Genomic DNA, 144,179 nt, shown 5'->3' with positions numbered 1-144,179 from the left:
TTAACAAAGTACACAAACTCAATAGCAAGGCCCTAAGGCTGGACACCAAGAATTTTGTGGGCACTGGTCCAAGGACAAGTCACCAATGTACAGCCAAGAGGTAGTCAAAGTCTTGCACATCTGAAACTTGCCTTCGTAAGGGCTCTGGCACGTGCCCTTAGTTATCTTTAAGAAAACAACAACTTCACGTGTAAAACCTAGAAAACCTGAAAAATAAACAAAAGAGAGAATATAGAGAGAAGACACCACACTACGGGTCCGAATAGCCTTTGGCCAACCGCCCCCTCCGAGTTATATTAGATAAAACCCCTTAGAGAAGTCTTGAGTACAAGTTCTTAGAGCTAGAGAGCTCTCGTCTTTTTACACGTCTTAACAATGAGAGAATAGCTGAATTTTTAGTTCTTGCCCAAAAGAACTTGAGAAAAATACTATAAAACTAACTTATAGTTCAAAAATCATCTTTTTAATAATAAAAGCTCTTCTCTTTTAGTATTTAACAAGCTTTTAATCTTTTACTTTCCAAAAGCAATCACATCATTCCAAACGTGTAAGGTGGCCTTGCGCTGCTATCCTGCCACGTGTAAGTGCAACGTCACCATCGCCGTCACTTTTTTTTCCAAAACCTTTTTTTCCGCGCGTTGCATTTTTGCATATAACCAACCTGTACATTGATGCGTTGGTGACATCCCCAACTTCTGAAGCAGTTGTCCAACTATTAGGTCTTGCTTTTCTCTACTTTTTTTTTCCTGCTATGGGCTTAGCTCTTCTCTCTCAAGCTCCTGAAGCATGGTTCTTCATGCGGAATTTCTTCCTCTTCTCTTGTGCTTGGCTTTGAGGAGCATCTTGCCCTCACAATTTTCACTCTTCACATAAAGTGGCCTTGGGTTTGACCTCTTTGGACGCACCCATTATATGTCAAAAGACACAAACACATGCACATGTGCTCGTCCTTGGGTCTAACTGGGCATCCCCGATCCTAACCACACATTATTGCATGCGCAAAAGCCTTGTTGTACTGATCCACAACCCTAAGCTTGATTAAGAACAAGATGCTAAACATAGTGATTTCCATCCAGTGTACGACGCCATATCATGTGGAATACCGTACGGACTTGTACGGATTTTTCAAGAAAATAAATAAATAAATTTCTAACTTTTTTCAAATTATCTTTTTTGGGAGATAATAGTCTTGTTTTTGCTTGTCTATGGATGTTTAAGCTTCCTCTTGAAAGAAAGTGAAGCACATAGAAAACACAGATGTAGGCCAAGATACAAGACCTGTAAATGCTCGAAACTGATGTTTATTGCTGAAAACCAAGCACGAGGGAAGCCCGTAGGTGTTGTACAATGGTAAGAAGCAGACGCAGCTGCTAACCTTGACAAGATGCAAAGAGAGGAGATAAAAAATAAGGGAAAGGGTGAGAACCCTTATATATCTCTCAGAGTGCTGGTCAGCCAGCTATAGCAGACCGACAACAACAGGACAATAGCATTAAATGCTATAAAATACCTTTAAATGGTAGAAATATGTTGAATAATATATGCTAAGATATGCCAATGCAGGGCCACATAAATGGCCAATACAAGCATGAAAATGGTGATGTAAACCATCTGGAGATGATATATATACCTAGATGAATCCAGGAACATACCCAAACTCACCTTTTAAAAACGTGTTATATACTCATGGTAGTCAACCCACAAGACTATATAACTATCAACTCCATTATGCACATTGCATAGTATGGACTAGATACTATGACATCCCCACTAACGTCATCAATGCCCAATAGTGGGTATAGAACTCTATATCAAGATATGCTCTCACACACGCACTCCACACACACACACACACGAGCATATATTCACACAAAGCCCTTCGTGTAACTTGGTTGAACACAATGCTAATCAATACACTTAAATACAAGAAGTAAATTGCTGAATTGACAAGAGACACACAATGAGCAAGAATGGCCGATCCCTCCCTCAAATAAAGTATATTGATCTTGGGAGAATCAAGTACATAGTGCCATGGGCATTTCTGACCAGATTTCCATACCAATGCATATGAATACAGTATTGCAAACAAGTGGTTGTCGATGTAGACTTGCAACCCACACTACCCTCTCACATGCCCATGTTCCCTACCATCTACTCTCTATTGTTCCACCAACACATGGTAGCAACAATATGCAAGAGAGCACATAGGACAAGAGAACACTACACAGGGTATGTGATCTTGTAATCCGGTTCCTCCCTCCTTCTACTTGCTTCCATATTTAAGCATTAAAGCTTACCAATTGCAAGTAGAGTCAATGACAGCGGAAGTCTTCGCGATGGAAGTCCTTGGAGAGTTGAGAAAGGAGGACTGAAATTAGGGTTTTCAACAAAAAGACCAAAAATTACAGCAATAAAGAGAGTTGTTTTGCTGATTTTCAGTCATTGGGAGTGTGTAGGAGAGTGATTAGCATCCGGAAACACTCTTGGAAGCTTGAAAATCGCCTTAGCAAGCTTGGAAATGGAGTTGGGAAGGAGAATGTGCAAAAAATGCAGCCAACCAGCCCTCATGAAGGAGGCACCAATCTCTAGAGAGAGGAACAGGAGTGAGGTGGTGAGTTGTCCAGTGTAGGTGGCAGGCAGGTGCTTTGTGGAGCAAGCTAGAGTGGACACATGGCTGGTTACTCCCTTTGTACAAAGGGGATAAGGTCTAGGCGGTGGACATTGGGTTATGTCCACCTCGTGACATCACTCTGTGTGAACACCGGGCTGGTCATAATTTATAAGTGAGTTTTGGTCGCCCAAAACTTAATGAAGTGTGTACACACTCACTTATAAATTAGTGCTAACTCCTAAGGCCAAGTTTATGACCAATGCTTACCACCTGTCACATGCCACATAACCATGTCAGTAGACAGTTTCACACGCACAGTTCGCGGGCGACGGGCGTCCCCTTACCCGGAACTACACATTGGTCAAGTAAGCATGAAAGCATTTCAATTGCAAGCAAGCACATAAAGATGCTATGCAATGCAACATTGGTATGGGCGATCCCCGTTCATGAGACTATACCAAAATAGAAGTGCTCCAGGCAAGTACACGAGGTACCAGACCCAATGGAACACCAATCCACCAAACATTTCCGAGCATGTACACGGAAGCACAAGTCCCAACGGAAAGCCAAGTCCACAATATCACATGAGTGGCATCAATCCTCGGCATAAACAAGTGCCATCAACACCAGTCCAATATACATACATGATAAGAAAGCACAGGTGGACCAATTGGGTGGCAAAATGGTGACATCCCCCCCGGCTTCTAAACAGTTGTCCGCAACAACTGAAAAGCATCCAAATATGTCTAAAGCACATGCGGGCAATCTCTGAAGAACTCTTCATCTACCCATTTAGCATCAATGCGAAGATAGTTCTTAAACTTCACAAGGTAACACCTCACAACTTTGCCTGCAGCAAGCTTGCATTCCTTGTGAAACACAATCTGCTCTGGCTGCAAGATCTCCTCAAGCTCATCCACTTCTGGTGGATTCTCAATGACCGTTTCACTGGGCTCCGGCCCTACATACTTGCGCAGGAGACTGACATGAAAAGCATTGTGTATGTGCCAATGACTAGGTAATGCCAATCTAAAAGCCACTTCATTAATCTTCTCGATCACTCGAAAAGGCCCATAGTACCTGGTTGCAAGCTTAGGATATGCACCCTCTTTGCTAGGCCTCTTTGCAAGTCTTTCTTTCGCAAATTTCAGCAATACCCAATCATTCTCTTTAACATCCAATTACCTTCTATGCTTATCGGCAGCTTTTTTATGCTTGTCTTGTGACCTTGCAATGGCTGTCCGCACCTGAGCAAAAGCAATATCCAAGTCTCTTGCATACTCATCAGCAGCAAATATCTCATCCTTTGTGCGAAGGATGGGTGGCAAAACCACCTTACCATAAACAATCTCAAACGGGACCTTTCCCGTAGGTGCATGCACCATGTTGTTGTATGCAAATTCCACAAGCGGTAAGTACTTCTCCCAAGAAGACTTCTGATCCGCCACATAACATTTCAAGAGATCCAACACGGCTGAATTTGCAGCCTCACTTTGCCCATCCGTTTGAGGGTGATAAGCTGATAAGAAGTCCAATTTAGTGCCCATATTATCAAATAAGGCCCGCCAAAAGAGACTTGTAGTCCTGGGATCTCTATCCCCCACAATGGACTTCGGCATTCCATGATGCTTGAACACTTGTGCAAGATATATTTTAACCATATACTCACCTTTGATGGTCTTTTTGACCGGTAAGAAATGAGCTTGCTTGCTAAACCTGTCCACAATTGTCCAAATTGCATCATTATCCTATTGGGTGCGTGGCAAGTTCATAATGAAATCCATTGTAATACTTTCCCATGGCTGCATGGGAATAGGCAATGGCTGAAGCAAACTTGGTACCTTTTGCCTATCAAATTTCACCTTTTGACAGGTGATACATGCACGTACATATGTCTCTATGTCCTTACGCATACCTGGCCAAAAGAAATACCGCTCAATCATGTGCGTAGTAGGCATTATGCCTCTATGATCAGCATATGGAGAAGCATGGCACTCATCCAAAACCTTTTGCCTCATGTCATACACCACACATAGGCAATTATCTTTCATGACATAACCCTCTTTGATCACATATGAGGCATGTGCATGACCAACCATCAAATCAACCCAAATAGTGGCAAAATCAGCATCCGTATGATACAAATCACGCATGGTAGACAAGTCCCCATGAGAGGCAACCGAGATAGCTGCTACATACGGCTTTCGTGACAATGCATCTGCCACTACATTCTTCTTTCCTGGGGTGTGCAAGATCTAAAAATGAAACATAGAGAGGAAATTGGCCATCCTCATATGCTTCTCTGACAACTTAGTTTGAGTAAGAAAATACCTCAAACTCTGGTGATCTGTCTTCACAGTGAAATCAGCCCCAAGAAGGTAATGTTTCCATATAGTAAGTGCATGAATTACAGCTAAGAGCTCTTTCTCATAAATGCCAAGAGATAGCTCTCCATCATGTAATCTACGGCTCTCATAAGCCACGGCATGTCCCTTTTGTTTAAGGACAACTCCTATGCAATTTCCAGATGCATCACATTCCACACTAAAGGGCTTTTGCAAATCCAGAATGATCAACACTGGACCATGTGTAGTTGCATCTCTCAATTTGAGGAATGCATCCCTCTCTACATTAGTCCATTTGAACACGGCCTTCTTCTTTGTCAAATTGTGCAAAGGAGAAGCAATCCATGCAAAGTGCCGAATGAACCTGCGGTAGTAAGAGCATAATCCAAGAAAACTACGGATCTCATGCACCGAACTCAATTCGGGCCAATTCCGAATTCCATCAATCTTTGCAGGATCCATCCGCACTCCATCTTTGAACACAATATACCCAAGATAATGCATCTCTAACAAGAAGAACTCACTCTTCTTTGCATTTATGAAGAGTTTATGCTTACGGAGTTCTTCAAAAACAATGACCAAATGAGCTTTATGCTCTTCTTCGATCTTCAAGAAGACTAGGATGTCATCAAAGAAGATACCTGTAAATTTTCTGTACCCACGGAATATGCGATCCATCATTCTATTGAATGTAGCCGAGGCATTTGTAAGACCAAAAGGCAAAACAAGATACTCATAAAGCCCAGATACTGTCCTGAAAGCAGTTTGGTGTACATCTTATCCACCAAGCGTGTATCATTCTCCTTGGATAACTTGGCATTGGGATCCATGGAACAAGAGAGGTGTACAATCTGACAACCCATAAAGTGAGAGTAGCTTCTTCACATACTTCTGCTGAGAAATGAAGATACAGTCATCTTTCTGCAAAACCTCCAGCCCAAGAAAATAATGTAGAAGGCCAAGATCAATCATCTCAAATGTCTCTGAAAGCTTGGACTGAACCTGTGTGACCAACCCAGTATCTGAGCCAGAAAGAATGAGGTCATCAACATACAAAACAATGACACAAATATCTCCATCACAAAGAAGCACATAGAGATTGTTGTCAACATATGCCCTCTCAAAGCAAAGAGATAACAAGAAGCCATCAATCTTCTGATACTAGGCACGGTATGCCTATTTGAGACCATAAAGAACCTTCTGCAAAAGATACACATGGGTGTCGTGTCCCTGAATCACAAAACCAGGAGGCTTCTCAACATAAACATCCTCCTCTAAATCTCCATTCAGAAAAGCGGATTCAACATCCATCTGGAACACGGATCATCTCGAGTGTGCAGCCAGGCCCAAAACAATCCAAATGGTGGTATACCTGGCTGTAGGAGAAAATGTCTCATCAAAGTCTTCACCTGCCTTCTGAGTATATCCTTGAGCAACAAGGCGGGCTTTGTACTTGTCCAAAGTACCAGCTACATGAAACTTAACTTTGAAAATCCATTTCACACCAATAACACGACGATGTAAAGACCCTGGCACCAAAGACCAAGTGTTATTCCTCTCAATAGACGCCATCTCTGCTTCCATGGCTTGCCGCCGCCCACTGCGGCTATGAAAGAGCCTCCTTTGGACTCTCAGGCTCATTACAGAATACATCATTGAAGTATGAGGAGGATAGCATCAAATCAGAAACAACTGGTGCTGATCAATTTAAGCATCAATACATGAAAGAACCACATCAGCTTGATTCAACATTGTAAATCAACTCAGCTCCCCCCAAATGAGTAAAACGGTATTCTTGCAAACCAGAACTTTAGGCAGGATCAATATACATCAGAGTATACCTTGTGTAAGTACAGCTATTCTAACCACCTGACCAGTGCCTTTCGGCAAAGATACCTGCAGCAAAAAAAAAATTGAACAAATTTGTAACTCTTTTTTTGGTCTTCTAAACCATGTGTCAACAAACAAGTACTGTAAAGTTAAAGAATCGTTGCACAAAGTCAGTTACTATTAGCCGGATAAAAAGAGTGTACGCCAAGCCTCAAGAGCTATGAATTACAAGAAACAATACACCTTCATGAAACCAAAATGCTTTCAACATTACCCAAAAAAATGAGTATGCTCTTAACTCTAGTAGCAGGAAACAAGAAATGAAACACAAGAAAACAAAAATCACAAGTTAAGTCAGCCAAAAACAGAAAAATTGATTGAGTTCTCAACAACAAATTGACATTGTCTTTCAGAATAGACCTTACTCATGAACCCACTGCTCATCAACCAAACAACCAATGAGCAGTAAATGCAATCTGGTGTCCATCTCAAAGCCATTGACACTGATGTCAAACTGGTATAGATTGCATGGATAAACCTCCAATCGTTGAAAATGCACTACAACAGTCCATGGATATAACACAAAAAGAAGGAACATGTTGAAGACCAAAACAAAGAAGTTGGTTTATATACACACAAACCTTTGACTCATTTCAAAAATCAAGGTTAGAGGGTATGAGAAGACGGAGGGTACTTTGGAGATGGTCAACAAAGAGAAAGATGATGAAAGGTTAATTTCTATGCAAGAACTTCAAGAGCTTGAGGAGGACGGCCAGCTAAAAATGCACAAGTGAAAGTTGCTACTCAAAAGCAAGTTGAAACAGATGATGACTCAGGTGATGGCGAGATTGCTTCATCTCTCTCTCATGTGAGGAAGGGCAGGATGAGGAATCTGGAAGAGGTCCAAGCCTACGCCCTCGAGGATGAGTCATGATTCATGTCCAAAGTCCACCACAAGCGGAAGCAAACGTTTTCATTACCTATCATTCTTCCAAACGTTTGTTTTTTTCAGGTGTATGATTGGAACTACGTTACTATCATTGGATGAGGAGATCTGGGACACATTCCCGGAGTATCTCTGCATCCTGCCCCGGGATTTTTAATACCACATATACATGTAAGGCACCCCCGTAGTACATGGGTCTTCTTTTCATTCCATTTTCAATACTTTTCGTTTCTATGTTCACAGTCTACACAAGGAACTTTTGTGACACATGTAGGTCTCATGGACCCATTGGGTCATTTGGAGACGTTAATAAAATCTTCTTTCTTTGCTCACTACTAATGCAGAGGATACCCACAAGCCAAACTATAAAGAAAACCCTAAACATAACATTCAGATACACCGCAAATTAGGTTGTGTACAAAAAGTCCACTGACAACAGACATGATAGTCCAGAAACATGTGAAACCAATTATAACTTCTCTTTAACAAGGCCATAGTGTGCACAACAAAAAAATTGTCAGAGCCTATCTATGTAAGCCTTAAGGATAACGCCATGCTGAAAGCACAAGTACTGAGCAAAATGTCCTCCCTAGTAGCTCATTCAAACCAAAACGTTTATCACATATCAAAATCAGCCAATATCTCATCACATTACTAAAAAGACAAGCTCAATCCTTGCAGACGCAGAACTCTCCTCTAAGTGACTCACCGTTGCCCTTAGCTGCTGATCCGAATACTTGGGGTCTAGATTGAGGCGGAAATGAGCTTCAGCAGTTTCTACAAATTTGGTGTTCGCTGTTTCTTTCAGTAGTTTGATGGCCACATCTGGGGAGTAGTCCTGCTTGTGCACGCAAACCTTCTGTACCTCCAAAAACCTCTTGGAGCGCCTCTGAATACAAAACTTCCACACTATAAGATGCCAACTAAGCCTTCCTTTCTTAGTTCTAGTTAAGTTTCCACTTCTTTAGTGAAGTCATCCTGATGTAAACTGCGTTGCAGTCCCTTGTGAGCATGCTAATGGGCCCAAAAGAGCCGGTAAGATTTTCAAAGCAAAAACAGGTCAAATAAAAATTGCAAACATGGTAGTAAGCAATGAGTAGAGCTTGCAAGGTAGCTATAAAGAGGCTTCTCAGACAGACCACTTACGACAAGGAATCAGGATAGAAGTTCTCAAGATTCATTTGCACAGGCATATTCAGCAGAAGAAAGCTCTAACTTCAGGTTGACAGGAAACACAATGGCCATGACAGTACAGAGACGTGAGCTTCAGCACCAGGTAAGAAGGTTTCCCACGCTAAAACATGGCCTTTACTGAACCGAAAAGTGAGCTCCAAAATGGCCATTGTAGTGCAGTACAGGAAAAGAAGTCCAGAAATGAGGGCCTCAACTTCAGATGAAGCGATATCAAGATACATAATCTCCATTACAGTGCAGAGAAGTGAAGCTTCAATGGATACATACAGATGTCTGTGCTTACTTGATCTCTTTTAAGAGGGAGGGCAGCTTTGCCCTTCTTTGGCTTGGAAGGGGATGTTGCTGGAGGAACAGTGGACTCGGCGTCGTCAATGGCTTCTTCATCTTCTACTTCCTCTTCAGGGGTTGGGAAGAGCTCTGTGACTGCGCGGAGGCCGGCGAAGCCCCTGCTGTCGGGCCATGGAGAGAGGGGTCTGGCATGGAGTACATGCCTGGCACATGGAAAGGCCCACTGGGAGGGAACAACAGCGCGCGACAGGCAAGACGATGACGACAACGAAGATGATCCTGTTGATGAAGAGGGTCCAGCTATGGCGAGACTCAAGAAGTCCAGCACACAAGGAGCCGTGCAGGAAGACATTGGTAGTTGAGGTGGTCCGTCCGGTTTGCTGTGCGTCCTTCTCCTCAGCAGAACACTCACCGAAACAGAGAGGACGGCGGTGCCCACCACTCTGTCCAATGTGGATAATGTTCCTCCCCACCATAATGCTTACCCACACCTTGGGTCGTCTTGGGTTCAAGGGAGAGTGGGATGGGGATGGGGATCATGGGATGGTTAAGATGGAGCTTCAGACTATCCAAGAAGAGAAGATCTCACTAGTGTTGTATTGTTTGCAAAGGAATAATTATGTATTATTTATTGTTAAAAAATGGCTTATATAAGTAGGTCAGAGCTACCAAGTTCCTCGTAGTACTACTATGCACCCTCTCTGTGCACTTGAGCATATTTAACCTGCTCTTGCCATTTCGCTTGCTGCCCATGTTCTCCAACCTTTTGCCCTCTCTAACTTGCTTCTTCACCTGCTCGCCATCTCTCCTGCCTCCCTCTTCACATGCCCACCATTTCACCTACCCACCTTCTCCTCCAATATTTTGCCTTTGTCCTCTGTGGTCTTCCCCCCTTTACCTTCCTCCCTCATTCCCATCTTGGTTGCACACTTCTCTCCGCCCCCCTTATCTCTGTTATCTCTGCCTTCTAGCCCTTCTTCCTACCCCTCTCACTTTGTTTCCTGTGTGCCAGCACCTTCCTCTTCACTGCCCTCTCCTCCCCTTCCAGCTTTTCCCTTCGCCTCCCTCCTCCTTGTTGTCCTTGCTCCCTTCGCCTTGCTCAAGTACAGATAACTCCTAATCATGATTTAAGTCAATCTTTTTTCTTGATTAGCAACTTTGCTAATCAATCGCCTCTGGTTGAGCGAACCATCCATTGAGCTTGCAGTCCTCCACCGAAATTGAGAAAGACTCTAATACACCACTCATTGGAAAAATATTTGGCTCTCACCCCTCGTGTATCCATGATAGTGACTAGGTGCTAGCGACATTGCCTTCCGACTTTGCGCATTTTAAAGATGTAAAGCTACTTTTGGGAGAGGATTCTTCCAAGTGGTTCCTACCTTACATTAGCCACTTCAACCCCGTCTCGTCAAAGAAGACCGAAATCGTTATCCTATTACTCTAAGATTCCCAAGCCTTCCTCATACTTATTAGCCATTTGGTGGAGGTGGCAACCTTTGGGCTAGTCCTATAAGTACCCACCATCCTAGCTTTTCCCAATTTTGCTAGTAGCCTCGGCTAATGGTGTTCCCAAGGTTATGGTGTTGACAGTGAGCCCTTTGAGGATATTGTGCTACTTCAAGGGACCTAATGGTCCCTTGTAGTAACATATGGAGATGTTAGGCAAACCTGACTAATGCCCTAAATAGGCCACTTTCCATGGGATCGCCCTAGGGCTAGAAGTCATAGGAGGCAACACAAATGCACTCCCCAAGCAACATAGCCTAATGCTCTACCTCAGCCAGCCTTTTGCCAGGATCGGTGGATCATCTCTCATGGGCCGCCCTCTAGGTGGGAATGCTAGGGCTTAGGATGAGGCGCTTCCCAAGGACAATGCACACAATGATGAGTTTGTAGAGTTATCCTCGCAAAAGGATGTTACATTAGGGCAGAATGACTATGTGAAGTCCTCCTTGCATTAGGGCAGAATGACTATGTTAAGTCCTCCTTGCTTGAGATGGACAATATGCATGATGCACTTCATATGGATGCATAGGACACATTGCCATCTTATGAGGCCTTGCAAGATGTGTAGCAAGATATATGTCACCATGTCCTGCACCGTTGTGTACATATGTAGAGATTCTACAAAGTCCAAGTCAAAGTGAACATGCTAATATTAGGCTTTGCTCCAAGGATTGCCGACTTCTATGTCATTTATGAGAGTTAGATCTAGACTCTGGCCAAGCAGTTGCTTAGGTATAGAATCAAAACCTCCTCTTTACCCCATAAGGATTAACCCCTTCTACAACATCATGAGAGGTAGATTTAGACTTCAACCAAGCTGTTGCTCAGGTCCAAAATCAAAACCTCCTCTTTACCTAAGGATTATCTCATGGAATGTGTAGGGTCTAGGGAGGTTCCCACGTGCATTAGGAAGTGCCTTATTAAGGATCAACCCCCCCTGCCATTATAGGTGGACTTATGGATGTGTTACTTCTGTAGGAGCACAAATCGGATGGGCTTCAATGTGGTGAAAACTGGTAAGCTACTTTCTAGACACACTTACTAGTCGCATTATCATTCTATTGCCTTGGCCACGAAAAAAGAGGCTCTAGACAAGGAGCGAGCTATAAGACGCAAGTTGGTTATGCTTTAGAGGGAAGATGAGAAGCATCCTAAGTCCCCTTGGGTCTCATATCTCTCGTCCACTCTTAGAGCTGAGTTACATGTGGCCACGGGGTACATCTGTGGAGTGAGTACGAGTGAGTGAGCAGATTGGGTTATCGATAACTTACCAGTGTGTGAGCGAGAAAGATGGCACTAATGAGATTTACATATTTACTAAACTACCTATCTTTTCTAACAAGCAATTTTATAGATCATGTAACATTAAAAATATACAAAGGGGTAATATTGATGTAAGAACAATAACATTATAGTGCTAGTTAGGAGAATAAAAAACAAATTACATTTCATGATAAGATTCTAAGAAAAAGGAATTAAGATATGCCACATGGAGATGCCTATACTCGTATTTCTACCATCAAGAAACAGTGATATACCACGTATTCTTGGTCAACATATTTACTATACTATCTATCTTTTTTGACAACCAATTTGGCGTTGTCAGAATTTTTTGGTTTTGGTGTAAAAACCATCTTTCTTTTTTGTCCACTCTTCGAAAAAGTAAACGTGGATTTCTTTTCATTAGACAATGGTTTTGAAGTGTTGGCACCGACCTGAAAAACTTGAGCTGCCTGAATAGCATCCTCAGCCATTTTGACTTTGCATTTTTTTACCTCATACTGATAGTCACGAGCTAGAATGTTGATGAATATCCCACATAAGGTACGATCATCTGATTTAGCTTTGCCAGACAACTATCTAAACTTTTGCACATAATTTCAAATGACTGATTTCCCATGCTATTTTTAACAAGCTTGGCAATTATCTCGAATTCATCCTTTGGTTGGACAAACTCTTTTTTGAAGGCTTCTTCGAAATTCTGCCAAAAAAGGTAGAAATAGAATCTTCTTTGAGATCCTTCCACCAAGTCAATGCCTTCCCTTTCAATAACCCCTGTGCCATCTGCAACTTTTGCGCATCGGTAAATGGATGAAAGGCAAAGTGTGTAGTCCACCTATTGAGCCAAGCATCTACAAATTCTTGAGTTTTCTCCTTTTTCTCACCGTCATACACCTTTGGTGCAAACGATGGAGCAACTACTTTGGTAGGATTAGGAGGTGCCGTCAAAAGAGTCTTTTGCAAAGTCAAGATTTGCACCTTCATCAGTGACTCTATCTCGTCATGGCATTTGGCAATAATTACCTCCAGATGCTTTCTCACTTCCATAAATTCACTCTTTCCAATAGCCTCCTCTTCTTCAACTTGGAATTTAAGATCTTCCCTTTCTGAGTTGGTATGATCACACATCTCATCGACATTATCATTGATAGAGAAGTCAATGTGAACCATGGTAATAAAGTTTTTCAAAAATCACGAATCACTTGTACCAACTTCACTTAACCACCCTTGACCAAAATGATATAGTAAATTAATTCACTAGAACCGATTGCACATAAGAAAAAATACTTTAATCAGCATTTTGGTGGCTAAACAACGGAAAAAAAATCATGAAAACGCCATCTAGAATTAACCTAAATGGAAAGAACTACTAAAACAATGCACACTCACATTAATTATATGTGAATAATCTGCATCTATCGAATGTTAGCACGTAAAAATGTACTTGAACACTAAATAACCCCTGAAAATATTAAATTCTTGAGAAAAATGAATTATCATGATTTTTTTCTAATTTTTTCTATTTTTCTAGAACTTCAAATTTTACTAATTTTGAACTCCACCAAATCCTATCTTATGGCACTCCAAATCTAAAATTTCCCCAAAAAAAGTGATAAAATTCACCAAAATACAATTGGTATACGAAAAATAGTAATTTTTATGATTTCTAAAATAAAATTTAACATTTTTCCTAAGTTTTGTAATTAAATGAAATTGCCCCGAGAATCCAATCGATCACGAAATTTTTTAATTCCGCCCAACAATCCTCAAATCCAATTAAAATCTCTAATTTTAATTAAAATGAAATTTCTATTTTTCTAGGCAAAAATTTATATTTTTACAAGAAATCAAACGGTCACGGGCGCTCGAATGGACACGCCAGATGCCAAACAACAACCCTGGATATTCCAAAAATTGAAAAAATCTGTCTAATTTTTCACGAATTTTCAAAAATTTAATTGTACCTCGAACACACGAGAATACAAACAGACACAAATTTCGGAGCCCAAACAGTCACCCCAGAATGCGAACAGCCAAGGGTTGCGGAAACCAAAAAGACAAGTAACTCCCTGAATTTGAGTGGTCAAAAAATTTCTCGACCTGAATGGCCAAAGGGTTCATGAAATTTTTTTAATTTAAAAAAATCATGAAAAATAAGATTTTTTTTCTAAAAGCTTTAATCAAGCTTTAAAAAAAACACTTTGAATAACCTAGGGGGGGTGCATGCTGCTGGCCGTGACAACCCCCCCAGGCTATGCGCGATTTTGTGAGGGAGAAGCACAAGCTTCTTCTTCTCTTCCCCTTCTCCACGTCAACAACCTCATCATCACCTTCTTCTCATCTCTTCTTCTCTTCCTCTGTTAAACAGAAAGATTAACCACTAATTAAGTTGGTTAATCATTAATTAAAGTTTAATTAATCATATCCACATAAGGGGTGTTCCCATGCGGAAGAGATATTTTGAAGGAAAATTCTGATGAGAGAGATAGAAAATATCCCAGAGACACAAGAGAGAACCCGATGCATCAACATGCTACCCCAATTGATTTTCAGCAGAAATTTGCAAACATGCCTGCGAGAAACCATAAAAAATGCATTAAAAATACCTATTTTAGCATAAAAATTTCCTAAATAATTAGGAAAAAATGGTAAGAGAGTAGATACTATGCTCTACACAAGAGAACATTCCTTGAGAGAGTCCCATGCCCCTATTATATAGGAGAGCTCTCAAGTGACTCTTGACTCTCCATTTCCATGTGTGACCCTTGGTTGCCTGACCCTAACCTTAACCCAAGGTTAGGTCTAACCTTTGCCCCACTAAAGCATGTTCCCATACTCCCATGCTCACATGCCTAGGGTGGGTTAGCCTCCTAGTATATGCACATAATATAATGTGCACATAACATCAACATCCTTTGTTTTTTAACAAAATATTTTTTTTACACCAACTTTGTATAAAACTTCTCCAACAATCTCTACTTTTATGTCCACGCTTGCTAAATCTATTCAAATGTTATTTTAGATATGCCTTTTCTATAAGGAAACTTATAACTTTCTATTTCAAGAAGGACACTATCACCATGTGAAGTTGTGGATGTTGGGAGATCCTCTAGTGAAATACCAATACTAAAACCTGCACAAATAAGTTTTTATGCTTTCCCAATTTTCAAGGATGTGCCCTTTGTAATGGGCCATATATAAGGAACAGTAGGGGGTGAATGTAAAACCATTGTTTGAATCCTCCATGTATGGCTCACATTAGTATTGCAGAAATAGCACATTTCTCTCAATTAACAATCACTTAGAAAACATCGAGCTACATCCCCACCTCAAAGTTGCACATCACATTTACGACCCTTTACCCAATGATGGCACTTTACCTTGCTTAAGCGTCTTTGGAAATCTCATGATAGCCCACTTAGTGTGATGAATTTCTTTCTCCATTTCTACTAGTTGTTTATCTATGTCCTACTCCTCCAAGTCTATTGCTGCATCCTTTGCTTTTACATAGTCTACCTGGTCTATTGTCATAAATATAAATTTAAGATTATGACTATAATTAGCAACATCTTCCTCTTCTCACATTGGTAAAGAGGTCTCTTTGCTTGAATAGTCTTCTTCTCCCCCTTAAATTTGATCCTATCCGTAAAGATTGGAGTCCCATGGCTACATCACCAATTATCGTGAAGTGGCTCCAAGCGACAGGCTAGTCTTCTATCCTGACAAAGTTCTATCTATTAGCATTTGAAGATCAAGTCCACTACCAATGTATTTTCCCTCCATGAAATCTAATTTCCGAGTGCATTGTAAGATTGTATTAATCATATATATGATACTAGCATCATAGAGGTTAATTTTGTGCTTATAACCCTCTCCTACTAGCCCCAACTCCCATGCTTTGATTTAGATATATTAGTCTTAAGCACAAATGCATTGTGGGATCCCCACCCTGCACACACACACATGACTCTTAGGGCTTGACGCGATCTTATTTTAAGAAGAAATCACAAAACAAAGAAGCTTTATGCACCTGTAAGGAAGTGTCCCCAGTGGCCTACTCTAAAATGCTACTAAACTGAGCCACCTATCAAGTTTTGCAATGCTCTTATCTATAACTTTACTAGTTGTCCACCAAGTACATATTTTTCTGAATTATATAAAAGCATCATCTTGTCTTACATATCCTCCACTTTTAACACATCACAATGTGTGCCTCTTTGTACTGTGAGAAAATATATGTATTTGTATGAACATTAAGACTATCTCTTCGATGAAAAGGCGCAAGCGTTCTTTTCCAACCATCATTTCACCACTATTATAAACCCTACAAATAGCATTCCAATTACCAGCTTCAATTAGCCAATGAATCCCAAAAAAATTATAGGCTTCCCTCGATGCTCAACTATAACCAAGTTTATATTCTCTGAGAATAAGATCTATGCCTCTTTATCTTCTCGCTTACTTATAAGTGGCTATTGTTAACAACTCTTGGACATTAAATACATAAATTAATTGATAAGTTAAACTTTTGGCTAGTACAAGTAAACTTTTCATGAGTGAAGGTTGCCAATAAGATGAAACTACTCACTAGGGGTCATACACAGCCATTGTGTGCCATCCCTCGATTCTATGAACATGATCAAAGCAAATCCAAGAGTGTCACAAATCACCAGTGCCGTTAGCATCCATTTGATCCACCATGTCCATCCTTGACCCTAAACCTATTTTGTCAACATCTTTTATGTGAGTTCTGAGCTTGTAAGGGGAAACAACTATCATGAAAAACTCAAAATGTCTTTTTCTTTTCAGTTTCAAGATTGCTACTATCCCTGTGGGGTCGATTAATCTTACAAGTTTTCATGACCATTTGCTTTAGCGTGCGCAAATGTGTTTATCCATAAACATCAAATTTTGAAATAGCTTACTACATTGTTGCCATATACATAGGCAGTGATGTGTGTGAACACACTTAGGACCGCCGGGGCACTTTTTCCCTCTTTAGGAGGTTTTTTCCCCCGGCTTGTATATACGCCCATCCTTCTAGGGCTAACTGATCTTTTTGTACATTGACACAATCTAATACACTTTGTGTTGTATGCATTCTTGCTTCTTCTTCTTCAAGCTTTGTGTGCTTTCCTGCAACCCTAATTCCAACAATTGGTATCAGAGCAGGCATCGGCTCCCAGGGCTACGCCGGCAGCACCCTCCGACTCACGTTCTCTGATTGAGGTGAGGTCGTTTCGGGTTCCGTTTTTGCATTTCAAGTTCTGCACAGGTGTTTTCGTCATTTTCTGTAGAAATTTCGACAGTGCAGTTTTCTGCAAAACAGGCATACGTACTCCATTGTGGACCATGCTACATAGCACGAGTTGTTTTCTGTTCAGTCTTTGCTTCATTACAGGTAGCTTTTGCATCAGTTTCAGTCAGTGGCCATGGTTGATAACAGCAATGATGTATTTCGCATGTTGTCTACTGAAGACAAACTGGATGGAGACAGCAACTATCCACTTTGGGCATACATGATGCAGCATGTTTTGGTTGCAAAAGGAGTGTGGAACATTGTGCAGGGTATGGATGTACGTCCAGGTTCTGTGGATGTAGGATCTGTTGAGGATGTTGCAGGTTCTAGCAGCTCTATTGTTGCTGCTGTTTTACCCACTGCTGAACAAGCTCGTTGGGATGGTAAAGATGCGCAGGCTCATGCCTTGATTGCACTTTCTGTCAAGCGTAACATCACCCCACATATTCGTTCAGCTAAAACAGCAAAACAGGCTTGGGATATTCTAGCAGGTTTGTATGCAGGTCGTAACGAGGCAAAAATCGCTTACCTGCGTAAAGAGCTAGAATTGAAGATTATGCAGGAAGATGATGACATGAATGTTTTTCTTGCTGAGATTAAAGATCTCAAAGAACAGTTGATTTCTGCAGGTGAGATTATTCCTGATCATTCTCTTGTGCAGACTGTTCTTGATGCTTTACCTAAGACATATCAGACTTTTGCTTCCACGTGGAGACTTCTTAATGAGGATAGACCTGATGCTGTCAAGTATGATACTTTAGTGAACAAGCTCTTGCAAGAAGCGCAGTCTAGGCAAAACAGGGTCAGGCAGCGTGCAGTTGATCAAGCATTTATGGCTGCCCAGCAGCAGAAAAGAAGTGGTAAGGCAGCCCCTTCCACTGTTTCTTCTCCTATTAGTAGGTCTGCAACTTCTTCTACTTCCACAGATAGTAGCAACAATAAGTCTGAGAAGGCTCTTGATAAAGGCAAGAAAAAGACCAGGTGCAACTATTGTAAGGCAAATGATCATGTCATTAAGAATTGCCCTAAGCTAAAGGCTAAAGAGGCAAAGAAGAAAGAGTCAAATGCAGCCACAATAGCGGATGCTTCTACAAATGCAGATTCTGCAAATGTTGTGCAGGATACAGAATGGGCGTTTAGCGTGTATTGCCAGTATGACCCATCTGTACATGATGCATGTTTGGCAGTTTCTGTTGACTCTCATGTTTGGTATTTTGACAGTGGTGCTACAAAGCACATTACCTCGCATCGTGATATGTTCACTTCTCTTGAGGCTATCCCTAATGGGAATACTGTCACATGTGCCAATAATGCTTCTTACCCAGTGAAGGGCATTGGTAAAATTATGCTTACTACTGCAAATGGCAGCGCTTTCACACTTTCAGATGCTTTGTATGTGCCAGGGATAAAGAAGAATCTATTGTCTGTCTCTACGCTTGCTAGACTTGGACTTGTAGCCAAATTTGTGGATGACAGATGTACTGTTCATGATTTGACTTCTGGTGATACGATTATTGTATCTGGCACCTTGTTTCGTGGGTTGTATAGGCTCAATTCTTATGACAAGTGTGTGGAAGATTCAGCAAATGCAATTTCTGATGAAAAGGCAGTTTCAGATGCAAAACTATGGCATGCTCGTTTTGGTCATCTGAACTTTGCTAGTTTGCTGCGTTTGCAGAAATTTGATATGGTTGCTTCATTGCCCCCTCTTGAGGCACCATTGAAACATGTTTGTGAAGGCTGTATTTTGGGCAAAATGCAGCGTTCTGCGTTTCCAAAGGATGGTTTTGTGCGGGCCACTCGCAAATTGCAACTTGTACATAGTGATGTATGTGGGCCTATGCAAACTCCGTCATTTGGTAAACACTTGTACTTCGTGACTTTCATTGATGATTACTCAAGGCATACATGGGTATATCCACTGAAGGCAAAGTCCGAAGTGTTTTTGTGCTTCAAACAGTTTTTTCTTATGGTTGAAAATGTATCCAATTGTACTGTGGGCACCCTCCGTACTGATCAAGGGGGGGAGTACATGTCTAAAGAGTTTGATGCATTTCTGGCTAGTCGTGGGATAAAACACCAATGTACAGTGCCGTATACCCCTCAGCAAAATGGTGTTGCTGAGAGGAAGAACAGGTCACTTATGGAGATGGCACGATGTATGGTCAAGAGCCAAGCTTTGCCACATGCGTTTTGGCTTGAGGCTGTCATGTGTGCTGCATATGTACTCAACAGGTGTCCTACTAAGGCCTTGCAGTCTATTACTCCATACGAAGCTTGGCATGGCAGGAAGCCTTCTATTGGTCACTTGCGTGTCTTTGGTTGCTTGGCCTATGCTTTAGTGCCTGTGCAACAACGCAGAAAATTGGATGATAAGGCTGTCAAATGCATTTTTGTTGGTTACAGTGCTGAGAGCAAGGGTTACAGATTGTATCATCCGCAGTCAAAGCGTATCTTGATTAGTCGAGATGTTGTTTTTGTGGAAGATGCTGTGCAGCCTTTGTTATCATGTACCAAAGAGACAGGTGTGAGCTCACGGGATGTATTTGATACATTGTTGCCTCTATTTACAGGTGGGAATTCAAATGTAAGTCCTAATGAGGCAAATATTCAGCCTATGCAGATTTCAAACGACATCATAGATCAGCCTATTTCTGATGCAGATATACAGGATATAATTCATGAGGATAGGGCTGAAAATGAGCAGGCTAGAAATATGCCTAAATGGCTGGTGCAAACCTTGCGTGATAGTAAAATTGATGCACCTATATCTAGTCGTACTCGTTCAGGTTTTCAGCATGCCTCTTATGCATCAGATTGTTATACTTTGGCTGTGTCTAGTATGTGTGAAGAGGAAGAACCTCTTTCATTTGATGAGGCACAAAATTCAGAAAATTGGTTGGCTGCAATGCAAAGTGAATATGATGCTATAATGAAGAATGGTACATGGTCTTTGTGTGATTTGCCTATTGGTAAAAAGGCCATTGGATGTAAGTGGGTTTTTAAGTTGAAACGAAAGCCAGATGGTAGTGTTGATCGCTATAAGGCTAGACTTGTTGCAAAGGGTTATGCTCAAGAAAAGGGCATTGATTTTGATGAGACCTTTGCTCCCACTTGTTGTATGACTACCATTCGTAGCATTTGTGCATTGGCAGCTCATAATAGTTGGAATGTACATCAGTTGGACATCAAGACTGCATTCTTGAATGGAGATTTGCATGAGGAGGTGTATGTATCGCAGCCTCGTGGTTTTGTTCAAAGAGGGCAGGAAAACAAAGTGTGCAGGTTGAAAAAGGCTTTATATGGTTTAAAGCAAGCTCCACGAGCATGGTATGAAAAGATACATGCATATTTGACTGCACATGGTTTTCAGAATAGTCCAACAGAAAGCACTTTGTATGTTAAACGTGTGGATGGTGTACATCTAATCATTGCTCTCTATGTCGATGACATGCTGCTCACAGGACCAAATGAGAGTCATATTGCTGATTTTAAGGCTGACTTGAATGCCTCTTTTGAGATGTCAGATTTGGGGCATTTGCATCATTATTTGGGGATACAATTTAAGCAGTGTGATGGAGGTATTGCTTTGTGTCAGACAAAGTATATTGAGACATTGTTGCGGAGATTTGGCCTTGAAGACTGCAAACCTATTGCTACTCCAATGGAGACAGGTTTGAAGTTGAGTCTTCATGATGCTGGAGATCACTTTGATGTCACACTCTATCAGACAGCTGTTGGTTGCCTCATTTATGTATGCATTACGAGGCCGGACATTCAGTTTGCAGTCTCACAGGTGAGCAGGTTTATGCATAGCCTAGGGTCTCAGCATTGGAAGGCAGTTAAACGCATCTTTCGCTACTTGAGTGGCACCATACATCTTGGGTTGTTTTATCCCAAGGGGGGATCATTGCCGCCAGATTTACATGCTTTTTCGGACTCAGATTGGGCTGGTTGCTATGACACAAGAGTGTCCACAAGTGGTTTTTGTTTCATGCTCGGTAGCTCGTGCATATCTTGGTTGAGCAAGAAGCAACCTACTGTGGCCACTTCTAGTTGTGAAGCTGAGTACAGGGCAGCTTTCACAGCTACGGTTGAGTGTGTGTGGCTCAGACGGCTTATGGCTGACTTGGGTGTTGGACAGGAGTCTGCCACCTCTATCTTCACTGACAGTCAGAGCGCATTGGCAGTTGCGAGAAACCCAGTTTTTCATGCTCGCACAAAGCACATTGAGGTGCATTATCACTATGTCAGGGAGAGACTCTCAGCAGGAGAGATCAGCTTGGCCTATGTGCCAACACAGGACAACCTCGCCGATCTTTTCACAAAGGCGCTTCCTCGTGAGAAGTTCGAAGCTTTCCGCAAAGCTTTGGGCTTGCTCCCCTTTGTGGATTGATCTACTTCGGGCATGGCACTCCCCTATACGAGTGCCAGCTCTCGTTCACACCATCACTCCCAGGGGGGATTTGTTGCCATATACATAGGCAGTGATGTGTGTGAACACACTTAGGACTGCCGGGGCACTTTTTCCCTCTTTAGGAGGTTTTTTCCCCCGGCTTGTATATACGCCCATCCTTCTAGGGCTAACTGATCTTTTTGTACATTGACACAATTTAATACACTTTGTGTTGCGTGCATTCTTGCTTCTTCTTCTTCAAGCTTTGTGTGCTTTCCTGCAACCCTAATTCCAACATACATTACATAAAAGTATTGGGAATCGCTTACTTGCTAAGCTTCAATAATCCTTGGAGCTCTTATGCCATCAAAAAAATCTTTCTCATACATGAGTTCTCCTCCCACCTTTCTATCTTCAATCAATAAATGTTTTTAAGATTAATTCCCTAACAATAATCATTTGAATCCTTCTTGCACCCGCATTGTGGTCTATGCCAATGACTCGAGTAACTAGGTCCTTTATGTTTCTTAAAGCTGCTATGTATATCCCTTTTAGAACCTCATGTCTATACATCCTCCTTTGTATAAGTAGTCTAGTGTGTGAAGTGTCTTTAGGTATAAAGTAGTGTACACACACGGGGCATATCCTCACACATAGAGGAATATGCTTATAGAAGAAGCATTATAAGTTTCCAAAACTGCCCATTACTAGAGAGCCTGTTTGGGCAGCCTTAAATAACTACCCTTTCCAATAAAGTCTATTTTGAACCTTTAAATGAGCAAAGAATAAACATCTTTCATTCATACATTGAAAGGTCCCACCCAAAAAAGCTTTTTCTTAGAACAAAGGTTTTGTTGCACATCTGGTTTGCGTATGTGGTCTTGTACCATGATCACTATCATCAACCTGTATGATGTGAACGACTAGTGCTGGATCGAGTATCTTTTGTCGCCAAACTCTATCAAAAGGAGCATCTATTGTCTTTGATTTTATATAGTGTTAGCTGAAAATATGGAAGATTGTAAATCTCATTATGTCTAACCTTTAAACTCTAGAAAAGTATATTCTCTCTTCATGGGCATACATGTATACGGGCATGTAGGTAGGATCAATCCTTAGAACTAGTATTTCATGTATGTAGATATAAACACATTCTCCCATGCAAAGAAATTCCTTTTTCCATGTTGGATGTATATATCAAAAGCTTCAATAGGGGTGGTTGACACCATATGATGGAAAATACCTACATAGCCTCCCCTTATATGTGCTAGATATATCTGCTTCTAACATCTCTAATTATGCACGTTGCAAGTTTGCTAACTTGGTGTGCTTGGCCATGTTTTCCCATCGAGTTGTTCCTTCACCTGCCACATCTGCATAAGCGACATCCATGGCTACTTCTTTGGAGTGGTGATATAGGCCTTTGGATGAATTCTTATAACTAGATCAAATGGAGCGATCTCCATTAGAGCCTTATCAACTTTAGTTTTAGAAGTGGGTTACCTATGTGGATCATCTCTTCATAGACTGTAAGGTGGCAAGGCCTCCATCACTTCTTGTATGGGATCCTACATAGGTTGTAAAGTAATAGGGGGAGTGCTAACCACATTACAAAGTTTTGTCATTTGATTTGAAGTCGGTAACTCCTTGGGGATCAAGTGGATTAGTAGGTAAATCAAGATGAAGAGGAGAAAAAGAAGTATTAGTCCACCTACTAGTGGCATTGACATTGCTTTGTGTTCAAAGAGAAGGATGTGGTGGTAGTAAACGAGTGGTTAGGGGGAAATTAATGATGCAAGAATATGAGGATTTATCTTTAGAGCTTTCCCCCTCTTCTTTTAGGTTAGGTGGTGGCAATGGCTTTGAGGAAGCAAAAAATGCATCAATGCCTTCTCTCTGAATTTGGTTAGCTATTTGGGAATATTCTATATGCTCTCTTACAAAATCATTGACCAAATAAATTAGCATGGCTTCTAAGTGCTTATAGATGTTTTGATAAAGTATAAAAATACCATGTGGATGATATAATGCTATGGCTTCTAAGTGCTTATAGATGTTGATAAAGTTCATGTGGGTAATATAATGTGCTCTCAATGAAGTTGAAGATTTTTATGTGTATCATATGTTTCTAGGTAGCCTTGTGTCTGAAACCACTCAAAACATCCAAGATGGCAGGTGTGGATGGTAGAGGATCTGGCATAAACAAATCCAATAGTTATTCCCTCTCATCCAAAATGGCAGAGTTTTGGAGACCTAAAGTTGATAACTATGGAGTGAAAGGTATATGTGTACATACCAGTATTATTTGTTAGATATGGGTCTGAATGAAAGATACACATAATAATGGTGGGCCCTACAACTTGATTAGTATTTTTTTGTTGTATAAATTTTATGACCCTTGGTTAGGTCCTTAGTAATGTCAATGCCATTATTGAAGAAGAGAGAGTATTAATGATGAGAGAAAGAGCTCGATGAAGGGTCCTTGCTGGAGTTATTGGTAGTGAAGCAAGATGAGAAGCCCTCTCAATGAGTTGCTTCATTCTTTGGTCGGGCTATATTGTTGGTTTTGGCCACTTCTTCTGTGCATTAGTTGTTGTTGCAGCAGCAGTTGGATGATCTGCTCATCTTGAGACCTAAGCATTTGAGTGATGGCCTCTTCTCTAGTTGCTCTAGTAGTCTGTAACTCTCTTTACCTAAGCAAGGTTAACCTTGACATAACTAGCATGAGCCTAAGCTGCAAGCATTCGGAGATGTGTGACTACCTCCTAATGGCTCTGAAAGACTCCTCCTACTGGGTAACTTGTAGGAGGTTTCTCGAGCTACAAGCATTTTGAGATGTGTGACTACCTCTCGATGGCTCTTATTAAGGACCCCTTCTCCTACTAGGTAACTTGTAGGAGGTTGTCATGCATGCTTGGATTTCTCATGCATGACTCTTGTTAAGAATTTCTATTTGAAGATGAGTGACATGGCCTTGCAACTCATTCTCTTATGTCTTCTTTTGCAATGCTCTTCTCACAGTTCTCTTTTATGGAGGTCAAGTCTTCTTCTACCTTTGTGAATTTTGCTTGCATAAGATCCAACTTACCTTTTTCTACTATAGTTGCTATTCATGGATCCTTTGTGCCTCTTGGATCTGTGTATCTTTTGTAACTTGTTTTTGTACCTGTAATGCATAATTATTTTTGAGCCTCTAGATCCTTTTCTCTAGATGCAAACTTTGAGCTTATGATCCTTCGCTTAGTCCTTGAATTTTTTTCTTTGTATCCTTTCATAGTAGTCTTCCCTCTCTTGGTGTCGCTTCTTTTTACTTCAATGGCTTTGTTGAGATGTATATCCTTTTACTTTCGTGCCACGCATTGCTCATCTAGCTGATCAACTTTTCAATACTTTGCATAATAGTACTCATCTTTAATTTTGAGCTTATGACAATATTGTCCTGCTCTAAGTCCTTTATATTGTATCCTTTCATCATGTAGTCTTCCCTCTCTTGGTATTGCTTCTTTTTACCTCAACCAAGAACCATATCCTTTTCCTTTAATGCCACCCATTGCTCTTGTGGGTCATCAACTTTTTAATACTTTGCATAGTACTCATCTATAACTTTGTATTTGGATGTACATCAATTTCCTAGGCCTTGAAGCATTGTTGTAAGGTTGCAGTCAGTGTATTCCATTGGCAATTTACTTGTTTGATGTAAAAAGGGAAGGTCACTTAAACCTTCATGTGTTACATGAAACTACTTTTTCTCCTTCCTCCTCCTTGTTAGCATCCTCACAATCATGATTTTTTAAAGTATTATTATGGTTGTGGCATTGGTGAACAAAATGGGGGTGGGAATAGGAGTTTGTAAGAGTGATGTTACATCCATAGCCACATTATCAAGTAGTTCTTTTCATACACTTGTGTTACAACATGTGCTTTCTTATTCAATGCAATATGTAATGTTAAAGTAATCGTGGATGGCATATCTACACCTACACTAGTTGGCATAATTATTATCATATAAACTTCTATAGATCCTGGGCTAGGCATGGTGACTTGCACACTTTTTCTGATGTATCCATGACTACAATCACCTCTAGTGGCATATATGTGATGGGCATTGCTTGTTTCTCCTTTGTGGCATCTTTCTCTTGCATGGTTGATAAGCCTAGCCCTTTGAGAGAGTGATAACCTTAAGCTCTATACGTGGGTCAATTGTGTTTATGACCTGTAATTCTTGTGTTGTTGTAGAGGTTGAAGATGGCAAGTCTTCATGTCCTAACTCTTCTTCATGAGTATCGGAGCACTCCTCTGTCTCACCTTGTGGTGGCTGGGCTCTCGTGGTCGTCTTGGTGTATCCTTGATTTTGGTTACTTGTGCCTTTTCCTTTGCAATTTTAGCCATGAGTTTATGAGTACAAGAAATAAGTGCTTGTGGGTCCTTCAATACGGCCTCCTATACTACTTCCGTATCCCAAGGAGGTGGATGATGCACTATGGCTGCCATATTGTTTTGGGCCTCTTTATTCTAGCTCGCCGTACTGTTTTTTAGGGTGAGTGCATTTCATATAGCTTCCTTATTTCGTTTTATGATCTTGCAATTGCCTTCTTGTATATCCTCTATGTAGATGCACATATTGAAGTCTCCACACAAAAAAATGCACTCCTTTTATCATCCTCAAATAATGCCAGTCAAAATTCTTATCTTTCCCTTTCTTCGTTAGCTATGTAAATGCAATGTCTTACCAAACTAACATAGTCCTTGTGGAATGCACCCAAGTTTATAGGTACTATTCATCCGTGCAACCAAATGTAACTTGTCCCATTTTGCCATTTTTTAAAAATGCATCGTAGTAGTAACCCTAAAAATGTGGTTACTAGAGTGAGGCTTCTTTCGCAAAGGGTTATTGTTGCAAAGGCTACGAAAGTCAATAAAAGGCTTATAATAATCCTCATAATTTGTCAGGATTTTTTTGAGATCTTTTGCGTGGCACCAGTACACGGAGGGTTTTAACAACACTTATTGCAAGGATAGATATTTTTTTTGTGACACTTGTTGCAAGGGTAGAAAAGTTTTTTGTGATCCTTACAAAAATACCTTGCTATGGCCCTATAAATACTTTTGTATTGTGGGTGTGATGGTAGAAAGTTAAAGTAACCCTACACTCAAAACCACACAATACTTTTGTATTGTGGGTGTGATGGTAGAAAGTTAAAGTAACCCTACACTCAAAACCACACAAACATGTAAGAGGCTCTATGAGCTCTCGTTAATGAGTCGTATATGTTTCTAGATGTGATTAAATATTCAAGTTGGTAGAATTAAGGAAATCTTAAGGAAAGAAATTAGGATAAGTCATAAGGATTAAAAAAGTAATACATGCCAAATCACACAAGCAAATATATTACTACCCATGGAAAATGCATCACATACAATTACTTTGGTGGCAATACGTGACATTGTTTGAAAGGAAGGGAGAGAGAGGGAGACTCATTAACATGAAGTATAGGGACATATAGACCTCATTTACATGGATGTCTATGGCATGGGAGAGTTCTCCATGGAAACTTGCTAAGTAGGGTTTGATTAGTAATATAAAAAAAGTTATTCAAAGGTATATAGCTATCCCATAAAGTGACTTATATATTCACTTACTCCTAGGACCATTCGCACATGGGCTACCCACAAACCTAAGTCCTATGTCCCAAGTTATGTGCCTAGGCCCTTATCGCGTACATATATTTGTGCAATACATCCAAGCACATAATGTTCCTACATAACAAACCATCTCCTCCTACAATGATTTCATCCTCGAAGCCAAAGGGTTTTTGTGCACGCATCATATACAAGAGGCTATGTACAGAAGCGAAAAATCGATCCATGAGTCATGTGACCACATAGATCCACCTAACCCACATGAGTCATGTAGCTGCCAGGGTCAAATGGAAAGGATAAAGGTGTACCATTGAAGTTGAAGATAATCATATAACCACATAGATCAAATGGAAATCCAAGATGTGTACACCCCAAGATAATGACTCGAGAATCCCCTGGATCAAAGGGCCAATTTTGAAACCCGTCTCGTAGATGGGCGAGGCTAGTCATGTATCCACTTGGGTCAAATGGATGTACCAAGAGCCATCGATCCATATACATACATGCATAGCCACATGTGCTGAAGGAAGTCCTATGCAATGATCCAACAAGGTAAGAGTCCAAATGACCACCTGGATTAAAAGGAACTCCATAAAGATCTCCATCCAATAAAAGATCACCATGGTCTTCCAAAGTGACATCCTCACTAGCATATGCATCGTCCCCATAGATACCAACATATGGATCATACCCATAGGCATCATCAATGAATATACCATCAACATAAGAATCATAAACATATGAACCCTCAATAGCATCGACATCTTGATCTTGATAGTCTTCAATATTTGTATCTTCAATCTCACTAACCTCATATGCATCTTGACTTTCATCACTACCAAGATCTTCATGGCTGCCTTCTTCATTGAGATATTCCTCTTCATATGCCTCATAATTAATCCCACTCTCCTCAACAAGAGAAACATGTATTTTCTCGTCTTGTATCTCATCGTTACACATATGCCCAAATCTATCCACAAATGCATTTATAGCCCCCATTGTATACAAAGAGACCTCCTTGTAATCCGCCTCATCTCTTCCATCCCTTGAAGTCTCCCAACAAGAAGAGTTTCCTCTTATAGAATCCCTGGACTGAAATGAGCTCCTAGTGGCACATCCACTATTAGGTGATGGTACTTCCATATTAAATGAAAATTTCTCATCATAAACAAGGTCCCCCTCATGTGTTCCATCCCAATGGGCTCATACAATGCATTTTCATGGATCATCCACTTCTCATCCAAGGCTCATACAATGCATTGTCATAGAGTGTCACTTCATCAACATGGTCTTTAACACGTGTCATCTCATCATCCACATCAATGCATAAATTCATGCTTCTAATACTATCATCAAAATCCAAGACATCCTCCATAAAATTAGCACAAGAATGATCCACTAGTGTAGAGGTGTAATCGGAACTCAAGATGAAATCCAAATCTTTGCATTGATACGTGCATGGTCTCTTCTTATCGTGCTATCCGAAAATTATAGCAAGTGTTTTGTCCACTTCAACTCTCATAATGTGCTCATAAAGCCCCACATAATCATCATCCATGCATTGACAAAATGCAAGAGTGAATGGATATCCCCTTTTGCTCTTTGTAAAGCCACCATCATCCAAATTTAATTGCATAATAGCCCATCCATCCCTGCTCAAATCAAGAGGTAGACCAAGAGATGATGGCACAAACAATTCATGTACATTGATTCTGTCTTGATTCCACTTGTAGTGTTCTCATAAGAGTGACTTCCAATAGAAGGTATGGACTGGAGTGAACTCCTTGTAGATTTCCCAATAAAAGATAAAGTTTGCATGTGGCAAAGTCCCACCAACACCAAGATCTCATTTAGGACACTCTCATAATGCATTGGATCACTTGCATGAAACCTTTGTCTAGTTTTTTCATAAAGTTATATATGTCTTCATTTTCCTTAAAGCTCGGCACAAAGAAAGAAAGATACTAATAGTCCTCGGCATACCTAGACAAAGACTCCTCATGCATCTTGCTTTGAAGTTTATTTTCTCATGGTGGATAGTCACAAAGCTTTGCACAACTTCACAAGCTAAACTCTGTGTAATGATGCCTATGGATGCTTTGGAGTTATGATGCTTTTGGAGATGGAATGAGCATGAGTACATGCTAAAATAAGGGCATGAGCCCACTCACTTAAATGCAATTACCCATGCAAATGCTATGGTGAGGGCATAGATGTGTTGGTTTTGATTGCTTGTGCACGGGAGATTCTATGTGGATGAGGAAGTACCATGGATTCCGCGAAGGATATCAACATTTACTTCTTCACTGGCATTAAACTCTTGTAATGAGATTAAACGTATTGGCATGCAACTATATTGTAAGTGGCTTCGTTTTACCTATTCGAGGCTTACACCTACCACACACATTGTACTTACACTTCATTTGTAGAATCTAAAATGTGTGTCAGGGTACCTTTGCATTAGTGAAGAGGCAAAAGGGGAGCATGGCTTGAACCTTTCGTGCCATGAGTGCCTTGGTAAAGCGGTATGAAAGGGGATTAGATACATTAGAAGTGAAGACATGGCCTCGGTCCTTGGCATCAGATTCTACACTTTGGTAAAGAAGAAGGAAGTGGTTGGCTGGGAGATCGTTCGACAAGCATTGATGCACTTCATCAAATCGGCACCAAGCCATATGGATTGCATCCAAGCAATGGAGCCCAAGTAATCTCACCAGTGGGGCAAGAACTGGCAACTTTTGTTGGGATGCATTGGGTGTGTGCATTAGATAGTGAGATTGGGACAATGATGGTATGCTTGAATTGATGCTTTGGATTATTGAGATTCGGGACCAAAAACAAACGAGATGATGCCAATTTTTTTTTGCAAAATACACATGCATGACACTTGAAGTTAATCTTGAATGTTCATAAGGATACCAATTGGTGTTGCACATGCTTTTGGATGGCTCCAAGACATCACCAATGCAATTGTGAGGATTAGATAGCAATTGGGGGCACTTTTGATAATTTATACTGAAGCATGAAACCCTTATTCAGTCCAGGATGATTGGATTGTTTTCAAGGTGTTTGCATAGCCTTATAGTACTCTCTAAGGGTTATGTTTGGAGCTCTCAAGTGTCCAATTCCGATATCATCTACAAGATTCACTTGCAAAAGGATAAAAGTGGGCCGAGTCAAGTGTCCAATTTTGATATCGCTTACTTTTCCAACCATAAAGGTTCACTGTGCAGGGATAAAAGAGGGCCCAGTAAAAAACAACATTATAATTTTGGGATTTAGACAGAGTGCATGGGTTGTCATGCGCTTTGATCATGAGAACACAGTGTGCACGGCTGTCATGCACTTTGATCATGAGAACACATAGTGCACGGCTGTCATGCACTTTGATCGTGAGAACACAGAGTGCACAGGCTGTCATGCACTTCGACGATAATTGATGCCAAATGCGTCAAATGTTCTAATGCCACTAGTTGCTCATGCATTTTGCCTACTCAGGTCAAATGCAGCCTTTCCTTCGGTCCAAATAGTAATTGATGCATCTTGTTGCCTACAATGTGCCTCTTACCCTTTATTAAATCATCACATGCGCTTTTACAGTAGCAAAGCTTGATACATCCTGTCACCTACACAGTTGGCCTTCTACTCATGATAATCCATAGCTAATATGGAAGCCTCTTTCAATGATGTCCTCCATTAGATGAAGAAAGCGTAGGAAACATTGTAAAATTGCCCTAAATTTGACTTAGCTACTCCAAACTTACTCAAAATTTGGCCCAAATTTGGTCCACAATCCAAAATCTTTCCAAAGAAACATCAAAATTTGGCAAAATCAAGGAAAATTTGACATAATCCAAGATTCTTCCATCACTTTGGATCAAGATCTTAAGAAAATGCGAGAAGTTTCAAGAAAATCAAGAAGATCAAGAAACCATACCTTTTCTTGAAATTTCTGCAAGTAGAGAGAGAGAGAGAGAGAGAGAGAGAGAGAGAGAGAGAGAGAGAGAGAGAGAGAGAGAGAGAGAGAGAGAGAGAGAGAGAGAGAGAGGGATCAAAGGCAAGGCTATCATACCACTCAAAGAAGGGAGAAAGTGGGAGACTCGTTTAACGTGGAGTCTAGGGAGACGTAGACCTCATTTATATGGATGTCTATGACATGGGAGAGTTTTCCATGGAAGCTTGCTAAGCAAAGCTGGATTAGTAAAAGGTGTCAAAAGGTATACAAGCTATCCCATAAGTGACTTATATAGTTACTTACTCCTAGGACTATTCACACTTGGGTTGCCCATTAACCCGTCCTATGTCCCAAGTTATGTGCCTAGGCCCTCATCCCGCATATACTTGTGCAATACATCCAAGCACGTAATTTTCTTACATACATTGTTTTCTTACGTCTAACATGGCAATTGAATACTATATCCAAATTCAAATTAAAAGTTAACACTAAATATATAAAGGCTAAGATTAGATTTGTCACACTGTCAAAGAGGCTACATGCTATAGTGGATTTTTATCCCATAACGATCCACACATGGAGTAGGTAGACTTTACTCTTGGACACCCTATTTTGACATTACAGGGCCCAAGATAAGCCCGGATGGCCATGGGAGGTGACATTGTTGTTTACCTTGTACATCTTTATGGACCAAATCTACAATGTGAATTATGGCATCAACTTCTACGAGCGTAGACCTACATGGTTATGTCATGGTCACCCAGACCTATATAGATACATGGTCACTGAAACCTATATAGATACACGTGGTCAAACCCTTCTCCCACGATTCATCAGTCATCATTGTGGTGCTCTTAGCAGGAATGGCGCATAAATAGAATCCTAGGAGTGATGGCTTCTACCTACTTCCTATATAGATACATGGTCACCCAAGCCTATATAAATACACGTGGTCAAACCCCTCTCTCACAATTCATCACTCATTACTGTGAGTTTACTTCCGATATAGATACATGGTCACCCAAGCCTATATAGATACACGTGGTCAACCCCTTCTCCACACAATTCATCAGTCATCACTGTGAGTTTACTTCATAGGTTCTGTAAGCATATAATCTCTATCTCAATAATTCTAGATACCCATTGAAGCTCTACCTCAACAAATCCCCTAATGAAGCTCTATCTCAATAGTTCTAGATTACCCATTGAGGCTTTATCGTAGCAGTTCTAGATACCCATTGAAGCTCTACCTCAACAAATCCCCTAATGAAGCTCTATCTCAACAGTTCTAGATTGCTATGTCTCAGTAGTTTACCCATTGAAGCTCCCTCTTACAAGTGTGGGGCTTTAACACCTATTGTATCACATTAGTAATTTAAATTACCCGTTGATGCTCACTTTCACAAGAGCACATGTGTGTGGGGCTTTGCCACTTATTGTATCACATTAGTAATTCAAATTACCCATTGATGCTCCCTTTAATAGGAGAATATATGTGTGGGGCTTTGCCATCTATTGTATCACATTAGTAACATAATATTCTTCACTATCTCTGTTATGTGCAATTTAAGTTTTAAAGTTTTATGCTATGAAAGATCTTAATTATTATGAGTGTCCTCTTACATTACATATTGTAGCCTCTTACATGGTATGAGAGCTTCGGCTCAGTACAAAACTTATTGCTAGTTCTCTCTTAGAAGAAATGGTTGTGAAAGATCTTAATTATTATGAGTGTCCTCTTACATTACATGTTGTAGCCTCTTACATGGTATGAGAGCTTCGGCTCAGTACAAAACTTATTGCTAGTTCTGAAATGGTTGTGAAAGATCTTAATTATGTGAAATTTAAGTTTTAAAGTTTTGTGTTGTGAAAGATCTTAATTATCATGAGTGTCCTCTTGTATACATTACATGTTGTAGCCTCTTACATGGTATGAGAGCTTCGGCTCAGTGTGCAAAACTTATTGCTAGTTGTCTCTTAGGAGAAATGGCATCTTCCTCACCACCACACTCAACGCTGATGGAAATCTCAATGGCATCGATTCTTACCTCCGGAAGTTGAAACTTAAGGCTATCCTATCCTCTTATGAGCTTTGGGACACTTCCATTAGCGTTAATGTTTACCCACCATTGTGAGGGATGTAATAAGTGACCTTGTCTAAGCTTGGAGACAAAGGGACACATATACACCATCGTCACTAGTGTAGAAGATAGTGTGTTGAATAGGGTTCACAATGTTTCTCCACATATATACCATCTTCCTCAATACATTGCCCACTACATTTGGTGCTAATGGAAATCTCAATGACACCGATTCTTACCTCTGGATTTTCAAACTCAAGGCTATCCTATCCTCTTATGAGCTTTGGGACACTGCCATTGGGGTTAATGTTTACCCACCAACAAGGGATGTAATATGTGACCTTGTCTAAGCTTAGAGACAAAGGGACACATATACACCATTATCACTAGTGTAGAAGATAGTGTGTTGACCATGGTTCAACATGTCTCCACACTTGCACGAATCTCTCAAGGATTCAAAATCTTAAAATCCACATCAACCGGAGAAATTGCACAAAGTTGAAGCAATGGAAGTGTTCGTCTCACAGAATTAAAGATTTATGTGACCAAATGGCTTCAATCGGCATGAGTGTTCTCTCCTCAGATCTCACTTATTGTTGTCTAAGAGTTCATCTTTGAATGTTGGCATCAGGCCTACTCCTCTCACTTTTGAGGAGTTATAGTTCATAACTTTTTAAGGAGAGGATGAGGATGCAGTCACAATGGTGGCGATGAGGCTTTCTCTGCCAACATAAAGAAGAAGGGTAATGATTTCAACTCTTCTAATTAGAAAAGAAAGGCTAGATGCTTTTACTATAACAAGAAAGGGCACATAGGCAAATAATGCATATCAAAAGAAAGGCAAATGCCAAGAATGGCACTCTCAAGACCAAGGGAAAGTCCAATCTTAATGTAGAAATAGAGTTGTTTGTTGCCATTGAAGAAGTGTACAGTGAGGCAACTAAATTCACACCACATGATGATTCTTAGATCATTGACAATGAGGCTTCTAGGCACATGACCAGTAGCAAGGAATGTTATTCCTCCCTGAAGCCTGTGGGGACACCATGGTACTAGTTCACTCATGTCTAAAGCAGGTTGTGTCAATCATCTTTAATGGTAGATCACGATGAGACAATTTGAATCTTATATAGTCTTCACCTCAATAGTTAATCAAGGCATACACTTTACTCGTGGGGGGGTGTGTGTGTATATGTGTAAACTTCAGAATGTATGCTTATACAATCAACCAAATTTTATGGTACCATGATAGTTTCCATGGGTAAAAGCGTGCTATGGCCATATTAGTCACCATCTTGTTCCTTGTCCTTATCAATTAGAGCCATATGCATCCACCACCTTCCTCACAATTCGTAGAGTTCATCATGTGAATTCCAAACTTCTTAGCCAACTTGCCTTTTGAGGCTTCATGATATACTCAAGCTTAATTTTTTTTAATACCTTGGGAAAGCAAGCAAGAGTGTGGGTTAGGCCACGTGGATTAGCGCTGGATGAAGGGCACATGGCCATGTGGCTTGGACGAAGGGCACGTGGCTTCTCATGATGGTAAAAAAAGATGAAAAACACAGGGCTAAAAACGCACCCTTCTACTATCTAAAAACACAGCTTCCTGTCCTAGTCTTGCGACCTTCCATTCTTGTTATAGGGCACAGGTACAAAGTCTAGTCATTGGTCCAAAGGCCGCTTGTCAATAGTGATCCCAGGCTCTTGTTCGGCCATGAGCTTGTCTATTGCAGGCAGTCCGACAGCTGTTACCATCGCAGACGCCTCAAGCACACGCTTGTCAAGATGGCCCATAGTGGTTGACGACCCATGCTAATGTAAGTGTTGCCTTACACCGAGCTATTGTGTGAACACGAAGGCTAGGAGCCGCCGGGGGGGGGGGGGCTGTTGATGAGTTGAAGAAGGACGTGAGAGCGGAATGCCGCATGCTGCATAGGGAGGAGGGGCAACTCAACGCAGGCACCGTGCTCGTAGTAGGTGACACATGCTTATTCTTCAAAACAACTCTCTTTTTGGCCGAGCCTTCCATGACTTTCATTTTTTCCTTGACCACAGCTGCAACATAACATGCGGAAGTTACTTCTTGCCGTCCCTCTAGCCTTCTGCCCAGGTATCCCCATTACATTGAGATCTGGAGGTCGATCATCATCAACAAAGAGCCATGGAGTTGGAGCAATTCCTCCGGAGGAGGCTCCCTGCTGAAGCCCACGAGGGAGACGAAAGGCGTGACGCGGCTGCAAGGGCCACCTCATTCTCCATGTCCACCAAGTAGATGATGCAGTGGGTGGTGCCCATCAAGTAGGATGATGCAGTGGGTGGTGCCCATCAAGTAGGATGATGCAGTGGGTGGTGCCCATTAAGTAGGATGATGTAGTGGGCAGGTTGGCATACTCTATGATGGTGCAGGTAGCAACGCCAGATAACTTGCTCCAACAGTTGTTGGACTTCTCATGCTCGTCTCGCAGGGATCCGACTGCTCTGTCATGTTGCCTAGTGGGCCCTACTTCACTCATGACACCCTTTATGCCCACGCCTCCTACGCTATCAAACGACTACTAGGAGAACATATGGTCAAAGGGTGCCACTTGTGACTTCGAAGGCACTACCATGCTAATTAATCAAGACCCAAGTTAGTACTTTTACTTATAGCACGCCCGATAATGATAATTACTATTTGCATTAGGATAGCAGCACGTATAACACTACTATTTTACAACGATGAGTGAGCGGCTCACCAAGTGTGCACACAAGCTCATACTAGCCAATATACTCAGCTTTGAAGTGGGATGGTTTGATGCAACTTTGAGCTTGTCTCTATCGAGTTTGACCATGGCTACGACACTTATTGAGTTGTGCAACCATGGTAGATGCACATAAACTTTTTGAAAAGCTCTCAAAGGTTGATTTTGTGTTGTGGACCGCATGTATTACTAGTCAGCCCCAGAAGAAGCTACCTCTTTTGCAAGCTTGTATATGCTTGAGAATCCCCAACTACCTCATGCACAAGCTGTCTTGGTGCATAAACGTAAGCAAGTACTTTCTCTCTCTCTCTCTCTCTCTCACACACACACACACACACAGGCTCAGAAGCTTGTAAAACAAGATTGTTTTATTTAAAAATTTTAACTGTGTTTTTGTGTGAGTGCTTGGGTAGCATACTTCGTGTAGTGTAGAGCATATTTGAAATGCTCAAGTGAAAATGAATTTAAAAGCATACTTGGAAGCAATGCTAGACTGAAGTCCACAATCGATGAGCTTGAAGCTTGTTCTTATGTTCGATGGGGATTCAAAAGTACCTCGTAAATTAGAAAATTACAAATTCATTACCACATTTAAAAATGAGTTTTGTATCATGAATCAATATGTAGGACTAATGGCCGCCTTCAACATTGAAGGTGTTTTGATCCACTTTCGATATTGAAAGTGCTATTTGGGAAACGTGAGAAGGGCACGTTCTCCTATATTTATAAAATTTCGAGAAAGACTGTGCCAACTCCTCGCTATACTTTATGTATGGTTAAAAAAAACATTCACTCAAATGAGCACGAAAATCATATGACTTGATGAATGACGTGTAACTCAGATTCAAATATGGTAATGAATTTGGAATTATCTACCTTGCAATGTACTCTAAGATCTCTGTCGATGTCCATCGATTCCTCACGCATACTATTTCTGCAGCACATCATTTTCGTATGTATGTCTTTCTCAAGTATCTCAAGTTTATATGGATAGCTTACAGAGCTCGAACAAGCATGAACATCAAGCCTATGAGGAATCGATGGACATCGATAGAGATCTCATAGTACATCGCAAGGTAGATAATTCCAATTTCATTACCACATTTGAATTTGAGTTACACGTCATTCATCAAGGCATAGGATTTTTGTGCTCGTTTGTGTGAGTGAAGTTTTTAAAAAAAACCATACATAAAGTATGGCGGGGAGTTGGCACATTTCTCCCTGAAATATTATAAACATAGGAGAACATGCCCTTCCCCTGTTTCCCAAATAGCACTTTTGATATCGAAAATGGACCAAAACACATTCAGTGTTGAAAGCGGCCACCATTAGTCCTACGTATTGATTGATTCATGATACAAAACTCATTTTCAATTGTGGTAATGAATTTGTAATTTCCTAATTTGCGAGGTGATTTTGAATCCCCACATCGAACACAAGAACAAGCTTCAAGCTCATCGATTTACGAATGTCAGTCTAGCATTGCTTCCAAGTATGCTTTTGAATTCACGTTCATTCAAGCATTTCAAATATGCTCCACACTACACGAAGTATGCTACCCAAGCATGCACATAAAACATGGTAAAAGAATTAAAAAAAAAAACAATCTTGTTTTGCAAGCCTCATAGCATGGAGTGCACCTAGTTTTGATGATGATGATGTGTGTGAGAGAGAGAGAGAGAGAGAACGAGCATGAACATCAAGCCTATGATTATATTCCGTGGCCATCTTCATTTGAAGGGCTTTTTCAAGATATTTATATATGAATGGAAAGACCCCACGTTCTTCAAAATACATCTAAAAAAAACTCTTAGGATCTTCTTTTTTCTTTATCATTTTTTTTCCGTGTATTCTTTTTACTAGATAAAAAATTATACTACTAGAATTTCTCTCTCTCACACTTCATTTTGCAGGGCCCTAGTTGGCCATGGCAGCGCTGGGAGCACTTCGAACGATTTTCACAGCAAGTCTGGTTCGCAGAGCTTATGCGAGAGCACGTGTGGGAAGCCTATCACCTTCTTTTCGTCTCGTCCAGTGCCAGGCAGCGGACCTTCACCTTGCAGCTGGTACGCCTTGTATGTTCAGCCATGTGTGGATTAGTGTGTGTGTGTGTGTGAGAGAGAGAGAGAGAGAGAGAGAGAGAGAGAGAGAGCGCTGATCCTAATACAAAGAAAAATTTTCAATGCACATTGGCATGTAACAAACCTGAATGAAGATATAAAGTCATGAAAGCTATGTAGGAAAGCCTCATTCTAGATGTGAAGATGAAAGGACTAAGGTTTAGTATGTAGTGCACAAGACACCATCAGAAACCCTTGACCGTGTGCATGGAATGCCATGACCAGCTGTGAAATGCAACCATAAATTCTTTGCTCTTACGCCTCACAAAGCTAGGGATGTAACAATGTAACACTACCAGAGGATATTAACAAAGACTAATGATAGGGAAGAACCTACTCCATTCAGAGGTACTTACCCCGACTCCCATTGACTAAAGCGATCATGATCATGACCATGCATCATAGAAATTAGACGACAAGACCATTGACAGCTAAATAGAGGATCCAGAGAGAGTACACTATTGCACCTCAGCTTTGCTCCAAACCCCAATACCCTCGTCATCACATGTCAATAGAAGTAGCTTGGGGCTAGCTAACCTATGGGCTAGGTTAAAGCATTAGCCTAGGCTTAGGTTAACCTGGGACTAGGGATGTGTGCTAACCCAAGATTAGGATTAGGATTAGGGTTAGGCTTAGCTAGGGCATGGGGATGGGCTAATAATGGCTAAAAGCTTATAAATAAAGCAAGGGCTAATAATAGCCAAGTTATTGCTATATAAGTGACCTTGGGGCCCAGGGGTGCTTATGTGTTATTGAGGTCTCCACGCGGTAGATAGGAGGGCTACCAGGGACTTGCAATACCTCTGGTATCTGCTGAGGTCCACACAAGTCAGTGTGAATCAACTCCAATGGTTTTGAAGCCCGCCTGGAAGCCTGCTTCGGAAAGGATTCCCTGTGCTGCTTACCACGTATGCAAGAACTGCAACGTCCTTGCCTGCTGCCAACATCTGGCAAGCCTACCACCATCTGGTCCTGGAAAGCTCGCCGCAGTGCATCCACATTTAAGTGGCCAAAACGAAAGTGCCACAGATCTCCGACCTGAGAACCTGTCAATGAGAGTGCAGAGAGCTTGTAGATACCATTCTCCACACCGCCTTCCCAAACGACTTGGCCAGTCTCACGGTCCCGTAGAGCAACTGAATGCTCCTCAAATTCCACCCGAAAGCCAGTCTTGCATACTTCATGCACTGACAGAAGATGAAAACCAAGAGCAGGGACATAAAGAACATGGGAGGCATGCTTGCCCCCCTTGCCGTCGGGAACAATCTCCATCCGGCTCTCACTGTGAATCGGAATGGTGGAGTTGTCGCCAATGAAAATGCGACCTGACTGCCATTTCAGATCCAGAAAGAAGTCACGGGACGGAGTCATGTGCCTGGAAGCACCACTGTCAAGAATCCATTCTCGGGTATCCTTTGTGGTGAAGCCAACTGCCTCCTCGCTCGAAGACGATGAAGCATCGGAGTCCATCATCTCTAAGAGCACAAATGCAGGAGTCTTTGCAGCTGAGGCTGAAGAATCAGCACTCTTCCCAGTCTGCTTAGGACACTTCCTCCAATAGTGGCCTTTCTTGCCACAATCATTGCAGGACCGCTCGGCCTTTAGTTCCTCTCGTTCTGTTTCAGGCTTCTTCTCAGAAGACTTCTCCGGTGAAGCTTTCCCTTTGCCCTTCTTGTTATTCCGGCCTTTCGGCCGTTGGCCAACTAAGGCCTCCAAACCTCCGCTGTGAGGAGGGTTCGTGAAACGTTCCTCCTGGTCTAGGATCATAGGCACAAGCTCCTCCCAGGTAATGGTGCTGAGTCTGCCACTAGTATCAAACAGGAGTAGAAAGCGGAATACTGAGCAAGCAGCGGGACAGCAAAGTAATGGCCATATCTTCTGATGATATCTCCTTCCCAGCCTGGAGGACTTCCTGCTGAAGGGCCTGCAGCTTGTTAATGTGCTCCCGCATCGTCGACAACTTTGCAGGGTTCATAACCCGCATCTGCACTTCCAAGGAAATCCTCTTCATGGGCGATACCCTGTTATAAAGAGAAGCCAAGTGTTGCCATATGCCTCTGGCCAGCGTCATATGCTTTACGTGATTGATTACTTGTGGTGTGCAATTGAGGAAGATAAATGACCAGACCCTGGTGTTGACACGATCCCACATCTGTGTCTGTGCCTCACGGTTCTTCTTCGTTGACAATAACTCCCCTTCCTCTGCCTCCGGCTGTGGAACCCCGATAACGATGGAATCAGCAAGGTCATATGACTCCAGCACAGACTCCATCATAACCTTCCAGATACCGTAATTGTTCCCGTCCAACTGACGGTCCACAGGGAACGTGGGGAGAGTTGGGATCTTCACATGCTTCTCAGCCAGCTCTAACAAATCTGCCATCGGGTATGTAACTGAAAAGGGTGGGTCGGTGGGAAAAAAACTTTAAACCCGCAAGTGGCTGTCCAGCAACTTAGCCCGCCTTCCTCTTGCTACTTCTCTTCCCGAATAGTCCCTAACAGTCCACCAATCAGCAACGCAACAATCCCCCTCTTGCTCAAAAAACTCCCAAGATCTTTCAAGAGCCTAGGGCTCTGATACCATGTCAAAATACGCAGCGGAGATGATAACCAAATCTAAGACCACAAGAGCAAGTAGAGTGTAGAAAATAGACAGCACAAGAGAAGGAGAGAGATAGGTGTGTAACTCTTCTCTATACACAAGATCCCGAATCTGAAAACTAGATACAATGATGTGGGGGCCATGGGGCCATTTTATATGGCCCCATATATGCAGTTTTATATGGCCCCATATATGCAGTCGGCCAGTGGAAAAACAGGCCGCCAACCTCACGACTGGGTCCCTCCAGTCGGCCAGCCAAAAAATCCCCCACGACCCCAAAAGAAAAAGTCGGCCAAGTCCATATGCATATGAGTGCAGTCGGCCAACTTCTGTGTGATCCTGCAAGCATAGGGCAGCCACCCACACCATGGAAAAATGGGAAAAAATACGGGGAGTGAGGAAAAATGAGAAAACATCTATACAAGGCGGGTACACCCACAACAGAGGCCCTGGTGTCTGATAAAGATAGGAGATGATTTCTAACACGTATTCCCCACATCTATAACAAAGCACGGGACGATTGTGAGGTAGGTCACGTGGGGAGTGGGTAGGCAAGGAGGAGGTGTAGCAACATGGAAGGGTTGTGGAACGGCAACGGCAGCTGTAGCATATTGGGCAAGGTTGGGGACTATCGAGGCGAGATAAGGAGTTTGTTGTTGATGGAGTTGACGGAACCCCTTGAGGTAGTAGCAATCTTTATCTTCATGTCCTCCTTTTTCACAAAAGGAGTACCTCCTTTTTGGGCGTTCTCAGATGGTGTGTCAAAGTGACTGGCATATAGCACACCACAGCCCCTTCTTGGCTTCGTGTTGAGTCTTCAATTCTTCAATCTCGCTTTTGAGTTGGAGCAAGGTACTTTCCTTGTTCGGAGGCTTCTGGCTCACTTTGAGTGCCTCCAGCTCCCGCTTCAGCTAAGCCACTGGGTCATCCAATTGTCACTGTTGGATGTACAGAGCCTACATCACGCTCAAACATGAGTCGTACATTTTCAAGTTAGGAGGCTAGCTCCTAGAATTCCAGCAATGTTGTTGGTGTGGGCCGACTCTCTCGAATCTTCTGTTGGGTGGACTTGGGTAAGGCTTGTGTCACCCACTGACGCACCATGACGTCGCCAAGGTAAGTCAAAAAGCACCAGCACTATGGTCCGTGTCATGAGTTCCGACACTCTCTCCCTTGATAGCAATTAGAGCTTCCCCAGCTCTTGGAGAATGCGGTCCTCATAGTTACCAGGACAGAAGGTCCGGTGGAAGGTGTCCTTCAGAGTGGTCGAGTCTGCAAAGTGGTCGATTGGAAATTGACTGAACCCTTGTCTGCAAAACCTTGGGCCTGCTACAGGTACACTAATATTTGGCACGCCCGGTGGGACTCTCGAAATTGGGAGTCGTATCAGCTCCCCCTTTCCTATGCATTGCGTCCTCTTTCTGTGTCGTGTCCTCTCTACATGCCCAATACACGCTCCCGTGGTAGTCCAGTTAGCCCACCTAAGAGTCCTCTCTTAATATGTGGCCATAGTCGGTAGAGGTTCAACTACGTACCACCTAGGGACCCTCTTCCACCTCCTCCTATGGCAGCTAACCTTGGTAATCCTACCCTCGGCAACAATGCGGGAGGCCAAGCCAACCCTCCTAGTCCAGCCAATCCTCTTGGCACAGAACCCCTTTCCACGGTGCTGGGCCGAGTCAACGTCAAGCTTCCCACCTTCAAAGGATCATCCACTGAGGATGTGGATGACCACATCCGACGGTTCATCTCCATTTGTAAGAGTCGGGGTCTTGAGCGGGAGGATGCCTTGTTGGTGCTCTTTCCATCCACTCTTGGTTGCCCGGCACACTACGTGGTGGCTCTTCTCTAGACAGTATGTCCGGAGTCCTCCATGCTCACAGTGCAACACAAAAGACACTATGGAGTGGAACACGACACAAGAAGAGACAAGACTGTGAAAGGAACAAGAACACTTGCACTACTCAGAGAACACTAATACATGTCCTTCACTATACCGTGAACACTCAGCAGAGGTCACAGTGAAGAGGACGACACAGCTCAAGCTGATGACAAAACACAAGGTACAAGTGGTATGACATATGAGCATGAAGGATGTCCTTTAGGATGATAGTGAGGGATAAAGATAAGGATGTCCTCCAAGATGGGATCAACAGGATGTCCTCCAAGATGGGTCGAGGGGCCATATATGCCTGAGGCCGAGTCAGTGGCATCTCCTATCTTTGGTGGGATTCCTTGAGGTGGCAGCGTAGCCTTTGGTAGAATCTCCTATCTCTAGGAGATGCCGTTGGAGTATCAGTCGGATCCGTCAGTGCCGTTGAAGCCTTCAATGTTGGGTGCACCTCTTTGTGTCAGTTGTGGTGGTGCGTCTCCGCTTAAGATGATCCCAATGCTTGGCGCCTCCGTTGACTCACTGTGATGGTGTAACACTGTTGCGGTGGACAATCTGTGTGGGGTGGATAGTCCGTGTGGACACCCTTGGTGGCTACAAGGCAATGCAACTCCTGCCATCAATTTAAGCAAGAGGGCATGTCATGTGCAGTATGGGTGCCATATGGTCATTGGCTAATCAATACAGTTAAGACACTTTTTATGGGCACTATGCATTTTGTGAGCCCTTAAGGGTCCACGCCGCATGGACATGTTACCAGGAACCATCTAGGTCTAGGGAGCAATCAACGTCTATGTGCAAGTCCCACACAAGTCAAATGTTACCCACTTGCAAGCTGTAATGATGTACAGATGTCCCATGTATTTACTAGACCGCTAATCAGGTGCCTAGAACACGAATCAGGTCAATTAGGAAGTCTAGTGTGTGCATGTGCGAAAGCCTTTTGTCCAAGGTCACTAGCAAGGCCACAAGAGGCCCAATTATGCATTTAAGAGGCCATAAAGGTTACATTTATGCTTGGCCATAGGCCTTCCCAAAAGGGCTCCTGACTACTTATGACCAATCTCCAAAAGGGATTGAGATGATTTATGAGCTAATGCACTACTTCCTTATATATGATGCATGGATGCTAGTCGGCAAGTTCCAGGGACTGTCAGCCAACTTGTGTGTCCTCTAGCATGAAATAAGTAACATAAAATGCTCAACTCTTCACCATAAATATTGATAAATGCTGTCGACCCTGGGTGATGCTCCCAACTAGGATCTATTGCTGCCGACTGATAGATGTATGCTGAAATCTGTTGCCAACAGGATGCTAACTTGATGATGATAAATGTATGCACCTAGATTAGGGCTAAATGCTGGGATTAGACCTCGGATTAGCCATGGCACTCCCTTGTGCACGTGACAACACTAGTAGGCTTGTGATTGCTAAAAAGGCACATAGAGTTTGGTATGATATACTAAACTGTGTGTGCTACTATAGTTCAAAGGTTATTTTGAGGTTATCTTCTAAAGTTTTGTGTGGTAATGAATTAGCATTCCACTTCCTAGCTATGAATCTAATTCCATGAGTTCTAATTCTACCTTTAGAGAATCGGATTAGTTGATAAGTCACCTCATAGGGATTCCATAATTCCAGTAACCTAGATCTACTATAGGAGTTCCAAACTGGCTTAGGTAAGGACTAGGGAACTTACATAGATACTATGTTGGGAATTACCAATTTGAGGTTGGACTTATAGTTAGTTATCTCCTATTTGGATTCACGAGGATGTGAATCTAATAGAAGAGGGAGATAATGTTACGTCCCAAACTGGGCCTTGCTTAATCAAGGTTAGAATAACCCACGGTTAAGGGGTAAGCTAACCTACGGTTAGGATTAGGGCTTAGCTGGGCGCTAGGGCCAATAGGACTGGCCCATATTGCTAAGGGCTAGCAAGGATGAGGTCTAAATTAGCTTAGAGTCAATTAAAAGTAAGCCAAGGGCTATATATAGCTAAAAGCTTAATAAAGCAAAGGGCCAATTATAGCAAGGTTATTACTATATACGTGACTTAGGGGTCACTTATGATTATTGATAAGGATCCCTCATGATGAGGAGCTCCACTTGGACGAGCACGACCTCATCGCCAGAGTAGCTGCAAGTGGGATGGCGCACTCGTGATATGGGATGCCAAGGCATGGCCCTCGGGGCCTATCTAACTAATGGCAATTTGACCTCAAGCTCGGGGGTGGTTCTAGAATGGAGCCTATGGCTGAGAGGTGAGTTCCTAGACACAATCCGTCGCCGTCTCATCGATTCAAATTGGGGTGTTCTTCTAACCCTATTAGTGTCTCCAAGTATGTGGTTCTTACAGTCTCCATACACCAAGCCCGAGGATTATCTAACCTAGAACCAAAACCCTATCGTGGTTTCATAGACCCGACATTTAGACGCATCGCATGACCGTGATAGTTTGTGGCTAGCGACTCACCACCCAACCATAGGTTTGGTGCCTCGAACCACCCCCCAACCTGAGGTCGAATTGCCACAAGCCTGCTTGGTGCCAATGGCCCCAACCTAGCATCAGAAGGACCAAGCTTTTGCACGGTTCAAGGATTGGCACGTGATGGTGGAAAAAGAGTCTCGATTGCAGGTAAAGACTTAGGATCGCCTTCAGAGAATGGAGTTGTAGAACGCAAAAACAAGACTGTGGTGGAGATGGCGAGGACCATGCTGGAGCATCGTGATCTTTCTCGTCCACTTTGGGGAGAGGCTGTGGCAACGACTGTCCATACCCTCAACCGGTCTCCAACGACTTCAGTACCTAAAATGACTCTGTTTGAGGCATATTTTGGCAGGAAACCTGATGTCTCGCACTTCCGTGTTTTTGGGAGTGATGCGTATGTACATATTCCGAAGAAGCAGAGGGGGGAAGCTTGACTCCAAATCCCGCAAGCTTATATTTGTGGGGTATAATTCTCTTTCCAAGGGATACAGATTGTATGATCCAGAGAGGAATGAGATTGTTGTCAGCCGGGATGTGGTCTTTGATGGGCATCTTCCAGTATCCACTGTCGAGGAGCCGCCACTTCTTGGAGATCCAGAAGAGTCTGATGATGATTCCCAGACCATTGTTCCAGGTGATCAACCTCTGTCAGTACAGGAGGTTGAGCCCGCAGCTGGAGTAGAGCCCCCGCAATGGCAGGAGGCTTAACGATCTGTTCGAGTACCCAGGTGGTTGTTGGACACCCTTTGGGAGTCAGGTGTCACAGAGCTACCCTCCGAGTGGACCACAGAGGACGGCCCTCGAAGATCGCACAGAGTCCGCGACAAAAGCAATACAGCGGAGCTTCTTCAGGTAAACTATGCTGTGATGTCTCGTATTATGTCGGACAAGGAGTCCACTTCCGTTAAGGAAGCCCTTTCACAGGATACTTGGAGGAAAGCCATGCAGGTGGAACTTGATGCCATTGAGAAGAACAAAACATGGGAGTTGGTACCGAGGCCGTCGAAACGGTCAGTCAGTGGCCCGTGTATCAAATGGATGTAAAATCTGTGTTCCTTAATGGTGACCTGCAGGAGGAGGTGTACGTTGAGCAGCCTCCAGGCTTTGTTGTTCCAGGATCAAAAGGGAAGGTTTACAGGTTACGTAAGGCCTTGTATGGTCTTAAGCAGGCTCTCACGGCTTGGAATCAGAAGATTGATTCCTTCTTTGTTCGGACTGGATTTCAGAGATCGGTTGCAAATCCTAACCTGAATCTTTTTCGGGAACGCGGCATGGTTACGATTATCATCCTTTATGTGGATGATCTCATTCTCACCGGCGGTCATGTGGAGCACATTGATGTGACGAAGGCTGCCTTGTCAAAGGAGTTTGAGATGACCGACTTAGGCTTACTCCACTTCTTTTTGGTATTGGAGATCTGGCAGACCCAGACAAACACAAAGTTAACCGTTAATGATCCTTGTGAGCCAGTTGATGCCTCGCAGTTTTGGAAGTTGGTTGGTTCATTGATCTGGTTGCTGAACACTAGATTGGACTTGAGCTTCTCCGTGGGGCTGTTGAGCTCTTTTATGCAGACACCATTGAGGGACGCAGGATTGCGGATCTTGCGGTATTTGCAGAGTACGAAGGATCTAGGACTCTTTTACACAGGAGGGGATGGAGTCAGACGGATCTTGCGGTATTTGTAGAGTACGAAGGATCTAGGACTCTTTTACATAGGAGGGGATGGAGTCAGACTCCAAGGTTGGAGTGACTCAGATTGGGGAGGAGATCCAGACACGAGGAGATCTACTTCAGGTTACAGTTTTACCCTTGGCTTAGGAGCAGTTTCTTGGTGCAGTAAGAGGCAGCCAACTATTGCCCTATCTTCGACAGAGGCAGAGTACCAGGCTGCTTGTGGTGCTGCGTGCGAGGTTGTGTGGCTGCGGAGGCTGCTAGGCGAGATTGGGTTTCTACAGAAGGAGCCCACAGTCATCTAGTGTGATAACCAGAGTTGTATAGCTATTGCTCGGAACCCGTTCTTCCATGCTCGGACCAAGCACATAGAGATACAATATCACTTTGTACGTGAGAAGATCTTGACTGGTCTTGCTACTTTATTGTTCGACGGAGGACAATGTGGCGGACCTCTTCATGAAGTCTCTACCTCAGGCTACGCTCTGGCGGCACTCCAGCTCCCTAGGGTTGATTTAACAGCCAAGAGCTGAGAGGGGGTGTTAGAAGTCATCTCGTCTTTATCAGACACCAGGGCCTCTGTTGTGGGTGTGCCCGCCTTGTATAGGTGTTTTCTCATTTTTCCTCACTCGTATTTTTTCCCATTTTTCCCCATTTTTCCATGGTGTGGGTGGCTGCCCTATGCTGGCAGGGTCACACAGAAGCTGGCCGGTTGCACTCATATGCATATGGAGCTGGCCGACTTTTTCTGTTGGGGTCGTGGAGGATTTTTTGGTTGGCCGACTGGAGGGACCCAGTCGTGAGGCTGGCGGCCTGTTTCTCCATTGGCCGACCCCATATATGGGGCCATATAAAATGGCCCCATGGCCCCCACATCATTGTATCTAGTTTTCAGATTCGAGATCATGTGTATAGAGAAGAGTTACATGCCTCTCTCTCTCCTTCTCTTGTGCTGTCTATTTTCTGCACTCTACTTGCTCTTGTGGTCTCAGATTTGGTTACCATCTCCGCTGCGTATTTTGACAATATGGTCATTACTAAAGTCGCTGCCCTTTTCCCCCGAAGGTGCTCCACCCTGCCGGCATTGTCCGGAATCCAAGGACCACTATACCCGGGATTTCCCCAAGCAAAGGGCATCCACTTCCTACGACCACATTTCCAACCCCAACCACCCACTTAGTCTCTGTAGGACATCCTCCGTCCACTGACAAACCTTCCTCTCCCACTTTTGGGGTGTCCATGACACCCACAACACCTACTCATGAGGATCCACCATCCGCCATAGTGGTCACCAGATCACAAAGGAAGGCCATGCCTAAAGAGCAACAAGGGGATGAGCCAAATGATAAAACTCTGCCAGTCCCCCTATAGTCATAGATCAGTCCTTCTTGTAGGCCCTCAAGGACCTCCATGGACCACAAACAACCTTCCGTGTCGGACAAACCACCTACCCCCTCTCTTCCACATTCCAAACCACAGCTTACACCTTTCTCTGTGGAGGATCTACTGAAGGGGAATACCATGTGAGTGAACCTCTTTGATCTTCTTCGGATTAGCCCTAGTGTCCGACATTGTCTCAGTACACTCCTGGAGCAACTCAATGGTACGACCACCAATTCTAGCGGTGGGCAGTATGGTGGGTTTCCCCTTCCCTCCAGTGTGGCCGGTTGCATGGGTATTAGTCGTACCAACCCCTCCCTTACAGACTACTGGAGCCTCTGCCTCTTTGTGGAGATTCATGGTACCCCGCTTTTTGGGGTAGTCGGCGACGGTGCCTCTGGGGTGAACCTCATCCCAGAATTCACACTCCATGCAATAGGTCTCCAGGTGATGCGGCCAACTTTTGTGTCCGGATGGCTGACCAATGGGAGGTGACCCCTATCGGCCTAGTGGAAGGTGTCATTGTAGTAATCCAAGGGATTCCATTCTTACTCGACTTTGTAGTGATCCGGGTTCCTGAAGTCAGAGGGGCCTCTCATTACTCATTGGTCGTCCATGGCTTAAGAGTATAGGTGTTCGGCACGATTGGGGCTCCGATCGATTGTGGATTCCTCAAGAGCATTGCCCATAGGAACTCAAATTGGAGGAAGGTTTGGACCAAGGGATCCGTGGTGCCATAGTAGCCTCCATTTCTTCTCCCAACTCTCCGATGTCCACTTCTTGGCCGACGAAAGAAGGCGGCCTTGTTCCCCATGCTGATGAGTCGGAACTCCTTGACTGGCTTTGGCTCCAGACAGCGGAAGGCTTGACATCCTACAAGGTGGACATCACGGAGGTCCCAAAAGACTCCACCACCCATTCCTCTGAGCAGTATGAGACATTAGGCCTAAGAGAACCAATCAATCGAGGGGCGTCACAGAGGGCAGTTTGAGGACACACCAACTTTTCCACTAGGGGAGTGTCCTAAGTCTTGGACAGAAGATCACTATGGCATCTTTCCAATTTACCACCAGCCTGCCCACAACCCCGACTGCTCAACCTTCCATCTTGCCAAGACCGTGTCCAGGAATTCAATCTCGGCACTTTCGAGGAGCCTCATCCCATCCTCTTAGCCTCTTGGCTGTGGGACCACCCCGCCCTCCATGACCAAGTTGTCGCCTTCTTCCGATCTTATAAGGATGTCTTTGCCTGGACAGACAAGGACTTGGAAGGTGTTCCAGCCGCCATTGGTGTCCAAACCATTCCTCTCCAGGAAGGCACTCGACCCGTTCGTGGGCGTGCCTACAAGCTCAACCCACAGTATGTAGAAGCTATCAAGGTGGAGCCGGAAAAGATGGAGGACACCCAAATCATCTCCCCAGTGGAACACTTTGAATGGCTTTCCCCCATGGTGATCTCGCCCAAGAAGAAGACCAACAAGATCCGTGTCTGTGTGGACTTCCAGTCTCTCAACAAAGCAACTATCAAGGATGGATTCCCCCTTCCCTTCATGGATAGTGTTTTAGAGGATGTTGCCGTAAAGAAAGATAAAACACAAGAAGATGGTAACCGGGGAAGTGTCAGCACAGCACAAATGCTGAGACTTCCAAGAAACCAATTCTGTACCAAGCATGAAGCAATATCCAGATGTAGACCTCCGAGTATCAATGCAGCCTGCATCTGTGAAACCAACCAAATCAGCACCACTGGAATAGGCGATGCCATAATCTGGAGTACCTCGAAGATAAACTTGCTTGATTGGGTCTCAGGCCGTATTCTAGGAGAGGATAACATAATCTCTCTCTCTCTCTCTCTCTCTCTCTCTCTCACACACACACACACACACACACACACACACACACACACACATGCACCCTCTTATTTAGGCTAGTTTGCAACTAGCTTTCTTTTGTTTTTGATTAGTTGAAAATCAGATCTAAAGAATTTTGTTTTTGATTAGTTGAAAATCAGATCTAAAGAATTTTAGTTTTTGATTAGTTGATTAGTTGAAAATCAGATCTAAAGAATTTTAGTTTAGATCTAAAGAATTTCTTTTGTTTTTGATTAGTTTTTCTTTTGTTTTTGATTAGTTGAAAATCAGATCTAAAGAATTTTAGTGTATCAGAAAAGCTATTTGTGATTGCATGCTTGTCAACACAATCTCATCTTGTAAGCTTGGATGTATTGTGTGTGGACACACTTGCCGGCATACACATATCTATCCATTCTTACATACCTACATACATACATACATACATGCATGTATGCATGCATAGATGTTCTTCGTGGGTGTGTGCGTGCGCACGTGTGTTCAACATCTTAGTCAGAAAAGACATAACAAAGTGAACAGATTTCTTGAAGCTCCATAAGTATAAGAATTAGCATAAAATGTTTTGGGGTGTGTCTGATTTTGTGGATTAGATGATTTTTTTTATTTTGAGTGAGATTATAATTTATAGATAGTGTTTGGTGATAGACATCATTCACGTCCAGTAGGTGTAGCTAGCAGGGTTTGGGATGACAAATGCCTTACCACTGGGCTACACTCGTCAGACTGGATCAGATGAATTTAAAACCAGTAATCAGTTCAATGCTTTACATTTGTGGAGCCATTAGGGTTGGTATTCTTTTTCATACTTGACCTTGCAATGTAGTGGGTGCTTTTTCTATATTTAGCTTTAAGATTGGCATGTGACCAGCTTATCAACCGTGAACTGTTCACACCGGAGTTTTAGTGGCTCTCATTTTTCTTTGGCTACAGAGTCAACTATTTCCCATGCAGATCCAGGCGGCAAAGTTTTGCTGAAGGGCATGACTTATAACGAGCTTGAGGTCTGACTAATGGCATTAACTGGTTAAATAAAAAAACATGTGGTTATGAGTTTCCTTTTGAGCCTCGCAAGGTTTTCTCACAAAAACAGATATGTACAGGACTGGGTCAAAAGTTTTGGGCATAAGAGCAGTCAAGCTATGATGCTGTGGAGATGGTTGTACGGAAATGGTAAATGGGCGCAACATGTAGATGAATTAGAAGGTAAATGACTCTCTTTCTCTCTCTTTCTCACTCATGACATCAAATGAAAATGTGAAGTTTAGGTGAGTAGCTCTCTCTCTCTCTCTCTCTCTCGGAGCACTATATCTGCAGATGCTAGCAGCTATGCTATGAGATTCGGGGCTGATACCATTGCCTATTCAGGGAGGGATTTGGCCAACTCTCCAGGGTGATTGATTATGAGGAGCAGTGTTGCCTAGGCTTATATCTGTTGGAGATGTGTCGCCACAGAGATAGACTATTTAGGGCACAGAGACCAGGACGGGACACATCACAGAGAGTCCTCACAGAGTTTTAGCCCAGACAACCCCCCGAGATGACCAGACGTACCCGTGAACAGGAGGAGCCCCAGCTCAGGCAGATCCGCTAGTGCCTTACCCAGAGCACCAACAGCGAGGGGTCACCATTGAGAGAGCATGCCAGATCCAACAGGCCTGACGCCCACGCCCACCCGGGTGCAGACCCTCAACTCAGCAGCACAAGATCTGCCAGACATACTTAAGCGGTATTGAACCCCCCCCCCCCCACCGAGTAGCGGATGTGTCTTACCTCATAGATGTAGATGTGGACGGCATGGACACACCAGCTACATGATATACACATGCCCCAAGGCCCAAAGCCTTGGGGCTTTAGCTAGGCAGCATTATTTTGTCTTTTTTGTCTGTTTATACCAGTTTTTTGTAACACATTATCTTTGTAATCCCTTATGTCTCATAGACCTTATGGTCTTTTGAAGACATTTAATATAATTTTCTTTCTTTCTTTCTCTCTAGATGAACAACAAATGTTTGTACAAAATCTAGACCAACACTATTCCCTACCCCTAGATGAACAACAAATGTTTGTACAAAATCTAGACCAACACTATTCCCTACCCCTTTAGAACTTGCTGCATAAAAGGGACTTCCCCACCCTTAAAAATTTGCTTAATTTGAGGCTGATTTTGGAAGCATTGGAAATTGCTCAAGGAGGAGTTTTTATATTGGGGCTAAAGCCAAGGCGCTGGCACCAATCTTGCTTGATTTGGCACTTTGATCATGCACCATGCGGTGCAAGGCCCATTTAATGTTGGCCAGGGTTGAGCTGTTTCTTGCTCTCTTTCTGTTTCTCTCTCTCAATCAGAAGCAATGTTAATAGAAGCTTCCAAAATAGGGGTAAAGAAGCGTCTGAATAAGAATAAGAATAAGAATAAGAAGAAGACAGCGCTTAGATGGGGCCATCAACAAACAAATTGAGGCAGCAAACAAGCTGGTTTGTTTTACATCTTTCAACGAAAATGGGGAGGAACTATTGCAGGAATTTGCAGGTATAAAGGCAGAAAACGATGCAGAGCTAGGCGAATTACAATAAGAGAATGATTGGTTGTTTCCATAGGACGTGGATAGACAATGACATTGAAAGGGTTTATCCAGATTCTAGGATACCTTGGAACTCATAGGTCATTTGCACTTTAAATCTTCATGGCCCAACTTGGAGTACCGTCACACAGACTCTACACTGAAACATGGAGAGAGGTTCCACCCAAACGTGAGGATTGTGAGCTATGGGTATGCCGAGTAAGGGAGATGCATAAGGTTGAATGACCTTTGTTTTAATGCAATAGTCACGAAGCTCCTTGGGTAACCCACAGCAATGTCTCGACTTGCTCAACCAGTGACACGGGCCTAACGGATGTGACCGGTAGCAAAGCATCCCAAAATTTCTTGTTATATTCTTGTAGATTGCTACAATCTCTAGAATCTAATCGATGCCAAGCTGTCATAACATCCACCTCAAAAGTCGGTGTCAACCATAAAGAAGAGAAGATTTGCTTGAACTCCACCCAAGTGCTAGGTGCTGTATCCTGATGAAGAAGTGTCGACCACCATTGAAGAGCATTTCCCTATAGAAAAGAAGCTGCCTTCCGTACCTTTGATGCCTCTGTGAAGTTACCACCAAAAAACACCGCATCAAACTGTTGAATAAAGGTGAGAGCCTTCAAACGATCCTTTGCACCACTAAAAGTATCAAACTTTACTGCAGCACCACCCTCTTTATAATCTTTTGGCTTCTCGCCCGGAACAAGATTATCATAGGGATGTGGTTTGAGAAAAGAATTGCCCACAGCATTAGATCCCATGCCCATCATACCACCTCCCATACCAGGCATAGCAAAAGCACTTCCACCACCACCATAAGTTCCATACATACCTCCTCGCATACCTCCATACATACCTGGCTGCATACCATAGCTCCCAATCATGCCCATGTTGGGTACACCCGTCATGGAATGAAAGACAGAGCCTCCGCCAAAGTAACCAGGATGAGCAGTATTAAAAGGGTTTCCATGGGTAGGTGGGGGAAAAGAAGAAGAAGAATCGGGGTATGGCTGAAAGTTAGGGTAGATGGGAGTCGAATGTTGAGGCTTAGGTTTCTTCTCAGACCCCTGCTTCCGTGGTTTAGAATGAGCTTTGAAGTTTTGTGGAAAACGTGAATCCTTAGCGAGTTCCATTAATCCCTCCATCAAACTTTGCATCTTTGCTTCATAGGTGGCATATCATCTTCAAATTCTAGCATATTGGGAGGTATTTCTTGTTCGCTTTTCTCATCTTCTTCAAAGTAGTCGTCCTCTTCTAAAGATAAATCCTTCATATCCGCACTAGTTCCAGCCATAGAATTAAATGTGTCGACCCACAGGCTCGCCCTCTTGAAAAAGTTGACGATGAATCCCGGCAATGGAACCTTGAAACTGGCCTTCAGAATCTTGACGGGCGGTGAGCACACTTAATCATGCTTAAGACTCTTTATGAACTGGAATAATAAACTTGGAAGGAGAAGAAAAAGAATAAGTGGAGCTAGAGTGCTCCTGCACAAAAGACCAATTGGCCCCAAAGCGTGGCGCCCCCGTAGGTATTTATTTATCACTTGAAGTTGGCGTAGCCCTTGTACAATTCCCGAGAAGATTCCTCCCTACTTCACGTGGAGGAGATCTCCTTGAACTTTCACCCAATTTGTATTTTGGGATACAAGAGCCTTGGCCCCCTTTTTATACAAAATTGTCAAAATACGCAGCGGAAATGATAACCAAACTTGAGACCACAAGAGCAAGTAGAGTGCAGAAAATAGACAGCACAAGAAAGTCAGAGAGATAGGCGTGTGAACTCTTCTCTCTATACACAAGATCCCGAGAAAAACTGAATGATACAAAGTGGGGATCATGGGGCCTATTTATATGGCCCCATGGATGCAGTCGGCCAGCGCATGAAGTGCCACCAGCCCTCCACGACTAGGCAAAGCCAGTCGGCCAGTAGAAAAACACCACGACCTCCTCTGATCAAGTCGGCCAGTCTTCAGGAACACATGAGTGTAGTCGGCGAGCATCAGAGGCTCTTGCCGGCATGTGGCATCCACCCAGACCAAGGAAAATTGGGGAAAAAATACGGGGAGTGAGGAAACATGATAAAACACCTATACAGGGCGGGCACACCCACAACAGAGGCCCTGGTGTCTGATTAAGACAGGAGATGACTTCTAACACCCCCTCTCAGCGCCTGGCTGTGAAATCAACCCAAGGGAGCTGGAGTGCCGCCTGAGCGTAGCCTGAGGTAGAGACTTCGTGAAGAGGTCCGCCGCATTGTCCTCCGTCGAACAATAAAGGAGCAAGATGTCACCAGCCAAGATCTTCTCACGTACAAAGTGATACTGTATCTCTATGTGCTTGGTCCGGGCATGGAAGACCGGGTTCCGAGCAATAGCTATACAACTCTGGTTATCGCACTGGATGACTGTGGGCTCCTTCTGTGGAAACCAATCTCACCTAGCAGCCTCCGCAAACCACACAACCTCGCAAGCAACACCACAAGCAGCCCGGTACTCTGCCTCTGTCGAAGATAGGGCAATAGTTGGCTGCCTCTTACTGCTCCAAGAAACTGCTCCTGAGCCAAGGGTAAAATTGTATCCTGAAGTAGATCTCCTCGTGTCTGGATCACTCCAACCTTGGAGTCTGACTCCATCCCCTCCTGTGTAAAAGAGTCCTAGATCCTTCGTACTCTGTAGATACTACAAGATCTGCAATCCTGCATCCCAATGAGACTTCAATGGTGTCTGCATAAAAGAGCTCAACAGCCCCATGGAGAAGCTCAAGTCCAATCTAGTGTTCAGCAACTAGATCAATGAACCAACCAACTTCCGGTACTGCGAGGCATCAACTGACTCACAAGGATCATTAATGGTTAACTTTGTGTTTGGGTCCATCGACGAAGTAATAGGCTTGCAGTTCTCCATCCCAATGGCCTCAAGCGACTCATGAACATACCGCTGCTGAGAGACAAAAACCCCCCTCTGGGTCTGCGAGATCTCCAATTGCAAAAAGAAGTGGAGTAAGCCTAAGTCGGTCATCTCAAACTCCTTTGACAAGGCAGCCTTCGTCACACCAATGTGCTCCAGATGACCGCCGGTGAGAATGAGATCATCCACATAAAGGATGATAATCGTAACCATGCCGCGTTCTCGAAAGAGATACAGGTTAGGATCTGCAACCGATCTCTGAAATCCAGTCCGAACAAAGAAGGAATCAATCTTCTGATTCCAAGTCCTGGGAGCCTGCTTAAGACCATACAAGGCCTTACGTAACCTGTAAACCTTCCCTTCTGATCCTGGAACAACAAAGCCTGGAGGTTGCTCAACATACACCTCCTCCCGCAGGTCACCATTAAGGAACGCAGATTTTACATCCATTTGATACACGGGCCACCTCTGAGAAGAAGCAAGGGCAAGAACGGTCCGAATCGTGGACATCCGTGCTGTCGGTGCAAAGGTATCCTCGTAGTCGATGCCTGGCCGCTGAGCATAACCTTTAGCCACAAGTCTGGCTTTGTGTTTGTCCACCGACCCATCTGATGCATATTTGGTCTTAAAGACCCATTTGACACCAATGACTGACCATTTCGATGGCCTCGGTACCAACTCCCATGTGTTGTTCTCTCAATGGCATCAAGTTCCACCTACATGGCTTTCCTCCAAGTATCCTGTGAAAGGGCTTCCTTGACGGAAGTGGGCTCCTTGTCCCTCATAATACGAGACATCAGAGCATAGTTTACCTGAAGAAGCTCTGTTGTATTGCTTTTGTCTCGGACTCTATTTTATCTTCGAGGGCCGTCCTCTGTGGTCCACTCGGAGGGTAACTCCGTGACACCTGACTCCCGAAGGGTGTCCAACAACCACCTGGGTACTCGAACAGATCGTGGAGCCTCCTGCTACTACGAGGGCTCTACACCAGCTGCAGGCTCAACCTCCTGTGTTGACTGATGGTGATCAACGGGAGCAATGGTCTAGGAATCATCATCAGACTCCTCTGGATCTCCAAGAAGTGGTGGCTCCTCAACAGTGGATACTGGAAGATGCCCATCAAAGACCACATCCCGGCTGACAACAATCTCATTCCTGTCTGGATCATACAATCTGTATCCCTTGGAAAGAGAATTATACCCCACAAATATAAGCTTGCGGGACTTGGGGTCAAGCTTCCCCCTCAGCTTCTTCGGAATATGAACATACGCATCACTCCCAAAAACACGGAAGTGCGAGACATCAGTTTTCTTGCCAAAGTATGCCTCAAACGGAGTCATGTTAGGTACTGAAGTCGTCGGAGATCGGTTGAGGGTATGGACAGCCGTTGCCATAGCCTCTCCCCAAAGTGGACGAGGAAGATCACGATGCTGCAGCATGGTCCTCGCCATCTCCACCACAGTCCCGTTCTTGCGTTCTACAACTCCATTCTCCGAAGGCGATCCTGTATTGGCCAGTTCCCTCTTGATGCCATGGTCTGCACAAAATCTGAGAAATACAGTCGTGGAGATTTCACCTCCTTTGTCAGCCCTGAGAGTCTTTACTTGCAATCCAGACTCTTTCTCCACCATCACGTGCCAATCCTTGAACTGTGCAAAAGCTTGATCCTTCTGCGAAAGAAAGTAGACCCACGTGAATGTGGTACAGTCATCAACAAGCAACATGAAATAGAGAGATCTTCCCAATGATGGTGTCTGCTGAGGTCCACACAAGTCAGTGTGAATCAACTCCAACGGTTTCGAAGCCCGCTTGGAAGCCTGCTTCGGAAAGGATTCCCTGTGCTGCTTACCACGTATGCAAGAAATGCAACGTCCTTGCCTACTTCCAACATCTGGGAAGCCAACCACCATCTGGTCTCGGAAGGCTCGCCGCTGTGCATCCACATTTAAGTGGCCAAAACGAAAGTGCCACAGATCTCCGACCTGAGAACCTGTCAACGAGGAGAGTGTAGAGAGCTTGTAGATACTATTCTCCACTCCGCCTTCCCAAACAACCTGGCTAGTCTCACGGTCCCGTAGAGCAATTGAATGCTCCTCAAATTCCACCCGAAAGCCAGTCTTGCATACTTCATGCACTGACAGAAGATGAAAACCCAGAGCAGGGACATAAAGAACACGGGAAGCATGCTTGCCCCCCTTGCCATCGGGAATAATCTCCATCCGGCCCTCACTGTGTATCGGAATAGTGAGTTGTCGCCAATAAAAATGCGACCTGACTGTTGTTTCAGCTAATGTAAATGCAACCGAGCTGCCGGAAATCTCTATGTGGCATAGCCGGTTGGGACACATGAGTGTCAAAGGAATGGAACAATTGTCTCGTTTTGGTTACTTGCCTTCTCTAAAGTTCTCAAGTTTTCAGTTTTGTGAGCATTGTATATATGGCAGGCAACTCCAGTGCCCCCACAAGAAAGCTCTTGGACAGAAAGATGCTCAGTTAGAGCTTGTGCATACAGATGTATGTGAGATGCCTCAGCTTTCTTTGGGAGGGGCAAAATATTTTGTCTTTTATTGATGATGCCACATGCAAGGTGTGGGTTTATCCTCTTCGTTTGAAGAGTGATACATTCTCAGTGTTTGAGAAGTTTGTTGCTCATGTTGAGAATCAAACTGGCAAAACACTGAAGGCTTTGCGTTCCGACAATGGTGGAGAGTATATGTCCAAACAGTTTCAGGACTTTTGTGATGCTAAAGGCATCAAGAGGGAGCTCTCTGCTCCTTATGATGCTCCACAAAACGGGACAGCAGAGAGGATGAACAGGACCATTCAGGAGAAGGTCCGTTCTATGTTGTCACATGCTGCGTTACCTCACGGTTTTTGGGCTGAAGCTGTTATGACAGCCGTTCATCTTATAAATAGGTCACCTAGCACGAGGCTTGGTGGGAAAGTGCCAGAGGAAGTATGGACAGGGAAGCCTCCGTCCTACAAGCACTTGAGAGTGTTTGGTTGTGTTGCGTACGTGCACATACGCAGGGAAATATGCACCAAACTTGATCCTAAGTCTCACAAATGCATATTCCTAGGATATGGTGACAGAGGTGAAATGGGGTATAGACTTTGGGATCCAGTGAATAGAAAGATTATACGCAGCAACGATGTCATTTTTGATGAAACATGCATGTATAGGGAGCCTGCAAGGCAAGAGGAGCCTGGCAGAGTCATCTTTGATGATGATGGACATCATGGACAACAACCAAGGGCTGTAAATCAGCCATTACAGCAACAAAACCAGCCCTTAAATGGTGCTGAAAATGGTCCAAATGGACAGCTAGAGATGGCAGAAGATATCCCTATGGATATCCCACAGTTAGAGGAAATACCGGGCATGATCTTTCAACCTTATGGCATGGAACAGGAGCCACCAATAGGTGATATGCAGGCTGGACAGCAACCTGCAAATGATGATCATTGGGTACGAAGGTCCACAAGACCCTCCAGACCCCTTGACAGGTTTGTTCCAGGGGTTGACTACTTGATGCTCATTGACTGTGGGGAGCCCTCTTGTTATAAAGAGGCTTTACAGAGGGCAGACAAGGCTCTTTGGGAGCGTGCTATGAAGTCAGAGATGGATTCTCTGCACAAAAATGGAACATTGAAGTTGGTGCATTTGCCTACAGGCAAGAAGGTTTTGCCATGCAAGTGGGTTTACAGGCTCAAAGTTGCACTTGATGCAAAGCCAAGATACAAAGCCAGGTTAGTGGCTAAGGGCTTCAAGCAGGAATATGGTGTGGACTTTGATGAGATCTTCTCTCCAGTAGTCAGAATTACCACACTTAGAGCTGTATTAGCTTTGGTTGCTCATGATGATCTGGATTTGATTCAGATGGATGTGAAGACTGCTTTTCTTCACGGTGATCTCCATGAGGAGATATATATGCAACAGCCAGAGGGTTATGCAGTGAATGGAAAGGAGAAGCTTGTATGCAAGCTGAAAAAGAGTCTTTATGGGCTCAAACAGGCACCAAGGGAATGGTATCATAAATTTGATACATTCATGAAATCCCAGGATTTCAGGAGGAGTGACATAGATCACTGCTTATACACCAAGAAAGCTTTGGATGGCAGTCTATTGATCCTCATCTTGTATGTTGATGATATGTTGATTGCCGGGAAATCTTGTAAAGAGATGGATGCCTTGAAGAAGAGGCTGCATCAGACCTTTGATATGAAGGATTTGGGTGATGCAAATCACATTTTGGGTATGCGGATACTTCGGGACAGAAATCAGCATGTGTTGTATTTGTCTCAGAAGGAATACATTGGCAAAGTATTGCAGAGGTTCAATATGGAAGGGGGGAAGAAGACTAGTACTCCTTTGCCTCCATATGTGAAACTCAGTGCTATGGACAGCCCACAGTCGGATAGTGACAGGGCTGATATGGCCAAGATTCCGTATGCTTCAGCTTGTGGCAGTCTCATGTATGCCATGGTTGCTACTAGGCCGGACATTGCATTTGCAGTGGGAGTGGTTACTAGATACATGGCCAACCCTAGCAAGAAGCATTGGGAAGCAGTGAAAGGTGTCATGAGATACTTGAAGGGCACACAGGATTTGTGCATTTGCTTTGGCAAACAGGATGCATTAGTGCATGGTTACACGGATTCGGATTATGCCGGTCATCCAGATAACCGGAAGTCTACTACCGGTTATGTGTTTACATTCACAGGAGGTGTTGTGTCATGGATATCCAGGATGCAGAAGTGCACTGCCTTATCTACTACAGAGGCCGAGTATATTGTAGCCACAGAGGCTTGCAAGGAGGCATTATGGCTATCTCGGTTAGTGGTTGATTTGGGTTATACAAGGGATATTCCATTGTTGCATTGTGACAGTCAGAGTGCCATCCAGTTGGCAAAGAACCTTGTCTTTCATGCAAAGACGAAGCATGTGGATGTGAAGTATCACTTCATCAGAGAGGTGATAGAGAACAAGCTGATTCAGCTTGTCAAGATTCATACGGATGACAACCCGGCTGATCTGTTGACATAGAGTTTGCCTCCAGAGCGGTTTGCTCATTGCAGACACTTGATGGGCATTGGATGAGGCCAGCATAGAAACATGGGACGGGGAACGGGGACGGGGACGGGGAACGGGACGGGGACGGGGCAAAAGGCTGTCCCGGGGACGGTTAAAAAAACGGCAATCTGAAAACGATTGTTTTTTTGCAATTTTTTTTAACACACTTGATTTACACTTAGAAACCAAGACATTAAGCATAAAATTGCACAAAAAAGAGGAGAAATGCATAGTCGTATTAGCAAAAAACTATAATGGGGCGCCGATGGCGTGATAAACAAAAGTGAGTGTACAATCTAAACAAAAATGCCAAATGGCATAATGAAAGGCCCAAGGAGGGTGTACACTCAAGGCAAAATGACTAAGTGCCAAGATACAAGATTGCTAGCAAAAAAGTGGGGCAAGAGTCGAGACTCGAGACTCTAGACTCAAGAGACTAGGCAAGAGGCTGAAAAGGGTGAAGATCAATCGTGACCTCCTCAGTGAAGTCCTCCATAGGCTGGTCCTCAAGTGGAGGGGGAGGGGGAGGTGGGGGGGACAATGCCTCAGGCACAACCTCAAGCTCCTCTAAAATCTCGGCCCTCTGCTGATCAGAGAGATGTGGGTCCTGCTGTGCCTGCTCCCATTCGGTGAAAGGATCTGCCTTCTTTGTGAAGCCGTTGCAAAGCATTCGCAAGTTGGCACTGACAAATACCGCTTGGAGAGGGAGAGCTTGAGCCTTGGGTCTTGGAGAGGGAGAGCTTGGAGAGGAGAGGGCTTGAGGAGAGCATGGAGGTAGAGGTCTCTTATATAGAAGAAGAGGGGAGCCATGTGGGAGAGAGAGACTCAAGAGAGAAGCTTTGGAGCCTTGGAGGAGTGGCGCAAGGGAAACGGTCATGACAGATAGCCGTTGGCGCCCCGCCAAAACAACGGTCAAAAATTGCCGCAGCGGTCTGTTTGACCGTCCCCGTACGGACAGGGAACGACGTTCTCGGAACGTTCCCGGCGTCCCCACATCGCCGTAAGGTATCCGTCCCCGTTCTGCCGTCCCGCGGACGTCCCGCCCCCGTCCCTAGGGTCCGTTCCCCCCGTCCCATGTCACTATGGAGGTCAGTTTCAGCCTTGATATGGCCTTGTATATTATCATGTACATGTTGATTTTTTCTTTTCCTTCATTTAAGGGCACTTTGCCTTTAAGTGGGAGGTTGTTGGGGTAAAGGCATTATGCCCACCCTTATAGTGTGTACTAGCCCATAAGTTTTATAGTACATAGTACACTTAGTACTTTTAATGTACTAAGTGCACTATGTGCATTAGAGCAAATATATTTGTGTGATAGGGGAGTCACACACTCATACTGTGAGTTGACTTATCCCCACATGTCTCTCTCTCTCTCTCTCTCCCTTCTTCTCTGTGTGTGTCTCCCACTTGAAACCCTAACTCTCTCCCTTCACGGGCTAGGTGTAGCGAGGCCATTGATGGCCGGCTCACCCCTCTAACAGAGATCATAAGAGCGGTTTGGGTCGATCTCATCCACACCATCAGAGGCTGCTATGAACGTCTAGTTGGTGATTCGGATCGCATGTGGCAATGTTCTAAGGTGTTGTTTAACATAGCCCTTTGCCAAGGTTTTCCACCCTCATGGTCTAGTAACACCATTGTGCGGATCCATACGGCTAGGACCCATTAGATCCAAACTACTGACCCATTAGATCCAAACTACTGCACCATCATGATTAGCCACACATGATCAAACTTTACGGGTTAGTGTTGAAGTGCGAGGTTAGGGCTTTTTTGAGAGACATGGGCATAGAGCTAGGGGACATGTAGGTATTTGGAGGACATATTCCACCTTGGATCATATTTTTACATTGGGAACTGTCAATGAAAAAGCTCAATCGAAGGGGGGACGGTCTATTGTTGCTTTGTGGACTTCCACAAGGCCTTCGATAATGAACCCTATCACATCTTAGATGCCTTGAGGAGTTGGCCCTTCCAATGGAGATGATACGGGGAGTCATGGCATTGTATGAGTTGGTGGCAAGGACAGTCTGAGCACGAGGATGCATGTGAAATGTGATCACTAGCACCATAGAGGTGAAGCAGGGATGCCCTCTCTCTCCGACACTCTTTGGCCTCTACATGGATGAGATCTTTGACTTCATTGACAGACTTAGTGGGCTGGGCTCCATACTATGTGATACGTTGGTACCCATTTTTCTTTATGGAGATTTCGACATATTACTGATCTTATAGGGGCTACCTACAATGACACTTGATGGCATTCAGGCCTTTTGTGAGCAGTGGGACCTCACAGTTAACCTTGGCAAGACCGAGGTTATGATCTTCAACACCTCATGCCCTCGTGTGGCTTCGAGATTGAGTCACATATGCAAGGGATTAGGTAGACATTGTCTCATCTAATGTATTCTTGGGAGTCACCTTTTGTGGAGCCTACTTCACTGTGCCCAATGGCTCTGGCGTGGCTGATGAGAGGGTATGCGGCTTTGGCTCAATTGGACCAACATTGCTGCCAAGCTCACTTTTAGGAGTCTAGCACTAAGGGGTGGCTTGTTGACACACTTGACACTTGCTGGGAAACAGACCTTGGGGATGATGACTAGAGGATTATAGAGAGATAGCAGGTCATGATGTTTTCACGAATTATTTGAAGTAAGCCTTCCGTGGCCCAGTTGATGCCCTCTTCTAGAGAGTGACCATATATGTAACATGACTACTATGCGGAAGCGTGCTTAATGATGATTAATGCAAAGCAATAAAGATTAACGCTAATCACATGCTCATGGCATAGAAGTAGAGAGAAGGAGAAGAGAGACTCTTTACCTAACCTACTACTGTATATTACTAAATGAATGAGTAATTACAATGATTGTCATAGATCCAATGTAGATCTCGACTATGAATGCTATGAATGAACTTATGCTTATTGTCCTCCACCGTGTGTTAATGGAAAACGCTGATTTGGAGATGAACTTGGCTGATCCAAACTGTTAGACTGCATGTCCTTGGTCTTGGCTCTGCAATCTGTGTCTTTGAATGATTATGAATGACCCATGAGCTGCCTTTATATAGTAAAGTGATAACAAGTCGTAATCAGGTCGGTTTTCACTTTTGAGGCCATAAAAAGTCATAAAAAGATGCAATCGGTGCTGAAGTGACGTGAACCTGCGCTGCTGCCCCCGCCTGCCCTCTGTTGCCTCCGCTTGCTTCTTTGCTGCTCCCGCCTGCCTCTGCTGCCTTCGCTTGCCCAATTGCTGCCTTCGCTTGCCCAACTGCGCCTGCCCAACTTCTGCCCTTCGCTAGCCTTTCAGTCCCTGCCTACCCTTCAGCTGCCCCCGCCTGCCCCTTTTGCTGCCCCCCGCCTGCCTTCGCCTGCCCCTTTTGCTGCCCCGCCTGCCCTTCAGCTACCCCCGTCAGCCCCTCTGCTGCCCCCGCCTGCCTTCGCTTGCCGCCTTTTGCTGCCCCCGCCAGCCCCCCTTTTGCTGCCCTGCCTCCCCCTTTGCTGCCCGCCCCTTACCTTCTTCAGTCCCCGCCTGCCCCTCTGCCGCCTCCGCCTGCCCTCCCAACAGCTATTTTATCTGGATTCAAGTCGGCCGCCCACTTTTCTTGATTGGCCTAATGGCTTTTTCTGCCGCAGCCAATCTCTCATCACCCCCACTGGCCGGGAGAATCATCAATTTTTCACAAGACGAGCTCACCTCTCTTCAGCACGACATTGACCTTGAGGTCCAGACTACTCTTGTTGCGAGAGTTTATGGTTCCCACCCCTCTCGTTCACAGGCCCGTGAATGGCTTCTAGCAGCTTTCCCTTCGGAGCTGATTGTGCACTTTCAGGATACTCGTTTACCTGGTCGAGGCTTCTTCCAGGTGGACTTTCATTCTTCAGAAGCTACTTCGCAGGCTTTGGCTAGCAGCCCCTTTCCTCTTGGTCCTAGGAAGATTTTCTTCTTTCAGTACCAGGTGGGCTTTGATCCAGTGGTGGAGGATCAGCGCCTTACCCCAGTCTCACTATGGTTCCCTGCTCTTCCTCGGTCCTATTGGAAGCTTTTAGCTTCCATAGGGGCATCCTTTGGCCAGGTTCTAGAGGTACCAATCCTCCCGAGCTCTCCGCCTCAGATTCCGCTGTCGTTATCGCCACTCTTGATGGTGTACCCTGGGTCCTTGTGCTTGTTCATGATCCATCGATTACTGATGATCATGTTATGCTTCAGAGACCTGATGGATCTCATTTCCGCCAGAGGACGGAGATTGCAGGCAGACCTGACCAGTGTCGGATTTGTCGTCGAGACAGGGTCACATTGCTAAAGATTGTCCCAGATCGAGGGGCCATGCTAGGAGGCGGTGTGGTCCTACCCATCAGAGGCCTTCTGCAGATGCCGAGACTCCAGCTGCTCCTTTGCCACAACAGACCACACAGCGTTGGGTTGTGGTTAGGGATGGCAGGCACCCTCGGACCCCTGTACGTGCCCCTTCACGCACACCCCCTGTGGAGCACCCTAACCCCTATGCAGCTCTTGCCTCACAGGATGTTGATACTTTTTTGGAGGATGAGGCCTTGCAAGCACATGATCTGGATCCCTCACAGGAGGATGCTGCATTACAGTTACAGGATGATTGCACCCTTGAGGATGATGTTGCACATTCGCATTGTCATGGTACCTCTCCAGTTCTGAGGACTAGCCCTGGCTTTTCCCCGGAGTGGGAGAGAGAGGTAAGGTTTACATTGTCAGATTTTCCCTCCCTTACCTATGCGAGACGTACTTCCGCCTCTAAAGGGGGTCCTTCGTCGACCACGAGATCTGGTCGTTCCTACTCTGAGTCTTTATGAGGATTGTCTCTTGGAACATTCAGGGTCTTGGGGGTTTTTTTCCGCGTCGACGGAAACAAATTGTAAAAACCCAGCTTCATTGTGCAGTCACAGGTGGACCTATGGATATATTGCTCTTGCAAGAGCATAAACTGGATGCTAGTCAGTGTGGGAGATCAGGCAAGCTTCTCTTGGGACACACCTTTTGGTCACCGGCTGTTGGTACCAAGGGTGGTGTTTGTATCTCTGTTTCAGCTTTGATCGTGCCTTGCATCATTGGACATGGTGTCATTTTGCCTGCGAGAGTGCAGTGGATCCTTCTTATGCAGGGTACTACACGCATTGGTATTCTCAACCTCTATGCTCCTAACCATAGAGGTGAGAGGATTGCCTTATGGAAATCTCTCACTACATTGATGCCTCTTGCTGACCATTGGATTATTGGTGGGGATTTTAACATGGTTGAGATGCCAACGGATAAAAGAGGTGGACATGAGGGCTTGGTGCATCCTCTTGAAAGACCGTCTTTGGAGAGGTTTATACTCTCCATTCATGGTAGAGATTGTTGGCATGAGGATGACATTTTGAGGAGTGTTGGGGTAAAGGCGTTATGCCCACCCTTATAGTGTGTACAAGCCCATAAGTTATAGTACATAGTACACTTAGTACTTTTAATGTACTAAGTGCACTGTGTACTAGTGCAATATACATGTGTGATAGGGGAGTCACACACTCATGCTATTGATGAGTTGACTTATCCCCACACTTCTCTCTCTCTCTCTCTCCCTTCTTCTCTGTGTATGTCTCCCACATGAATCTCTAAACCCTAATTCCTGTTTCTCTCACACAACTGGTATCAGAGCAAGAAGCGCCTCCCTCCCCTTTTCTGTAAGGCGTGGAGTGAGTGAGTGAGGCCGATCCTGTGAGAAACGGAGACAGCACTTACTGCTGAGGCAGAATGAGGTAGTGGGCGCCCAATTTGCTTGCACAGATGCTGTAGTGCTGCTACTTGGTGAAGAGGCCAGAAGCGAAGGCAAGGCAGCAATCAGGCGAGAGGTGGCAGCTCGTGCACGTACAAGGGCAGGCGTGTCAGGCGCCTACTGCAACTAGGCGGATACGTAAGCCGAGGCGTGCAAAAACGCTGGCCACCTAGGCCAGTGGCGCTAGGCTTGAGCGAAGGCGAATACAAAAGCGCTGGCGACTAGGCGTAGTCGGTGGCGGGCGTCCATCGAATACTAGGCAGTTGAGCGTGGAGCGAAGTGGCGTCGGCAGCAGCAGCACTTCCTCGTGTGGAAACGTAGAAAGCCCTAACATCGTCCTGCGGGCAGCCTGGTATGGAGCTGAGGCTCTAGGCAACATCGTGGCGGCATTCTACCCCAAGCAGTCCGTCTCTCTTTCCGACAGCGTCGATGCCATCCAAGGGCCTCTCAGCGGGGATTATGTCGTACAAGCAGTGGTGGACGATTATGACAAAGGGTATTTTGTTACAGAGCATGTAGTCGGCCAGCCCAAGCCCAACTACAAAATCAGCAGCAGCTTCGTACAACTGCAGCAGCAACTCCATCAACACAAGCAGCATCAGACGTGCCCCCCCCTTTTTCCTGCAACAACAAAACCCGCCTGCAAATCAGAGAAAAATCAGAAAATTACAAGGTATTTTCCTCAAATTTTTTTTGGGATTTGCAATTGAGCAAGTACAATCAACAATTGAGCAGATACAGGTGTCGAATTGCTCAATTTTGAGGAAAATTGGCAAAATTGGGTGACATTGGTCACAATCAGGATCAATTTGGAGGACATTGGTCACAATCAGAATTAATTTGCAGGAAATTGGATGTCGAAATTTGGGGATTTTGATGTAATTGTGCAATTAAGCACTCATACATGCTGTATGATGTGAAAAATCGCACATTTGGGCAAAATTGCAGCAAATTGCAGTGCAAATCAAGGGGCTTTTGTGCCGATTTGGTTGATTTGCATGCAGGCAATCGCATTTGATGCTGTGGATAATGTGTTGATGCCTTACAAGCACTCAATGTGCCTGTAAATCAAGGGGCTTTCATGTATTTGATGTATATGTGGCCAGGGGGAAGCATCGTGAACACTCTGGATGCCTTCATGTGCGTCAATGTACCATGTATGATCAAAAATTGATCTTAAATCAAGGGGCTTTTCAAGTTTGTATGCTTGTTGAGCTTGGCAAAGCAGCAGGCAAGACATTTATGCCTTGAATCCTCAAAAAATCAGCTTGCAGTCAAGGGGCTTTTGCCCAATTTCCGTTCGGGACTGTTGTATGCAGTGTACGGGACTGTAAAAGTCTGATTTTCACTCATTTGGACAGCCAGGAGAGCATTTATTGCTATTGTACCTGCTGGTACAGATTTGGCACAGCTTTGTGCAAGTTTTGGCATGGCTGTACACTGTTTTGAGTGACCAAAAGGTTCAATTTCAGCTGCTGTACTTGCCGGTACAGGTTTGGTACATCATTGGTGAGCACTTGGTACTGCTGTACAGTACTTTGGAAGGGCAAAAGAGCACATTTAAGGTGCTGTCCAAAATCTGCAGCAACCAGATTTTGGTGATTTCATCACATAAAGTGGGAGAAAAGTTGCATTTGTGCTTTCGCAGTGGGAGATAAAGCTTGGGAGAAAAACTGTGAGCACTTTGTGTGCTTTTGGTGCAGTGTTTGCACATTTTTGCAGGGAGTCAGGCATTGACAGGTTGCATATTGCTATGGCAACCACAGGTGAGAGCTCTTCATTGCTTCACATCAAGAAGCTTGAAGGCTCGCATAATTATGATATTTGGCAAACCCAGTGCTACAATGTGTTGCTCCAGAAAAAGCAGCACAAGCCTATCAAAGAAAGGGGTGTAATGCCCGCTTCTCTTACTGCTGAAGAGTGGGAAGATATGGATGAGCTGGCAAGATCTACTATCATGTTGTCTGTGTCAGACTCATTACTTTTTAGCATTCGTGAAGAGAAGACAGCTTGGGGAATGCGGCAGAGATTGTAGGACTTGTATGCCCAACAAAGTGCCTCAAGTAAAGTGTATTGGTTGAAGAAACTCATAGGTCTTCAGATGAAGGAAGGGGCGTCTATGACAGGCCATCTAAATGAGTTTACTGGTATTGTCAGCTAGGTCATTAATCAAAAGTTGGCAATGGACGATGAGTTCAAAGCCACTTTTCTGTTATGCACTTTGCCAGAGAGTTGGGACACATTCAGGACAGCCACTAGCAATTCGAATGCTATGCTGTCATATGCAGATGTTGAGGGTGCTCTTCTTCAAGAAGAGATGAACAGGAAAAACAACTCTGTTGGAAAGTCCAATGCAATGAATGCACGTGGGAGATCCCAACAAAGGGGAAAAAGCCAAGAAAGGGGAAGGAGCAAGTCTCGCTCCAAAAAGGATTTGGAATGCCATTATTGTGGCAAAAAGGGACACATTAAAAAGCAATGCTACAAATGGAAAAATGATCAAAAAGAAAAGAGAAAAGGCAAAGACAAAGAGAAAGATGAAGCCAAAGATGTAAAGCCAAAGGGCAAAAGTGGAGTCAAGATTGAAGAAATCAATGTGTTACATGCAGGTGGCAGTGAGGATGAGGTCCTATTTACGTCTTCACTTGATGCCCATTCACTTCTTACAGGTGGTTATGGTATGCACTCATGGATCATTGATTCAGGTGCCTCCTTTCATGTCACAGGTTGCAGAGACTTGTTTGTCAGGTATACTGCTGGCAATGAAGCAGTGGTTTATTTGGGTGATAACCATGCATGCAAGATTCTTGGCAGAGGTGATGTGAGGCTTGTATTTTCAGATGGCTCACAGCTTATGCTCCATGATGTCAGGCATGTGCCTGAGATCAAGAAGAATCTGCTTTCTACTGGACAGCTTGATGATGCTGATTATGTTACCACATTTGGTAGTGGAAAGTGGAAAATTAGTAAGGGCTCACTGGTTGTTGCCAGAGGCTCTAAGGTGGACACTCTTTATTTCATGCAGGTGTTTGTCACCATGCTAATGTAAATGCAACCGAGCTGCCGGAAATTTCTATGTGGCATAGCCGGTTGGGACACATGAGTGTCAAGGGAATGGAGCAATTGTCTCGTTTGGGTTACTTGCCTTCTCTAAAGTTTTCAAGTTTTCAGTTTTGTGAGCATTGTATATATGGTCGGCAACTACAATGCCCCCACAAGAAAGCTCTTGGACAGAAAGATGCTCAGTTAGAGCTTGTGCATACAGATGTATGTGAGATGCCTCAGCTTTCTTTGGGAGGGGCAAAATACTTTGTGTCTTTTATAGATGATGCCACACGCAAAGTGTGGGTTTATCCTCTTCGTTTGAAGAGTGATACATTCTCAGTGTTTGAGAAGTTTGTTGCTCTTGTTGAGAATCAAACTGGCAAAACACTGAAGGCTTTGCGTTCCGACAATGGTGGAGAGTATATGTCCAAACAGTTTCAGGACTTTTGTGATGCTAAAGGCATCAAGAGGGAGCTCTCTACTCCTTATGATCCTCCACAAAACGGGACAGCAGAGAGGATGAACAGGACCATTCAGGAGAAGGTCCGTTCTATGTTGTCACATGCTGCATTACCTCACGGTTTTTGGGCTGAAGCTGTTATGACAGCCGTTCACCTTATAAACAGGTCACCTAACACGAGGCTTGGTGGGAAAGTGCCAGAAGAAGTATGGACAGGGAAGCCTCCGTCATACAAGCACTTGAGAGTGTTTGGTTGCGTTGCGTACGTGCACATACGCAGGGAAATGCGCACCAGACTTGATCCTAAGTCTCACAAATGCATATTCCTAGGATATGGTGACAGAGGTGAAATGGGGTATAGACTTTGGGATCCCATAAATAGAAAGATTATACGCAGCAATGATGTCATTTTTTGATGAAACATGCATGTATAAGGAGCCTGCAAGGCAACAGGAGCCTGGCAGAGTCATCTTTGATGATGATGGACATCATGGACAACAACCAAGGGCTGTAAATCAGCCATTACAGCAAGAAAACCAGCCCTTAAATGGTGCTGAAAATGGTCCAAATGGACAGCCAGAGATGGCAGAAGATATCCCTATGGATATACCACAGTTAGAGGAGATACCGGGCATGATATTTCAGCCTTATGGCATGGAACAGGAGCCACCAATGGGTGATACGCAGGCTGGACAGCAACCTGCAAATGATGGTCATTGGGTACGGAGGTCCACTAGACCCTCCAGAGCCCCTGACAGGTTTGTTCCAGGGGTTGATTACTTGATGCTCACTGATTGTGGGGAGCCCTCATGTTATAAGGAGGCTTTACAGAGGGCAGACAAGGCTCTTTGGGAGCGTACCATGAAGTCAGAGATGGATTCTCTGCATAAAAATGGAACATGGAAGTTGGTGCATTTGCCTGCAGGCAAGAAGGTTTTGCCATGCAAGTGGGTTTACAGGCTCAAAGTTGCACCAGATGCAAAGCCAAGATACAAAGCCAGGTTAGTGGCTAAGGGCTTCAAGCACGAATATGGTGTGGACTTTGAGGAGATCTTCTCTCCAGTGGTCAAAATGACCACACTTAGAGCTGTGTTGGCTTTGGTTGCTCATGATGATCTGGACTTGATTCAGATGGATGTGAAGACTGCTTTTCTTCACGGTGATCTCCATGAGGAGATATATATGCAGCAGCCAGAGGGTTATGCAGTAAGTGGAAAGGAGAAGCTTGTATGCAAGCTGAAAAAGAGTCTTTATGGGCTCAAACAGGCACCAAGAGAATGGTATCATAAATTTGATACATTCATCAAATCTCTTAAATTCAGGAGAAGTGACATAGATCACTGCTTGTACACCAAGAAAGCTTTGGATGGCAGTCTATTGATCCTCATCTTGTATGTTGATGATATGTTGATTGCCGGGAAATCTCGTAAAGAGATGGATACCTTGAAGCAGAGGCTGCATCAAACCTTTGATATGAAGGATTTGGGTGATGCAAATCACATCTTGGGTATGCGGATACTTCGGGACAGAAATCAGCATGTGTTGTATTTGTCTCAGAAGGAATACATTGGCAAAGTTTTGCAGAGGTTCAATATGGACGGGGGGAAGAAGACTAGTACTCCTTTGCCTCCATATGTGAAACTCAGTGCTATGGACAGCCCACAGTCAGATAGAGACAGGGCTGATATGGCCAAGATTCCGTATGCTTCAGCTTGTGGCAGTCTCATGTATGCCATGGTTGCTACTAGGCCGGACATTGCATTTGCAGTGGGAGTGGTTTCTAGATACATGGCCAACCCTGGCAAGAAGCATTGGGAAGCAGTCAAAGGTGTCATGAGATACTTGAAGGGCACACAGGATTTGTGCATTTGCTTTGGCAAACAGGATGCATTAGTGCATGGTTACACGGATTCGGATTATGCCGGTCATCCAGATAACCGGAAGTCTACTACTGGTTATGTGTTTACATTCACAGGAGGTGCTGTGTCATGGATATCCAGGATGCAGAAGTGCACAGCCTTATCTACTACAGAGGCCGAGTATATTGCAGCCACAGAGGCTTGCAAGGAGGCATTATGGCTATCTCGGTTAGTGGTTGATTTGGGTTATACAGGGGATATTCCATTGTTGCATTGTGACAGTCAGAGTGCCATCCAGTTGGCAAAGAACCTTGTCTTTCATGCAAAGACGAAGCATGTGGATGTGAAGTATCACTTCATCAGAGAGGTGATAGAGAACAAGCAAATTCAGCTTGTTAAGATTCATACAGATGACAACCCGGCTGATCTGTTGACAAAGAGTTTGCCTCCGGAGCGGTTTGCTCATTGCAGACACTTGATGGGCATTGGATGAGGCCAGTTTTAGCCTTGATATGGCCTTGTATATTATCATGTACATGCTGATTTTTCTTTTCCTTCATTTAAGGGCACTTTGCCTTTAAGTGGGAGGTTGTTGGGGTAAAGGCGTTATGCCCACCCTTATAGTGTGTACAAGCCCATAAGTTATAGTACATAGTACACTTAGTACTTTTAATGTACTAAGTGCACTATGTGTACTAGTGCAATATACATGTGTGATAGGGGAGTCACACACTCATGCTATTGATGAGTTGACTTATCCCCACCTCTCTCTCTCTCTCTCTCTCCCTTCTTCTCTGTGTATGTCTCCCACATGAATCTCTAAACCCTAATTCCTGTTTCTCTCACACAAGGAGTCCATCCACTCTTCTTTATTCATGGTCTAACAGGAGAAGAGATGTAGGATGTATCTATGCACGGTTAGACAGATTTTATGTGGATGATTGGGTGCTTGACAGAGGTGGACATACTTTGATTGCTACAGGCACCTCCAAATCGGATCATTGCCCAGTGGTTTTATGTATTAGAGATCCGAATTGCCATGGATCAGCACCCCATGTATGCATCCCTCATCATTGGTTTTCAGATGCAGAACTATCGGGTCATATGCTCGATATTTGGAGATCTCGTGAATTCTTAGAGGCCTCTCAAAGCTTGGCCTCTGCTCTCTGTGATATTAGTGACTTTTATCACACATGTGCCCTGTCTAAGAGGCAAGAGGCCTTGGACTTAGAAAGGGCTATTAGACGTAGATTGGCTGCCTTGCTGCAGAAAGAGCACGAGAAACATCCTCATGCTCAATGGGTTGCAGATTCTTTATGTACTGTTAGAGCAGAACTTCATCACTCTCTTGAGCAGCGCGCGGAGTACCGTTCCCATGCCCAGGAATCCTTTTGGACACATATGGGTGGTAGATGTAACAAACATTTCTTTGCTTCTCACGGCCCATCTCATGCCAGAGATAGTGTCAGGCAGTTGCAGGATTCACATGGCGCTCTTCACTCAGATCCTCTTATGGTTAGACAGATTGCCACCGAATGCATTGCCACATTTGATCACCGAGGAGATGTGTGCCGCTCTGGATGCCCCTTTTTCTATGCAGGAGTTCAGTCATGCTCTACATGCCTTACCTCATGGTAAGTGTCCAGGGGAGGATGGCCTCTTCCCTGTTTTTTTCACTACTTTTTGGGATGAGATTGGGGCTGAGATAACATCGGCTTTGCAGGAGATGCAAGTCATTCAAACATTATGTGTGTGGGAAATGGGAACACATAATCCTTGGTGGATCTTACCTTTGTGAAAGACATGGTGACCTTATCTTTTCCATGTGTGAGATGGAAGCAACATGGTCATCTTCTCATCTACTTTGTGTGTATTTTGATGACTCTAGACACTTCTTGTGTGAGAAGGTAGTGGTTTTGTCATCATCATGTGAAGTCCTTGAACAAAACCTTGTAATGTCCTCATGTTATAAAGGATTTGGATAAACCCTTGTGATAATGCATGTGATACACTCCCTATGTGAGTTGGAGGTCACTTGCATACTTTGTGACTTCTACTTCGTGGTTATTTCTATGTTACCTTTGTGGTACATTCACTCTGTGAGCACAAGTATTGTGCACATCTCTTTTGTTGTTCTGTGCCTTCTTCTCTCACTGAGGGGCTTATTTATCTTATTCCTAAGAGCGGGGATAAGACATTGATTGGCCAGTGGAGACCTATCACCTTACTTGGGACTGCCTATAAGATTCTTGCTAAGGCAGTGAGCATCAGGTTGCAGGCAATTTTGCAGGATGTTATTCATGATACCCAGAATGGATTCTTACACGGCAGGAGCAGCTTTGATAACATTTTCTCGTTTTGGGAGGCCGTAGAATCAGCTAAAGCGAGCAATCAGCCCTTAGCCATTCTGCTCTTGGATTTTTAGAAGGCCTATGATAGAGTGGATTGGGACTTCCTTGAGGGTACTCTTAGTCATATGGGCTTCTCTTAGAGATGAATCAAAGGAGTTTCATGCATGTATCGTGATGCCCACAGAAGAGTTCTTGCTTGCGGTGATAGAGGAGAGCGGTTTCAGATTTCTCGCTTAGTACGACGGGGCTGCCTATTAGCCCCTATATTATATATCATAGTTGCAGAGGCCATGAGCATCTTTCTCCGCTCCACTGCTGGTATTTCAGGATTGAGGTTGCCTCTTCGTAGTCATGAGGAGTTGGTTGACTCTGAGTTAGCTGATGACATAGGCCTTGTTGGAATTAGGGTTGCAGGAATGCACACACAACTTCAAGAAGATGAGGAAGCTTGAGCACAACACAGTAGTGTATTATGAGTGCCAAAAATGAAAGATAACAAGCCCTAGAAGATAATGGGCGTATATACAATGCACGGGGGAAAAAACCTCCTAGTGAGGGAAAAAGTGCCCCGGCGGTCCTAAGTGTGTTCACACACATCACTACTATAATATGGTAACAAATCCCCCCTGGAGTGATGCGGTGAACAAGAGCTAGCACTCATGTATAGGGAAGTGTCTAGCTATGTGGACGAATCCACAAAAGGGAGTAAGCCCAAAGCTTTGCGAAAAGCTTCGAACTTCTCACGAGGCAGAGCCTTTGTGAAAAGGTCTGCAAGGTTATCCTGTGTTGGCACATAAGCCAAACTGATCTCTCCTGCAGAGAGTCTCTCCCTGACATAATGGTAGTGCACCTCAATGTGCTTCGTACGAGCATGGAACACTGGGTTCCGCGCAACTGCCAATGCGCTCTGACTGTCAGTGAAGATGGTGGTGGCAGATGGCTGCCCAACACCCAAATCAGCCATAAGGCGTCTGAGCCACACACACTCAACCGTAGCTGTGAAAGCTGCCCTGTACTCAGCTTCACAACTAGAAGTGGCCACAGTAGGCTGCTTCTTGCTCAACCATGATATGCATGAGCTTCCAAGCATGAAGCAAAAACCACTCGTGGACACGCGTGTGTCATAACAACCAGCCCAGTCAGAATCTGAAAAAACATGTAAATCTGGCGGCAATGATCCCCCCTTGGGATAAAACAACCCAAGATGCCGAGTACCACTCAAATAGCGAAAGATACGCTTCACTGCCTGCCAATGCTTAATGCCTGGGCTATGCATAAATCTGCTCACCTGTGAGACTGCAAACTGAATGTCTGGCCTCGTAATGCATACATAAATGAGGCAACCAACAGCTGTCTGATAGAGTGTGACATCAAAGTGATCTCCAGCATCATGAAGACTCAACTTCAAACCTGTCTCCATTGGAGTAGCAATAGGCTTGCAGTCTTCAAGGCCAAATCTCCGCAACAATGTTTCAATATACTTTGTCTGACACAAAGCAATACCTCCATCACACTGCTTAAATTGTATCCCCAAATAATGATGCAAATGCCCCAAATCTGACATCTCAAAAGAGGCATTCAAATCAGCCTTAAAATCAGCAATATGACTCTCATTTGGTCCTGTGAGCAGCATGTCATCGACATAGAGAGCAATGATTAGATGTACACCATCCACACGTTTAACATACAAAGTGCTTTCTGTTGGACTATTCTGAAACCCATGTGCAGTCAAATATGCATGTATTTTTTCATACCAAGCTCGTGGAGCTTGCTTTAAACCATATAAAGCCTTTTTTAACCTGCACACTTTGTTTTCCTGCCCTCTTTGAACAAAACCACGAGGCTGCGATACATACACCTCCTCATGCAAATCTCCATTTAAGAACGCAGTCTTTATGTCCAGCTGATGTACATTCCAACCATTATGAGCTGCTAATGCACAGATGCTACGAACAGTGGTCATACGACATGTGGGAGCAAAAGTCTCATCAAAATCAATGCCCTTCTCTTGAGCATAACCTTTTGCAACAAGCCTAGCCTTATGGCGATCCACTGTGCCATCAGGCTTACGCTTCAATTTGTATACCCACTTAGTGTCAATGGCCTTCTTGCCAGGGGGCAAGTCACATAAAGACCATGTACCATTCTTCATAATAGCATCGTATTCTGCTTGCATAGCAGCCATCCAATTTTCTGAACTTTGTGCCTCATCAAATGAAACAGGCTCACTTTCATCGCACATACTAGAAACAGCCAATGCATAACAATCTGACGCATAAGAGGCACCATGAGAGCCAGAACGAGTGCGACTAGACAAAGGGGCATCCAACTTGCTGTCACGCAAAGTCTGCACCAGCCATCTAGGCATATTCCTAGAGCCCTCAATCTCTTGTCTCTCATCCTCAAGTGCATCATGCACATCTGCATCAGATATAGGCTGATCTGTGCCAGCATTTAAAACCTGCATAGGCTGAAAAACTGCCTCATGAGGTATTGCACTTGACTGTGCACCACTGAAAAGAGGCAACAATGTATCATAGACATCACGTGAGCTGATATCTGTCTCCTTAGTACATGAAACCAAGGGCTGAACTGCATCTTCCACAAATACAACATCACGGCTAACCAAAATGCGCTTTGTCTGTGGATGATACAAACGATAGCCTTTGCTCTCAGCACTATATCCAACAAAAATACATTTGACAGCTTTGTCATCCAATTTTCTGCGATGTTGCACAGGCACTAATGCATATGCCAGGCAACCAAAAACACGTAAATGGCCAACAGATGGCTTGCGGCTATGCCAAGCCTCATATGGAGTGACAACCTGTAATGCTTTGGTGGGACACCTGTTTAGTACATAAGTGGCACACATGACAGCCTCAAGCCAAAAACCATGTGGTAGACTTTGACTCTTAACCATACATCTTGCCATTTCCATGAGAGACCTGTTTTTTCTCTCAGCCACACCATTTTGCTGTGGTGTATACGGCACTGTACATTGGTGTTTTATCCCACGCTCAGCCAGAAATGCATTAAATTCTGAAGACATATACTCCCCCCCTCGATCTGAACGGAGGGTGCCCATCTTACTTTCTGACACATTTTCAGCCATAACCAAAAACTGTTTGAAGCACAAAAACACTTCGGACTTTGCCTTCAAAGGATATACCCATGCATGCCTGGTAAAATCATCAATGAAAGTCACGAAGTAAAGGTAGTTTCCAAATGATGGAGTTTGCATGGGACCACAAACATCACTGTGAACAAGCTGCAATCTGCGTTCAGCTCTCACTGATCCATCTTTGGGAAAGGAAGCACGCTGCATTTTACCCAATATGCAGCCCTCACAAACATGCTTGACAGGTGCCTCAAGCTTAGGCAAAGAAGACACCATTTCAGATTTCTGCAGGCGCAGCAAACTTGCAAAATTCAGATGACCAAAACGTGCATGCCACAGTTTTGCATTTGAAATAGCCTGCGTATCCATAATAGCACATGCTGAATCCTCTACACATTTGCCATCCATATTGAGCTTATACAGCCCTCGACATAGTGAACCAGATGCTACAATGATGTCACCACAAGAGAGATCATGAACAGTACATCTGTCATCCACAAATTTTACAACCAAACCTGTTTTGGCAAATGCGGAGACTGACAGCAGATTCTTTTTGATCCCTGGCACATACAATGCATCAAAAAGTGTAAAGGTGTTGCAATTTGCAACATTCAGCACAATCTGTCCAACTCCTTTAACGGGATAAGAGGAGTTATTGGCACAAGTGACAGTATTCCCTGTGGGAGCAGACTCAAGGAAAGTGAATAAACTGCGCTGCGAGGTGATATGCTTAGTGGCACCACTGTCAAAGTACCATACATCTGAATCTACTGCAGACATACATGTGTCATGCAAAGATGGGTCATAACTGCACTGCGCATTGAATGCCCATTCTGTATCTTGAACAACATTAGCAGATTCATTGTTAGAAGGAGAGGCATCTGCAACAGCCATACCAGCCTCTTTCTTCTTAGCCTCTTTCGCAGCCAGCTTAGGACACGCTTTGATGACATGATCATTTCCCTTACAGTACTTGCAAAATGTCTTCTGTTTGTCACCCTTCTTCTCATCTTTGTCTTCCTTCTTTGGTTGCGCAGCATTTGCAGATTTCTGCTTACTAGAAGAAAAGCCAGCTTTACCTTTCCTGCTTCTCTGACTAGCAACGAAAGCTTGATCTGCGACACGCATAATATTCCTGTTTTGCCTTGATTGGTCTTCTTGCAGCAAAACAGAAACTAACTCCTCAAATGATAAGGCATTGGGATTGCCTTTCATCATCAAGCGAAGAGTGGAAGCAAAACCCTGATAAGAATCTGGTAGACCATTCAAAACAGTCTGCACAAGTGAACTGTCTGACAGGATTTCATCTGCAGAAATGAGCTGCTCTTTGAAATCCTTGATCTTTGTCAAAAAGCTATCCATAGAATCACCTTCGTTCATATGCTCACTCTCCAACTGTTTTCGGAGGTAAGCAACACGAGCCTCATTTCTTGCCTGATACAATGTGGCAAGTACATCCCAAGCATCCTTAGAAGTCCTGCAGGAGCGAATATGTGGGATAATGGTACGTTTGACAGACAGCGCAATCAAGGCATGAGCCTGCGCATCTCTACCATCCCAACGAATCTGCTCTGCTGAAAGTGGTGGTTCTCGAACAGCTGCTACAGCACTTGTGCCTGCACCATCATCAACAGTACCTGTTTCTGATGTGTTTGCAGCATTCCCAGCCACAATAGGACGTGCATCAATACCCTGCACAATGTTCCATAACCCCTTTGCTACCAATACATGTCGCATCATATATGCCCACAATGGATAGTTGGTGCCATCCAACTTATCCTCAGCAGCCAACATGCGGAATACATCATTGTTGTCAGCCATGGCCAATGACTGTACTACTAGATGTAAATGCTGTCTGTAAGAGGTAAACCTGTATAAAATCGACCTGTGCTATGTAGCACAGCCCAAAACAGACGAATGGGCACCTGTCCTGCAGATTTTAATCTTGACAGAAAATTTGCACAGTAGGACGATTTTGCCTGCGCAGTACTTGGAATGCAAAAACGGAGGGCGAAATGACTTCAGATCAAAATTCTGAAACAAACAAGCCCTACGGGCTTTCCCACGGCATATACTAACCTGCAGACGCTCGTGAAACCTCGTCGCAATCGGAGGAGATGAAGCGGCAGGTGCCGGTGATGCTGCCCGGGAGGAGGAAGCCTGCTCTGATACCAATTGTTGGAATTAGGGTTGCAGGAATGCACACACAACTTCAAGAAGATGAGGAAGCTTGAGCACAACACAGTAGTGTATTATGAGTGCCAAAAATGAAAGATAACAAGCCCTAGAAGATAATGGGCGTATATACAATGCACGGGGGAAAAAACCTCCTAGTGAGGGAAAAAGTGCCCCGGCGGTCCTAAGTGTGTTCACACACATCACTACTATAATATGGTAACAGGCCTGTTTTTGGAGGCTTCACATATATGCTTATGTTCCTTCTGGGTAGCACTAGAGGAGTTCTGTTTGGCAGCAAGGGCACTCATTAATTGGCACAAATCTATTGGTTTTTGGGTTAGTGATTCACCGAGAGTTGATTGGGGTGCAGAGCTTGGTTTTACTTGGATCAGCAGAGGATGCACTGCTAGATATTTGGGATGCCAAGTTGGGATTGATATTTCTCCTGCAGAGCAGTTTGCTCCGGTACTTATGAGTATCCGGAAGAAGCTCCTCGATTGGAGCTCCAGGAGATTAGATTTAGCCTCCAGAGCTTTGGTGGCTAATCAGGTTTTGTTTGCCTCAGCTTGGTTTATTGCCTCTTGTTGGCGCTTCTCTCGTGCGTGCATTGGCCAATTGCGGAGATTGATCCGCAATTTTCTCTGGTTGGGCTTGGATGGCACCTCAGACACTCGTGCTAGGGTAGCATAGTTACTCAGCCCAAAAGAGAGGGGGGCTTGAATATTATCGATCCGGATGTTCAGTGCACGACGTTGCTTTGCAAACTTGTGGTCAGAGGTTTCCTACCAGGCACTGAGCCTTGGAAGGATTTTTTCTTGTCTCAGATTTCCAGAAGTACACCCAGGGTCGGGAGAGACTGGATGTCCAACACGTTTTTTGTTCACAGAGGCTGATATTAGGGCATCATCTTCCCCTCTTATTGCAGCCATTGTTAGAGCATGGAGAAGCATGAGATATTTTTTGCGACAAAGGCTTCTTAAGTCTTTGGACGAGGCTGACCGACAACCTACTATGTGGAACGAGTTCGTTAGGGATGAGGCTGGTCGGCCACTTGGTGCATCTCGTTATATGCAATGGTTGTGCATACACAGTTCTTGCTTGGAAGACCTTTAAGAGTCTTTCGGAGGATTGGAGAGTTACATCCACTCAGCATCTTAGGGGCTCTCGCATTCGTATTGATCAGAGTGATGCAGCTATTCCGCATGAGTGGCTTTCTGGGACCTTTCACGAAGACTATCATCCGAGTTGGCTGGGAGTTTTTTCAAGGATAGGCATACCTCTACAGGTCATTGCTCTGCCTGGCCAGGAGGATACAGATTTCCTCATTTATTCTATCATGCCTGGTGGGAGACTGAGGAGATGTAGTATGGAGGAGATTATACCAAATTCTAGGCTTAGTCTAGTGAGGATTGTTGGTTGCTCGGGGAAGCACTGGTTCATTGACGCTTCTCCTCAGATAGTGACTCATGGCTCTTGGTGTTTGTGGCTATATGGTGGCAGTCCTATCAGATATCTTCAGTGGGATCCAGGAGAGTGGGAGTGGATTGATGCCTTCGATCCTTTGAAAAGCCTTCCTTTTTTCAGTTTCACTGTTCGGAATGCCAAGCTTCTCCTCACTCGACAGATGCATAGGATCCCTACTCTCAGGCCTCATTGGGAGAGCTATGATATTTCTCTAGTGATACAGCGCAGATATTGGCATAGACTTTGGCACTCATACAGAAGGAGCTCAGATCTCTCATTTCTTTTGGTTATTCTTACATGGTGGTCTCCCCACCAATCAGTGGAGATCAGTTTTCGGTGTAGCACCTTCTTGTCCTAGATGTGCGGCAGATTCTGAGTCCCTACAACATTGTCTATGGGGATGCAGCATTGCACAGCAGATTTGGGGTCCTGTAGCCCAACTTATGGGCAAATTGAGTGGCCGAGCCATGCATGTGACTTGGGGGGCAGTTGCTTGGCTCTCCCAGTCCGGTCCGCAACTTTTTTATGAGGGCAGTGGTACAGATTCTGTTTTTTTCATTCGTAGAGGTATTGCCCAACATGGTTTATTGCAGGGTGTTCCTCACTCTGATTATACACCCCCTAGACAGAGGCCCCTAGACAGAGGATTGACACTAGTTGGGAGATTATTGCCAGTATTACAGCATGGCAGATCTGGAGAGCTAGACGCACAGAGGCTATTGAGGGTGTCCAGATTTTTGGGTCTCAGTGCATTAGTACTATATGGGGTGATATCATCCACACTCTTATGGCTACTTGGGCACGGATTCAGGGGCTCTCTTGTTCTGCGCAGGCGAAGCGTGTGATATTTATGTGGGAATGGGACCATGGCATCTTCTTTTCCTCTAGTACCACAGGTCTTACATGGCATCATGATGCTCCTCAGTGGTTGAAATCACCTTATATATTGGGGTGATTCTATTCTCTTCCGGCTTATAGCTGTGATTGTTGTATGTTTTTCTCATAATTATTAGAAGTCTCTTTCTTTAAAAAAAAAAAGTCATAAAAATGTCATAAAATGTGTTCATATTGTGCCCATAATATGTACCAACCATTGGTGCATGTCTTGGGCACCTCTAGGCACCTATAGGGCCACAAAATTGGCTCCAAACTGCCCATATACGACCTCTAACTTTGCCTTCAAGCAGCTGTAAGGAATAATCATGTCTATGTGGCACTAGATTAAGGTGTGCATGTGACAATATACCACATCTTTCCCTTGATTAGAGATAGGCTCCCTTGGTTGGCACTAGAGTCATCTTGGCGACTAGCTGAGATGGGACATGTTAGGGCTTGGTATGATTACCTCTCACCCGTCAGGACATTAACCGACTCCCTCACCTTAACCACCTCATCACCCGGATCCATGAGCTCCATACCAATGGCACTTTCAAGGCGGTTGTTTCTTCTCTCAGCTTTAGTTGGGTTTTTTAATCATTTTTTTTTCATGATTTTGACACTTCATGGACACATTGTAACGCTTTTGGTCTCATAGACCCTTTGGTCTTTTGTAGATGTTAATAGAACCTTCTTCTTCTTCTCGCGTGTGCTTGCAAAGAGGATGAGTGTTGACACTCTTTTTTGTATACGTGGCTTGCGTAATACATGGCCCTTACTTTATTTCCTAGATTCATGTTTTCAACATCTAGGTATTTGTGGATGACAATGTTTTTCATAGTGGAGCTAGAGAGTAGCTGCAGCCATAGTTGCCAGGCGTTTCTGAAACGGGAGGAATGGAACGGGTTTCATAGGTTTCGTACGAGTTTTGTAAAATGGAAGAAACGGGACTGAAAAGAACTGTGGAAATTTATACATATACCAAATATGACTCATGTCATGACTCATACGTGATACATAGCAAACACAAATTGATCATGATTCATCATTGTATACAAAAGCATAAATGATCATTCAACAGACAACAGTGATTATAGTAGAAGCATAGACAAATAATGACTCAAACGAGATTACATATGAATCATGTAAATGAAATCCCTACTGGAGTCATCAATGATAAACCATGTCACATGATTCATGAAGAGACTAGAGTAAAGATAAATGTAAATAACACAAGTCAAACTGTAAATGAAATCGTAAATTATGAGTCCTGATTCCTACAATAGAAGACTCAAGAGTCAAGACTCATCATCGTCCTGACCCTTAGCCAGATCCATATCCTCATTTGTAGGCTCAATATTATCAGCCTCATCCTCACTACTAGTGCCACTCCCAGAAGACTCTTGAAATGCATCCCCATCAGCAGGTGGAGGTGCATGCGAAGTACTGGCACCAGCTGAAGCTCCTGCCTGAGATCGTGTGCCGTGAGATGGAGCAGTGATTTCCTCGTAGAGAATGGTGTATCCCTCTCCTCCTCTGGAATATCGGGTAGCTTATTGCACTTTGTGATGCCTATCTTGTTTGGGTTGACTTGGTGGGGCTCTATGGGGTAGTCCTTTTGCTCAAGCAATCGTAGATTGCAGTGGCAAAAGACTAACCTCTCCAATTGTGTTGTGGACAATCTGTTTCTCTTCTTGGTATGGAGTAAGGCCCATGTACTCTAGTTTCTCTCACAAGGCCCGGAGCTACAGTCTTGAGAAAGAACTCGCATAGCTATTTGTCTTTGAAAGAAAACAAGATAGACATCCTCAGTGCTCATATTATAGGAATATGCTTTAAATTTCTAATAACAAACTATTGGGGCTAAATCCCGAGTCCCGAGTCTTACCAAGTGAGGTGCCTCAATGTGGTATTTCTCCCACCAAGAAACTGGTTGAGCAACTAAGTCTCCTCTCTCTCTACAATGCGCGACCCAAAAACACCGCTTTGATTGCGGAATAGAAGATGTTCATCCTCCAGCTTCAAGAGGAGATCATCGTCATCTTCCACAAGCCTGCTCATGCAAGTTGTCCATCCATCTTCTAATTCTCTGTTCACATACTGCTCCTCACTCCTCCATAGAGGATGAAGGATATGGGGAACGGCATGGATGGGCTTATGAAACCAATCCCAACGGTGGTTCCATATGCCTTTCAGATCTTGGACCCTTTATAAGAAAATCCAAGAGTAACAAAGTTTAGAGAGAATGAAAACATGAAGTTATAAATATTCTTTAGCCATGGGCAATTACTAAGAATGAGTACCTGGCTGCAAACAATGCAGTACATAAGTCAAGAGCTTCTCCTATTTTGTCCATGAATTCATAAAGAAGTCCGATAGTGCTCCCGATCCATGTCTGTCAATCAGAAAACGCTGTACATGGGGTTAATTGTCTTCACTAGGCTTGTTGCATCCTCCCACCAAGCATTTGTTATGACCATGCGACGGAAAGGCAGTGCCTTAGGATCATTCTTATCCTCCCATTGTTGCTACTCACGGCAAATAATTGCACGCAGCAAGCCATGTCGTACTCTGACAAGCCTCTCCAATACTATGAACATATACGCAAACCTTGTCTTCGAAGGCTTTAGAAGCTCAAGGTCCATGTTTGCCTTGTACATGCTCAAAACCTTGGGTCTCTTGCAAACAAAATTGACCATGCTTGATGTGTCAAAGAAAATATGAGACACCCAAGGTAGCTTCCTCACATCCTCAATCACGAGGTCTAGGCTATGCGTGGCACAAGGTGTCTAAACTATTGTGGAGAACTCCTCAAGCATCCTCCCTGTGGCCACACAGTTTGACTGTTACGACCCTGTGTTTTTCCCTCTGGACAACGACTAGGTGGGCACGGGCACAGGCACAGGACGCACAGTGTGGACAAGCATCAAGTTTGAATGTGAAAAGGAAACCTATAAGTGTGACCAGCCCAAGTGTGAAAGGGGACAAAAAGGATTTTTAAAGTTATAAGATTTTTAAACCTTTGAAGGATAAAAATAATATCTGAAAAGCATGCGTTTTTAAAACCTTTGCTTTTTGGTGTTTTTATGAAAAACGCATCCTTTCTTTATATAAGGAAGGGTGGCAGAGATTCGAAGGAAGAGGGGTGGTGGTGAAGCCGTGGGTGATCGTCGTGTGAAAGGTGGCCGCCAAGGATTAGCTACGCCGCTGGGTACAGTGCCGCTGCCGCCGGGCACAGACGCGCCGCCATCGTCAGGTACCACCGCTGGGCTGGGAGCCATCGCAGCCGCCGTTGGGTGCCGCCGCCGCCGCCGCTGCAGTCGGGTATCGTTGCTGCTGCTGCCGCTGCAGTCGGGTACCGTCTCCGCCCCGTTGCTGCAGTCGGGTACCGCCACTGCGCCGCCGCTACAGTCGCGTACAGCCGCGCCGCTGCCACCTCCGTCGGGTCCTGCTGCCACCTATGTCAGGTACAGGGCCGTTGCCGCTGCCAGGTATTACCGCTGCTGCTGTCGTCGAGTACCGCCGCCGGGTACAGAGCTGCCGCCGTCGGCGCTGATGCCGCTGCCGTCGTCTGATGCAACCGCCGTCATCGGGTACAGAACCGCCGTCGGGTGCCGAGTTGCCACTGCCACCGGGTACCGCCGCCGCCGCCAGGTACCACTGTCGCTGCTAAGCTGCTGCTGCTACGCATGAGGGCTGCCGCCATCTATTGCTGCTGCTATCACCGCTGGGAACTGCTGCCACCACCGCCGGGTGCTGTTGCTGGAAGTGACTACTGCTGCTGTTGGGCGCTGATGACAGGGTGCTGATGTGCATGGTCCACAAGCAGGGCGCTGCTGCACCTAGGCTCCAGGTAGGTGCTGTTATGCATGGGCAGTAAAGCAAGTGATTAGGGGGTTGAGCATGGGATATTACCGGTGTAAAGCGACATGGCAACTATATCTAAGGGCTACTGTCAGCAATGGGTAGCTAGGCAGACGTCAGGCAAGAGTTTCTCTGCAGACAATATGGCAGTCAGACGAGGGTCAGATGGGAGGCTCTCTACGCCAGGTGACTGCATATGTGGAAGCAGTCAGCGTGGGTCTCTCTCTATCACTCTTGGAAGAAGGTGAGCTGAAGGAGGCACTGAGGGGCTAATAGCCAAGGGTTTTTGGCAACCGTGATCTGAGGATTTATATGTTATGGAAACAAGACATTGGTCTTTTGAGAAGAAGCAAGACTTTGGTATCGAGGAAACAGGCCTATGGTTTATGGGATACAAGCCTATGGTTTATCAGATACAGGTCTTTGGTTTCATTAGGAAAGCATGTCTCTGGATTCATGTGAACAGGTTTTAGTTTTTCACGAGGTTACATGCGAGCTGTGACTATAGGAAGGACATCATATGGTTTGGTACAGCCCTATTGCTATAGCGAGAGTTCTTATTTGGAAAGTCCTGGGTGAAAAGCTAAAAGGGATCCTAGTGGTAAAGGATTTGACAAGTTGTACTTTGTACTCAAATTTCCTTCAAGTAAGGAAATACCGCAAGGGGCGGCACTGCGTTTTGGGGCCAATCGGTGTCCTTGTACTATTTGCAGGAGCACTTTAGCTCCCCCTGTTTTCTCTCCTTTTCCAGGCCCCCATGGGTGTTGAAGTGTTTTGTGTGCGAGTGTTTGTTCCACCGCCCGTCAGATTTCTGAAGGCCGGTTTTATGGTTCCATCATCGGGACATCGTCGACTTTCTCAAGTGGGCAAGCCCGTGGTTGTCACATCAAAAGCTTTAACATGTGGAAAGTGAAAAGAAAGTGCAGGAGGCAGTGCAAGATTGTGTATCTTTGCCTGTATAAGGTGAAGAGCAAAAGCTAAAGATGAAGCTCAGGAGAAAAGACACCAAGGACAGGAAGTAGTCCGCCAGGAACAAGAAGCAGTTGAAGTGTTATGGTGTAAGAGATGGGTTGAAGACTATGGCTTTTGACATGTTGCCTTCAAAGGCTCCAGCTCTCTCATCAAAGCTCCCTTCTCATAGCGAAGCTCCTTGGTGCGCAATGTCTCATAGTTCGGACTAGGCTCCCTCGGTTGGCACCAGAGTTGTCTAGGAGACTAGCTGAGACAGGACATGTTAGGTTGGTATGCTAGGGTTACCAAGCAATTCCTCTCACATGGGCTTTATATGGACTGCTTGCCCCCATTTGGATGCACCACTATTAACTCTCACGTGCCAGCACATCAACCGACTTATTTGAGGGGACATCTTTAGATTGGAGACCCATGTCACATGGCTGGATCCACTGCAGCTTCCTTCAAAGATGCAGTTTTATAGGATCACTTTATGAGGCTTACAGAGGATGGCTTCATTTAGAAGCATGGCTATCTTTAGGCACAGGTCACATGCCATCAAGATCAGAGTCTCATGACATCGCCTGAGGGTGGAGACTGGGCGAGAAAAGGGCTCTACCAAAGAGAACATCATCTGCTGATTCTGTTCGCGAGAGGTCAAGACAGAGGAGCACTATCTTTTCAGAGGCCTGGTGTATGATGAGATACGTGGGAGGTTTTATTGCCTGTTCAGGGAGGGATTTGGGCCAGTGTGGTCATTGATTTCCCAGATCAGCGATGCTTGGGACTCTACATGATTGAGTAGCATGGCCACAAAGATCAGCTATGCAGAGAGGCACAGAGGAGGACCCCCGATATCTTACAGCCCACCATCAGGAGTTTCTTTCATCCGACCCAGCATGTAGGAGTAGACAAAATGTCATAGATTAACCATCAAAGTGACTGCGCTACTTGGTCCATCGAGAAGGGGCATCCACGTCAATGATATGGTGTCATCAAGGTTACATATTTTTTTGCATGAACTTGCATCTGCTGTTGGGTGCTGATGATGTAAGTGGGGATGCCATAGCATGTAGTCCAGGCTATGTATGCATAATGGAACTGATGATTTGAGGCTTTGTGAGTATACTCTCATGGATTCAAGATCACAGTTTGGTTTTTATTAAGTTTAGGAAATAACCTGAACTCTCCATTAGTACATCAATAGTTGGTTAATAATTTTTGGTTCATTTCTTGCCGGTATGAGTGCTAGGTGGTTGTGTAAACTAGCACTCTAGTGTGTGTAAGCTTAGGCTTTAAATAAAGCGGTTCTAGTGTGTGGAAACCACCTCTTAAGAGGATCTTATGTAAGCAATGATGTATGTAGGTGACACCTCTTAGGGAGACACATCCAAGGGAGGCTTTGCTGTTCGTTGTACCCTATCTACCTTTGGGAAATCCCGTGCTGTGAGGATGTTGCAAAGAGCACCTGCCCACTGATCTTTCTGGATTTGGTGGGTTCATAACAACTGACGATCGGCTTGATGATCCAAACTACTCACTATGGAGCTTCATGATGAAGAGTCTACTGATAGTCCGGGGGCTATGGGAGATTGTCACGGGGCAAGAGCCTCGTCTGGTAGCACCAACTCCTGGCACCTCCCTGGCAGCACCAAGGGGGACTCAAATTGTGGCACAAGTGGTGTCAAGCATTTCAGCACACCGCTGCCTAGACCCATTGGGAAGATCAACAATGGTGGGATGCTTGTGATGCTCAAGCAATGGCTACGATTACTCTTTTAGTCAAGCGATCCATTGTTCCTCACATCCGATCTTGCGGTCCTACGAGGGTTGCGTGGGTGGTCCTTGAGACCATTCTCGAGTCCCTTAACGAAGCATGAGCCATGTTCCTTACGCGGGAGCTGGCCCACTTGATTCCATCGTAGATCACCTTACCAAAGTAATTGTCTAAAAGAACAACTGCTGAATGTAGATGAGGTAGTTGCTAATAGGAAATTGCTCACCACCTTTCTTAATCCCTTACTTGAGTCCTATCGGAGTTTTCACACTTCTTTGAATCTCTCTATGAGAGGGAGAAGGCAATCCTATATCCTTTGAGGAGCTGGTTGGATTACTTCTCGATGAGGAGCAATCAAGGAAGAATAGATATACGGGTGATGCAAGTAGAGGAGACCAAGCCTTCTTCTCTAGGGACAAAGGCAAAGTGGACTTGTCACAGGATGACACCAAGAAGAAGAAAAGAAAGTGTCATTACGGTCACAAGCAAGGGCACTATATCGAAGAGTATTTGAAGAGACCTGCAAAGCTAAAAGCTGATGAAGACTGTGGAAACTTTGCTACCTCTACCTCCGACGACAAGTAGGAGTAGCCAGATGAAAAAGCAAACCGAGTCGAGGATGACTGGGCTTTCTAGCCACATTCTCACTATGGGTGAAACACATCACGGTAAGATTCCACTTGTGTGCTTGCCCATGACTGACTCTGACATCTGGAGAGCTTGTTGTAGCAAAGCCATCGAAGGTGCCCACACTCCGCATGCGGAGTCCATTAGGAGCATCTGGCTCGACATCATTCATACCCTCTTTGGCCAATGGGGCAAGCTTCAAGGTGGTTCTGACCGTATGCGGAAGCATCGGGAAGCCTTCCTGAGGCTATGGTGACCTGGTCCTTATCTCTCAGATTGTGGTGGTGACCCCATTTGTCAGTACAGACCACTTGTGTGGTTATTCCCTCCCCCACTCCTTGTATGAGATAGCCTTCTCCTCATAGAGCGGCCAGCCGGAGGAGAAGTGCATTCTTCCCCCCTTTTTTGTTCTTTGATCCTCACTCCGTACATGGAGGCGAGTTTGTAAATAGCCTTTTGAGGCTGTTTTTTGTTAACTAATAGAAGGATCTTGTTTCCGGGAAAAAAAAAGTGTGTTCTTCTTCTCCTTGTTGTCCTGCTCCTTTTTTGTCTTCTTCTCTATCTTGAAAGATGAGAAATGTGGGGCCTTGTGTTGAAATCTGAATGATGAAATTCACTATGATCATCCACATACCCTTTTTAGATCTCTCTCTTGATCTTTTAGCATCTGCTCAATATCTTAGACCACCCATTAGTTGCTTTTAAACTGCCTCAAAGGGACACCATTTGATGAATGCCTGCACAGTGTCACTAATAGCATGCTCCACCAACAGCTAGTATAAAGGATATGATGCAAAGAAAAGTAATGTGAAAACTTAAAATTGCTGAAACTTTTGGAGTTGTCAATTGTTATCCTTGGTCTCTTTGGGTGCAGGTTTCAACAAGTCTTTCACAGCCATTCTGAGAGATACGGCAGAATTCAATGCATTGTCGTGTGAAGACACCCGTATAGCTGCAGATGGAACAAAGAAGGTTAATTTTTCAATCTGAAAGGTTCTGTGGTGTGCTTTCTGTGATAAACTTGCTTCTCTCTGTACCTAGTTTTCACATGAGATTTTTTGTCACCATTTTCTTGCTGCAAATCTATTGTGATATTCAGCTGTGAGATTGTCTTGCTTGCAGATAATCTTCGGTCTAGGTGATGGTGACACAATTGAAACAGTGCTGATTCCGGGTCCTCGGAACCGAGTAACAGTTTGTGTTTCAAGCCAAGTTGGATGTGCAATGAACTGTCAGTTTTGTTATACTGGCAGGCAAGCGTCTTACCTTTTTGTTCCGGTCAACTAATGGTTGTTGGGACTCTAGTAGGTTGATAAGCTCTGTGGATGCAGCACATAGTTGCTTTTGCCTTGGTATTCTGCCTTTGCCTGTTTGATATCACTCCAAGGCCACTCCCCCTCCCCCCCCAACCCCCCCTTGTTGACTTGGTAATTCGCCACCCATAGTCTGAATGCCTCTGACTAATAGCCATGAGATAGAGAGCATCATTAGAAGAAACTGCTATCAAGAAATGGCAGTTATTGGATAGCAAGTAGTGGGCAGTGGAGTTGCAGATGGGGGTGGTTACAACAATCACATGTATAAGTAGTCTTTTCTTGTATACTTTGAAAGACGTGGAATGCATGAGATACGTGAGGATGCACAATTTAGTGTCGTTTTTTGTGTTCTCATTTTGCGCTCGCCGCCCCATCACGTGAATACGCTGGCAGCACACTTGGGGATCGTGTGGGTTCAATCCCAGAATCCAATTTAATCATGTAGAAAAAATTTCATCCTTTTTCATTAATCTAATCGTCATTTCTCGTTATCGTTAATGGCTCTCAAGCTTCATAATTTTTGGTTGTTAATGCTGCAATCTTTGGTCTTCAACGTCACTTATTATAGAAAAACTAGGGCCTGATAGAAAAACAGTCTCACTAAAAAGCTCATGCCTATTGACTCAACATCAGTTGTTGTTGCCGATGTACCCGCTGTTCACTACATAACCAACTGTTTCAGTTGAGTTTTTCTCACACATGGCATCTTGAAGACCCGTGGTGATGGGGAAGATCAGTACCCTCATGGGAAGAGGTGGTTTACTCACATTCATGGTATTTTGGGGCTTCTTTTGATGATATCCCGTGTGTATGGTCTAATGATGGTTGAATATGGATAATCTGGTATCTTCCATGGGGAGATTAAGGCCCTCAAAGCTTGTAAATAATATTTTCTCCTTGGGTAATAAAATACTAAAGAGAGGGGGGAGGGGGGCGTCCACCGGTTCCGGCATCTATGTGGTGTCCGATGTGCACCTCTCTCTTTTACAGTTTTGATCATGCTGTGATGCATGAGGTTATGGGGCCTTGTGATGGTGATGCCTTGCAAGTTGATGATCCGAGTTGCATTTATCTAGATATGATGTTTTTCTAACCATAGATCCGATGTGATGATGCTCTTATGTCTTTACATAAGGATGATGATTTTGATGCACATATGATATCCATGTGACAATGCTAGATGACAATGTACATGCCATTGCTTTTTGATGATGCAATTGATACACATGTGAACACATTGGATGGTGCTTTGCATATTGATGAGATATTTGACTCTTTGGATCCAAATCTTCTGGACTTCTTTTAATCCTGACAATCTGACCGCGGCACTCCTTCATACAGATTTTGTGCCTCTACTACATGAGGCTCTCCCGGATGATCATTTATGAGTTCCCTATGCCGACGAGCTTGATGTATGGTCTCATGGTCTCATGTATTTGTTGGTCTGACTGATCCGATCATTGATTGGGATGATCTTGCTTATAGCATGGAGCAGCTCTTGTGGTATCTGGAAACCCACCTTGACGAACTTGATGCCTTGAATACTCATCTTGGTCTGGCGCTTCGGACGTACCAGTCTCGCCCATACTTAGAAGACTATTTCGATGCCATTGGTTCCCCCGCTTCACCGACACTGCAGGGTAGAAATACCACAATTGGATTTGGCATGGACTTGGTGGATGTTGCGAATAATTTTTCCACATTGGGAGTCCGACTACCATTGAGCTTTGGTTATACTTCTTCATCTTGTATGATCTGAGATGGCACACCTTGTATCTCTTAGGGGCATTGTTTTGGAACACCATCATGTTGTATTGTGGGGCTTTGATGGATTGACATCCAATTCCCTCAGGCATGCCAGGTGTTGACTTGGTGTTTGGTCGCCTATAGTCTGAACACGTCCAACTAATAGCCATGAGATAGAGAGCATCATTAGAAGAAACGACATTTCACGAAATGGCAGTGCAAGTAGTGGGCTAGTGGAGTCGCACATGCAGCTCTTTTTGGCTAAAAATGGGAAAAGCATGCTAAAAGAAAATTTGCCTTTTTAGTGCTTTCCCTTCTCCCAAGACCAGAGTCCTCCTCTTTATTACCAGAGGTTAATTATGCCAAAGCATAGAGTGTCTTAGACAAGAAACCCGCGAAGCCTCCGGAGATCCTAGATGGGAATACACTCTGATGTCCCATACCACTAGAGCACACCCTACATAAAAACCCTTGCTGAGCATGATCGTATGACGTGGAATGGCCAACTTTCTCTCTACAACCCAACCATGAAGCAAATGAATTCCTCTCTAAATATCAAGGTCAAACCTTAGGGCAGCTAGAGGGTCAACCTAATCCATGCAAAGTCAAGGATGAAAGATACCACCATGTTCACACCCGAATCCTTCTCCATGGCTTCCGTAGTCAGCTCTATTGGCTGTCAATAAGCCATCTAGAAACCTCGGTCTAGGCATCATGACCATCACCGCAAGATTCCTAGCTCGGCACCATGTCCTGGGTTATGCCGATTTCTGACAAGACTTGCCTGCCACGTGCCACCTAGTTTCTATCCAGATAGCATGAAGGGTTCATGGTAAAACTTGGTATGATCTGTTCATCGTTTTAAAAGAACTGTCCCTCATGTGGAAGAGTAAGAGCATGCACCAAATTAGATTCCATCACAGTTTGGCAGACCTTCAAAATATCAAGATTAGGGGTTTTACAAAAAAGTACAACAAAGCACTTGAAAATAAGCGTCACGACCCAGGGTTTGTGAAGTCAAGACTATTGAGCAATATCTGGACCCACTTTGAAGGCAATTAGTAGATATATTGTTTTTTTTTCCATGCATTCTTGGAATCCAAGTAATGATAAGATCAAAGCAGGTCAAGGTAGACATTGTTTTTAAAACTTAACAGCATAACTTTGGAGGTAATTAGTACATTCTTTGAACCCAAATTGATGATGAGATCAAAACAGGTGAAGGCAGTGCGCAATTTGACAGGGCATTAGTGTGTTTTGAGATGAATAATGCATTATTTTTTTGTTTGATCCTCACTACTGCAGGATGGGTCTGAAAAGGAATCTAACAACAGCACAAATTGTGGAGCAGCTTGTTGTCGCTCAACGCAAGCATGCAAATGAGATGGGTCCTATTACTAATGTTGTTTTTATGGTATGTTCCTCGTAATGTGACATATTCTATTCATGTTATACACACAGTTTTGGCCATTCATGAGCGTATGAGAAAGAAAGAAAGAAACTAATATTAATACCTACGAAAGACCCTAGGGGTCTATGAGACCAAAAGTGATGCAATGGTACCATGGATATAACAAGCCATGGAAAACTGAGAAAGAAAGAAACAAAGCAACTCTACGGAAAGCCCAAGGGTCTGTGAGACCAAAAGTGTTACAATGGTACCATGGATATACCGAACCACGGAAAACTGAAAGAAAAACTAAAAAGAAAACACCCAACACTAGTGTATGTACATGTAAGTAGCATATGATCCTGTGTACGATACCTGCATTAGCTAAAATGATCTGATGATGGAGGGAATGTTGGGCCTCTATGATTTGAGCATTTCATATCGGTAGAGAATCTCCTGGATCTGCCTCTATCAAATAGAGGGTCATGGTGCTCTAGATTGAGGCATCTGGCCTGCAAGATAGATCAGGCTCGCTCACAGAGAGAGAAAAGAAAGAAAGAAAGAAAGATATATTAAGCGTCTACTAAAGACCCAATGGGCCTATGAGACCAAAGTGATACAATGATGTCCATGGTATATCTCATCATGGAATGGAAAATAAAACAAAAAGAAAACCTAAATATAGCTATCTCACTGGGGTGATACAAAACTGTCCATGGAATACTAAGAACATAAAAACATGGGAGCAACATCAGCTTTGAGTAGATGGTATACCACTCTTTTGAAAGCAAAGAATTAAAGAAGTTACTTGACTCGTTTCAAGATGTATTTCCTAAGGAGCTGTGACGAGTATGGCCAAAAGGGTCCATGAGACTGAAAAAATGTTACATGTGATCCATGAGCAAACTAGATGGTGAGACAACATGAAAAAAGAAAAACTAGCTGCTGAAAGAAAATTACTAGGCCAACGTACCACTAAAATACAATATAGTCAGTGAACTGAAGCTTCACCCCATCTGCGTATCTGCGTCTTCCCCCCCCTTCCTCCTCCGTGCTGCCCCGCCTACCTGTGTGTTTCTGCCAGTCCTCTCTGAGCCTTTGCTGCCTACTGTGTGCACTGCCTCCAGCCCTCCTGCTTGCGTTTTCCGCCCTTCTTCCCTCCTCTGCCTCTTGTGCGCACTTGCCTCCTTTTCGCCCTGCCTCTTCCTTTGGCTCCCTCCATCCTCCCACTTTCGCCTTCACCCACTGTCTCCTCACCTCCCTTTCCACGTACGCCCCTCAACTTTGTGCTTCCCTTGGCCTTCTTCCTTCGTGCCCTCCTTTGTGCCCCTGCCCCCCCCCTCCCCCCCCCCCCCCCTCTCGCTTGTTCCTTCTTCACCTCAGCTCTCCCCTTAGCTTGCTCCTTTCCCGCCCCAGCCCCTCGCGCAGCATGCCGGGCTGTGTTGCGTCACCCTCCTCCCTTTCGTGCTCCCCCCTCACCCCCTCTCTTTAGTCAGGTGGTTACAGCTTTCGGGGTTAGTTTATCTGCAGCAAGTTTTGGCATTCTCTGGTCTTGTACCCTCAGGTTGACTCCATGGGAGCTCCGTCATCTCTGAACCGAGGCCGTTGTCCCTTGCCTCTCCTTTTCCAAAGAGGATCTCTAGCTCCTCGCTTCGACAGTTACCTCTTTGGAGGCTTCCACCTTGGTATGCAAGATTGTGGGTAGCCGCCCGATGTACGGACAATTGAGGGATCTGTTAACAGGCAAGCCTTCTCGGTGCGCTTGGAAAGATCACGGACATTCATCCTCTTGGGTGTGGCTACTACCAGGTTGAGTTCTATTCGCTTGGAGCTTTGGATAGAGTCATGCAGTTGAGCCCTGTCGCATTGCGTATGGCCCAAGCCTTCTTTGCGAGGTGGCAGCACGGCTTCGACCCGGCATCCGATCTTTTGGCTGGCGTCTCAAGCTTTCTTGTGATAGTTTGCTTTCCAGGTCTTAGGAAGGAATACCTTCCTCTTGTCCCGGTGATAGGTGGTGCTATCGCGAGGGTGATGGAACCCCCCCCCCCCCCCCAACCGCCGCTCCGGTTCTTGCGCGGATAGTTGGGATTCCATCCCTTCATATATGCATCGCCTCCCTAGATTCAGTGCCTCACAACATTTTGCTCCCTATTTTGTGGGGAGACCAGAGACTCGAGCACTATGGCCTCCTAGGCCAATGTTTCATTTGTCGCTAGATGGATCATGGGACACCTCACAAGAGTTTGCTGTTGCCGGCAATCTAGGAGCCCGCCTCTAGTTGCCCCTCCCCCCCATCCCCAGTTGAGACCCTCCACAAGGGGCAAGCTTGTCTTAGGTCCCCATGTACTAGAGCACTAGGCCCCGGCTGAGGCCGGCGCGGGAGAGTGGCAGACCACTGGCCTGAGGTGGGACCGCCGATCGACGTCGGCAAGCTGGCAGGATCCAAGAGGATATGGTTTTGTCAGAGAACCGTTTCGAGCATTTATCTCAGCAGCCCTTGACAGTGATGGGCCCTCTGCACTTCCTTGAAGGAACCCCCCCCCCCCCCCCCCCCCCCCTCCCCCCCTCCCCCCCCCCCCCCCCTTTCCCTTTCCCTTTTGGACACCGTAACCTCATCAAGACCCCCTCCAGGTTTTTAGCTAGTGGAGATCGCTGACCGTCCAGTTCTTGTAGCAGGCCCGGCCTCGCAGCCAACCCTCGTCCTCCTCCCCCTCCCACGCAATCGGCCTCAACTCTCCAGCTCCCTTTGCTCTGGCTGTTCCAGATCCTTCTCCCCTCCCCACAAGCCTCTTTAGAGCATTCCCGCCACCCTCCAGCTATGCCAGATCCGGAGTAGCGTCAGCTGGCTAGCTCTATCCACTGGTTGATTCATCATTTTTTGGAGCCAGTAGAGATGACCATTGCTGTCTCTTCGGTCCAAGCCCCCCCCCCCCCCCCCCCCCCCCCCCCGCCCCCCCAAAGTGTTGGGACAGCCAGTGGACTAGAGTTTTTTCCGGTGCCTCCCCGTTGATGGAGCTAGCATGCTCGAGGAGACGGTGGCTCCCAGTCGCATTTGTGTCGTGTTATACCACTCTCGGCCGTCCACCCCAGAGGGTGGAGTGATGATCTTCTCCTTCCCCCTGAGTGCAGCACATGGGACGGATTGGAGCACGAAGTCGGTATCCACCTCTATACAGGAGTAGGCCATAAAGCTTTCGCATCATGTGCACGCCCTACGCATCATAGATGTGGTTATCCACCTCTGGCCTTTGGCTCGGATGGAGTTTGGCAGCAGCTCTAGCCTCAAGGATCGGGTAGGAGAGATGGTGTCCTCTAGCTTGGAGGTGCTATCTTTTGTTTTCCTACATGTTTGAGTTGCAATACCACTTCCTCCATCCTACAAATACCTGCACTGTGACAAATGGAGTCCAAAGTATGGATACTCTAGGGCTCGAACAGAGTAGGTCCACATGGAGGTCAGGATACGTGCCCATCTGGCACGGCTTCGCCCCAGGATTGACAGTGATTACCCTCCATCGAAACCCACACCTACTAAGACTCTTTGAGTGGAGGGTAGTTCCGACAGTTCTGCTTCTCATTGCTCTTAGCTATGTGGATTGTCTCATGGAACGTCCAGGGGTTGGGGGGCCCGGCATGCTTCCAGAGGCATGGTGTCCTTAGAGAGAGCTCCACAAAGCAACAGTTGGTGGACCCATTGACATTCTCTTCTTACAGGAGCACCATCTTTCAGAGGGACGGACCTGTTGTTGGAAGATCTTGCAGGGCAGGAGTCACACCTTGTGGTCCCACTCTCTTGGCCCCTCCAGGACATAGGGTGAAGTATGCATTTCCGTCAATGAGGAGCTTTTGTTGGGGAAGTGGTAGACTCAGGCACCATTGGCACTGGACAGGCTCAATGGGTTACCATCAGGATGTTGGCACAGATGGGAGGAGGGTTACTAGAAGCTATTGAGGCTCATATGGAGGTGCCATGGATCAAGTACTCTCTCTCTCTCTCGCTCTGTATGTATGTATGTATGTATGTATATATATATATATATATACATATACATATATATATATACATATATATATATACATATATATATATACATATATATATATACATATATATATATACATATATATATATACATATATATATATATATATATATACACATATAGATAGATAGATAGATAGATAGATAGATAGAGAGAGAGTACTTGATGAGAAAGACGAGACGAGACGAGTACTAGATAGATAGATAGATAGATAGATAGATAGATAGATAGAGAGTACTTGATGAGAAAGACGAGACCAGTCAATGCACAACTCAAAAAAATGAGTTTGAGGACTATCTTCCTGAACGTCTACGTGCCAACGTGGCAGCGGGAGAGCCACCTTATGGAGTACAGTCCGTGAGTCGCTGTCGCAGGTAGATTTTTGGTGTATGGGTGGGGACTTTAAAATGCTAGATTTCGATGAGACAGACTCGGAGGTGACATGGCCACTATAGCAAGTGTGAGTACTTGGCATGGGAGGACATTTGGCATCTTCCAGAGTTCAGACCTTGTCTCAGGAGTCTGTGTTTCTTCAAATGTGACAAGAGGAACACCGGCTCTAGCCTATCCAGACTCGATCGGTTCTATGTTGACGAGTGGGCTTGTGGGCGTGGTGGCATGATTGGTATTTTGATTGGCACTACTTTTTCAACCACGCTCTAGTTGTTCCCTCCGTGGATGACCCGTGGTTGGAAAACAGGACGATTAGATGACTACCGGGATTCTAGATAGCCTCATTCAAGACCCAGAGATCTGCTGTAGGATTGAGGGGATTTGGGAGAGGCCAGATTTTCACTCAAGAGCAGCTGCAGGATCCCTCGATGCAGGCCTTGGCAAGATTAGCAGTCTTTTACAGGAGGCAACACAAAGCAGATTGGATGGCTTTCGAGAGCAGGAGAGGAGTATTCGCAAGGGTCTTGCCTCTCTACAACGGCTTCAAGAGAGTGCATCAGATAGGCCGTGGATTGAGAGTCAGTTGGATGTCGCCTGTACAGAGCTCAAATCCATTGGGGAGCGGCGGGTTGAGTACACATACCACGCGAGGGCCTCTTTTTGGATGCAAGTGGGAGATAGGGTCACTAGAGATTTCTTTGAGATTGCAAGCCCCACATAGACGGAGAGAGGTATCCCTAGGTTGTGAGGCCCAGATGGATCCATTGTTACAGACCCCCCACACGTGAGAGCTATTGCCACAGATTTCTTCAGCACTCTTCTAACCGGTGCCCCCGTTTCCGCACAAGTGATGGATGTGCGTGAGCGTGTGTGGTGACACACAAGAGAGGGTCCCTCACTCTCTTAGGACTCTCCTCCTAACCCCCTTCACAGCTGAGGAGATGGCAGAGGCTGTGACGACATTAACGAGGGGCAAATGCTTGGGAGAGGACGGTCTTCCAGCCTCTTTATTTCAATGACATTGATCTCATGGAAGGTGGCATCAGGGCTGCCTTCAATGAGATAATGGTTACAGGAGCCATGCCGGAGAGGTTATCGGAGGGTTTGATCCACTTGATTCCCGAGCAGGGTGGTGAGACAGATTGGAGATCCGACAGTGGAGACCTATCACCCTCCTAGGGATTGCCTACAAAATTCTGGCCAAGGCCATTAGCTGAAGATTGCAGCCCTTTCTCCCCAACTTGATTCATGGTACATAGACATGTTTCGTTCATGATCGGGACCACGTCGGCTAGGATGTGGTAGTAGGATCTGATTGTGCTCCTCCTCGATTTTGAGAGAGTCTATGAAAGAGTAGATTGGGGCTTTTTGGAGGGGACGATGTGCAAGATGGATTTTCCGGAGGAGTGGGTTTGGGACTCTACTCGGCTTCTCATAGCCACTTTCTTATTCAGGGAGCTAGAGGTGACAAATTTCCGCTTTCATGCTCAGTCTGGCAGGGCCCCGTAGCACCTTATCTCTTCCTGTTTGTCGTTGAGGCCATGAGCTGTTTTCTCTCCACCCAAGATGACTCCAGGGACTACGTCTCTCCATCCGAGTGCAGGAGGAGCTTCTTGATTCCGAGTTCGCCGATGACACAACAGCATACTTGTCGGGGGCCGAGGGGAACCTCTAGAGATTCACCCGAGGCAATTGAGATTTTTTGTCGTGCAGCCGGAGCACAGATCAACTGGCACAAGTCATGTGGATTTTGGGTTGGCTCATCGCCTACCCTGACTTGGTGTCCAGTTGAGGCTTTTAGTGGGTCCCAAGGGGAACTCCGGTTCACTATCTTGGATGCAAGGTCGGCATTGACATCTCCGCTGAGCAGCAACTCGCTCCCCTTCTATTGAGCACTCAGAAGAAGCTATTATATTGGAGTACGGCTAGGCTTTCCCTAGCTAGCCAGGTAGTGGTGGCGAACCAGGTTCTTCTTGCCACCATGTGGTACATTACCTTCTGTTGGTCTTTCTCCCGGGTATGTATTGATCACGTTCAACGTTCGTCTGGAACTTTCTATGGGATGGAAGTGATGGGAGACCAGCCAGGGCCAAGGTGGCCTGGAGAGTGATCATTCAGCCACGACACAGAGGGGGCCTAGGCATCATTGATTGTTCGAGGTCTTCTTCCGGGCAGTAAGCCTTGGAAGGGCTTCATCTTGGCTAGGATCTCTGCCTGCACTCCGACCTTGGGGAGCCCTTGGCCCCAGAGCATGAAATGGATATTCATAGAGATGCGGGCACGCGGCTTTAGCCCAGCATTTGAGGACAGATTTGCAGCCACCATAGAACCATGTCAAATAGGATCTAATCATCCACATCAAGAGATAATGTATGGTCGGATCATCCTATAAAGCAACCATCATGCGTGCTTGGGATAATCTCAGGCCGGCCTTGCACAGCAGTTAGCTCCAGTAGCCTCCAAGGAGTGGCGCCGACAGCCTCTAATTTGGAATCCTTTGGTCCGTCTGGCTGGTGTTACATGCTCGGGGCTCGCCTACATGTATCATGAGGAGCCTTGAGTACGGACCCCGCTTGGTCACTTGGAGATTGGCTTGCATTCAAACAACTACTACCCCCAGAGGCTCAGGAGAGAGGCCTTATTGGGATCCGGAATAGAGACCGACTTAGCCTCGACATCAATGCTTCAATCCCTCCAGAGTGGCTAGCCTCAATACCGGATCCTTCGCCTCCGTAGTGGCTGGGAGTGTTCACCATGCACGGTATACCCGAGGTAGTTCCTGGTGCAGACGGGTCCTTCGCTCTACTCACCTTCTCTATTGGGCTTCATGGCAGACTGGAGAGATCAGAGACCCCCTTAGATGACCTCAGGGGATGCCTCGACATCAACTCTTCAATCCTTCCAGAGTGGCTAGCCTCAATACCGGATCCTTCTCCTCCGCAGTGGCTGGGAGTGTTCACCAGGCACGGTATACCCTGGGTAGTTCTTGGTGCAGACGAGTCCTCCGCTCTACTCACCTTCTCTATTGGGCTTCATGGCAGACTGGAGAGATCAGAGACCCCCTGAGAGGACCTCAGGGGATGCACCTTGCAAAGGGTGAGGGTGATTGGTTTTCACGCACATGAGTGGCACATCGATCCTCCACCGGCCAAGGTGGCCAGAGAGAGACTATGGCAGCTTTGGATGTGGGAAGACTGGCCTATTACGAGTCTCCAGAGGGACCAGGGAGAGTGGACATGGCAAGATCTAGAGGCAGAGAGGAGTCGCCTGGTACCCCCTTCTTTGCCTACAATTGCACGGTTGGGCTGCAGGATTCAGATGTCAGAGGTGGAGGGCACTCCAAGAGCAGGAAGCAACAGCACATTGGCAGTCCCAAGGCCTCCCACCCATTTTCTCATAGATTTTTGGAAGCAGCTGTGGGACAACGTTTATCTGCGGAAAATCATCCTTTTCATGTGGTAGTTGGCACACATGAGCTTGGCTGCTGGCAACTGGTTGGCCATTGGGGGCAGACCATGATTATGTCAGAGGTGTGGCCACTAGCCATCCCCAGGAGTCTCAACATCATTGTTTTGGGATCGCCCAAAGGCCTAGCAGGTCTAGCAGAGGATCGTACGTATTTTCTCTATGGATCGGGCTCTCGCCCATACTGTTATGTGGGCCACTAAGGTTGCGATCATCATGTTGTAATATGTATGAAGGGAAGGTGGGGGACTAGCCGTTCAGGTCTCTCACCGTTGTATTTCCACTGTGCTAGTTCCAACTCCGCTTCGCCTACTGGTCGTTCAACCCTAGGTTCTAGCCAAAGATGGGAGATTTGTAATAGTATAGCCGCGTGGCATATATGGAGAGCTCGATGAAGCGAAGCCATTGAAGGCACCCTCACCCCGCCAGCAGAGTCTGTGCAGAGCATTTGGCTTGATATCATTCATACCCTCAGAGGTCAGTGGGGGCAACTCCAGGGCTAGCACGGTCCCTTTCTTTGAGATACTGGTGGCGAGCCTATTTGGCATTACAGACCACCTGTGTGGTTATTTCCCCCTCCCCCCATTGTATGAGATAGCCTTCCCCTCCTAGAGCGGCCGGCCGGAGGAGAAGTGCATCCTACCCTTTGCTCATCTTGACTCACATTTCTCTTTGGAGACGGATTTGTTCTTAGCAGCCATTTTGGCAGTTTTATTGGTAACTAATAGAAGGACCCGGAAAAAAGAAAAATATAGTGGGCAACAGAAGAGCCTCATGTGTTCAAACTTATAATGTGTTGTCTTCATCATGGATCGAGTGTCTGACCTTGACCTCCACTACCCGTGGGAGTGCCTCTCTTTGTCGCGGCTGAAGCAAGTCTTTGATCTGGATATGTTGTTGGGTGGAGGGTTGGATCTATAGGACTAGGGACGATTGGCTCTCTAGAGGACATGTGCTCTCTCCGTGGACCCCCCAAGTGTGTGGGGTGCCCACTTGGTGGGGACATCTAGTCCTGTCCTCGTCATATGTCCCAACAGATCTCATGTAAGCTGAGAGTCACCTGGGGATTGCTGGTGAGGGCCAAAAAAATTGGTGATAGATGTTGGTGCGGTATCTTGCCTCTTGGACTACTGGTTCAATAGTCTCTGTAGTGCATCACCTAAAGAGACAGTGGTAGCATCTGCGTATCTCATAATAGATTGGGCATCTAAGTATGATGCTCCTTTGAGTCTATCTCCCCCATGCATAGCATGCAAAACCATTTGTCCCATGGGATGCTTTTGCCCCCCTCCGAAGGCGACGTGCGACACCTTCAGCTGACCAATTGTGATCCTCATGTTGTGGGACACGTGTCTATAAAGATAACTGGGCCTGTCAATGAATCCGTCCCCAGTGACACGAAAGAAAGAAAGTTATCTTAAACTTCGTCAAAAGACCCAATGGGTGTATGAGACCAAAAGTGATACAATAGTGTCCATGTAATCTCATCATGGTACAAAAGAAAATAAAGACTAGAGCTATGAGCTGGGAATGTCAAACCCGAGCCATATAATACAAAATGGGATCATCATGAGAAGAAGAAGATATATTAATGTATTGCAAAAGACCCAATGGGTCTATAAGACAAAAGGTGTACAATGTGTCCATGGAATCTCATCATGGAAAAAAAGACAACATAACAAAAAAGAACTAACACTAATCCCTAGGTAAATGTAGATATGTATGGATCATCATTGTCATCCTCATCATGGAGGATCGAATTAAGAATATGGAAGATATGGGTGCAAGTGCAAGCATGGATGCAAGGTGGCTGCAAGTGCAAGGTGGTTGCGAGTGCAAGCATAAATGCAAAAGAAGGACTCAGCTGAGCAATGGCAATCCTCATGGCATGGGACATGTGTCTGTTATTATAAGTATCAGGTTTCTCTTTGAAACCATGTTGCTCGAGTTAGAGAGTGTTCTTAGTAAATTGTAGCTTTGTGGGGAAGCTCCTGCAGGGCTCTTGCTGGGTCTGTTTGTTAGATGTTATCATGCTGCTTGTTGAGAATCTTTCCTGATGGCTGGTTCAGTTTGCAGGGGATGGGAGAGCCATTGCACAACATTGACAATGTATTACGAGCTGCAGAGATCATGATTGATTTGCACGGTTTACATTTTAGCCCCCGAAAGGTCACTGTATCAACCAGTGGGCTTGTGCCCCAGCTTCGGCGCTTTTGTAAGGAGTCACCTTGTGCGCTTGCCGTGAGCCTTAATGCCACTACTGATGAGGTATAAGGTATAATCGTCCAACATGTTCATTTATTTCTTGACATTTCTTGAGATGCTAGTCATGCTCCCCCTTTGGATATGAGAGGATAAATCAGACCAATCTAATTGATTATGCAGGTCAGAAACTGGATAATGCCTATCAACCGTAAGTATAACCTGGCTATGCTGCTAGGTGCATTAAAGGATGAGCTCTCAGTGAAGAAAGATTTCAAAGTATTATTTGAGTACGTACTACTGGCAGGAATCAATGACAGGTATGTGCAACTTCTTCTTTGTAGAATCATGTGTTAGAATACTTATATACTATTGGGGAACCTGTGTGTTACTGTGAGACAACGGCTGCACTCCATTAGAATATATCCACCACTCTGTAGCCTATAATATATCTGCTGCATCCCATTAGAATATATCCACTGCTCTGTAGCTTATGGTTTTACATCGTATTACGGCATTAAATACCCTTTCTAAGGAATTGTGGAAGGCTGATCCTATTGTTGACTTGTGTCTCAACCCCTCGAAACTCGTATCTCTGTATATATACATACGTACATACACACGCGTGTAAATATGTGTGTGTGTGTGTGGATATACATACACATATACGGTTGTTTACACATGCACACGTGCATGCACATATACATACATCATACGCACATAAACATACATACATACAACATATCCTCAAAAGATAATGTTTCCAAATAGTTAAGGCATGAATCACGGCCAAAAGTTAGTTCTCATAAACCCTCAAAGAGATCTCTGAAGCTTGCAGTCTACGGCTCTCATAAGTACCCTTTTTGATATAAAACAGTCCTAATGCAATCTTCGCATGCATCACATTCAACTGTGAATGGATTATGCAAATCCAAGACTACAACCATGGGTCTCGTGATAAGGCATTCTTAAACTTTTGAAAGGCATACCACTCTATGGCTGTCTACTTAAAGACGGCTTTCTTCTTTATAAAATCATGTAGTAATAAGTTGTGTGTGTTCCTTAACTGCTTTAATTTTGGCAGGGTCCATTCCTATGCCATCCTTTGATACCATATGACCAAGACGATGTATTTCCAAGAGGAAAAACATCACTTTTCTTGCTTCTGATGAAGAGTTATGTGTTTGAAGATCTTTAATTACAATGATCAAGTGAGTATGATGCTCTTCTTCCGCCTTGGAATACACTAGAATGCTTCTGTGGGCTTTTTATAACTTATAAGTGACTATATAAGTCTATAGAGTGGATTATTGTATTGCCCCGTGACAAGATGGTCTTTGCCTAGATAATGGATGCAATCCACTCCTGATTGTCCATCCTTGAGGCAGATGGTCCATCGATGTCTCCTTAGGGGTAGTTCTTGGTGGGATGGGACGCCATGGTTGACTAGGTGTGAGCCGATATGAAGGGAGCCTTAGTCACTATGCTAGGAGGAGATCCTATCTTGTACGGATCTATGGTTGGGTGGTGAGCTAGCATGTGAAAACTTAATGTGGTTTAATCTTGTACTTGTGAGTGTTAGGGATTCGTGCGACACAATATTTCCAAGATCTCCTAATCACAGGGCAAGCACAAGATTAATTGAGATTAAGGTTCCGTAGGCTAGCTCACCACCTATATTCTCAAAAGTAAAATTTGCATGTTTTCCTTGCCTAGATCCTAGGCACCCCAATCCTCCATCTCTAATTTGAGGGTTAGTTTTATACCAAGATATTGAAAGCTGTTACTACATCCACTAACCAATCCCCCCCCCCCCCCCCCCCTCCCCCCCAAAGCCTCATTGCAACAAGCTCACTCTTTATGCCATGCAGCAATACTGCTTCAAATCTCCCATCGTTGACAAGAGCCCGGAGTCTAGTGAACTTTATTGAGATATCGAGTGAGGCGGTGGACATTGATGACCCGCCTGGGGGATAGGCCCCACACTTACACCACTGGCGTGGTTGGTGAGATCTTGGGTGATATGCGGCCAGTGGGATGACAGGCTGTGTGACAACCATTCTAGAGATTGGCAGAGTTATAGCGCCAGCTCATTTAGTTGGGTTCACACTATAAAGAACCCTTGTATGTATTTGGTTGAGTACCTTTCATATTGTGTGTACTCTTATCTTGTATATGGTGTGTTGAGTGTTGAGTGAAGAAGAAGAAGATTTTCAGCCTCTCACCTTGTGTGTTCTCTATTAGGGTTTTGTGAGTGTGTGTGTGCTTGCAAGAGCTCAAGCTCTCTTTCCTCTTGCATCTTTTCATGGTATCAGAGCGTGGTTCGTGCTAAGAGCTGAGCTGCAAGCAAGAGAACCACAGCAAGCGGTACGAGGGTAAGAGCTTCAACTACTCTTCCCTATTTGTGTTGGTGACTACACCTTTGTCGGGAGCTCTACGGGAGGCACCGACAAACGATCTCTGATTGAGGAGCTTTCTTCACGGGAGTAAAGCTATAGGGCAACTATATTGTCCTATCGTCCTATCGGACATAATTTTTCAGGCCGAAAACGCGTTTCGGGCACGTCTGGACATCCATTTTTCAGAAAGCAGGCGATTTCGAGCACTGCGGATAAGTCATCGATTCTCTGCAGAACTATGTTTTAAGAATTGCAGGAAGACATATTGGCTGTGCAGACAGTGTGTGTGCTGCAAAGAGATCAACAGTTGCCATTGGGTGTATGTATGCATATTGAAGTCACTGGTTGTGACATTTGAGAGTACTACAGTACCGCTGCAGAAAATACAGCAGTTTGTGCAGGACAAACCAGAGTGCTGTTTCTGGTAAAATTGTGTGTCCGGCAAGATGTCAAATGATGGCATAACCCAGATTGTGGTTGAGAAGCTTGATAAGACCAACTTCCATGCTTGGAGGTTCAGGTTGACGAATTTCCTGATGGGAAAGGGCTATTGGGACTACATAGAAGGTGAGCATGAAGAGGCACCGGAGATACCGGACATAAATCCGACTGCTGCAGATGTGAAAGAGTTTAAAGACTGAAACCAAGGAGCCAGAAAAGATATGTATTGGCTCTCCATTAGTATACAGGACACCATGATTGGGCACATTCAGGATGCCAAGTCCCCCAAGGAGGCGTGGGACACCTTGGTAAAACTCTATGAAACAAAAACCAAGGCACGTAAGATACAGTTGAAGAATGAACATCATACTGTGGAGAAAAAGAGTATGTCTGTGAACGACTATGCATTGAAGATAAAGGGTATTGTGGAATCCCTTGCATCTATTGGTGTGCCAGTAGATGATGATGATAAGGTGGAAGTCTGTCTACGTGGTCTCGGGCCACAATACAAGGTGTTCAAGACGTCTATTCAGACTCGGGAAAACATTCCCAACTTTACAGATTTGGTGTCTATGCTGATTATAGAAGAGAAGAGCTTGGGTGAAGACCAACAGTCTTCACAAAACAAAAACAATTCAGAGCAACAGGCCTTCTACACAAGTTCAGGTAGAGGACGAGGTAGAGGAGGCTGTGGACGCGGTCAAGGAGGTGACCGAACAGATAATCAGAATTATGGCCAGCAACAGCAGCAACAACAGTCCCAGAATACACAACAACAACATCAACAACACACAGGTGGAAGAGGCAAATTCAGAGGCAGGGGGAGTCAAAGAGAACGTGGAAATTGGCAAAGGCAATATAATGATGCACGTGAATGCTTTTATTGTGGTAAGCCTGGACATGTGCAGATAGAATGTTATAAGAAGCAGGCTGACATGCAAAATGGGAAAGTGCAGCAGAACAACTATGCATCCTCAAGGAGAAACAATGAGGATAATGAAAGGTTGTTTGTTATGCAGCATGTTGTGAATGTCATGTCTGAAAATGTTGAAGCAGCACAAAAAGATGATGTATGGTATGTGGATTCAGGTGCTTCGAACCACATGACAAGTCATGGGGAGTGGTTCAAGGAGATGAAAAACCTTGAACGACCAGGTTTTGTGGAAATAGGAGATGACACTGCTCATCCAATTGTCCATGTTGGAGATGTGTTATTGTCTATGCAGGATGGTAAAGTGAAGTACCTTGCAGATGTACTTCACGTTCCGAACATAACAAAGAATCTGGTTTCAGTTGGCCAGATGATTGAGCAGGGTTTGCAGGTTCGGTTTAACCCTGATGGTTGTTATGTTGAAGACTTTAAAGACAAGTGCAGGTTGGTTGCAAAAGACAACAGAGTGGGCAAAATGTTTACGTTGAATGTAGACATGCCTGAAATGAGTGCTGCGATGTTTGCAAATGGTTTAGGAATTGTTGCAAACACAGACATTTGGCATAAAAGAATTGGACATGTGAACGTGCAGAGAAAAAGTCTATGCAGACTAAAGGAATTGTGACAGGGCTGCCAAAATTTAAAGTGGAAGGTATGCAGAGAATATGTGAAGCATGCCAATTTGGAAAGCAAACAAAGCATATATTTTCACGTAACAGATATGTGAGCAGAAATGCACTAGATGTTGTGCATTCAGATGTATGGGGTCCTACGAAGACCATGTCTATGGGAGGCTGCAGGTATTATGTGACATTCATTGATGACCACACAAGGAAAGTGTGGGTATATTTCATGAAGGAGAAGAGTGAGGTGTTCACTCACTTTCAGGATTTCAGAGTTTTGGTTGAAAAGCAAACAGGAAAATATGTAAAGTGCCTAAGGTCAGATGGAGGGGGAGAGTACTTCTCCAATGAGTTCTCTGAATTTTTGAAGAAAAATGGTATTCGGAAATAGTTTACATGCAGATACACTCCGCAGCAAAATGGAGTTGCTGAGCGGAAAAACAGGCACATTGCTGAGATTGCGCGAGCATTGATGGAAGAGAAGAATATGCCGCATAGCTATTGGGCTGAGGCTGTTTCTACAGCAGTATACATCATAAACAGGACTAACGGCAGAAAACCTGATTTGTCTCATCTGAAAGTTTTTGGATACATTGCATATGTGCATGTGCCAGATGAGCTGAGAACTAAGCTGGATCCAAAAGCTGAAAAATGTGTGCTTATTGGCTATTCCCTTGAGCAAAAGGAATACAGGTGTTATAACCCTGCTACACGTGAGTTGAGGGTAAGCAGGGATATTGTCTTTGATGAGATGAGCAGCTAGTATGCTGCTGAAAAAGAAGCTGTTGGGGCTGATGTGAGTGGAAGTGTGGTTGCACAGAATGTAGGTCAGCAATCACAGTCTATGAGTGGACCAGGAGAGTCCTCATCTAGTGGGTCTGTTGATAGACCATGGAGTGGCAGGCTGCATCATAATACCAGTCTTGCGAATGTGATTAGTACATCACGTAAAGGAAAAGAGAAAGTGGTTGAGCCCCTTGGTATGCCTGACATTTCTGTAGGGCATTCTCATGTTGATGGAGAGTCTAGTGGCTCAGATATGAGCCTTGATGAGGAGCTTGGGATCCCAGCTATGAGAACACCTGGTGTAAAGAAGGCTATGGAAGCCATGAATGAAAAGCTGCGAAGATCTGGGAGAGTGAAAAACCTTGTGCAGAGGTTTACCTATGATGGTTATGTGGCACATCACTATGCATATATGGCAAAGGTTGTGCAGGTTGTAGAGCCCACATGCATTGATGAGGCTGTTGGAAATGTGTGTTGGGAGAAAGCTATGGATGAGGAGATGGATGCACTATATGGAAATGAAACTTGGGATTTAGTGCAATTGCCTGAAGGCAAGAAAGCCATTGGATGCAAGTGGGTGTACAAAGTAAAACATAACAGTGATAGAAGCATAAACAGGTATAAGGCTAGATTGGTAGCCAAAGGGTATGCGCAGACATATGGCATTGATTATAAGGAAACTTTCAGTCCAGTTGCCAAGATAGCAACAGTGAGAGTTGTGATAGCAGTGGCTGCGTCAAAGCAATGGTCTTTACATCAAATGGATGTAAAGAATGCATTCTTGCATGGGGATTTGCAAGAAGAGGTGTATATGTGGCAGCCACCTGGTTATGAGGATGTGAGTCACCCCGAGCATGTTTGCAGGTTGAAGAAAGCCTTGTATGGCTTAAAACAAGCACCAAGAGCATGGTCTGACAAGATTTCTGAATATCTTGTCACTATTGCCTTTCATGTAGCCAATGCAGATTTCTCGTTGTATGTGAGACATGGTGATAGAGGGGTTGTGCTTGTTGTCATCTATGTAGATGACTTGATCATTATGGGGGACCATGATGCAGAGATCTTTGATGTAAAGATCTTGCTTAGACAGAAGTTCAAGATGAAGGATCTGGGGGAGCTCAGATATTTCTTGGGCATTGAGGTGATTAGGTCACCACATGGTATTGGATTACTGCAGAGACAGTATGGCTTGGACATGTTGTCCAAGTATGGTATGACAGGCTGTAAGCCTATTTCTGTGCCATTGGATCACAATGGCAAGTTGAGTGCAGATTCAGGAGAGATCTTGGAGGATCCTACTATGTATAGGCGCATAGTAGGAAGCTTGATCTACATGACGATCACCAGACCAAATTTGAGCTATTTGTTGGGTTGGTGAGTCAGTTTATGCAGGTTCCACGGAAACCGCATTTGGATGCATTGAGACACATACTGAGGTATGTGAGGTCTACTTTGCATTGTGGACTATTTTATGAGACTGGGACAGAGATATGTGTACATGGGTACACAGATGCTGATTGGGCTGGTAGTATCTCAGATAGAAGATCTACTAGTGGCTTCATGTTTTCTTTGGAAAGTGCTGCTGTGACTTGGAGCAGCAAGAAGCAGCCTACAGTTGCTCTATCCAGTACAGAGGCCGAGTACAGAGGAGCTACTATGGCAGCATGTGAGGTAGCTTGGTTGAGAAAGCTACTTGCAGATTTGGGTCTATCAGTGGATAGACAAGTTGTCATTTTCTGTGACAACATTAGCAGTATACAGTTGGCTAGGAACCCAGTTTTTCATGCTCGCACGAAGCATATAGAGGTCCACTACCATTTTGTCAGAGAGAAGGTCTTGGCAGGAGACCTTGAACTTGTTTATGTTAGCACACAGGATCAAGTAGCTGACATCTTCACCAAAGTATTGGGTACAGAGAAGCTCCGCAGATTCAGAGCTTCACTTGGTGTACATGAGATGGAGTTGAGCTCGAGGGGGAGTGTTGAGATATCGAGCTCGTCTAGTGAGGCGGTGGACACTGATGACCCGCCTGGGGGATAGGCCCCACACTTACACCACTGGCATGGTTGGTGAGATCTTGGGTGATATGCGACCAGTGGGATGACAGGCTGTGTGACAACCATTCTAGAGATTGACTTAGTTATAGCGCCAGCTCATTTAGTTGGGTTCACACTATAGAGAACCCTTGTATGTATTTGGTTGAGTACCTTTCATATTGTGTGTACTCTTATCTTGTATATGGTGTGTTGAGTGTTGAGTGAAAAAGAAGAAGATTTTCAGCCTCTCACCTTGTGTATTCTCTATTAGGGTTTTGTGAGTGTGTGTGTACTTGCAAGAGCTCAAGCTCTCTTCCTCCCTGCATCTTTTCAAACTGTAGAGGGGACCAGCGAGATCCTATGATGAGCAACCTGCCGTGCCAATCCCCCACCAAGAAGGGACCGGAATTGGAATTGTTGAGATCCCATGATGAGTAACCTACAGTGATCCCCCACCATCCTTCTTGTATGCCATGACAGTCTTAGCCTTTGTGGCCTAAGCCACTCTACCCCAAGTAATTGTACAAGGAGCCCGGTCCATAGTGAAGATGCGGAGAATCCTGTGCCAAACCTACTGAGCCTTCAAGCAATCCCAATGGCACTTTTTAGGATGGCCACACCTCGACCAAACTGCAGATCTACCTCCGATGGCCAACCAAGTGCCAACCACTAAGCTCCGATGGGCTACTTGCCACAAAAAGAGTGTAATTTTCCAAGCCAAAAATTGTCCCACAGCCTTTTCCAGAAGTCAGAAAGAAACTATGGAGGGAGGCCCTAGGACTGCTTGTGGCCTATTGCTGTTGAGGTGCCCTCAATCTCAGGCATTTGAATTCTACAGCCCAACCGTGTGGTGTACTCAAAGAAGGGGGTGCTAGGAGCCTCCTCTCTGGCAAAGGGATCCTGCCATGTCCACTCTACAAGTCAACCCAAAAACCACACGACTTGTGTCAGCTGATTTGTGCGCCGGATGCTTGGCAAAAGTATTGGAGAATGCACAGTAGAAGCATAAACTAAACAAGAGAGAGAGAGAGTAGAGAGAGCTTTTGGACAAGATCACCTTTTATAATAGCAATAAGCTTTACAATGGCAATAGCCAGCAAGAGGTGTTGGGCGATGTGCGAGGGGGTGGATGAGAAAGTGAATAATGGGGAGGCTCCTTATATAGTGAGAATGTGAACCTGGCCGACTGCTCTGGAACAGGCCGACCAGCTCACGACTCACAAAACAAGGAGAAAATACGTAAATGCCCGATAAATAGGCATAGCCCAAATACATCGAGATGCAATAATTCTAACAAGAAGATCTCGATCGCATCAGTGAATCTGTGGAGATTCCCCAAATCTCCGGACCGGTATGCTGCTGTGTCATCGGTGAACTTTGAATCTAGCAACTCCTCCTGTGAACGGATAGGTGAGTGCAGCCCCTGTAAACTGGTCTCTTGGGTGGAGAGGAAAGTGCTCATGGCCTCAGCTACAAACAAGAAAAGGAAGGGCACAAGAGGGCAGCCCTGTTAGACGGAGCGAATAAGGGGAATTTGTCTCGTCGAGTCCCCTAAATGAGCACCTGGCTGTGAGAGGCAGAGTAAAGTCTGGAAACACCTCGGACCCACTCCACTAGAAAGCCCATCTGGCACATAGTCCCCTCCACAAAGCCCCAGTCCACCATGTCGTATGCCACCTCAAAATCAAGGAGGAGAACTATCAAATCCTGATGCCTCAGATGGGCCGAGGTTATCACCTCCCAAAAAGTGAAGATTTTATCTAGGATACTCTGATCTCAAACAAAACCAGTTTGTGTGCCATGTATCAAGTCTGGGAGGAAAGGCTCTAGGTGCTGGCTGATGGATGTGGCTAGAATTTTGTATGTGGTCCCTAGGAGGGTGATGGGTCTCCAGTGCCTAATCTCCAACATATCTCCACCCTCCTTGGGAATCAAATGAATCATACCCTTAGTCAGCCTCTTTGACATTGAGCCCGTGGCCATAATCTCATTGAAAGTGGCTTTGAAGCTGCCTTCCATGAGATCCGAATGTCGGAGAAACAGAGAGACATCCTTCCCAAGGCATTTGCCCGAGGGGAGTGCCTACAAAGCCTCAGCCAGCTCCTCAGAGGTAAACGGTGTCATCAAGAAAAACGAGAGAGTGGGGGGGGACCACCTCTCTCGTGCACGCCATACCCGATCCCTCGTGTCCATTACCTGCGTAGAGAGAAGGGCTCTAGAAAGGAGGGTTCTGAAAAAATTTGTGGCAATGGCTGGAACCTGAGGGGGATCAAAGACAATAAAGCCATCTTGGCCACACAATCTGTAGATACCATCCCTACGCTTGTAAATTAGTGATCTCAAAGAACTCTCCGGTGACCCTATCTCCCATAAGGAAGCTAATGACAGGCATGATCTAAGAAAGAAGTGCGTGCAAGAATTCCAACCATGTTGCCTCGTCCACAAGCCCATTCATCAACATCGAAACGGTCCAGCGTGGAGAGGTTGGGGCCAATACCTCTCCTATCTGATCTTGACAAGCTCACGCTTCTTGGGCTAGTCCAAAAAGCCATGGATCCTGTCTCCGAGGAGCCAAAATTAGTTCCTCCCAAGCCGAGTACTCCGAGCCTAAAATGGTATCCATGCCTACTCCAAGTCTATCCTCCGCTGCCTCTAGTATTTTAAAATCACCACCCGTGCACCAAAAATTAGCCCGTGGGAGGGACTGATGGACTGTGCTCCAAAAAGTGGCTCTGCTTGTGCGGTGTTCGGAGCGTAGAGGTTAAGCAAACCCACTTTGTCCTCACCAATCCTAATGATCACACATTATGCTCTCCCTGTGACTATGGTGCTTGGGTCAATCACTGTTGGTAAGAGCTGCTCACAGACAGAGATGCATACCTCGCTCTAGATTTTGAAGGGGCCAAAGGCGTGGGACCAAAAGATGTGGCTTCTACCCTAGAGAATCTTCCTGCATCTGTGGGTTCGACCCTGTCAGAGATAGTGCTTTTGGAGGAAGAGTATGTCAATAGGTCCTCCTACTACAGCTTTGTGAAGCTCCTCTTTGAGGATCCCGCGCCTCCTCAAGCAATGTGGTCCACCCAAACCTTGAATGTTCCATGAGATAATCTGCATATCTAGGAGCGATAGGAGGCGGAACTGTCAGAACCACCTTCCACTTTGAGACTCGTGGGCATAGATTGGGATGGTGTGTAATCACAATCCATCTTGGGGTGAAGCCTCGCTAGGTGGTTTCTAATCCTTGTCAGAGAAAGACAAATAACCATCCATGTTGTGGAGGTGAGCTAGGGTCCTCAGATTTGGTCAAACTATTTGTCCCTCATGGGAGTCTTTTGATGTAGCCTTTTGGTACGTGTATTTTCTAATGGAAAAGTAACAAAGTCTTTTGGTCATTTTGCATATGCTCGTGTGAAGCTCTCTCTCTCTCTCTCTCTCTCTCTAACCTTTTGGTCTCATAGGTCATTTTGGCCTTTTGAAGACGTTAATACAACTTTCTTTCTTTCTTTCTTTCTATCTCCATGTGACATGGCTGAGGGAGACCTCTCGGCCATACTCATTAGCCCCATGCTTGATATTTTGGAGAGTGGTATACCATCTACTCGGAGCTGATGCTGCTCTCATGTTTCTATGTTCTTAGTAATCCATGATGAGTTTCCATGGACAGCTTTGTATCACCCGAGTGAGATAGCTATGTTTATGTTTTCTTTCTGTTTTATTTTCCCTTCCATGATCAGATATGCCATGGACATTATTGTATCACTTTGGTTTCATAGGCCCATTGGGTCTTTAGTAGACTCTTAATATATCTTTCTTTCTTTCTTTCTTTCTTTCTCTCATGTTAATCACATCATTAGTGTTAATCTCTTTGCTAATCACCATGGCTAAGTAGCATTACTTTCCACCCTGAGATCCTCAAACCATATTTCCTACATGGTGATGCCTAATTAATCCATAATCTTCACTTGTCCCTTTTCTCCCCTTTCTTGAAAAAACGCAGCATCTAGTTTTTTGCTCCATTCTCCCTCCAGAGTGTATCAAATCCATTTTTTTTAAGCTCATCTTGTAGGTAACACAGAGCGCTATCTACACCTAAGAGGGCTTGCCCTATCTCTCAACGAATTGGTGTAATTTTGTGCTGCAGAATCAGAAAAATGCAAAAATTGGTGGCATCCCTCACATTTGGTACAAGGCCTATTAGACATGGCTTAGCAATGGTAAGACCTACTTGCTCAAGAAATTTCTTGCCAATTAGTGCACTGTAGCAGCCAAGAGGAGCAGAATAATAAAAACGTAGCGGAAATCACCATTTCTGCTTCGAATTGGTTGAAGTCCTTTGAGGTGCCTAGTACACATGGTATGAGCTACACAGTTCAAATTTCAAGGCAATCCATCCACATATTGGTGAGATTACATTGTTTCCCCAAATTCTGGTGTTTTCTGGTAATTATTATAATTAGCACTGATTACAGCACTAATCCTCACCATTGAGGGTTCAATCTTGCCATTGGGGTGCTGCTTCATCATTATATTGCTTGATTTCATAAAACCCCTTTGATTTGGTGCATGAATTGCATCCTCCAAAACCCATTAATTTTTTCCCTATTCTAATCAAGGGGGAGCAATTGCATAATCATTCTGTTTGTTATCTTGTAAGCCATTAATCCCTGTTGTAAAGGATTAGACACTGCCCCACTGAGCATAACCAGAGGATAAGACCTTTCTTCATCTTTATCTCACTTCATGAATTTGGATAGATTTGATGGGAATGGGTTCCACACTTGGCAAATGTAGGTCAAGTATCATCTCATGAGGGAAAGTCTTTGGAGTGTGGTCAATGGGAAGGAGAAAAAGCCTTCTACCAGAGATGTTGAGCTTGCATGGATCACTAAATATGATAAAGCAAACTTTGCAAATGATGAAGAAGTCCAGATCCGGCCTTCAAAGAAGAGGCCAACTTTGTCGAAAGTGAATGGCCTTTTAAAGGTTTGTGTGATCTTGGCCACTCTTAGTTCTCCCTACTCCTTGTCTGTCCAATTTGTTTGTTGTACTCCTTGTTTGGTGAAGTTGGTGAAATCAAAGCGAAAAGTGTGCTTGGTATATCCAAAAACGCCTTGTTGTCTATCCAATGTCTAGAGTACTTCTTGTTTGGTTGTTTTGGATAAATCTTTGAGGGGGAGTGTTGGAGAAAGGCAAATAACCATCCATGTTTGGGGATGAGGCAAGGTAGTCAACTATTTGTCCCACATGGGAGTCTTTTGATGTAACCTTTTGGTCTAGTTTTCTAATGGAAAAGTAACAAAGTCTTTTGGTGATTTTGCATATGCTCACTTGCGTGAAACTCTCTCTCTCTCTCTCTCTCTCTGCCCGCTGTGCTGGCCTGCTTGCGCTATGCGCTGGTGGCCTCTCCCTCTTCGTATCCACCCGCTCTGCTCACGCTGCCCTGTCCACGCACCCCCTACTGTGCTGCGCCTGGTGGCGCTGCTCTGCTGTGCACCCTGCCTGCTGTGCTGACCTGCTCGCGCTACGCGCTGGTGGCCTCTTCGTGTTCATATCCACCTGCCTGTGCTGCTCTGCTCGTGCTGCCCTGTCCACGCTGTGCTGCGCCTGGCGGCGCTGCTCTGCTGTGCACCTTGCCCGCTAGTCCCGTCGCTTCCCTAATCCCACCCACCCCTCGTCAGGACCCCAAGGCAGCAATATAACTCTCTCTCTCTCTCTCTCTCGCCACTCCCTGCCTGTGGGAAGCGCCGCAGAGTAATCTCGAGGAATGGCTCCGAGTCTCCAAGAGAAGCTCGAGGCCCTCGAGATGGCAATGAAGGCACTAATCAAGGAGAACAAGAAGACATCCGATTCCAACCTCAATGAGGTGGAGAACAAAGTACACCGGCACATCATGGCCCTCGAAGCACGGGTCTGGTAGCTGTCAAGAACACCGAGAAGGAAGAAGGGGAGATCAATGACAACACTCTCACGGCCATCAAAGAAGAGATCTCCAAGGAGATCACAAAGAACATGGAGGGAAAACTCGAAGCCAAGTAGTCAGGATGGGTTGAAGTGGTGAAGAAGAACGTCCGTAAAGAAGTGAGGGAGGAGACTCAAAGGGAAGAACACCAAATTATTCACACCACCATTGAGGAGGAGAAGTTGAGGCATGCCCGTGCCCGTCGCCTCAACATTCGAGTCACAGGTATAGCCGAAACACCCGACTCCACTCCCGAGAAAGATGGACAGCTTCTATGCATGAAGCTCGGCTACAAGGAAGAGGACCCTCTCCCCTTCACCAAAGCATGGAGAGCCGGGAAAGACTCAACACGCAAGCGAGCCCTCATCCTACAGTTTGCAGGAGAGACGGAGAGGGTCACCTTCATGAGGAAGAGGGTGATTCTACAAGGATTACAGGGAGATCCCATCTATTTGGATGACGACCTTACAAGGATGCAGATAGAACATAGGAAAACATGCATGCCGAGAGTCCTACAGGCCCGGAAAGAGGGCAAGAGAGCATTCTATCATCGCGATGGCCGTGTCATCATCGATGGCAAGGCCACCGATTAGCGCCAGGCGGCCTATGGGACATCGGCTATGGAGGATCCAGATTCACAGATACACATAGCAGTTTGGAACTGCAATGGAGCACTTTGGACACATCCTGGGAGGAGGGAGGAGGTCATGGAGGGACGGGACATCATACTACTTACAGAGACGCACCAGATCCCAGAGAGGGGGCTACCCAAAGTAGAGGGCTATCAGTGGGAGTTTACATACAGGGGGACCACACGGCAGAGCACATCGAGAGGATTTGGAGGTATAGCGGTACTCTTCAAGCGAGAGCTACAAGAGCACCTACAGTGGTACCACATGACGAGGAGGCTAGATACATGTGGATTAGAGTGCAGCTCTCAGCAGACAAGGTGTTATACATTGCTCTATGGTACTTCTCTCCTAGAGGATCGAGATATGCCATGACAGCAGAGGAGGAGAGTAGAGGGGAGGAGGAGGACACAGGGCCATTGGGAGAGTCACCATATGTAGCCCTTTCAGATGAGATCATACACTACTCCAACCTGGGGGAAGTCCTCCTTATGGGGGACTTCAATGCACGGACACAGAGCCGACAGTGCGACATTTATGATTTCGAGCACCGCGAGGTGATGCACACACTAGAGGTGGAGGACACAGGAGCTTGCAGGGTGTCAGAGGACATGGGGCCGGATAACACCAGATATGGTCATCACTTACTTGAGCTGGGAGCGCGACACCATCTCGTTATTTATAACGGGATGAGACAGTGGCAGGATTCAGGAGCACTGACATGCTTTCCACGATCAGGGGGGGTAGCACAGTGGACTACATCATGGGGTCCATGGACACCACACAGGCAGTGACATCTTTCACCATCCCCCCCTATCCTATTGGTGCAGATCACACGTACCTCTTACTGTCAAACTGGCGAGCTCCACACCAGCACCCACACAGCCCACACAGGCATCGCATACAACTTTCTACTTCACCCATGACTTGGCAGACATATATGAGCATCATGTATATAACGGGCTATTCCAGATGGATCCCCTGTCACCTCTAGACACACTCACCACCCAGCTGTCATCTCTACTACATACGGCCGCCACCTGTAGCTTCCCCCATCATACACACATTGCACACACAGATAGATCTGGGAGCATGCCCCAGAATCGGTGGTATGATGATGATTGCAGAGAGCTATATAGACACCTCTGTGCCCAGAGAGCACTGGGGACCATTACACAGAGATAGGCGAGCTGACAGATGAGGACCCTCACACGCCGTAAGAGGCGTGCATATGAGGAGGCACAGTACTGGGATATATACCACCTACTCATGAGCAGAGATGCAGCAACTGCATGGTGGAGGATGAGAGAGCCTCGCCCTCGTACCCCGATTGAGGATCCACACACATGGCGCACATATGCAAAGAGTCTCTACCATATCCCTCAGCAGCCACCCATACCACAGCCACAGGAGTCCTGCCCTACCACCTCTACTTTCTTTACCGCCTCGATGGTAGAGAGAGCTATCCGCCGGTTACAGCATGGGAGATCAGCTGACCACACAAGTATACAGAGTGAGCATCTTATTTATGCAGCTGACACACTAGGACCCTTTGTTGCTCACCTCTTTAATAGGGCACTAGTGGAGGGCCTACTAGCTGACTGGACTATGCACACCATCGTGCCTCTCCACAAAGCGAGAGACATGCTAGACCCCAGCAACTACAGGACTATCATGATTGGTCATACATTGGCCAAACTTTATGGCACAGTGCTCGAGGCAGAGTTAAGCTCATACTGGATTCCGACGAGCTTTCTCCACTATTGACCATATATTCACTCTGAGATGTCTGATTGACCAGGCTAGGGCGCGGGAGAAGAGATTATACTGCTGCTTTGTGGATTTCCGCAAAGCATTTGACACGGTGCCACGAGAGAGACTCTTCCAGCGCCTACAGTCATTGGGGATCCCATCAGAGATGATTTGGGGCATCTATGCTTTATATGAGCAGGTCCTCGAGTGCATACGATGCCCCGGGGAGCTGTCTGATGTTAGGTGTGAAGCAAGGATGCCCACTCTCTCCTACACTATTTGGGCTATACATCGATGAGGTGGCTGACTTCATTGGTCACGGTGGTGGGGACGGGGTAGACATCTCAGGTACCACAGTCCACATTATGCTATATGTAGATGATATTATTCTAGTCTCTGAGTCGCGGATGGGACTACAACACCATCTCCATGCACTCGATGACTTCTGCACACAGAGGGGGCTTACAGTGAACCTTGGGAAAACCAAGGCCATGATTTTCTACACCTCAGGGCCGGTTCGACGACAGGCCATCTTCACACTAGCAGGAGGACAGGTAGAGGTGGTAGACTCATATGTGTACCTGGGGATTACATTTATGACTCCGCCAGGAAGATTTACTATGGCACAGGCAGCCAGGGATAGACTCACACGAGGGTATGCAGCTCTGCCCATGCTAGAGAGACAATGTCACCAGGCACATTTCCAGGAACCCCGCACGAAGGGGTGGTTGTTTGACACACTAGTCACCCCTTCTTTGATGTATGCTGCAGCAGTATGGGCATCTGTGCTCGCCACCTCCACATGGTCTCAGATAGAGAGGCCTCAAATTCTCATGCTCTCACGGATGATTCGTAGCAACCCCTCCGTCCCACATGACATTGTCCGGACAGAGTTTGCTGCACCTCCTATGCCAGTAGAGGCCCTCTTCTAGACGATCTGCTTCATATAGAGGATCAGAGATATGCCATCAGATCGACTCTCACATAGAACTTTTGAGGCGTCCAGGCATCTCGCAGAGAGTGGAGATAGGAGATCATGGTATTCACAGATGATACAGTGGCTCACTCAGCATGGTCTCGACATAGATCACCTGCCACCTTTCCAGTATGATATACATGCTTTACACATCCAGCTCTCTCACAGTGAGAGGAACAGAGTCCTTCAGCAGGATTTATGGCAGCGATACACTCAAGAGACTTGGATTTCACCCAGTCAGCCTCTACTGCCAAAGATTCTATACTACAGAGATCAGTTTATGCGTATGTCAGTGGATGGATTCATACAGAGACATGGATACATGGATGTGTACATGCCTCACAGTGCCCAAGTGGCGATTGGCCAGCTCAGAGTATCATCACACCAGCTTGAGCTTGAGGCAGGTAGGGCAGCACGGATCCCCAGAGCAGAGAGGATATGCAGACTATGCCAGGAGGAGGTTGAGAGTGAGGAACATAATGTATGCAGATGCAAAGCATATAGTGTCATTAGAGAGAGATACACCACCATCTTCAGTGGACATCCCTCACTCCGCTAGATCATGGAGTCCGTAGACCAGCGCAGATTTGGCCAGTTCTTGTCAGAGACAGCGCCACAGAGAGACACTGATACGGACTCATACCACAGGGAGAGGTGGGCGGACAGCTCCAGCTCACTGATTTCTTCCAGAGATCTATCCCAGTGCCTACCCTGACACAAGAGGGGGTTACACTTCAGCGCGCTGCGGACCTCCGAGCTAGACGGAGACCGAGAGCACCAGGCTACCAGACTCCCAGACTACATCAGAGGGAGATCACAGAGACACGGGCTCGACATCAGCACCATATCCAGGAGCGGCTAGCTCACTTACACTCGCACCCGGAGATCATGCTCCGAGGTATTTTTGCCTCGCCATCGCCTATGTATCACTTATTACACCCCCATTATGGTACTGGTTGGAGCTAGACAGATCTGCATTGCATTCTTGTATACCCTACGCATATAGGTTGCATACTGAGCCTCTAGCAGTAGTACTCCATCCATCACACCCCCCCACTGCTCAATGCTTTCATACTTTATTTCATGTTCATTTTGTCCTCTTTTTTTTGGACATCCAAAAGACATTGATAGTTGTACATTATTTCTTTCTCGTGTTAATCACATCATTAGTGCTAATCTCTTTGCTAATCACCATGGCTAAGTATCATTACTTCCCATCCTAAGATCCTCAAACCATATTTCCTACAATCCTACCCTCCATGTGAAACCACTCTCGCGGGGCTCAAGAGTACGCGTACTCTGGACTCCAATTGTCATAGTGAAGGTATCTGTAGGAGGGGGGGAGGGGTATTGCCATCGAGATATGAAGAAAGACGAAGAGGAGCACCTCCAGGCTTTGGAGGACACCAACTCTCCACCTTGAGCCTCGTGGCCGAAGCCGCCCAACTCCATCCATGCTAGCGGCCAAAAATGAGTGAGCATGTCAGTAATCCGTAGGTCCTAAAGATGATAGGAGGTCTCTAGTGCTTGCCCGTGAATGGCGGTAGACACTAACTCAAGGCTCCATATCGTCCGTGGAGCCGTGCTTAGGGGAAAGAGAAGATCATTGCACCACTCTCCAGGGTGGACGGCCTGAAGTGATGCAAAACCAAGTAGATGCGAATAGGAGCCACCGTCTCCTCGAAAAACATTAGCGGCTGCTTCTGCTTTTTACCATTGTACAACACCTACGGGCTTCCGTCGTGCTCAGTTTTCAGCAATAAACATCAGTTTCCAGCATTTACAGGTCTAGTACATGGGCCTACATCTATGTTTTCTATTTTCTTCACTTTCTTTCATGGTATCGGAGAAAAATGCTGACTTGTGAGCAGAAGAGAGCTGCGTTTTCTATTTTGGAGAAGAGGCTTTGACAGCTTGCTGCGTTTTCTGCAGATTTCAGCGTAGAAGGTGCTGCGTTTTCTTTCGGGAGTAGAGGCTTCCTCAAGATTGCTGCATTTTCTTCATTTGACGCTTGGGACCGTTGTGTTTCTGAATTTTCAGCAAAGATTGCTGAATTTTTCTGTTGATTGGATTGCTGAAGCCCTCTTCTAGGTGTTGAGCGTGGAGAAATCTTTCTTCTTCCTCTCCTTTCAGTTTCCCACCCACCCTCCCTATCTTCTTGCTGTGCACAGCCTGAGAGGAGGATTTGCTGTTTTTTTTTTCAGCCCCTTTCTTAAGAGAAGGTTTCTTGTCAGAGGACATGGCTTCACAAGGTTTCTCTACTACAGCTCCTCCTGTTGATTCTCCAGCACCATCACAGCCTAGATCCCCTGCTCCCGCTCCATAGGTGGTTCCTATTACCAATCTTTCCTCTCTGAGTTTCTCTCATCCAGGTCTTGCTCCCACCCCTACTCATATACCATCCTACAATCCTCCCCAAGTCAGTGACTCCATGAAGCTTACAGCAACCAACTATGGTCTTTCTACACTCAGTTGTTCTTGGAAGGAGCCAGTGTGTGGATGGCTATCTCCACAGCTCACTTGGTGGACCCTACTTTGAGAAGCATGTTCGATGCTCGGGCTCGTCTTATCATCATCCATTGCATGACTCCATCTATACAGGCACAATTTGTCTCTACCTGGAGTAATGCTCATCAGATGTGGATAGAGATCCAGAGGAGGTATGGGAGAGTTTCGATAGTGAAGATTGCCAAATTGGAGTCAGATTTGGAGAAGCTTACAATTAATGAGTCAGATAACTTGATTGAGAAGATTGCAGAGTTCACCCGTATCAAGTTGCAGCTTGAGGAGTACGGGAGCTCCATCAACCATCCCATCCATAAACTTCTTGGTAAGTTTCCTGCTTCCTTCGATTCTTTCAAGGATAATATTTTTTTCCGTGATCCTCTCCCCTCTTTTGAGGAAGTCGTGAGTTATCTCCACGACAAGTGCATTCTTCGCGGAAAAGGCAAGTCGAAGTCTGCCTTTGTTGCCTCTGACAAGGGCAAAGGCAAAGACGGAAAAGGGAACTCCAACAACAACAAAAAAAGGCAAAGGCAAGGGTAAACATGATTCTAAGGAATCCATCCAAGGACAAAAGCAGTGAATGTGATTATTGTGGCAGGTCAGGTCATACTGAGGATCGTTGCTTTGCTCGTCATGAAGATTCTTGAGCAGCTGAAGAGGTTAGTGACACACCTGAAGCGGTGGAATGGGTTGGTGAGAGTGGTGCTTTTGCCCATATGACCTATCAGGCCCATATCTTGGAGAACTACCAGACTCTCTCTTCTTTAGTTCACATTGGTGACAACTCTTCACTTCCTGTCACCGGTGTTGGTAATGTTTCTTTGGGTTCCTCTGCCACCTTACATGATGTTCTTCATGTACCACGGATTTCCAAAAATCTTTTTTTAGTATACAAAGCTTCTTAGAAGGGACTTGGTGTGTACTTTGACTATGAGGTCATCGAAGTAATCGACAGGAAGACTCTCTCAGTTGTTGCCAATGGAGTCCATGATGGGGGTCTCTACAAGATCACCAATTTTTCTTCCCAGATCCCTCACATTGATTCCCATATTCATCAACTTTTCTTCCCCTTGATGGCTTTGGTTTCTGAGGCAGATCCTTTTATATGGCATTCTCGCTTCAGTCATGTACCCATTGCTACCTTATAGAAGTTCCATTCTAAGTAGGTACTACCTCAGCTAAGGTCTCTCTCACACGTCTGCTCATCCTACATGATGGGCAAGCATCATCGAGATGCATTTCTAGAGGCCACTCATCGAGCAACCCGAAGACTGGAGCTTATACATGCAGATCTTGCAGAACCTATGGCGGTTGAGTCTCTTAGAGGGGCTCGATATTTTCTTCTTCTTTTGGATGATATCACTCATTAAGTCTGGGTATGTCAGAAGGCAAGTGAAGACTTTGATGAGACATTTGCTCCTACCGCTAGGTATACCACCATCAAGATTGTTTTGGCTCTGGCTACAAACTTCAAATGGCTCGTGTTCCAGATGGATGTCAAATCCGCCTTTCGAAATGGAGACTTAGAGGAGGAAGTTTATGTTGAGCAGCCTCCTGGTTTTGTGATTCAGGGACAAGACACCCATGTGTGTGTTCTGTAGAAGGCTCTTTATGGTGTCAAATTGGCCCCAAAAGGTTGCTCCATACATCAAGGCTGGTGTGACAAGGGTGTCAAAAAGCCAACCCTTCGTCCTGGGCTCTTGGAAATGTGCTTGGAAGCACTACCGCTCAAGTAAGCTCAAGGTTGCATATCCCCGTGTCACTTTGGCATGTGCTGCGAGAAGCATGGTGAAGCGTGGGGCCACTAAAAGTGACACCAAGGTAGACATAGGATGAGACAATCTCCACAGGATCCCCTCTATATGTGAAGCTCAATCTGGATGTGGAGGGGCAAGAAGTATTGAAGACCATTACCTTGGTTTTACCAAGGTTAACAGAGAGGTCTCGCTGAGTGCAGAAGTCCTGTAAGGCATCCAACTGCTTGCCCTCAGCTGACGATGTCATGTGCATAAAGTAGTATGGGGATCAATATGCTTGCGAGTGTGGGACCAACCCCGCCTAATCCGCCGTCAATGAAGCTCGAGATCTCATCAATGTAGAGGCCAAAAAGAGTGGGTGAGGGCAGTCCTATTTCACCCCAATAGTGCTTGAAAGCTCCTGTGATGTACCTCCTGGGGCTCTCACCCATCCGACGACGGACTCATAGAGGGCGATGATGCTCCAAACCATGTTAGATGGGACTCCTATCTCCCGTAGACGGTGTAGGAGGCGGGCTCGAGGTACAGTATCAAACACTTTGCGGAAATATACAAAGCAGCGTTAAATCCTCTGATATCGTGCTCTACCCTCCATGATGATGGCACGGATGGTGAAGATCATAGTAGCAATGAAACGCGTTTCGGACTTCACTGAAAGTACATACGTTTCGAAATGTTTTGATTTTTTTGAAACAAGTTTTTTATCTACTATTTTTTTAAAGATTTTTTTTAAAAAAAGTTTTAACATATCTCAAACTTCCGTTTTACATATGCAAATTGCAATGTCTTGCTTTTATTTACATTTTTGTAAGTCTGAAGTTCAAGTTGACTATTTGTTGAAAGTCTTATAAAGTTGTGCAAAACTTGTTGAAGGTCCCTGTTTTTGGGTACTATATACTCCTCCACCCCCCCCCCCCCCTTGTTATGAAACCTTTTTTATACTTTTGGGCCTGGCAATGAAACACTTTGAAATGTTTCAAAACGCGTTTCAAAAACCATTTTTATGAAACTCTTGGCTACTATGGTGAAGATGTGGTCAAGGGTAGAGTAGCTCGTCAAAAAACGTGCCTATCTTGAGGCTCCGCATTCTTGGATCTTTGCAAATGAACTAAGCTCGGTCTCTAGCACCAATCCATAGAGTTTGGCCAATGTGTGGCCAATCATGATCGTCCTATAATTATTAGGATCAAGTGGATCTCAGGCTTTGAGGATGGGGTTGATGGTGTTGGTGGACCAAGAGGGTGGAAATCCTTTACAAAGGGCTCTATTGAACATGTAGGCTAGTAGGGGCGCCAATGTATCATCGGCATGTGAGATGTACTCGGCAGTGAGTCCCTCATGATCCTGGGCTCGCCCATTACGTAGTCTACAAATGGCCTTGAGGACCATGCCCTTTGTGAAGAAGGTGAAGTTGGTGGGGCAGGGATCTGGCCGTGGGGGTAGGGGTGGCTGATGGGGGATAGGGAATCATGCATAGGAGTGCTGTGTGTCCAGGTAGGTGATAACTGTGGGGGGGCGATGTTCTAGGAGTTTCCTCTAGGTCTCTTTGCAGTTCAGCCCTAAGAAAAGTCGGTACAACTCATCCTCTTTCCGCCCGTTTCTTGCGTTGGGTGAGCCGTTGAGAAATCCGTTGCGCTTGGCGTTTCGTGATTTGCCCAATCCGTACCTCATGCTTAAGGCGGGAGCGTGTGGCTTGGCATTTGTCATCATACCAACAATTTTGGGGCATGGAACCGCAAGGTGGCTTGGCGGTACACCACCACGTGCAGATGAAAGAAGTGGTGGCAGATGTGTGGAGGATGGTGGTGAGCTATGATGTGAGGGTGGATAGGGGGATAGTAGGTTGTATATCTTGGAGTTGGCGGTAGACGTGGTTGGAGTAAACAAGATCAAGCGTATGATCAAAAAGAACCTGGGTGTAATGTGAGATGGGGGTTGGTGTGGCAGAGGGACTGGTGGTGTGCAGGTAAGAGTGAAAGAGAGGTAGGCATGGTCAGCGTCAAAGGGGGGTGGCAGGATGGAGAAGTCGAGGAGAAGTTGTGCCAAAGCCAGAGATCCCATAAAGTAGTCCACGGTGCTAGTACCTCATAATTGAGGGAAGGAGGTGAGGGCGTCAGGAGAGGGCCATCGGGACATCCTGTTATAGATAACGACCTAGCTCCAAGAAAATCTCCCATGCGCCATGACCTCCTCACGGTCTTGTGATGATCTCTGCAGCCTTGTGTCAGTGATGTCCAGCTCCTATAGTCTAATAGGGTCGTCCAAATCGAGTAGTGGGACGTGCTGACTTCCCGTCTTGGCGTTGAAGTCCCCAAGCAAGAGGACTTCCCACAGCTATGAGAACTCCATAATATCCCCATATAACGGTAAGTACGGTGATCGGCCATGCTGTGCGGCGTAAGGGGAGTGGTGTGGTGCAAAATAACACACAACAATGTGGATGACTCTGTCACTACTAAGTTGTAGCCTCACCCAAAGATATCACGTATGCTCGTCCTTCTGGACGATCCTAAGAATATGTCGAAGATGGGATCTAAAAAGGACAGCTACCCCTCCAGAGCCACGTACTCCTCCTGTTGTGCGGGTCTTTCCTCGGAAAGCTGACTCCCACTTATACCCGGCTATGTATGGTAAGCCCCTCTTAGAGTCTGTATAGAAAATAATATCCCTGCGTGTGACAATCTTGCTCAAACCTCTTGGATTCAACCACAGCGTGCCATTGTAGTTCCATACTACTAACCTCAGGTGTTTGGTCTCATAGACCCCGCATCCCTATTTGGGACGACACTCGATGATAATGACCTTACCATCTCTGTAGATAGCCCACTTGCTTGCTCTACGGGCCTCATGAACTGTCACCATCATCTCACGCCGGTGTGCCACTTGTGCTGGTGTGAGATCATCTCCCATGTACACCTATGTGCCCTTGAGGGCAGCCCGCCTGCCTAAGAAGGCGTGTTTGCTGGTGGCATCAGGGAATCTATTGATGAGGGGCCGCTCTCGTGTCATATCCTTGCCTGCCCTCCATGTATCTACAAAGGGGGGGGCGATCCCGTCCACTCCTAGCATTTGGCAAAGTGTCATGGCGTCCTCCTTGGCGGAAGCCCCCGCCTGTAGTCCCTGCACTCGCACATGGAGGGCCCTATCCTTCCTGCGTTTCTCCTCCTCGAGGGTTTGTGCTTCTTCACCACCTCCACCCAATCTTTCTTAGTGGTCTGCAGTACTTCCCGCAGCTTCAACTGCTCCAAGTCTGTCCTTAGACCCTCTTGAATATTCAGTTCCCTTTCCTCCACTGTATGGTCCTTGACTGTAGCCTTTAGGGCTTCCATTTCTTCCCGGAGTTCCCCTATCACTGGGGCAGCCTCTGGCATTTTCTGTTGTTGCATCTGGGTCTCTTTCAACATCTGAATCCCCTCTTCCTGGTGGTTCACTTGTGCTGCCAATTCTTCAATCTTGTTGTTCTTGCATTGTATCTCCTTGCGGAGGCCTTCCAGCTGTTTTTCATGTTGCTTCAGGACCCTGTCCACCAGCACCTTCTTTTGTTCACCCAACACCTTCTTGGTGTTGTCCTCCACTGTCTTGATGTATGCCTCCAGCTCCTGTAGATTCATTGTGGCTATTTCCCCCTAGTTGCTGCCTTGGGTGCTTGAGCAAGGGTGCTTGGAAACAGGGAGGCGGAGGGGCTCAGCACTGTAAGAAGCGCATCACAGTAAGCGTGTGCGTGCACAGCAAGGGCGCAGCAGCGCAGCACAGTAAGCAAGGCAAGGTGCGCAGCACAGAAGCGCTGAAGGGGCACAGCAGGTGCGCAGCAAGGGCCACCAGCACACAGCGCGAACAGAGGAGGGGGGGCCTGCGCAGCTTCACACCATGAGAGAGAGAGAGAGAGAGAGAGAGAGAGAGAGAGAGAAGGTTTTTTAATGTCATAGGAACAATCCCAAGAGACCGATATCAATCGAGATTCGATCCGACGAGAAGTGAGATTCGAACACAAGACGTGCTGAATATCAATTCCATGTAGCCAATTTTGTTTATTCACTCACACACCCGATGAGAGAAGCTTTTTTAACGTTGTAGGAACAATCCCAAGAGACCGATATCGATCTATCCGAGAGAGAGAGAGAGAGAGAGAGAGAGAGAGAGAGAGAGAGAGAGAGAGACCCTTCAGCCATGAATTCAACTGATACTAATGCATGCAAGGGTTTGACAAATGCAGTGTAGAAGATGCAAACCGACTGATTAATCTAGTTGAAGATATACCTTGCAAAATCAACCTTATCACGTTCAATCCTCATAGTGGAGCAGCATTCCTTCCAACTCCAGAGCAGCAGATGCTGGCTTTTAGAGATATCATAGCAAATGCAGGTCTTGTAGTCGCCATTCGCCACAGTCGAGGGGATGATCAAATGGCAGCATGTGGACAGTTGGGAACGGTAGGAGTTGAACAGGCACCGAAGTTGAGAGTTCCTGCTCAATTTCAGGCTGCTCTATCACATGGATAAGAACACCTTGACCAGTATTTTTTTCCAGCGTATTATCACTACATTGATTCTTCATAATTGCAGTCCAGGCCATGTCATCTCTGTGGTGTAAAACCAGGTCTATGCTCCACGGAAAAATACGGACTCCAGAAATTTATGGTTTTTGAGTGTATATATGCACACATTGTTTACTTGTGTAAGTATGTCGCTTTAGTATATGCATGTGTATGTTGCTTCAGACCTAGACAGGACTAGACGTCCCCACTGAGTGAACACCCGATGAACTCAGCCTCTAGAGAGCTCGACGTCTCTGCCTCCACCCGACAACTTCAAATCCGAGACTTGCTTCAGCGATGCAGAGATACTCCCCGAAGTAGTGGACATCGAGGCCTATGATTAGGTCGGCACATTATGAGTTCGGACACATGAGGCTCTTCTGTTGCCTACTATATTGTACACACAGGGCCTACGTAGTACATTGGCCCCATATTTTTCTTTCGGCAACTAGTTTTTCATCTGTCATGTTGATTTGTAATAGATTTTTGGCCTCATAAACCCTTCAGATCTTTTGTAATTATTAATAGCATCTCTCTCTCTCTCTCTCTCTCTCTCTCTCTCTCTCTCTCTCTCTCTCTCTCTCAGACAGTGTATTGTAGGGCTAGATACTTACCTTCAGTTCTTTCTTTTCTTTTCCAGACAGTGTATCAGATGTCACATGGTTGTAACTTTGGTCTCATAGGTCACTTTGGCCTTTTGAAGACGTTAATATAACATGGGACACAGACCAGGCCACTGACAGAGATACACATGGCAGTATGGAACTATAATGGTTCACTGGGTGCAGCCTGGACGACTGGAACATGTTATGGTGGGGAGAGACATCATACTTCTGACAGAGACACATCAGAGCCCAGAGAGAGGGCTACGTCGAGTAGAGGATTCCAGTGGGAGTTAGCATACAGGAGGACCACACGCCAGGGTACCTCGAGAGGGTCGGGGGGAGTAGCAGTTCTATTCAGACGGGAGCTACAGGGGAGACTGAGAGTGGTAGCACAGGATCCGGAGACCAGATACATGTGGATCAGCTTACAGCTCTCACAGGACACGGTTATATACATAGCCCTATGTTACTTTCCTCCATCAGGATCCTCCTATGTCATTACAGAGGACATGCCACAGGAGGAGGAGACAGGAGCCTCGCCATACACTTGTCTGTCAGAGGAGATTATACATTATTCTACACTAGGGGAAGTATTTCTTACGGGTGACTTCAATGCCCACACACAGAGCAGACAGTGTGAGGTGTATGACTATGATGACATGGAGATCCTCCACCCTGTGGATCCAGAGGAGATAGGGGCTAGTCGGGCATCAGAGGACACTGGACCAGACAGAGGACATTATGGGTGAGCATCTCATATATGCAGTAGATTCTTTGGCTCCTTTTCTTGCACATCTGTTTAACAGGGCACTAGCAGAGGGTTTGCCTGCGGAGTGGACGATGCACACCATTGTGCCGATCCACAAAACAGGGGATATGCTCGATCCGAGCAGCTACACGACGGTTATGGTTGGCCACGTGTTGGCCAAACTCTATGGTGCAGTGTTGGAGCAAGAGCTTAGCTTATATGCTGAGCGAGCAGGTTTACGCTCATCAAGGCAGGCAGGCTTCAGGAGAGCTTTCTCTACCACTGACCATGTATTCACTTTGAGATGTATGATTGATCAGGCCAGAGTGAGGAAGAGAAAGCTCTATTGCTGCTTTGTGGATTTCCGCAAGGCATTTGACACAGTACCACGAGAGAGGCTCTTTCAATGCCTGCAGTCTCTTGGCATACCAGCAGATATGACACGGGGCATCTATGCATTATATGAGCAAGTTTTTGGGCGAGTGAGATGCCCAAGAGGTATGTCCGAGACTATTGCTAGCACCATTGGTGTGAAGCAAGGATAACCCACTTTCCCCCACGCTATTTGGGTTATACATCGATGAGGTGGCTGACTTCATTACACAGGGAGGCGGAGATGGAGTCGATCTAGCAGGTACCTCAGTACATATTATGCTTTATGTTGATGATATTGTATTAGTGTCTGAGTCACCGGGAGGTCTACAACAGCATCTACATGCACTCCATGATTTCTGCACACAAAGGGGTCTTACTGTGAACCTTGGGAAAACCAAGGTTATGGTCTTTCATACATCGAGATAGGGCAGGAGTCAACTGACATTCACTCTCGCAAGACGCCAGGTGGAGGTGGTGACATCATACATGTACCTAGGGGTTACCTTCTCTGTAGCAGCCACGCGCTTCACCATGGGTTCAGCAGCCAGAGCTAGATTGACACGGGGATATGCAGCATTGGCTATGCTAGAGAGACAGTGCCACCAGGCACATTTTCAGGAGCCCCGGACGAAGGGGTGGCTATTTGACACATTAGTCACACCGGCACTGATGTATGGAGCAACGGTATGGGCGCCAGGCCTTGCTACCCATTGGTGGACACATATAAGAGAGACCACAGGCCCTCATGATGGCACGCATGATACGCAGCAAACCGTCAGTACCTCATGACATTATCTGAGCAGAGTTTGCTGCGCCTCCTATGATGGTAGAGGCCATATTCCAAACTATATGCCTGCTAGACAGATTCAGAGAGATGCCACAGGACAGATTGTCATACAGAGCTTTTGAGGCATCTAGACAGCTGGCTGAGGCAGGAGACGGAGGATCATGGTATGCACAGGTCACACATTGGTTCTCACAGCATGGCCTAGACATGGATCATCTACCACCATTCCAGTATGACAGGGATGCACCCATATCCGTCTCTCATAGTGAGAGGAACAGAGTATTGAGACAGGACCTATGGTAGCTCTATACATGAGAGACATGGATATCGCCTACACAGCCTCTTCTACCGAAGATGCTATACTATAGAGATCACTTCATGAGTATCACTGATGATGGATTTATAGAGAGGCCTAGATACATGGAGGGCTTTTCCACACGGCTCCCGAGTGGCTATTGGTCAACTTAGAGTTTGATCACATCGATTGGAGATCAAGACTGGCAGAGTAGCATGGATCCCCCGAGAGAAGGTATGCAGATTGTGTAGAGAGGAGGTGGAGAGTGAGGAGCATTATGTATGCAGATGCAGAGCATATATAGCCATCAGAGAGAGATCCCATTTTATTCAGAGAGAGATCCCATTTTATTCAGAGAGCCACATTCCCTACACCAGATCTTTAAGGCAGTAGACCATTGCATACTGGGGAGATTCATTCTAGACATACAGTGTCATAGAGAGACATCATTACAGGCTCAGACAGCTCCAGAGGGGGGACGACAGACACATATTACTAGGTTTTTTCAGAGATCCATCCCACTCCCAGTCCCTACACAGCAGGGAATTACTCTCCAGAGAGTAGAGACACTCAGAGCCCACAGGAGACAGAGGACACCTGGCTTTCGGACACCACGCCTATACCAGAGAGAGATGACAGAGATCAGAGCTCAGTTTCATAGAGAGGGTGCGGAGCGACTGGCCTTCAGAGCAGACCCAGGCATGTTCTTCAGGGAGCTGTGAACACCCCCTTCATTGATGTATACCATTTTATTCCCCAATATGGTACAGGATGGAGCTAGCTAGGTTGCATATCATGATTGTATACTCCATGCATATAGCTTTGCATTCTCCTAGTAGTAGAGCTCCATCCCCTCCCCCCCACTCATTGTACTTATTGCACACCTAGATGTTGGGGTAAAGGCGTTATGCCCACCCTTATAGTGTGTACAAGCCCATAAGTTATAGTACATAGTACACTTAGTACTTTTAATGTACTAAGTGCACTATGTGTACTAGTGCAATATACATGTGTGATAGGGGAGTCACACACTCATGCCTCATGAGTTGACTTATCCCCACAACTCTCTCTCTCTCCCTTGTGTTTCTCTGTGTATGTCTCCCACACATGACCTAATTGTCTCTCCCCATCAACTGGTATCAGAGCTTTGGTCACCAGGTTCTCCTCCCTCTTCTGCTCTGCTCGTCGCCCCCCCCTTTTGATTCCTGGTCGCCCTGCTGATTCCTGGTCGCCCTGCTCCTTGCAGCACAAAAGGGGCTGGCCAACCAGCTGCCCACGCAGCCAGCCCACGTGGCTGCCCAGGCTGCCCAACCATCAACTGGTACTCGGTGAAGAGGCCAAAGGCGAAGCTAGGCGAGCGAAGAGGCGAACTCAGGCGATAAGCTTGTTGCGCTTTGTGGCCACCAGCGGCTGCTGCTGTAGGCGGGTGGCGCTCATAAGCGAGCGAACATAGCCAAAGCAGCATAAGCGGGCAATTCTAGGCCAGCTTGGCGCTAGGCGAAACAGTCTCATCCGCAAGGTGAGCGAAGCGCACAGCACACAGGCGAAGGCGAGCTCATAGCGAATACAGCAACATACGCTAATCGTGTAGCGTGGCTGAGGCAGCGAGGAGGCTAGCGCTGGGCGTCTCTGATATCTCTGATACGCTAATCGTGTAGCGTGGCTGAGGCAGCGAGGAGGCTAGCGCTGGGCGTTCATACGCTAAGCGAAAGCAGAGAAAGAAGACCTCCTATGTTGTGAAGCTACCTCAATAAGCTCACCCTGAAGCAAGGCAGCATACTCGCATGGAGTTCCAGCGCACAGCAGAGAAGAGCCAACACCCTGGAGCATGGATTCACAAGCTGTAGCAGTGTAATCACCCCCTTCTGCAACAGAGCATCAAATTTCTGCATCAGCACCAAATTCATGAACCCGCCTGCAAATCAGAGAAAAAATCAGAAAATTACAAGGTATTTTCCTCAATTTTTTTTTGGGATTTGCAATTGAGCAGGTGCAATCATCAATTGAGCAGATACAGGTGCCGAATTGCTCAATTTTGAGCAAAATTGGGTGACATTGGTCACAATCAGGATCAATTTGCAGGAAATTGGATGTCGAAATTTGGGGCTTTTGATGTAATTGTGCAATTAAGCACTCATACATGCTGTATGATGTGAGAAATCGCACATTTGGGCAAAATTGCAGCAAATTGCAGTGCAAATCAAGGGGCTTTTGTGCCGATTTGGTTGATTTGCATGCAGGCAATCGCATTTGATGCTGTGGATAATGTGTTGATGCCTTACAAGCACTCAATGTGCCTGTAAATCAAGGGGCTTTCATGTATTTGATGTATATGTGGCCAGGGGGAAGCATCGTGAACACTCTGGATGCCTTCATGTGCGTCAATGTACCATGTATGATCAGAAATTGATCTCAAATCAAGGGGCTTTTCAAGTTTGTATGCTTGTTGAGCTTGGCAAAGCAGCAGGCAAGACATTTATGCCTTGAATCCTCAAAAAATCAGCTTGCAGTCAAGGGGCTTTTGCCCAATTTCTGTTCGGGACTGTTGTATGCAGTGTTCGGGACTGTAAAAGTCTGATTTTCACTCATTTGGACAGCCAGGAGAGCATTTATTGCTATTGTACCTGTTGGTACAGATTTGGCACAGCTTTGTGCATGTTTTGGCATGGCTGTACACTGTTTTGAGTGACCAAAAGATTCAATTTCAGCTGCTGTACTTGCCGGTACAGGTTTGGTACATCATTTGTAAGCACTTGGTACTGTTGTACAGTACTTTGGAAGGGCAAAAGAGCACATTTAAGGTGCTGTCCAAAATCTGCAGCAACTAGATTTTGGTGATTTCATCACAAAAAGTGGGAGAAAAGTTGCATTTGTGCTTCCGCAGTGGGAGATAAAGCTTGGGAGAACAACTGTGAGCACTTTGTGTGCTTTTGGTGCAGTGTTTGCACATTTTGCACGGAGTCAGGCATTGACAGGTTGCATTTTGCTATGGCAACCACAGGTGAGAGCTCTTCATTGCTTCACATCAAGAAGCTTGAAGGCTCGCATAATTATGATATTTGGCAAACCCAGTGCTACAATGTGTTGCTCCAGAAAAAGCAGCACAAGCCTATCAAAGAAAGGGGTGTGATGCCCGCTTCTCTTACTGCTGAAGAGTGGGAAGATATGGATGAGCTGGCAAGATCTACTATCATGTTGTCTGTGTCAGACTCATTACTTTTTAGCATTCGTGAAGAGAAGACAGCTTGGGGAATGCGGCAGAGATTGCAGGACTTGTATGCCCAACAAAGTGCCTCAAGCAAAGTGTATTGGTTGAAGAAACTCATAGGTCTTCAGATGAAGGAAGGGGCGTCTATGACAGCCCATCTAAATGAGTTTAATGGTATTGTCAGCTAGGTCATTAATCAAAAGTTGGCAATGGACGATGAGTTCAAAGCCACTTTTCTGTTATGCACTTTGCCAGAGAGTTGGGACACATTCAGGACAGTCACTAGCAATTCGAATGCTATGCTATCATATGCAGATGTTGAGGGTGCTCTTCTTCAAGAAGAGATGAACAGGAAAAACAACTCTGTTGGAAAGTCCAATGCAATGAATGCACGTGGGAGATCCCAGCAAAGGGGGAAAAGCCAAGAAAGGGGAAGGAGCAAGTCTCGCTCCAAAAAGGATTTGGAATGCCATTATTGTGGCAAAAAGAGACACATTAAAAAGCAATGCTACAAATGGAAAAATGATCAAAAGGAAAAGGGAAAAGGCAAAGACAAAGAGAAAGATGAAGCCAAAGATGTAAAGCCAAAGGGCAAAAGTGGAGTCAAGATTGAAGAAATCAATGTGTCACATGCAGGTGGCAGTGAGGATGAGGTCCTATTTACTTCTTCACTTGATGCCCATTCACTTCTTACAGGTGGTCATGGTATGCACTCATAGATCATTGATTCAGGTGCCTCCTTTCATGTCACAGGTTGCAGAGACTTGTTTGTCAGGTATACTGCTGGCAATGAAGGAGTGGTTTATTTGGGTGATAACCATGCATGCAAGATTCTTGGCAGAGGTGATGTGAGGCTTGTATTTTCAGATGGCTCACAGCTTATGCTCCATGATGTCAGGCATGTGCCTGAGATCAAGAAGAATCTGCTTTCTACTGGACAGCTTGATGATGCTGATTATGTTACCACATTTGGTAGTGGAAAGTGGAAAATTAGTAAGGGCTCACTGGTTGTTGCCAGAGGCTCTAAGGTGGACACTCTTTACTTCATGCATGCAGGTGTTTGTCACCATGCTAATGTAAATGCAACCGAGCTACCGGAAATTTCTATGTGGCATAGCCGGTTGGGACACATGAGTGTCAAGGGAATGGAGCAATTGTCTCGTTTGGGTTACTTGCCTTCTCTAAAGTTTTCAAGTTTTCAGTTTTGTGAGCATTGTATATATGGTAGGCAACTACAGTGCCCCCACAAGAAAGCTCTTGGACAGAAAGATGCTCAGTTAGAGCTTGTGCATACAGATGTATGTGAGATGCCTCAGCTTTCTTTGGGAGGGGCAAAATACTTTGTGTCTTTTATAGATGATGCCACACGCAAGGTGTGGGTTTATCCTCTTCGTTTGAAGAGTGATACATTCTCAGTGTTTGAGAAGTTTGTTGCTCATGTTGAGAATCAAACTGGCAAAACACTGAAGGCTTTGCGTTCCGACAATGGTGGAGAGTATATGTCCAAACAGTTTCAGGACTTTTGTGATGCTAAAGGCATCAAGAGGGAGCTCTCTACTCCTTATGATCCTCCACAAAACGGGACAGCAGAGAGGATGAACAGGACCATACAGGAGAAGGTCCGTTCTATGTTGTCACATGCTGCATTACCTCATGGTTTTTGGGCTGAAGCTGTTATGACAGCCGTTCACCTTATAAATAGGTCACCTAACACGAGGCTTGGTGGGAAAGTGCCAGAAGAAGTATGGACAGGGAAGCCTCCGTCATACAAGCACTTGAGAGTGTTTGGTTGCGTTGCGTACGTGCACATACGCAGGGAAATGCGCACCAAACTTGATCCTAAGTCTCACAAATGCATATTCCTAGGATATGGTGACAGGTATAATGGGGTATAGACTTTGGGATCCCATGAATAGAAAGATCATACGCAGCAATGATGTCATTTTTGATGAAACATGCATGTATAAGGAGCCTGCAAGGCAACAGGAGCCTGGCAGAGTCATCTTTGATGATGATGGACATCATGGACAACAACAAAGGGCTGTAAATTAGCCATTACAGCAGGAAAACCAGCCCTTAAATGGTGCTGAAAATGGTCCAAATGGACAGCCAGAGATGGTAGAAGATATCCCTATGGATATACCACAGTTAGAGGAGATACCGGGCATGATATTTCAGCCTTATGGCATGGAACAGGAGCCACCAATGGGTGATATGCAGGCTGGACAGCAACCTGCAAATGATGGTCATTGGGTACGGAGGTCCACTAGACCCTCCAGAGCCCCTGACAGGTTTGTTCCAGGGGTTGACTACTTGATGCTCACTGACTGTGGGGAGCCCTCATGTTATAAGGAGGCTTTACAGAGGGCAGACAAGGCTCTTTGGGAGCGTGCCATGAAGTCAGAGATGGATTCTCTGCACAAAAATGGAACATGGAAGTTGGTGCCTTTGCCTGCAGGCAAGAAGGTTTTGCCATGCAAGTGGGTTTACAGGCTCAAAGTTGCACCAGATGCTAAGCCAAGATACAAAGCCAGGTTAGTGGCTAAGGGCTTCAAGCAAGAATATGGTGTGGACTTTGATGAGATCTTCTCTCCAGTGGTCAAAATGACCACACTTAGAGCTGTGTTGGCTTTGGTTGCGCATGATGATCTGGACTTGATTCAGATGGATGTGAAGACTGCTTTTCTTCACGGTGATCTCCATGAGGAGATATATACGCAGCAGCCAGAGGGTTATGCAGTAAGTGGAAAGGAGAAGCTTGTATGCAAGCTGAAAAAGAGTCTTTATGGGCTCAAACAGGCACCAAGAGAATGGTATCATAAATTTGATACATTCATGAAATCTCAGAAATTCAGGAGAAGTGACAAGATCACTGCTTGTACACCAAGAAAGCTTTGGATGGCAGTCTATTGATCCTCATCTTGTATGTTGATGATATGTTGATTGCCGGGAAATCTCGTAAAGAGATGGATACCTTGAAGCAGAGGCTGCATCAAACCTTTGATATGAAGGATTTGGGTGATGCAAATCACATCTTGGGTATGCGGATACTTCGGGACAGAAATCAGCATGTGTTGTATTTGTCTCAGAAGGAATACATTGGCAAAGTTTTGCAGAGGTTCAATATGGACGGGGGGAAGAAGACTAGTACTCCTTTGCCTCCATATGTGAAACTCAGTGCTATGGACAGCCCACAGTCAGATAGAGACAGGGCTGATATGGCCAAGATTCCGTATGCTTCAGCTTGTGGCAGTCTCATGTATGCCATGGTTGCTACTAGGCCGGACATTGCATTTGCAGTGGGAGTGGTTTCTAGATACATGGCCAACCCTGGCAAGAAGCATTGGGAAGCAGTGAAAGGTGTCATGAGATATTGGTTTAACACATTCCTACGATAACAATGTCGGCACACTTACGTAATGGGCACCTGCACTATATTATAAATCCCGTCATTTGATGAGGGAAACACCCTAAAGACGCTCCCAAGTATTGAGCTTCGAAGGACAGACAAGAGGATCTTGGTCAGTTGGCTAAACCATAGAGAAAAGCCTTGTAACTATGTTTTGGGTGCCTCGGGTCACTTACTCCTTGGCGGCCTAGTGGGAAAAGGCTTGGAACTATAAAAGCCAATTTCTCTTGTTTGTAACTCATTCTCCCATTTGTGCAATAGAAGTGGAGTGTTCTCTCTCCCTCTCTCTTGCAACTCTAGTCTAGCATGTGTGGTGTGCTTAGGGTTAGGGTTTGCAAGTGATTACTGCTAATCACTTGTTCTCTCTTGCTTCCCTCGTGCTTGAGTGATTAGGCTATCATCGCAATCTTCTTCTACGGAGATCCCACACAATATTCGTGAGAGAGGTTGCACCACCCATTGGATTAGCAACTACCTCGGTGTGACAACAAGTGCGGGAGGATAGCGATGACGAAGCGGCTATGGTGGAGCTCTTGAGCATAGCTTGAGCTCAGCGGATCGGTAACTTCCCACTACACGTTAGGGTGAGCTTAACAGTAGAACTAGTGAGAATCTTGCTAAATACCCCACAATCAGCACATCCCATGGAATTATGATTGAATAGCTGTATTGGTGCACCTATATTGGCATCATCATGTGCATCTTGTAGCAATTCAAAATAGCATCATTCTTTATCAACCATATTGAATAAACCACCTTGAGTTGGATTGCTTTTTGAAGTAGATCAATCACCACTTTCTTTTCTCCTTAAGGCCTGCTTTGCCTTTTTCCTTACACTTGGTTGTTCCTTTTTATTTATGGCATACTTTACTGCATTGTCTCTCATAGCAAATATACCACATTTTTGAAAGTTAAATAGCTATTCAAAGAACAAGACATGCCCTCTAATTGATTCCAAATAGACTCAAAGAACAAGACATGCCCTCTAACAGATGCCAAATAGACTAAAAACATGCTTTGAAATCCAAGATTGACTCTACCACATCTTGCTCTAGTTCTTTTGTCTTTCTCTAAAGCTCCTTTTTGATCCTCTTGGAATTCATCTACAAAAGCCTTTGAGAGAGGGTTTAAACTAGCTTTAACATGGTCAAGCACCCCATAAACCATGCCATGTCTATAAATGCTTATGATGGGAGCATCTGTAGGTGAACATGGTTCTCGCTATGAGAGAGTGTGAGTGGAAGGAGAGATGAAGAGATCAAGCCATGTCGACTTGTTGCATAGACATGGATGGGTGAGAGAGAGAGAGAGAGAGAGAGAGAGAGAGAGAGAGTTGTTACACATTACAACAAACAATGATTGTATTATGATACTTCCACCATGTACAATGCTTTATCTTATGATATATGTATGTAGAGAGAGAGAGAGAGAGAGAGAGAGAGAGAGAGAGAGAGTTGTTGTACATCACAACAATGATTGTATTATGATACTTCCACCATGTATATAGGCACCAAGATCTTATCTTATGTTATCTTAATAAGAGGGTCGTCACATCTAAAGTGTTCACACACCAATAAACACTTTCTAGACTCTAAAATATCCAAGAAACCCCCTTTGGAGTGAAGGAGGTGTCATCTAAGAGAGAGGAGATACCTTCAATATTATGATGATTTGGGCTCTTAGTTATCTGATACGCCCACATTAATCTATCCATAGACAACCCTTTGAGTCTAAGTAGGGATAAATGAAAAATGGATCCAAGCCTTTTATAAAAACAATGCTTACAAAAAAGACATCCAAAATACTTATCCAGATTTTGGGTTGAGAACCCTTGACTCATACATAACTAGAAGATGATTTTGAAAGTTTGAAAAACTCCCCATGTTGGTGCAATGTCGATGAAGATCTTCTTTCAACATCGATGCCAACTTTTGATATCGTTGTTAAAAAATCGGTTGACACATGGGCCTTAGGAGCCAATGTAGCTCAATTTTTTACCTATAATGATGAAGAATCCCCACTTTTTTTTTGTTGATGTAGCGTGGTTAATTTAATGCAGAAGGCTTTATTGTGGGAAAGACCCAAAAATTTGTTAGTGTGCAAGGTCAGCAATTTGATGATGGTTGGGTGTGCAATTGGATGATTTTTTCAACATTTGAGAAAAGCCCCAAATTCTTGATGGGGTAGAAACAAGCTATAATTAGGCCAACTTTGTCCAATTTTTTTAAAAGCCCGAATTTCTTGTGGTTTTGGGAGCTCCAATATGTTGAATTTTTCCATATTTAGGGAAAGTCTCAACTTTTGCTGAGATATGGTCTCTTATTTAATGATTAATCAATATTTATGTGAAAATCCCAAATTTCATACTGAAAACTCAAGATAAATGAGAGCTTTGATTTTACCATATATGTGGTAATCTCTCCAAATCTTCCAAATTTGATGTGAGTTTGAATTAATTGATGAGGATGATGAAGATAGGCTTGGTGCAAGCATGTGATGCTCATGTTCCATGATTGAGACGTAACCAAGTTCATGCACATGAATTGCTAACACTTGGAGTGTGGGGGGCAAGGGCTTTTGTGCAATGAAGATGATAGTGACATTGTTTGGCTTTAAAAAAACACACGTGGGTTGCTGACGTTCACATCATGTTGATGACTATTTCAATAAAGAGGTGAAGCAATAGGTGTCTAACATTGCGTGGCTCTCTAGCATAGGTGGCATGGGCTATAAACACAAGCAAAGTGTTAAGGTGGCTCTTATAATACATGGAGGGTGGCATTAAAAAAATGTAACTTAGCATAGTATGACGAAAAACACGTAGATGTAAGTGTATGAAGCATAGATACCAAAAAAAAACACAACAGAGGATGAAGTTCACATAGCTATCTATAAAAATGCAGCCAATGAAGGGAAATATGATAGTGGCAGTAAAAAATGCAAGAATGAAGGGAGAGATAATAGTGACAATTGAAAACATAGGATACTCACATGGTAGCTATCTGTAAAAACACAACAACAATAAAGGGAGAGATGATAGTGGCAGTTAAAGACATAGAGATTCTTATGAAAAAAATGCTAAGTTATATGAAGGAAAAAAAAATGCAAGTGTGAAGGTGGGGCATCAAAAAACGCAGAGAGGCATAACTGTGGGTTCACCCATGCTTTAATACCATGTAGGTGAACATGGTTTCATGGTGACTTGGTGCATAGACATGGATGGGTGAGAGAGAGAGAGAGAGAGAGAGAGAGAGAGATGTGTGATAACACTCACACACACGAGAGAGAGAGTTATTTACACATAACACAACAATGATTGTATTATGATAATATTTTTATATAGGCACCAAGGCCCTATCTTATGTTCTCTTAATAAGAGGGTGTTCACACTTCAACCCACTGGAAACTTACTCGACTCCGAAATATCCAACAATGTTGCCTTAGCATTCCCATGATGTCAAAATAACTTGTGTCAATGCTTGAACGACGTTAAGAAACCATGTACATCTTTTGATCTATTACCATAAAAATATGTCATTTCATCCATAGCACTGCCCACCACCGGCTCTACAAAAATGATGTGAGGAAATAATTACACTAGGCACTCGATATCATTTGGCCTTGTGGGCCCTGGAAATCAAGTGGTAGATGGTTGAATTATTATTATCATCAACACCCAACAAACTACACTCTTAATTATTATCATTTGGCCTTGTGGGCCTTGGACATCAAGTGGTAGATGGCTGAATTATTATTATCATCAACACCCAAAAAACTATAATCTTAATTGTTAATATTATCATCATATCAACACCCAACAAACACAATCTTAATTTCCCACATGTATACCCACTTGTTGGTAGACATAATGTTCACCAAATATCCCTAGTCACATATGTACGTAAGGGTCATGAGGTCTAAGGTTATTATCATGTGTAACATTGGCACTTTACCTTATTTACTAGTTCTAGAAATCCCCAAGAATCTACTAGGAGCAAATAGAGCATTTAATCCTAAGAATATGTTGACTTTGGGGCCCAAATTCATGGGAGAGATTATAGGAGATGAGGATAGGTTTGACATCATCTATGATGTGACTTATGCTTTGTACTCTACCTATTTAAGAGGCACATCCTTATTGATGAAACACACCTCATTCTCCCACATTTATGTTGTGATTATGTTAATCTTAATCCTTCCCTTATGTGGTCAACTTAATCTTCTTGGTTTAACTCTAATCTCTCATCATTATGCCTAATCATGACAGACTTTCCTTGTTGCTTATGAATCACCATAATTACCAACAAATGGTATCAAAGCATAGATCCATATGCTTAACTATTGCATTATGCATTTTATCATTTGCTTTAATCATAATTAGTCATTAATTAGGTTTTTAAGGTCTTTCTCTTTCTCCTACTACAATACTCTTTCAGTGGGGCTTAGATGACTCCCAACAATCACCACCATTTTGAGAACCAAGCATATGACCCTCTTCCCAGTTCATCATTGACACACATGCCTGTAGGAGCAATTAACAAAATCTGCATCATGTCACTAGTGGGAGAGCATTCATCAATCGACTATAAAATTTGGGGGAAACTCTAAAATTGAAGTCATAAGGTCATAAATTTCTAATTCCCCATAGCCTTGGGGGTTTTTGGACATGCCAAATCTAGTTGTGCATCAAATTAAGCTAAGAACAATGTTAGGAGCTACTGTCAGCATTCTGCAAACGGGAACTTCTCTGGTAACGATGAGATTAATCCATGTTGTGATTGCTTAATGTCATGACAAATGGATTCAAACTATCAGCATTCTGCAAACAGGACCTTCTCTGGTAACGATGAGATTAATCCATGTTGTGATTGCTTAATGTCATGACAAATGGATTCAAACCAAAGTTACCCACTACTCTCTAACTCCCTACTAAAAGAATTTGAGGTCATTCATTGTCTATCCCTCTTAAATCTACCCTCCAATAGTGCTATATTTTTTTCTCCATGAGGTTTTATTTCATTCCTAGTCGCACACAAGAATTTCACTCGGCTACACACACACCATACTAACCACACACACACACACACCCGAGCACCACAAGGGGGTACCACCCTTTCTAAATATTCACCACTTTATAGGCAGTGGACAAGTTGCGGGACAAACCCCAGAAGTTAGTCACTCAGTCGATTGGAGTGAACACCCTGCACAACTTTTTGGTAGAACTGGCTGTCGTATATGTCGAGTCACGATCTTGGAGTGAACACCATGCACAGCTTTTTGGTAGAACTGGGTGTCGTATGTAGAGTCACGATATTTGATGTCGATGGAAACCATCATCCTTGATCTAGAGTGTGAGCTTGAAGGGCAAGCATTGCACACTGTTGTCGCCACAGAGATCGCTGAAGAGGAAGGTGGAAGCAAGCACCATGACGACTGAACAATGACGGCCTAAGGAGTGCGGATGGCTGCCTACGTGCTCACCTGCACCGCGAACACACCCTTAGTATAAGATATCCCCAAGAGGATTTGAATCCAAGACCTCTCGTAGAAAGTCCAAGGTCTTATCCACTTGGCTACCACCTTGGGGACAATGCTATGTTTTTTGCACTCTTAATAGTGTGTTAACACACTGTGATAACCTCACTAATCAAGGCTAAATTGAGTTTAATCTTAGTTTCTTTGGACCATTAAGGATTCAACCCTACCGTTGAGGACTTGCTAAAGGTTTGCATCACTTCATATCACAAAAGCTCCTTTACTTGGTGCATCAAATCTATACTCTAATCAAGCCACAAAAGTG

At 45.0% G+C, this 144,179-nt stretch overlaps 2 protein-coding genes across 7 annotated transcripts in view; one reads left to right on the top strand and one right to left on the bottom strand.

Moving 5' to 3' along the window:
- Positions 1-9,685, bottom strand: part of LOC147612768 (uncharacterized) — a 15,519-nt gene extending 5,834 nt beyond the window's left edge. The window contains exons 1-3 of one of the 2 annotated variants that reach the window (XM_086783340.1): positions 9,210-9,685; positions 8,442-8,621; positions 6,798-6,852 (exon numbers count right to left, since the gene is read on the bottom strand). In XM_086783340.1, coding sequence (XP_086639466.1) covers positions 6,798-6,852; positions 8,442-8,621; positions 9,210-9,566 — 592 coding nt within the window. In that variant the 5' untranslated portion in view covers positions 9,567-9,685. The remainder of the gene's footprint in view (positions 1-6,797; positions 6,853-8,441; positions 8,622-9,209) is intronic. The other variant, XM_086783341.1, reaches the window with a different exon arrangement.
- Positions 9,686-37,947: 28,262 nt separating this feature from the next.
- On the top strand, positions 37,948-129,110 carry LOC147612767 (uncharacterized). Of its 5 annotated transcripts, none has more exons than XM_086783336.1 (11): positions 37,948-38,185; positions 51,079-51,149; positions 51,249-51,351; positions 89,944-90,041; positions 90,192-90,322; positions 93,437-93,545; positions 103,499-103,690; positions 103,808-103,944; positions 114,982-115,054; positions 115,632-115,823; positions 128,632-128,799. In XM_086783336.1, exons 1-11 carry the CDS (start codon positions 38,047-38,049, stop codon positions 128,656-128,658), a joined length of 1,272 nt encoding a protein of 423 aa, XP_086639462.1. In that variant the 5' UTR covers positions 37,948-38,046; the 3' UTR covers positions 128,659-128,799. The 5 variants fall into 5 exon arrangements, 3 of the variants coding, with proteins under 3 accessions (XP_086639462.1, XP_086639463.1, XP_086639464.1); XM_086783338.1 differs by lacking the exon at positions 37,948-38,185 and adding an exon at positions 50,830-50,934; XR_015263505.1 differs by lacking the exons at positions 114,982-115,054; positions 115,632-115,823 and adding an exon at positions 104,709-104,835 and having other exon boundaries at positions 37,958-38,185; positions 128,632-128,769.
- The last annotated feature ends 15,069 nt before the right edge of the window (positions 129,111-144,179 follow it).

This window comes from Cibotium barometz, chromosome 45, assembly GCF_041138505.1.
Source record: "Cibotium barometz isolate CiBa-2024 chromosome 45, ASM4113850v1, whole genome shotgun sequence".
NCBI lineage: Eukaryota > Viridiplantae > Streptophyta > Polypodiopsida > Cyatheales > Cibotiaceae > Cibotium > Cibotium barometz.
The sequence above is the reverse complement of the archived record's forward strand: the minus strand, read 5'-3'. Positions and strand labels throughout refer to the sequence as shown.

Bases quoted from the DNA above. Each gene is read 5' to 3' on its own strand.
- LOC147612767 (XM_086783336.1), top strand. From the start codon at position 38,047: ATGGCAGCGCTGGGAGCACTTCGAACGATTTTCACAGCAAGTCTGGTT. The intron at 115,055-115,631 runs GTAAGACCTACT...TGGCAAATGTAG, and splicing joins TTAGACATGGCTTAGCAATG to GTCAAGTATCATCTCATGAG. The intron at 115,824-128,631 runs GTTTGTGTGATC...TGACAAATGCAG, and splicing joins AAGTGAATGGCCTTTTAAAG to TGTAGAAGATGCAAACCGAC.